Consider the following 122,243-nt stretch of genomic DNA (forward strand, 5'->3'; position numbering starts at 1 on the left):
AACGCTTGGCCAAGGACTCGGGTCACTAGACAAGTCAAAGTTAAGGATTCCTCAGCTGAATTTTTAATATATCTACACAAGACTCATCTTATGCCAAGGAAAGTGTCTTATTGTAGTAGATATTGAGATCACTTGGCTTGTAAGTTGCTGCCTTGGTGATTTTTATACGCCCACATTGAAATGTGGTCGTATATTGTCGTCGCCCCCGTCCGTCCGTCCGTCCGTCCGGCGTCCACAATTGCTTGTGGACGCTCTAGAGGCCAAAGTTAATATCCGATTGACCTTAAATTTATACACAGTGTTTAAGGTCTTGAGACGAAGAAGCCTATTGATTTTCAGCGATTTCCGATAATTACTGCCAGAGTTATGGCCCTTGATCACTTCAAAAAATCTTGTGGACGCTCTAGAAGCCAAAGTTAATATCCGATTGACCTTAAATTTATACACAGTGTTTAAGGTCTTGAGACGAAGAGGCCTATTGGTTTTCAGCGATTTCCGATAATTACTGCCAGAGTTATGGGACTTGATTTTCAACGATTTCCGCGCTAAAGGCTAAAGTTATCATCAGATTGATACACAGAGTTTAACATCTTGAGACGAACAAGTATATTGATTTTCAATGAATGTTTATGACTAGAAGAAATTCATGATATTAAAAGTTTTGTATACAAAACGTTAGCATGGGGCAGAAATTTATAAAAACCAAACAAATTCTAATGGTTTTCTGATAATTACTTCATGAGTAGTTGGTCTTAATCAGATTTTAGTGTATTATAAATGTTTCATTACCGAAAAAATTAAGAATATGCGACAACTGTTGTTGACTGCCGGACGATTTAGCTGCTGTGGGCGTATGTTTCGTTGCCTGGCAACCTATCTTTCGCATTTAGATTAAAGGTTCTTGCATTTATGGAACTTTCTCAGACTAATAATTTACACAAAATGATCAGTCCTAATTTCTGGCAATAATTTTTTTATGTATAAAGTGCAAAATAGTCACTAGTATTGAATAAAATGATAAGAATGAATTAATCATTTTTGATAGTCTCGTGTATCAGCTGTATTTATTCGAGGTACGAAACATATCTCTTTATGATGTTTGCACTTTGTATAAAGATTTTTCTGCAAACCCCAATATAAACAACATGTTGATTTTAATAATAACTTGGATATTTTGCCAAGGTTGTGTGTGAGATTTTCTATGTTCAATGATTACAATGGCGTCTGGAAGGAATATGTGTTATGTAGCGTATTAGCGTGTGGATGTTCAAAAGCCACCACTAGAAGACGCTATTATTTTAGATTTCAGAATAATCGTTGGAGTCATTCAAATGAATGATGTATGTGCAATCCGAAAAAAAGATAACCCTTTATGGGATGCTGTCATGCCCGTTATATGTTGTGCAGCTCTGTTCTAGGCTGGGTCTTTTCAAACAGTCATCACTTAAAGGGTTGGCGAGAGCTCACGGCAAGATAATATGCATGTATATGCCCAGTGGCTGTCCCTCATTTCACTGTCAATTGCAGAAACCAAGGGGCATGCAATACATAATTGCTCTCGCCAAATTGAAATTGTTTTCAATTTATAGGAATTACTAAATATCATTACATATATGTACGACTGGTAAGAAGTTGACGAGTGAATATATTGGCGATGTCTTGGTGGATTGGCGAGGGCAGACAGTGGGGTTGGGGTACTTTGTCAAGTGCACCATTTTTATCCACAACTTACAAAAATAAAAGAACATACACGAAAAAAATAGCTTGACATTTACTAGTTACTTTGCAGAGAGGATACAATATACGTTACTAAAGTAACTAGACTTACCGATATTCTGTCAGAAGATAAAATGGCCTTTTCTATGGAGTTTTTGATGATCTAGAGGATGCAAAGCCCAACAAATATGAAGTATTCTAGTATTATACCACGAGTCAGTTGCAATGCCCCTCGAGGCTTAAATAAGATATTAACGTACCGAATCTTTCATTATTCAACCTAATCATCGCCGTAAAACTTGGTCTATAATATGTATTTTTGCAAATTTATAGAATATAGAGGAAATTTTAAAAAGCTGGGTAAAGATTCAAATGCTAAACATCTCTGTTCGTGTGGGCAACGCACATATTTGTTCAATATATCCTATGCCCCCCACCCCCCCAACCTCCTTTGGATGGTATTAAACCACACACATAAAGTTAAGATTCCAAAAAAAACAACACAAGTATATCTTATGAAAACAGAGACGTGTACCGGGACAGAATTATTGTCCATATATTCATACGGATGGGAGCGGAAATCAGGGTTGACTCCTTATAGTCCTAAAGCTAGATTACAGGATGTGAATGTTATGATTTGTTTTCAATGTTACATTGTCTCGGGGCAAGCCATCTGTATTTACCAATAACATATTATTACCCTGGACAAGTTTATCTGCTAGCCATGGTCACGTTTCCACCAGTGTATCAAATTAGCTGTATTAAGGTGATGTTGACAATTCTAGCTGTCGTATTTCCATACATGACAAGATGGAGACTGTCAAAACTATGCCCGTTATTTACAATAAACGGACAATAATATGTCAAAATACATAGAAATATATCACCCTCATAAACATGTTAATCTTTATTGTTAATCAGTGTAGCGGTTATAGGTCTCACGTACAACTACTTTAGTATACTTATACCTCTTAACGAAATAATTCTTTGACCATCGGTCATCGATGTCCAGCTTTTTAAGTAGCAAATATTATTATACCCAAGACGATGTGACCCTTGACAAGTTCAGTTAAACTTGAGAGATACTAGTGTTTTAAGGCTGTATAGAGTGGGAGCCCTTGTGGTCAACCTAACTGAAAAGTATACAAATTTTCTCCTATATGGTATCAATGCATGTATAACTGGTATCATCATATCTCGTGGTAGGTGTGGTATTCCACACCCATTATGCCATGCCTCCCAACTAGGATAGATTAGATCAAAAGTGTAGCACATGAAAATCGTACAGCAGTGTACCGTATATCTTCAGGTATTACAAAAACACTCTGACATACATTTCTAGTGTTCTAAAAATGTAAATCGCCTCTTCCATACGTGCTAGATATTAACATTCTACGCATCCTGGAACAATTTTTAATTTTTTGGACCACGGGAACAATGCCCGCTAATCTATCCTAGTTGGAGGTCTAGCACGTATGGAAGAGGCGATTTACATTTTTAGAACACTAGAAATGTATGTCAGAGTGTTTTTGTAATACCTGAAGATATACGGTACACTGCTGTACGATTTTCATGTGCTACACTTTTGATCTAATCTATCCTAGTTGGGAGGCATGGCATAATGGGTGTGGAATACCACACCTACCACGAGATATGATGATACCAGTTATACATGCATTGATACCATATAGGAGAAAATTTGTATACTTTTCAGTTAGGTTGACCCTCTGGGCTCCTGGCCTAGTAGGTATTAAATAAATTTCGAAACGGGAACATCTGCAAAGCCGAACTGAGCTTGGGGAAAATGTTTATTATACTGCAACGTTTCACAAGTCGTCTTCTTAAGCAAAACCCTAGTTGATCAATGAGCATCTAAAATAGGGATTATTCCAAAGATAGATTAGATCTATTTGTTGTTGGTTGAGAGATTTTCAGCTATTTTAATGATGTTTTTGAGTAAAGGAGAGAAAGGATTGAGCCATATTATCAATTGTATATACCATAAGATCAACCAGATATGTTGTATTAGAAACTGTGAGGTGTATTGTATTAAATAGAGATAAAACATGGTGATAAGAAGACCATAGTAGGTTTGAAATATCCAGAATGCTTCAGATCATCCAAATTATTCATTGAAGCACATCTTAAAGCAATGTAGAATTGTGGTGTTGACAGTTTCACTGATACTTTTGTTACCTACACATATAATGTGACATATCTAATAAGACTGCAGATTGTTGTTTATGGTTAGATTTTTTCCCTTTTCTGGCATTTGAAAGGCGGCGTGTAGTCTACGGCTTTTGGTTTTAAAAAACTGTCTTGAAATAAAATGGTATCAAATACCGATTAGCCATTGGACTAGGTAACCGGTTTTCCTAGTAACTTATTACTTTGCTACGAAATAAGCGGTAGGCATACAAAAATACAATAAAATCTCAATAGATCTATAAGTAGACCTAATAAGTAGAGAGATAAGTATAAACAAATAAGAAATATAACAATAAATCAAATATTTGTACTAATTATAATCACCAAAAACACACTTTTATGGATAACAATTACTATGGTTTATTTCACTGCGACGTTTCAACAAGATTTCACAAGTCGCAGTGAAACCATAGTAATTGTTATCCATAAAAGTGTGTTTTTGATTATGTTCCAATTACTAAATGCCATTCAAAGAATATAATTATAATCACGTTTGGTTGTGAAGCTGATCTCTAGCAGACAGTGTTTCATACAGACAATGACAAATAAGTGAAGCAACATGATCAATCATTATTCTCGACTGGGATAAAATATATAGGTTCCAGATAAAAACATTGAAAAAATAGGTACGTAATTGAAGATTTTTCATTCGATACCAAAGTACAAGGAACAGGGACAATCCGCGAAAAAAAGCCACTTGAGGTTTTAAAAGCTTAGATTTGCTTAGTTCAATCCCATGTAGGGTAAAACAAAATTTTATTATTTGTATTCCCTTGGCCCTGTTTTTTTATAGATAGTATGTATGTCTTATCTTGTTTCATTATATGCAGGATAAATCAAATTTTTATACAGATATATATATAACCGCTTTCTCATCTGTGTTATAAATTCAGACAAAACTCGCACAAGTCATATGAATGATACTCTCTGATTCAACGATTACCAAGTGCATTGAACGAGTTCCTGGTTCAAAAATCCGGTTTCTCTTAAAGACATTATTCTGCCAACAGCAAACTAATATCCATTTCTAAAACAAGACCTATATATTCCAATAGTTTACATTTCAAATTTTAAAAGATCAGAAAGACGAACAATGAACTTTTTGTTTCTGTTTACATAAATCTCATATGATTAATATTGAGAAAAAAAATGGGGAAGGTCAGAAGAATGTTTTGTAGTCCAGATTTTATGCTTCACAACACGGCCATAAAACGGTCAAGATTTAAGTATGATACAGGCAATCCAGTGTAAATAATGGGATCTCTTAATAGTTATTTTCATGAGTGGGTTGTTAAGGAATAATTCAAGTATAATTAACAATGACTAGTAGACAGTTTTTGAAGAGTTGGGCATACATTTATATACCTACATCGATGTATTTCTATTTCTAAAGTCTCGAATGAATTATTTTTATGACATTCTTCAGAGCTTATGCTTATATTTTACGCCTAATATAACATAAATGCCAATAACACCCCCTTTCTTTAGTTATGGGGTTTAAAAGAAAAAAAAGAACTTTTCATTATGGTTTTACCGTTTTGTATATCATTGCTGATGTATATGTGGTATCAAATTATCCAGCATGACCCCGTGAATGTTTTAGGCCATCGAATTTGGGACCCGGGCGAAGCCGAGTATTCTGCTAGTATATAATAAACACAGCTTTATGCATAACAATCACTAGCAACTTTAAAAGCGCGACGTTTCAATAAGTATTCTCGTCGCACTTTTATAGCTGCCAGATCTTACAAACCGTTTAACAAATCATGCTTTCCACACTCCACAAAACCAATTCAGATAACATGGAATCAAACAGCTACCAAGATCTTGATAACAACATCGGCTATCTGCTGCTATATATTGGTTTATGAGTGAATATGTGTTTCGTTTATAAAACAAAATATGGTTATTAAAGGGGGTCTTTATATTCGCATGTCAAGTGTCTTGTAGAAAGATTGACAGTCTATATATAGACAGACATAACAATAGTTAGGATTAGACATAACAAAGCGTTACAGTATACAACATGTCCTGTTGGTAACCTAATCCTATCTTCAATACATCTACTGTCCTCTAACTATACGATAAGACCACAGTGTTGGTATTGTCTTTATGATATATGGTGTTACAATAGGACAGGTGAGGATTATCTACCTTTAGATACTAACCATGTAGGATATACCAAGTCCCCCAGTTGGTGAAAATTATCTAATCTTTACAGGACATAATACATTGACAACAATAGAATAACAAAATCTTCAGTTACTTACAAGTTTTCATTTCAGGTACTTAATCTTGTGGCTACCAGAGCATTGGTTAAGCCCATAATCTTGACAGATAAGCAGTGTCATCCCTGATCCCTTTTTACAGATTCATAAGGGATGCGAGATTGTCAGTCTGGAACAAACGTTCTGCACTGATATAATTTCAATCGGGACAAACGGAATTCACTCCTGTAGGAGTTTTGCCAGGTCCAAAAACAGATGTTGTGTGAGCAGAATCAAAGATTTTAAGCTAACAATGTATTTTATTGTTCTTTTGTATTGTAACAAAACTGTCATATGTTGAAAAGAATCTCAAAACTCATGTTCCTGAAGGAACGACCGCGATTTCTACAACATCTAGTCTTGATAAGATGTACGAAACTATGCTTTTCCAATTACCTCCAATTGGATATAAAATTTCAATCCCAATCCAAACCACTAGAATTCAATGGACAACATTTTCCTTTTCAGTCCCACAAATACCATCCATGACAAGCGGTAACCAGGGTTTAAAACCTCAAAGAAACAAATTACTTCCGATTATAAAGCCACAATAATTTTAATATTGAAGCAATAATACAAACATTACATGTTAAACAACACAATAAAATAATAATAATTATATTAAAGTCTCTGATCCTCACATGAGACATAATTAATCCCTTGCATGCCAACTCCAATACTGCGAAAGGAATATCAGTCCACAAATGGTTTAATTCAAAAAGATATGATTCAGTATTATCTGCAGAAGATATAAACAGATATGGCAAAATAAGCCAGGGCAATCTGTAATCTTCTTAGGGACTTATTTTAAATCCAATCCAAGCTAGAAGATCATCTTAATCTGATACCTTAATTTTGTTACCTTAGCTAAATGTTACATATGAAATGAAATAGGGTTTAACGTCCTACTGTTCTGTTCCGACATAGGTAATGAAGATGGGCATACGCCATGCATTGTGCCATGAGAGAAATTTTGCCCGGACAGCAGCCCTACAGCCTAATCTTATATGGAATTTGAACTGCCAAGAGATATATTGCATGCACAAAAATTTGTACATGGGACCTCATTTTTTTTCCCATCTGAAACATTGTCCCTTGTCGGACCCTCGTTCCTGCACCACTGACAAGGAGGAACCATACCGGAAAATCTTGATGAACTTTCTCAGCCAACGCAGGGATCGAACACAGGACCTCCAGGTTAGCAAGCCACATAGCTCCTTAAATGTCAAATAATCAATCTAAGCTCTAAAAAGTTTAGATTTTTCCCCCAAAAAAAATATGCAAATGAGGATCAGTGGCTTTAAGTTGTTAATAAAGCAATTAACAGATTAATGACTGAATAAAATAATCATTTAATATTTATTATAAATACCGGTAATGTTGTTAATGCTAAGAAGCTATGATTCTTAACTTAACTAAGTTAAACAATTTTCAACAAGGCTAGAGCAAATCTTCAAATGATTTGAAAAATTAGGTTACCCATTTGAAGTTATGCAACTTAAATATTAATTACGATTTAACTTGAGATTGTTCAAGAAAATTAATTGACTGATGAATACAAATATGTGTATAGTTGGGAATGTGGTTTTTAAGCATTTGACAAAAAAAAAAAAAAAAAAAACCCAACAGATTTACCATCAGGATTTACCAAATGTATAATATTGTAAAATTCAATTTAAAAAAACAAAAAAGATGAACACACATACCATAATGCATAATCAAGAGATATGACTAAGTTAAATAAATACATATTCAGTACACGTAAAAGTTAAGTACAATTTAAATTTATTAGCAAAATAATGCTGAAAATGAGCAAAAATGGATTTACATTATGTGGGATGGGAATTCTTTACAGGTGTTTTACATTTTATTACCCATTCTGTAATTAAAGAGGCATTATCACTCTTACCAAGAAAATTCATGTAATTAATTATAAATATAATATTCAAAGCAACCTTTTCGACTCCCCTGATTCACTACTGTAAATCCAAACACTGGCCTCAGCCTCACTAAGAGTAAGATATCTGGCTGGAGCATTAACTCCTTAAATCCACTAAAATAAATTTTACTAATAAACTGACATATTATAAATGAATATATCATGTCAACTTGAAAGATATTTTTTTTAACAACTGGCCAAGACCTCCAAAGCACTAGTACCTCTTTAACCACTAATAACATGTTAGCATTCATTTCTTGATTTATATTAGTTACAAGAGAATTATGTTATTCAGTTTTACCCCATAATATGACATTAGCCTTTATCAATACAATTGTAAAGTCTTCTAGTAATACATCACTGTTAAAATATAAATTACAAATATGACTATTTATGCTACAATTATTTTTACAACACACAATAGCTACAATACAAATAAAATAATTACATCACTTAAAATTGACGATTCTTTATGCATGCACAATAAAAATTTACATGCATATATAACTTTAATAAGTCTTCTGAACGAATACAAGACAACAAAAAGAATAATCACAAAGAAGCTTTTATATTATCTTCATTTACTCTTTTAAGATTATTCCTCATATATTCAAGATTAGTCTTCGTACATTTTAGACTTATATAATGTATGAATAATATTTGATAAAAATTCTATAAAAGGTTTATAAAATTTTAAACTTAACATTTAGTCAGAGCTCAACAATACATAAGCAAATAAAATAAAAAAAATAAAAATAAATAAATTTATAAAAAGATGGTGGACAACATTCCTACATACTGGCTTAAAAGTATGGTTGACAAAACGATATTTCTATATATTGGTCTTTTATAAATAATAAGAATAGTTGAAAAAATGGTTTATCTACATATGGGTCTATTATAAATACTAAAGATAGTTGACAATATAACTTACCTACATATCGGTCTATCATAAATACTAAGGATAGTTCACAAAATGACTTGGTATATTATAAATACAAAAGATGGTTGACATTTCTACATATATCGGTCTATTATAACTACTAAGCATGGTTTGGTCTACATATTTGTATATTATAAATACTAAGGATAGTTTACCAAATAAATACTAAGAATGGTTGACATTTGTATATATTGGTATATAAATACTTAGGTTTGATGACAAAATGACTTTTCTACATATTGGTCTATTTTAAGTACTAAAGATGGGTAACATTATTTATAAATACTAAGACTGTTAACACAACAAATTGACTTTGGTATATTATAAATAATAAAATGGTTGACATTTGTATATTATTAATACAACCAGTAATAAGGATTGCTGGAAAAATACTTTTATATACATTATAAATATAAAGGATTGTTAACTAAACGACATTTCTACATATATGTTATAAATACTAAGGATGGTTAAAAGAAGATATTTCTACATGCTTGTATATTATGGCTGACAAAGAGACAGTTCTACATACTGGCATCACAAATACTTAGGGTGGTTGACAAAACCACATTTCTGCATCCCGGTATATAATAAATATAAATATAAAGGATGGTTGATAAATAACTGTATATAAGCACTTTCACTTTCAGGCATGCAAATAAGTTATGAACAATACAATACAAAGGTTCTAATTTTTACTAAAATTTAAACTAATAATATATTGAAAACAACTTAAATTCTCTGAGGAAATTTGTTTTTGATAAAATTTAATTATATTATGAATAAAGCAAAACATTCATGTACGGGTAACCATGTAATGGGTTATCTTTATCATAATCTACACAAAATATTTGTAAGTGTGGGAAAAAATGCATCTTCAATAACCCATGAGAACTTTCATAGTAAGGGAAAGTATGTTACAAATAAAACACAACTGCACATTTTTATATCAAAACATCTATTATCTTGTGGTGGCGAAGGTCCATACACAAAACTATGACACATTTTAAATACATAATCATTTTTTTCTTAAAGCTTTTCTCAGATTCTTCCAATTAATTAAGCAGCATACAAAATTTATTTTATGCATATCTCATCATATTTCTCAAAGTTACAAATTTATTATACTGTAGTGTGGATTTCACATGAACCCTGGTCAATTATTTGAAGAATGGGTAGAGATGGAAACCTACTTTGTTTTGTTTCCAGTGTGATGAAATGTATGAAAAAAAATATTCATATATATGTATATATTTAAATATATATTTAAAGAGGCATTATTCAAGAATTAAATCTGCCTATTGCAAGTCTCTCTTTAGGCCTTAAATATTATATAAATTATTAATTAGACATTTATTTACATGACAAGACCATAATTAACTCTCAGTGCCATCGGATGGCTCCAATTTTCAGTAGATTAGAACACTTTGACCATTTAATGGCTTAATTTAAAGATAGGTTGCCAGGCAAAGAAACATACGCCCACAGCAGCTAAGTCGTCCGGGCTGTCAACAAGTTGTGTCGCATATTTTTTTTTGTCAGTAATGAGAACATTTATAATACATGAAAATCTGATTATGAATTTGTTTAGATTGTTTGTCTCATGACCTTAAACAATTTATATTAACTTTAGCCTCTAGAGCGTCAACAAGATATTTCAAAGAGATCAAGGGCCATAACACTGGCAGTAACTAATGGAAATTGCTAAAAATCAATAGGATTCTTAATCTCATGACCTTAAACACTGTGTATTAAATTAATAGTCAATCGGATATAAACTTTAGCCTCCACAAGATTTTTCAAAGTGGTCAAGGGCCATAGCTCTGGCAGTAATTATCGGAAATCGCTGCAAATCAATAGGATTCTTCGTGTCATGACCGTTAACACTGTGTATAAACTTAAAGTCAACTGGATATTAACTTTAGCCTCTAGAACGTCCACAAGATTTTTCAAAGTGGCAGTAATTATTGGAAATCACTGAAAATCAAAAGGCTTCCTCTACCTTACCTTAAACACTGTGTATAAATTTAAAGTCGATCGATCGTATATTAAATTTATCCTCTAGAGGACAGACTGACGGATGAGAGCAACAACAATATACGACCACATTATATTTCAATGTAGGCATATAAAAATGGATAAGCAAGACTAAGCCATGAATAACGAGCTCCATGGTTACAATAACAAACAATCAATGCACACATCTGGTCAAAACTGCAAACATTGACAACTTTGCTCAGAATAAAGTAAATTGAATAAGATTTTCAATATATTCATTTGGAATTATATATTTTTGAACTATTACAGCAAGAACGTCCAGCTCTTTATCTAAATTTTACATAATGCATCATTCAATTTAAACAGAATTAAAACAATATGTTACTAATCCATTTTAGCCAACATAGATGCTTGTCCATGATGTGATATGATGATTTCTGCTGGATGTTGTATCCATGGTTCTCCATCAACTTGCATTGGGGCATTTCCTCCACTCAATCGAATCTGTAGAAAGAGAAATTAAAAAAATTACTAAAGCTAAATGGTAAACAAGCCAACAGTGAGGCTGATGTCCCCCGCCGAAATCCCAGAATATATGACACATATTAATTAATTAATTTTTTTTTTTCAAAAGTATGAGTAATCAAACTATACACTACGTTTCATCATTCTCTATCAGATAGATAGATATCTTGTCCCAAAGCATCGAAATGTTAATCATTGAACTCAGTCAAGACATTCACCTAATGAACATCTACATCAAGTTTAAACGTTCTACCTCAATAAAGAGCAGAGTTATTATGTTCCAAAGTCTTGACCAATCAAATTGCTTATCGCTCTTAAGCCTAGGAATAAAATTATCATCATCAAACTTAGTCAAGGTAATGATATAATGAATCTATACTCAAGAGTTCCGTCACTCTCACTTAATAATACCCAAAGTCATCGTGCCCCAAAGTATCAACCAATCAGATTCCTTATCTCACCATAAGCAGACAATGTTCATCATCGAACTTCATCAAGGCATTCACCTAATGAACATTTTACCTCAATAGTCTCAACCAATCAAATTGCTTATCTCTCTGCTTACCCTAAGCAGAAAATTCTCATCTTCGAACTCCATCAAGGCAGTCACCTAATAAACATCTACACCAAGTGTAAACATTCTAGGTCAATTAGAATGAGAGTTATTGTCTTCCAAAGTCTCGACCAATCAATATGCTTATCGCTCTGCTTACCCTGAGCAGAAAATGCTCATTATAGAACTATGTCAAGGTATTGATGTGATAAAACTATACACCAAGTTTCATAACTCTCACTTAATTAGAACTAAAGTTATTGTGTCCCAAAGCATCAACCAATCAAATTGCTTATCTCTGCTTACCCTAAGCAGAAAATGCTCATCTTTGAACTCCATCAAGGCATTGACCTAATAAATACCTACACCAAGTTTGAACATTCTAGCTTAATTAGAAGGCGAATTATTGAGTTCCAAAGTCTCGGCCAATCAAATTGCTTAACGCTCTGCTTACCCTGAGCAGAAAATGCTCATTATCGAACTTAGTCAAGGTATTGATGTTTCATCACTCTCACTTAATTAGAACTAAAGTTATCGTGTCCCAAAACATCAACCAATCAAATCGCTTATCTCTGTTTACTCTAAGCAGGAAATGCTCATCTTTGAATTCCATCAAGGCATTGACCAAATAAATACCTACACCAAGTTTGAACATTCTAGCTCAATAAGAAGGAGAGTTATTGTGTCCCAAAAAATATGACGGAGAGACAGACCTACAGACGCGCCCATTTTAATTTTCATCATCAACACTATACTTCAGTTAATTTTACACATTTGCAAGGAAAAAATGAAAATGAAATGCAATGGAGCTAATGAAGACAGGCATACACCATGCAGTGTGCTATGGAGGAAATTTTGTCTGGTCAGTAGCGCTAAGGCCAACACCACCGATGCCAGAAAATCCCAATGAACTTTCTCGGACAACACAGGGATTGAACACAGGACCTCCAGATTAGCAAGACAATGTACTACCCACTGAGCCACAGTGGCTCCCTGCTAGGAAAGAGAATTTTTCTTGCATTTCTACCTACAATTCAGTGTATTCTAACTGTCAAGGGATATCTTACATGCACTCCAATGTGTACATGGGTGAACCCCAGTTGATCTTCCCAGCCAAACTACACTTTATACATTGTCGAGGGATATCTTACATGCACTCCAATGTGTACATGGGTGAACCCCAGTTGATCTTCCCAGCCAAACTACACTTTATACATTGCTTGATAATGACTAGAGAAACCTAGTCGAAACGTCACTCAGTAATAAGCAGTAATTGTATTCCATTGAATTGTGACCTGTATATTCTTGTTCAATTACTAAATACATTTGAAATAACTTAAACCACACTTTGCCCCAGAGGCACTACCCCATGAGAAGTGAGGACCAGGCTTCAAAAACTGGTATAGGACATTCTAATTTAGTGTTCAAGACTATATAGTTTGGGAGATACAAACCCTGGGACAAGCAACCATACAGTCTTTTGGCATATATCTGGGGTAACTGGAGGTCACTTTGCTAAAACACAGAAACTGAGATTAAACACAACAACATATGACATACCATATATGTCATACTTCTGGGCCCATGGACAAGTGAGCCAGCTCCCCCCCTCCTCCCCCCATGGGTGCTGGAGGGCTGATAATGAGCACCACAGCTCACTGTTCTGTGGAACATTCTGACAAAATATATAAATTTCATTAAGGCCCCTCTGTATCTTTACCTTTATTTCACTAGCTTGTCCTAATTTAATTGGTGATGCTAATCCAACTTGTAACTGTGCTATATGGAAAGATGAATAAAGAGCCATCACTTCCAATACTTTGTCATCATATCTGAAACATATCCAACATAATTACATTATTAAATATCTATTTATTATGATTTAGATAAATAGCTAACAGTCCTCGCTATAATAGTTTAAAAATAGATAACAAAATGGGAATAAATTGAAAATTTCAGACAAATTTCTTCATTCTGAGCGAAGTTACGACTATTTAAATTAAATTATTAAATGACTATCATGTTTCAATCCATTCAAAATCACAAACATCTGATAATCTAGAGAGTTGATTATTGCTTGTCATGTGAATAAATATCTAATCAATAATTTATATTTGAGGCCTAAAAAAAGACCTGCAATAGACATAATTAGCTCTTACTTAATGCATCTTTGATACAATAAGCAAAAGTACTCATTGATAAAGTGACAGCCATGACCTATACTGACAATATTGTCCTCCACCTGAAATTGGGGAATTTATAATGTGTGGAGTGAATGTGTCTTAATTATCTTTTCATTGTGGGCTTCACGACATATGGTTCAAATAAGTCAGTGCTATCTATAAGCTTCACTTAAATCTTTTGATGGTCCTGTTTCAATTTTACTGAATCCAAGCAAGGAGAAATCTACAACTGATAAGTTAAATAACAAATTTGAGAACATTTTAGCATGAATTGTGAGTTTTATAGCTACCCAACCAGGTGAATCTCTTCAATATATATAACAATAGTAAATATATAGGTATAATAAAATATATATATATATAACAATAGTAAATATATAGGTATAATAAAATATAATATACAGATGAAGAACAGGTGGTTTACCTGCTGACACTTGACACAAATAAAGACCACTACATCCAAACTTTTTAGAGAAATAGGCTATCTTGAATAAGCTTACTGATGCTGATGGTTTAGCAACATGAATAAGAAATATGTCTACATTAATTTTCATATAACCAATAAACACTTGTTCAATGTGATCACATCCCTGAAATTCTTGTACATGTCTACCTAATGTACATTTCTAAACCTATTATGCCCATTGAGTATTAAAAGTTATATAGCATGTTAAAATTCCCCAGGACAAAGACTATTATAAAATATTATTGTCATGTTAACAATTGTACTGAAATTCTAAAAGAGAAGGTAATTAGAGGGGGGAAGTTAAGGACCCTGTGCTAACTACTGCTTACAGAAAGGATTGTCAGATTTAATCAAAACTGAAAAATAAGTTGTTTTATTTTGCTAAAAGCTATTTATGAAGTGAGTCATCTTCTAACCAATTAGCCAAAATTACTCTACTTGGTTATTTTTAAGTCACAGTTAAATCTTGACTTAATTGCTTCAATTTTCCACCAAATTCTAAAAAGATCATATCAAATTTTGTTTTGAGAGTAAAAAAATAACTTGCCAACCCCTGAGGTGTTGCGCAGCTTTAGTAAAAAACACATGTTTTTGCCATAAAATGTTGAGTCATATTTGCCTACATTAAAAAAAATGATAGAAATCTGGTTAACATTGGTGTTAGAAGTACGTTGACTGTCTAGAAGATCTGTTGGAAGTCTGGGGCACAATCAGGTACCTGTCCCTTACTAACAATAAATAGGCCATTAAATCAGAGACAAAGGAGTTTATCAACCCTAGTTTAACCACCCAACCATTTTTTTTATCCTTGGTGTGACAGAAATTATAGGTTATGAGAGAAGGATCTTGAAGAAGGGAGGTGCAAATCATAACCTTGAGCTACCAGGTGTTCGGTTTCAATAATTGGACAGCGTCCTTTACAGTCACATCTTGTCAGGTGTGTAATGAATTTTACACTCGAGAGAGCTTCAACATGCAACCATATGGCATGAAATAACTATAGGTCATTTTCAGAAATTAATTTTGGTATAGAAATAAGAGCAATGCATTCATTTTTTTATACAAAATACTGTTTGATGACTGCTTCTATCCCGATTCATAACCATGAGAATCTTTAGAATCCAATGTACATATTTATGATTTTAATTATATGTCGAATTGAAATATCAAACAATTTCAATAACAATCAACCAGCTACAAAATATGTTGTCGCGACTATTTGCCAGGGGGTCTTTATTACCGTCAAATGAAACTTGAAGAAAGGAAACTGTACAAGTTAAGAACAGGTACAAGTAGATAGAATCTCTCTTAAAAAACTCTATTGTTGTTGATAATAAAAAATAATATTTTTCTAATAAAGTCAAATATCCTGTGGTTAAATGATCAATGATTGTAATAATGTATAAATAATATTTACTCTTTTACTACAATACCTGGTTTCTATTTTAGTTATAAAATCTCAAAGCAAAAAATCTAGCATTCTGATAAATCAAAGTTATCTGTTATTTTCAAAGTAATAAAGAGAAAGAAGTGCAGTCTAACCCAAACTCTACACAAACTAGGTCATTTTGGGATTAACACATGGTACACATTCATTTCAATAATTCTCTTGCGCATAGGGGTCTTAAGCAGCGGACCTGGAGAAAATCTCCCATGTTGGGCAGGCAACCCTACTCCTTGTCATGTACAAGGTTTAGGATCAAAACCACACCACCTGACTCAATGACAAAACCTTATGATCTAAAGCGTTTCTAGAGATTCAACATCACAATACTGTAGTTGGCAGGAGATTCAACATAATAAATAAGGACTTTAACTTAATTTCAATAAAAAAATACAACATTTTGCATGGTACTCCCAATAACTAGCATATTATCTAAAATCAACTTCATTGGTTAATTCAAATTTAAATTACATCATGGTAAGTAAACATGTATATATTTACATCAAAACAGGTATCATAAATTTAAATTCCATTAACTTTTTTTATATTAAAATATAACACATTAATAATATATATAATACAAGTAGGTGGATTCTTGTCATGCACTAACTCACACCTTTCAAGTATGAGTAATATTATACCTATTTTATTGTGAGTTTTTTAAAATATAATTTGTATAGAAAAGCAGGTGTATTTTAATGTGAGTTATTTGAGGTATTATTATTTAAAATGTATATATCTACATTCTTATATTCCTACAGACCATATCCATCTCGAATAATTAAATTATCACTTTATAATTCTGTTCCTGAAATCATGTTTATGTAGATACATACATGTATAAAATAATAATGCAAGTTACAAGGGTGATGACACATTTAAAATCTATTTACATAAACAACCATCCTCAAACAAATGTATTTGAATTTAAAAATAAGGATCAGAATAACCCTTTAAACAGACAATTCTGCCTATTTCTTTTTTTAAATTTATGTATTGTTGGAGAAAAATGCACTTTTATAAGAAGATGCCTCACTATTATGCTATATTTTTTGACCGCATAAACATGCAGACAACAAGTGTAAGGCCTTATAAGGATCTGTTTTTCTTTTGTGGATTCATCCTTGTTATCTGTTAATATAAGTGAACATATTTAATTGCCTGGCAACCTATCTCTGTCCTGGGAGGTCAACTAAATTCTGGAAGTGGCAATAACAAGTCATTTGATGATAAGCCTGATTTTATCTGTGTAAGTCACTTAAAGTAACATTGTAAAACTGGTATATTGAGTTTATTAAAACATAGTGTATTGGTTGTAGATTTTACGATTGATAACCTCTCTCATTCAAACAACAAAAGACAAGTCATCTGCTATTAATTTAATAGAGTGGACAATATAAGGGGGTATATGGGTTTAATAGAGGGACAGAGAGGGTCATTCAGTTTACAGAACTGAAATTCAGCAAGATATCCTAGTACCCCATTCAATAGACATTAACATGAACAATGGAAGCAGTGGGGGATCCTTGGTCGTTGATATCAGATTACAATCTTTCTTGTCAACTGGTCAGATTTAAAGGTCAATTAAGGCCATATATACAGGAGATTATAGCATATTATAGCCCACAATTATATATCTTTATTATTTATCAGTATTAAATATTTGACACCTTATTAAACAGAAGAGATTTTTATATTTGACATGCTTTTATTTACTTTATCTTAGTTATACATCTAACTACAGTATAGGTTTTGAGGTTACAATATTTATGTGAAAATTGAATGGTTTGGATGATTATCAGAGACAAATAAATCTTTTTCAACAATCACAAACCTAAGGTCCTGAATTGTAATCAGTCCTCTTGGAATTAAATGTGGTTGTAGTAGGCCAGTAGCTGACACCAAATACAACATTATTACTAATGCCAATCTTAATGGAATAGATGAAGATGTCTGAGCTATAAACATGTAAACTGTACCCATCACAAAAGGAAAAAAAATATAATCAAAACAAGTAATGCTTAATTTACATTACTGTTAATTCCAAACTTGATATACACAAGTAATTTTGGCAAATACAACAACCAGTACAAGTACAAGTTTGGATATAGAGACGAGACAACATCCATATAAGATTTTTAGATTACAAGTAGATACACAGAGATGTATTTTGTGTGTTTTTATTTGAATTATAATTTTAGGAGTCCTCTGACCCTACAGAAATAAACATTTATGCAATTTAGTGCATGTGTCTGGTAAAAACACGGTTTTAATATATCAAAGACAGAAACGCAGGCTATTAAAAGATAAAGTAACAAATTTCTTATTTCATGTAATTATCATGTCACATGAATCATGGGTAACGCAAGACATAAGAAGCGTTAATTAGAGTAATTGATGATGTTGTGATATAAGTGGGTAGAAAAGGTTATCTGGGACTGTCGGCAGACTTCATGCATTTTGTATCACTTCAAACATTCACATAAACATTTTATATTTAAAGGGAACTTAAAAATACTTTAATTATACAGGTATTAAATTCTCTCTTTTGGATTAATATAACATAAATTTTAACAGATACTTTAAGTAGATATCTTTATCTTCATGGAAAATAGCCTTCATTGTTCTCACTTTTCACACAAGCAACTGCAATGACACTTGTCAGAATAAGCTGAAACTATTTCGAATAGATTTTCTTGACATGATGCTTTCTACTTACAGGCCATTCAGACACTTAAAGATGCATTATGTAAGATTCAGATAAAGAACTGAACGTTCTTGCTATAATCGTTGAAAAATGGATAATGTAAAATGACTATATATTGAAAATTTCATTTAATTTACTTTATTCTGAGTGAAGTTGTCACTGTTTGAAGTTTTGACAAGATGTGGCAAAGATTGTAGCAACAGTACTATCCAAGCCTTGATTCACCATTTTAAAATTAAATTATTAAATGGCAAAAGCCTTTTAATCCATTTAAATCTCTGCCATCTGATGATCTAGAGAGTTGATTATAGGTTAATCATGTGAATAAATGTCTAAAAAATAGTTTACATAGCATTTCAAGCCAACATAAAGACCTGTAATAGGCAGATTTAGCTCTTACCTAATGCATCATTAACTTAAGCTGGATTAAAACCACCAGTGATTGTCAAGCCAATTCATTTTGTCATCTGAATACAAAAGTGCGGCAAATCAACCAAGTTAAAAACACAAGCTTCAAACCAGAATTTAAAATTGCTTCTTTTCGAAGCAGGCTTATCTTGGCCATCTGAAAAGCTCATGACGGCTTAAAATTTGCAGATTCAGCTAGATTATTCATTACCTTATATGGTTTGACTTAGGATATGTGCTATGTGTGTGAGAGAAATAGGGTTTAACTTCCAATTGACACAAACTAGGTCGTTCCGGGACTTACACATGGTTCAATTATATTTCAACAGTTCGCTTACACATACATGTAGGGGTATTTAGTAGTGAGAGGAAATCAGAGAAAACCCATGAGGTTGGGCAGGTGACCCTACTCCTTGTCACTTGACTAAATGATCTAATGCACTGCCTAATTATCAACTGGTCTCGATTGCAAAAACTACAGTCCACTGTCTTAAAAAAAAAATGAGTTATTCAAACTAGCTTATATATGGCTGTCTGAATGGCATATTAATCAATTCTAGCTGACATTTACAAATGAGATGCTAGTTTTCCTTATTGGTTGTCAAGGAAATGATTTCTTTTTTCATCAGTTAAAGACAAAGCAATGACGACAGCTACATATATGTTAACACCTTCTTCATTATCTCTTTGTCAATTATAGACAGATTATCATGTAACCACCCAAGGAGATTTTAAAGATCATGTCTCAGGAGAATCGTTGAAAGATATATAGCTTTTGTTTAAAACAAATTTGATCTTTGTCTAAATCTGATTATCTGTCTACTTCTTGATAAAAAACATTGAAGAGAAAATAAAGTAGATGTGGATCTGATCAGTGACACAATGACTGGTTACAGAAACCTCTTACATTTAGGCCAGTAGCTGACATCAAATAATGTTATCAGAAAAAACATCTTTGCTGCGACTAATAGAGATATGTATTCTGAATAAAAATATCAATAGTTCTGAAGTTCTAACCCCACAGTTTTTTTATTTAGCACTCACAGTTGGCGGATTATTTTACTGCCGAAGCTTTCTCTTTAAACCATATTTGGATATAGGTACAGGTCACATGTCTTTAACTAGCCAATCGTTGACATGTAAACAAACGATAACACAAACAGACACAATGACACTTTTTTTCTACCTCAATTAAAGTTACAATTTCATATTTTTAAGTTATATTTTTAAAATTTATTACAATAAAGCCTTAAAATAGATGGTATCTATAAACAGTCCTACCTTGTTAAAGAATAAACCTGTTAATCCTATAATTCACTATTGCCAGTTGAGGAATTGGCAAAAATGTCATTTTCAACTTCAAATTCAAACGTTTGAAGATAGCTATTCCATGGGGGGGGGGGGGAGGAATAGGAAAACAAGGGAGGTAATTGTGTTATTATTTCCTGTGTCAATGATTTTTAAGTGTGGGAAATAATGCCTATGATTGTATAATAGTGAGTTGATAACCTATTGAGCAAAAGACATAAGAAATAATTATGTTTTGCCTTTTTAGAAAATATGAAATTCTCGGTTTAAAAGCAGAGTTGTTATGTTCCAATCTCATTGCTTATCGTACTTTAGCTTAACCAGAAAATTCTCATCATCAAACTAAGTTAAGGTAATGAAATGAATCTATACTCAGAGTTTCATCACTCTCACTTAATCAAAACCAAAGTTATCGTGTCCCAAAGCGTCAACCCAGAGTAAAATACATGAGGTTGGACTCCTTGTCACGTACACCCTTCGAATCAAAACCACGTCAATTGATTCAATTGAATGCGCACATGTTAAACCATTCAGCCACCACCCCTCCCTCAGTTTCAAGAAAAAAAGGTCTAAATGTACTCTAAATTTGGTCAGGCGCATAGATCGTGGGACTGCTTATTTGGCAGTTGGGGGACTAACCAACTAGAGTGTTAAGCTAAGTTCATTTCTAGTCAATAGTCTAATGTATTTTTTACACATTGCTGAAGAGAGGACAGTTATTAACAACATAAAAGTTTTAAAAAAATAGACAGTGTAGATACCAATATTTAGTGTACACAAAAATGTTAGCATAAAATCACAAATAAAAATCACATAATGCAAAAATGAGGAAAATTCATAACAAAATATCATCACTGTCACTGTAATATCACAGTCTAAAGTAGAATTAATTCCCCATCCATAACGAATTGGCATTAATTATACAAAGTTCTTGTTGGATTCGGTTCCTCAAAAAAGAGGTGATGTGTCAGTATTGTTTGTGTCAGACTGTCAGTAGATGTGATTGGTAATTTATCCATCATATTTTCTGCTGGTAAAATATATATAACCTTTCACTTTTAAATTATGTAATGTGAATGAAATAACTGGATGATCTGTAACTGTCAGTTCTGAAATAAATGAAACTGTGGGGTATTTCTCTAAATTGCTTTTTGATGGAGCAAAGGTGGCAAGATATGCAATGACAGCTACTGGACTGTTATGATATTTCTTAAAACTCAAATGAGAAAAAAAAGCTTGTTCCCCACTCTGTTAATTGTTATAGCCCAGTAGATAGACAACAAATTAAAAGTCTTCTTACTAAATAAAATATTGGTTCAAAAATGATATTCAAATCCATCCATCCTAACTAATTTAAACAGGCATTATGTAAGAGCTAAATCTGCCTATTACAGGTCTATAAATTATTAATTAGACATTTATTAACATGACAAGACCATAATCAACCCTCAATGCCATCAGATAGCTTTGATTTTAAGTAGATTAGAGCAGTTGGCCATTTCATGATTTAATTTAAAAATGGAGAAGTGAGGCTAAGACTCAAATGACTAGTATGGTGGTTACAATCGATGCACACATCTTGTCAAAACTACAACAATTGTTAACTTCGCTCAAAATAAAGTAATTTAGTCAGATAATTTAATTGTAATGTAATAATAGTCTTTACAATAAATTTGGGGATAATTTCACTTTGTGAATCTGTAAAATTTTAATGTTTGCTAGTAAAAGCTTTACACTATTGTAATAAATTCTTTCAATTTCAATTTGTCAGCATCATTACCATTGCAGTTAAAACATTTCATCAAACTAGTTGTAATCTGTACTAAAACTAACATACTGTAATAATTGAGTGTTATCTTGATTGCCTACCACAGTCAATGTTATTTTTTATAGAAACATGGTGACAATTAATCTCTTGTTTAGTTATTTTATCACTCAAGTTTATTTTCACATTATTCAACAAAATCCAATGAAGGATTGAATTCAAATAAACATTTACAACACTCGGTCATTGCGCCTAGAAATTGTTGACTTGGATTACTACAACACATGTCTGTTAGCCACCCTAGTTTTAACATTAACTGTTCACTGATGTCATAATCCCAACAATTCTACAATTTACATCATAACCATATGTAAATGTAATATGTAATGATGCACATACACTATAAAAACTCAACAACACCTGAAAGCAATAATAACTAAATGTAGACAATATTGTTTTCATTTTCCCTTTAGAATCATAATTTAAATGTGGGCTAAAATAAAATGTTTGAAATTTATCTAAGGTCTTATTGTTGCATGTGCATAAATTGCAAAGGTAACATCAACATTCTCTACTGCACTAGAATCTGGTTGATTAAATGCCATACCGTGTCACCATTTAGGAGACTCCTTGCATTGATGTCTATTTGTTTGCAATAAAATTTTGAAATAAAATGTAATTCTCAGATTCAAGACACACTCTCATAATACAAAGGGTAGTTGTTTGTGTGACTCAGTGAGTAAGAAATGAAATGAAATGGAGTTCTGCTCCGAACTGGGCTAATGAAGACGGGCATACACCATACAGTGCGCTATGATGAAAATTTTGCCAATGCAGGGATTGAAGATCTTGCCCCCTTAGCCAACGTGCCCCCCCCCACTAAAGTGAGTAAGAGGTCTTGAGTTCCCTTCAGATGTTGGCCGAGAAAAGTTCCTTAGGATTTTCTGGCAGAGTTTCTCCTTGTCTGTGGTGCAGGATGGAAAGGTCTAAATAGGACATTGTCTAGTTATTCGGATGGGATGAAAAGCCTTGGTACTGTGTACACCTTGACATGCATGTAAAAGAACCACTTGCAGTTGGAATTTGAAACAAAGAGTAGGCCGCAATGCCACTGTCAGGGCAAAATTTCTCTCATAGCACATTGTATACGCTTGGTGTCATCATTATCCCAGTTGGTGCAGAAAAGTAGGATGTTGAACCTCATTTCATTTTCATTTGTTTGACAATGAAGCCAACAAAATATATATATATTTTTTTAAAATTAAAACCTCATGCTTACAGGAATATTATTTGCACCACAGTTGATCACTAATTATAAGCTCTTGTCAACTTTCATTAAAATGTCAAATAAATTTTCACAAGATAAGAAAGGGGAAAATTGCTAATAAGGGCACTTAAAAATTATCTCATTAAAGAAGTGTAATAAATTGTTAGGTTATGTCAAGTATCTGCCTGTTTTTTAACACATAAATTAATCTTATCTACCATCTTATGCCTAATCTTCATTCTTATATTACATATATTTTATCTATAACTGTAAGTATATTAAATCATGGATGTCAGGGTTCTTCTTGATCCTTGATGATGGCTTTATAAAATCTAGATTTGCACATGTGAAAATTAGATCGTGTTTGAAATTTTTAATATAATAGAATATTTAAATGTGTCAAAGCCAGAAATTAGAATTTTGTGATTAAATTTAAGTTGTATCAATCAATAATCAAAATTAATTATCTGGCACTACATGTAGTAGACATTGTTAATTGAATGATACGAGCCATAAATAAAGTTTTACATTGTTTCTCATGAATTCTGGGTTGAATTTAGTCCAATTTTAAGAAAAATAAACTGCAGGTTGGGTTTATTTCCCAGGTCCGGTTAGGACCATCAACAAATGTATTTCTTAACACAGCCTTATTTTATGCAAATAAATATAACCTAAACAGCCCAGAGAAGAATTTTTATTACAGTTTGGTGTCCTCAAATGGTAACAATTGTACAAGAATCTAATCTGGTGAATCATCTGGGTGCAGCAGAATGTATACTGAACCTTTCCACTCGTTAAAACAAAAAAAATACACAAAGATATATGTTGTTAGCACTTTCATCTGAGTCATGTCATATATTGTAAACAGAACCTGTAAAAGCTGGCTTGGAGTTTTTGTCAGGAGGAGTGTCCACTTATTATCTTTTGCAAAGATAGAAGAATTTATAACCAAATGTTCTTGAGTGCACAAAAAGAAAATCATGAACAGAATTTATCTTCCTGGCACCAAATTGTCCACGTGTTACTTTGGATTTGGTTCTGATAAATGCTCAAGAGAAATTTGTAAAGACAACAGTCTTTTAGCAGACTACGGATTTAAAACATCTTCAGACCTCTTTAATTATCGTCAATGATCTTCAATATCATTATAAATTCCCAATTAACAATACATATTTCCCTCATTTATTTTGTCCAGCTAAACAAACTACATTTGTGGAAGTATTTTTTTTTCTCCATCTAAACTAATTACATTTTTAAATCGTAATAATTTACTGTTCATTTAGCTTTGAAACCGGATGCCACACAAATTGAGAAATCCATTGTTTAATTTTATAAAATTATAAATGGGAGAATGGAGGAGGATGTACATGTAAACATGTCAAGAAGTTTTAAGTGTTCTGGTATAATACTGATGACACAAGACATTTGTATACCAGCATAACTTAAACATTGTCTGATTACTTCATGATGAATCTTCAATCAATTATAAACATCAATTTAAACACAGTCTCTACCCCACTCTATTTTAACTATACAAACTACATAATTTATTACTCCAACATGACAGATATCAGTAATTTAAAACTTAACAACACCAGAATTTAAAGTACTTGTACCTGTGCTCATGATACATTTCATGTTACCAGTACTCAATTACCTAAGCTTAACAGAACATAAAAGAAAAATAGTCCCAAGATAATAGTCTTTAACTCAAAACTAAACCCCATTCTACAGTGATTGATACAACATTATTCTTAAAGGCTGTTAGATAAATAATACCTTAAGCTAATTACAGCTGGCTAAAGTTTAACTATTACTTGATAATGTATAAGAATCACTAATAAATAACTGCATAGGAACGTGACAATGCAAAAAACCTAATACACAAAAACCTAATAATGCACAAAATGTCCCAACAATAAATCCAAAACATAGTCAGCAAGTAAAAATAATTCTCCATATTATGAATTCTTGACAATATGTTGTAACATTAACTGCCAGAGATATTCGTCATGTGATATCACAATGTTTAAATTACCTGACAGGTTTGAAATCTTCTTCATCTGGTGAAAGTTGCCATGGACGGACACCACCACCCCAACTTGATATATTTAATATAACTAATCCTTCTATTTCTGGTAAATCTATCAGCTTCCCATCCAACTCCACCTGCAATAATAACATAAATATTTAATTCATCATTTCAATTAGCTAATACATACTCATTGCATCATAAAGATTAATGGCACCAAACTTTTAAGCAATGGCTGAAAATGTTTTAGTGAAGATAATAAATAGAATTGGTCCAAGAATGGAGCCCTGAGCAAAACCAGTAGACAATTTGAAAAGAAAAAAGCAAAACTTTAATTCATTGATTTCAGTTACTTGGTGTCCGTTGTATTGTGTAAGATATATGCAAACTATTAATGTCAATTTCAGTTTCTTAAACAATAATGTTTCCTTGAGCATAGCTTGGTCACCTGCTCAACCCAGGGGCAGATCCAGGAAATTTTGCGGGGGGGGGGGGGGTGGTGTGTTGCCAGGTTCCTGAGACAATGTATCTCCCCCCCTTCCTGCATGGTCTCTATCGTCATTTTGGCGCATATACATCATTGGGCTTTTTAAACAGAGAAATTCAACACCTCGCTTGACGTCAGTTTTTATTATGAATTAATACAATGACATTGTGATTCAATTTCATGGATGCAAAGCATTAATTGTGATATCACATAATGTCTATATCATTATCTCGTGCTTTGGGTGCCCATCCTGTCCAACATCTGACGATAAAGGATAAAGCACACAGTCGAGAAACTTTCCTCATAAAAAGTGTTGATTTACAAAAACGAGAGATGTATAGAGAACAAGCTAAGAAGAAAGTGATTTTTCCTACAATCAAGGGCCATAATTCAGGAAATTACAATCCGATATGCGCAAATATCGAAAGGAACCGAGATCTTTGGGTTATAAACTTACATTTCAAGTTTCAACAAAATCGGATAAAAATTGTGACTTCTATAGGGTCCACAACTTTGATATACCCTATTTTTACGCTATTTGAGAACGAAGGGCGGACATTTTATCTGTCAGTTTTGGGCTGATTTTCACGAAATTCAAACTCAGTGGTCCTTAGGGTGTAACGGTGATATAATAATATGTTTTTTTAAATCGGATAAAAATTATGACCTCTATAGGGTCCACAAGCTAAAAACGCGATTTTTGATACAATCAAGGGCCATAATTCAGGAAATTACAATTCGATATGAGCAAAAATCGAAAGGAACCAAGATCTTTGTGTTATAAACTTACATTTCAAGTTTCAACAAAATTGGGGGCCATAATTCAGGAAGTTACGGTCTGATATGCGCAAATATCGAAAGGAACCTAGTTCTTTGGGTTATAAACTTACATTTCAAGTTTCAACAAAATCGGATAAAAATTGTGACCTCTATAGGGTCCACAACCTTGATATACCATATTTTTACGCTATTTGAGAACGAACAGCGGCCATTTTGTCTGTTGAACTCAACCTTCCTTAGGGTGTAACGGCGATATAATAATACGTTTTTTTAAATCGGAAAAAAATTATGACCTCTATAGGGTCCCACAAGCTAAAAACGTGATTTTGCGTACAATCAGGGGCCATAATTTAGGAAGTTACGGTCCGATATGCGCGAATATCGAAAGGAACCGAGATCTTTGGGTTTTAAACTTACATTTCAAGTTTCAACAAAATTGGATAAAAATTGTGACCTCTATAGGGTCCACAACCTTGATATACCATATTTCTACGCTATTTGAGAATGAACGGCAGCCATTTTGTCTGTCAATTTTGGGGCGATTTTCATGAAATTCGAACTCAACCGTCCTTAGGGTGTCCACAACCTTGATATACCATATTTTTACGCTATTTGAGAATGAACGGCGGCCATTTTGTCTGTCAATTTTGGGCCGATTTTCATGAAATTCGAACTCAGCCATCCTTAGGGTGTAACGGTGATATAATAATACGTTTTTTTAAATCAGATAAAAATTATGACCTCTATAGGGTCCACAAGCTAAAAACCTGATTTTTCGTACAATCAGGGGCCATAATTTAGGGAGTTACAGTCTGATACACGCAAATATCGAAAGGAACCGAGATCTTTGGGTTATAAACTTACATTTCAAGTTTCAACAAAATCGGATAAAAATTGTGACCACTATAGGGTCCACAAGCTAAAAACGTGATTTTTCGTACAATCAGGGGCCATAATCCATGAAGTTTCGATCCGATACATGCCAATATCGACGTCCGGACGGACAGGGGCGACGGCATAATATGTCCACATGAAAATGTGGGCGTATAAAAAATTATGTAACTGAGCAGGGGGGGTGGGGGTTGGCCGTCCCCCCCCACCCCTCTGGATCCGCCCCTGCAACCCTCTAATTTATTATTATCTGCAAGTATATTTCTAATGACCAGGACAAATTGAATTATAGACTCAAACTATATAATACATGCAGAATAAATTAAATACATGTAAATTAATCATTAGACAGTACCGAGCACTGAGCCTGACATTGCTATCTTTGAATGTGCATTACTCACATATTACCAAGAAACACCTTGACTCATCCATTTATTATAGTCTTACAAGTATAATTGCAGTCACATTAAAATTAGTAGATTGTCAATAACAAAAGAGATATTGCTTTGGTAAGAATATATTTTTTTCAGTGGACTGAATATGTTTATGAAAGATTGTCATGTATTTCAGATCACAAATTTTGAATGAAATATAAAATAACTATTCCAAACTTTGTAACAATTTAGAGTGGCAATCCATTGATTAAATCAACAGCATAAAAAAAATAAATACAAAACATGGCGTTTATACTAACTTAAGAAAAACCTCCCTGAATGTCTTAGCTCATAAGAACATCAATTACAAACTAACCAGAATGCACCTTTTAACCACATGATTTCAAAGTAAAATGGTTTCCTATTCCATATGGTTTTAATGTCTTAAATAAAATTATTCATTATTCCAGATGTCTCAAGGCACAGGTCACCTTTTTAATCACATTTATACCATGAGAATGTTTACCAGTCTGCATAATGCAGATTATAAAATTTAAATTTAATGGGCAGAGTTTCATATAAATTATTTTTATGTATATTATTCTGTGATTATCCTAAGAATCTGTCTGATTTAAGACAAGTATATTTCTTTAAAATGTATAGATGGCTCAACAAGTATTACAGATGCGTAATGTTAAATTACAAGATTTGACAGAAAATTAAAAAACATGAAAAACGGTACTAGAATACTGTGAATTAGTGCAATAGCCCCTGAGATCCCACATCACAACCTGCTGATTCAAATCCTTAATTTAGCTAGTTCATTTATTTGAACATATTTTATCAATAATTTGACTATACTTGTATTTGAACTGATTTTATTGATTAAATCACAATAAAGAAATACCTTATACAAACAACAGTAATAGGCTATATGGAAAATGAGCATACACTATCTGAATAAGACATCATGGTGGTAAGTTTCTAATTGAATTACATAAATATCTGTGAAAGTGAAGACATAGCAACTAGCAAGCATTCAGATATATTGTGAAGATGATTAAAAATTAGTTTTGTGGATTGTTTTACCCGTTAATGTAATTATATGACTGATTTTAACTTTAAAATTCCCTTTCAAAGTTTACCCCCCCCCCCCAACAAACGGACATATCTACTGGAAATGATCCCTCTTTTCAGTCTTGAGCAGTTTTTTTTCCAGTCTACGACTTCAAGATCCCTTTTAAACATGTTAATAAAGGAAACTAGTTGCTAACTCAAAATCATCCCCAGTCTTCGACATTGCAAACACAACTTATTGGTCAATTTAAATCAACATTGATTCTGTGATTTTACCGGGAAAAGATGGGCTTCTGATATCCAACATTTAAGACAAAATGAAAATTTTAAAATTGGCACACGAATCGTGTGCTAGAATGCTTTCGAGCACCATTTGTAATGAAGTGACTCGATGAACGAAGCTAAACATATCCCACAGGAGAATACTACCAGTGCTGACTGGAATAACCAGATGCCAAAGACTAACATTCAATTTGGACTCTTCACGTATTTTGCCAAACATTAACTGATTAAAATTACAGTAAAAACAGAAACGATTGAATGTAAATCAGTTTACATACATTTACATTACATTATTGTATGCGTTGTGATCCATTTGTGTCCATTTCTAGTTGGAAAAAAAGGGAGATTTATCTCCTTTAAACTAATTGTCTTTTGAATTTTTTATGCTTTATGACTGCTGGCAGTAAATTTTATTTTCATTTATTATTTCATGTTTCTCCATTTATTGACAAAAGATTTTAAGTTTCGAGTCCTGTTCAAAACTTGAAAGTGGATTATGTTTAATATGTGTAGTATAAACAGATATAATCAACTATTACATTCATAAATTAATTTAGCAGCTGCTGAAAGTCTTCAAGCCATGTTGATAAATCTATCAAACATGTTCTACTACAACTCTATTGCTGGGAATGTTTATTTAAATGTGAATACACTTATTTTAAATATAGATTTATTTATAGAAGATGTAATAAGTTATCATTGTATAGATGTTAGATTACTTTTGATGTTACTTCTGGATTTTTTTTTAACATTATGATTGAATTCTGTTACATTAGTTTAATTCCCATGGACTCAATCTCATTTTATTGAGACGGTCCCGCTAGTAAGTGTTAGTTTGAATTTGAAGAAGAAAATATACAAACTGACCAATATAAGTATTATGCACTCTGATTATGTACCTACCTGTATTTTTTTATGGAGATCTTTACATTCTCTCTCCAGAACATCTTTTGTACCATATGTAAAATAACAAAACTGGAAAACATTGAAAACACAAATTAATAAATTGGGACAATGCTGAGTGAAATAGTGAAGAGGGAAAATGCATATGGGTCTTTATGCTTACTTTTGCCAGAAACTGTTCTTTTCCAAAGATGCAGATGCATATTCTCCCATCTGCACTAAATTGAGGTGTTGCCAATATTAAACTTGACACACCCAATATTATCTCTTTCATGTTATCTGGTCAGCATCATTTAAAAGGAAAATCTGAAACATTTCCAAAGGAGTTGGTGTGAACAAAGTCACCATAAAAAAAATCTTTTCTGAGTTGTGTCAAGTGGTTGTCGACTACTGTACTGAACTGCAGTCCCTAAAAACCATCCCCAATCTGGACCTAGATATTATTTAACCGAATTCCTCGGGGTGATTTAATGCATGCATGTATGGTTTCTTGCAGATTGTAATTTACTGAATCCATGGCAAAGAGATCAAAAGTTTTGTATAAATAATTCACATGGTATGTATCAACATCTCAACAACATATGAGTGACAATCAACACTTCACAGAAACTGGGTGTTCTCAAAATAAAATCCTTGATACTGTTACACAAACCAAATGGAAAATTTATACATTTGAAATCGAGTTACATTTGCGACTTTCCTAAACATTTGAATAAAAACTTCCGAGGTTAGTAAATATTTTTCTTCTTAAGAATCATTTTTTAAAGCATAAATGGAGTCATGGGAAAATCAGCTTTATCAGATTAAAATCAACAACAATTTTAACAGGGAGATTTCTTAGAAAATATCTAGTTATGACAGACTGTTTGCTGAGATGGTGTCATGTTTCTCATCTGTCCCATGTGAGACCTGGTTTCTACACACTATTAGGTGACTTAACATTGCACTAAAGGAACTAGCACTTAAATCCTGTAAACAATATTCTAACAGGAATTAACCCTTTATCTCCTAAACTACCATTTTTCTCACAGTTCCAATAGAGTAAACAATTTACTTCTACTTATCTAATACAAACACAATTTATTTCACCATCCTGTGAAATTTAGGGAGGATTCCTTTGTATAGGGTTACAAAGCTAGTCACTAAAACAATCTTTGATCCAGTCCTACCAAAATTTATTTCACTGAATTTTGTCTAATAAATAACTGATTAGAATACATGTGGTTCATTTCGTCCTTTTTATTAGTCAGTGTTTTAAGGTCACTATGTCTTGTTCATCTTCCAGTTTTGTCCACTTATCTCAAGGTCATATCAATTTCCCTTACTCTTCTGTCCATTGGTCTTACAATTATGTCCATTGGTTTCATGATTATGTAAACTGGTCTTGTAGTTCTGTCCATAGGTTTTATAATTATACCATTTGTCTTTCAGTACTGCCCTGTTGTTATAAGTTAATTAAGTTAATTCACCAGAGTAATTTTGTCCATTGGTTTAATATCTTATTTGAGCTTCGATAGTTCTGAACCCAGATTTTTATAATTTTGTCAATTGGTCTTGTAAGTCTGTCCACTGGTATTATAATTTGGTTAATTAGTCAGGTATACAGTTCTGCCCACTTGTATTATAGTAACAAACTAACACTATTTTATGGAATAACAATCACTGGTTTATTAACATGCAACGTTTCGACGATGATACTCTCGTCTTTATCAAGCAAATGATAACATATATGTAGTTAGTTAGTGTTAGTTGTATTTTACGTCCGCTTCCACCGAGGTGATATATGTAAAACATAAAGTATTTATATACAGTACAAAAAGAAGCCATAAATATAGACCGTATATATAACTAGCACTGATCAAAGCGATGATGATAAAACCCTAAGTGGTTACAATGTACCGAAGCCATAATTAATTACATATCTATAAAGCAGTGATTGTTATTCCATAAAATAGTGTTAGTGTGTTACTGTTCAATTACTAAATGCCACTTAAAGAAGTTGTATTATAGTGTGGTTAATTAGTCACATAGTTCTGCCTTTTGGTATTATAATTTGGTTGATGAGTTATATTGTTCTGCCCACAGGTATTATAATTCAGTTGTTCAGCCTACTGGTATTATTTGGTAGTCATAATCTGTTCCTTAATTTCAAAGTTTTATACACTGCTAACAAAATATTGTGAGAATCTTTCAACATCTACTCTGACAATTCATTTGTCCAGAGGATATTACATAAATTTACTTCACTTTTATCACTGACATAAAATACTCTTTACAATCATATATTTATAATTTACTCCAGGATTTATGGGCTGCTGAATGGGACCAAAAAGTTCTTAAATATTTATATTTTAGCGGGAGATATACATATTTTTAAGCTGAGTTATCTATGGTGTAAAAGTCACAGGATCATACTATCATGTAATATCATATAATTACATCTGTTTTTATGTCTGTAGGAGTGCACCACATCAAGTCCTGATAACACATAAACACTCATAAAATTTGCATTAATCTTCAAGCAGTCTGCCAAACACAAGATTTAATCTGGAGTATACAATGACCTGTGAATTGAAATGTTATCTTCTAGGGGTAATAACCATGCTATGTAATATTGTAAACCAACTTTTGATTGTTTATTCTGATGATTATCTAATATCAGAGACTTTGAGTTCAGGAGGTTTTTTTTCAAGAAAAATTAAGGATTATTATTATGGCAAACAATTACTGACCACATCACTTATTGGCTTCCATTGTTGTGTTTACCAGTAAGCCTGTTATATGTTACAAACAACCATAGGAATATAAAACCCAGCATCATGATACATAACACAAATTGATCTGATATCTATATAATTACAATTTTTCACGACTAAGGTCACCAAATTACATAAAATTCAATTTCTAAAATATTTGATTTTGGAATTAGTTTAGTGTCAGCCATATAAGCACAACTAACCCTAGACTAGAATAATTATGCATACATAAGTAAGGTTAGTTGATCTTAATCTGAATTATTTTTTTTTATGAAAGTAAATTCCATTTTTCATTTTAATTTGTTGTCTACATTTATCATCTTTTTAAACCCAACTTCAAAGGGATGACACGAACCATAGAAATCTTCCTAAGATCAAAGCAACTATTTTTTGTACATGACTGACATACCTATTATTATTGATACTCAAGACAGAAATTGACAACACCATACACCACTTGGAATAAGAGATCTCTAAACTGATGGCATCAGATATAAAACCTTAGGAAAGAATTTAATCTTAAGTTCGTGACACTTGTATAAGTATTACAACATAAAAACTAGCGCCATCCAGCTGTGAAGACCAGTTTTTATTCAAACTGTTCCCAAGACTTTTTACTATTAATTACAAAACCTGAGCTAAAATTTCTCCTAGTCAGAGAACGTCTGCTCTCACGAGAAATGACTTTGAGAAATACAAGGGCTAATAAAAACACCAAGTTAACAACAACTTAAGCTGCTTTTCACATGGTTTAAAACAGATGGCTGTTAATATCCACTACATAATATTAGTTTAATTGTTATTAGAAGAATACAGTGACATTATTAAGATAATAAGGCTTTCAACACAATATATAACAATTATCGTCTGTTTACTGCTCACAACAATGATAAATGTAAAACAATTGATGTCTGGAATTTCTCTGCCCAAAATCTAGCCAAATTTTCAATTTGTTTACAGATGGTTTCTTATCGAAATCCATGCTTCTGCATTACAATGTCAAATCTAAATTCACTTGAAGTGGCTTGAAGCCACTTTATTTTGGGAATTTGAATCTGGAAATGTCATCTATCTGGTTCTGTGACAAATACAACTGTTAAATAACCTTGAAGAATCTTGTCTAGTCAAGTTTGGCACATAGAGTTCTGCAATATCATATCTAAATGTGAAATTAAAACTTAACACCAGATATTAGTAGAGTTTCCTTTGAAGACAACAGCTTGCGTGAATACATTAAAAAAAAAAGAGTAAAAGTAATATAATCAATTCCAGTTGTAATGGCATGGCCCCAGGTGGCATTTGGAATGTTCTTACAGTATTGTCTATTGGCAGTACTTGCAACCTCAAAGGCTCAAACTATCTTCTTTACAGATAATCCAATTTGATGCAAAAGTTAGAGTCTACCTACAGACTACAGACTAATGTCTGAAATATCAATTATTAAGTAAAGTATGAAAAAAATATATGAATACATGCTATTATTCTGTTCTATTTAAAATTCCAAGAAATAATGTGAGCACATAAAATGTTATTCTATGTTTGATATCCTGCTGTGGTTATATTTAAATAAATAATAAAACCATATGTTATATTGTTACTTCACAGAATCTCTTATGTGATCCATAGATTTATAAAGTGTTACAAAACTCATAACTTTACATTCCTGCCAAATATTTCAGGGGATTTTCATGTCGTATGGACATTGTAGGAGATGAAAGAGAACATTATTTTCTACACTGCATTTATGTGCATGTATATTGGATAACTAGATCAGAAAGAAGCTAACTATTGTTATTCGAACAGTGGATTTTGTTTGATATTAGTTGTATGATCATATCATATGAATAATTCTGTTATCTCATGATACATGTAAGTGTACCAATTTGATCAGTTCTGGTCTTTCTATCAAAATCGACAATCAGATCCTTGACGAAATTTTCAATAATAATTAACATTACCCTTAATACCTAATGGCATGACTTACCATCATTCCAAGCTAGAGAAAGGAGACTATATTTTCATTAGCAACCAATTGCATAGTTTTGCCCAAATCTAGACAGGACAATCCATTTCTGTGCAAAAGGTACAGCTAGATCATATGGTTAAAACAGAAATTAAAACAAAATTAGGATGAAAGTAAGAATTAATAATTAACTTGATAAGCAGTATTAATTAAAGCATATATCTCTAGCGAATGATGACATGATTGTATGGGAAAATGGGGTTATCTGCATAACGTAGTGAGTGAGCTAACCTATTACAAAGTGTCACACTTTTGATCATACCAATGAAGCTGTTTAAACAACAGATACATGAATTTTACACTAAAGCTTTATCATACACCACATACATAATCTGGCACGTGAAATATGGTAAAAAGATTATTGCATCAACCCTTATCTTTTGTTAATTTCTTGCCAATCTTACCAAAAATATATTCTTCTATTATATTATTTTTTTTCTGTTCTGCAGATGATTTCATTTGTGTTGCCAAATAACAGAGACAGAAAAAGTTTATTACCAATATATGTCCTACTACCAATACACCAAGAATTCTGAAAATTTGGCAAAAAAGTTATCTTGTAGTACTTAATATAACACATACTTCAGACTATGACCTTTTTTATGGGTGATAACATCTGCAAAAATAAACTTTACTATTTAGGGTTAATAGCACTGGTCAGTCAACCACAACAGTGTATCAGTTTAAAAAATCAACAGAAAAAATATCTAAGCATATTTAGCTTTTGAACTGAGTACTATAATGACTAACTGATAATGGTTTCCCATTTTCTGGAAGATTGACTAAAATGTAGATAGCAGAGAACAAAGCTATAAATCTTGTATTGTTTAAACTGGGGGTCAGGCGAGAACTAGCAGGGAGGGGGATGTAAACATCTTTTACATATGGTTTTTAAAAGATAAGTAATATTTAACTAGTTTTTAAACTCATCTGGTTAGTTCTGTTAATCTGGTATTCATCACACCCCCCTCTAAGTTAGAACATAAAAAATAACCTTCCATAACAACGGCAGCCCAAAAACATAACAAAGCCAAGTGGAAAAGTCATAAAAGAAGAAGTTATCAGTTTCGATGGTCCAGCTCAGAGGCATAATGTATTTTCTTTACTATGGAGTTTACTGAAGCAAGTCTAACACAGGTTGAACAACAATATATCAGTTGTTAATTAGTTTTCCTTCAATATCTCATCAAACTCTACTTGTTAATCTAACTGTACCCTATATACCACAACTACTGGTACTACATTGTACCACAATACATACATTATACACTATTAATGTCAATTCCTTCAAAGCCACAGATTGCTAATTATCATAGGAATTTTGAATCCCTTGCAAATTAAAACATTGTGAAAGTTAAATCTTAAGAAAGGAATATCAGTCTAAAATGGCTCAATTCCATTCAGTGTACTTGCAAATATCTGAAACTTTTGCAACATTCAACATCCTACAAATGATATAAACAAGGCAGCACCACCTTTTGATGTGCCTCTAATTTAACTGAATCAAAGCTAGGAGACCGTCTACCATTTTTATTTGTTTTCTTGAATAATCAATTATAGTTCATTTTAGTGTGGATACAAGCTGTGAATAACAATTTAAGATTCTTTTGTCCAATTCCACCCCCAAGAATAATTTGTTAACTTTGTCAGGATTTGTACAGTCAGTTTATTAGCTTAAAAAAACTTTATGTATTTGAAATATTATATAATAATGAATGATTATAAATAAATGGACTTTAAAATAATGCATCAAGTAAATATTTAAATAAATTATGTGGAGGGGTAATATGCATATTCATGTTAAGTTAAGACCAGCTCCCAGGTCACCCTGCAAAATCCCAAATACGTTAAAGATTTCCAGTACTAAAACATCATATACCACAAGCAACCTGTTGGTCATTTCTTAACATATATCATCATATGGTGGTCATTTACTGTCCACTCTAATTGACCAATAAATATTTATAAATCTATCATCTCTTGTTTTGCTAGTCTTTGAAGAAAGTGGGATGATTTATTTATGGTGGCGTTTGAAGTTTATCTACTGTTGAAATCGTTGTTTAGTTGTGGATGAACTATCTGAGACAGTGATTTTCTCACCAGTTGGTATGTTGGTACTGTCAAATATGTAGAACATATGACTATTTGTTGACATTCAACATTTTAAACTCCCCTACTATATCATATACTAAAAGACCATTGGCACCAAAACCTTAATATACTAGACAAAAACAACATGACCTGTCCAAAGTTTGAATTTTATATTGGTATATTATTAAAATGAATTGTCATTCATAAAAAGAACGACATTCTTGGATGGTCTATGAAAGATAAATATCACCATTTTGTCTGTAATTCCTTCTTCCACCAGGGATTTAAATAGGCAAGAAAATTGTCTATTTCCAGACCATTTATATGAAAATCTAGAAATCTGTATCAAACTGATTAAAAACAATTGCTTCAACAAATCATATTTGCAATGATACCTGACAAAAGTCCATGGGGGGTAAAATCAAAATATGGACCTAGGTCTTATATCTAGTTACACAAAAGTCTCCGTTTAAAAAAAAAAACCAACCCAAAATCTGCCATTTATCTTTATCAGATCACTAGCAGGATACCCGGCTTCGCTCGGGGGTCATAACTCCGAAACCAGAAGTGGTAGACTAACGCCACCTGGCCTATGTTACTCCCCGGTCCGAGCTACCCCTATACCCCAAATTTCAGACTCGGGGTAGACCTAGTGTAGCCGCCAACCCCGAACAGACAGACAGACAGACAGACAGACAAACGACAGTCACAAATATATATATAGATTGTGCCTGCACCAAAATTTTCTACAATATACATTATATTTTTTTTTCTTTGCAGCTCTTTTGTTTCACAGCTTGTTTTCAATTTTCTTCCATTATACAAGAGTTCTGAGATGAGATGAAACGATAATTTCAAGACATCTTCATTTATTGATGTGATTGAATGATAAGATAGCAGTGTGAAACCAAATACTCAATAGTGGGCTGCCATATAGTACAAGTCTTTTTACTTGTGGTGCCAGCTTTATTATTAAAAACAATAAACTTGTCATTTTTTTGTGTTTTATCATTGATCTAAAAAAACATTATTCTCAAAAATATTTCATTATGACAATCCAGAGAAGACAAAACTTCATAACTTATTACAAATAAAACCTTTTTAACCACTTATTTTTTTCTGTTGTCTCATTTTTTATGTACAATCAACTAAACTATCACTCCAAGTAGTGTTGAGTATACTATTTCTAGAATACATGACACCACTTGGCAAATTCAACAACTATAATTTTATTCTTGTTGTACTATTGTATTTAAAATGTTGGCTGGTGACTGCCAGTGGCCAGTGTCCACAAAGTTAAATTTCGCTTCCATTTGGTGTAAGTTGTGAACATTATTGCACATGGTAATGATAAGGTGATTAATTTTTTCAAATAGTTACAATTTTCTGTTAAAATTTGATGTTCTACATTTCATTGCTATAAATTATCATATGGAAGAAAAATGTATTATAATAAGAGAAGTAATTAATACAACCTTAAGGTTGTCAATTTAAATGCCTGGCTTCTTGTAATCTTGACATAAAGAAATTATTGTTTTATATTATCAACAGATTTATTAGCCTCTCAACTAATAATTTTGGTTGATTATTATATTATTACTATGTCACTGCTTAGAAATGAAAGCATGTGCTGGTACCATAATAGCTAATCTGTAAAAATGTGACATTGGGTGAATACACTAAGATCTGAAGACTGTTTACAGTGGAGATGACAGTTACCCTAATAATGTCATTTGGCATTTGTCAATTGGTTAACTATAAAGGACGAAAATGATTTATACTAGATGTTTTTTTTAAAGAACCTGCAAGAGCGAGGTTTCTCCTTTAATATAGCTGAGAATTTGATAGAATCTTCTAACTACAGATCTTATCAATATCTTGACATCTTATAAACACTTTATTAATGGCCATCTGATAGTCGCATGTTCTCACTTCTCTTATACTCACATCTTCATAGAATATCTTTCAATGTATTATTGAGTGAGGATGTTTCTTAAGTTAAACTACTGGTAGTAGCCTGACAACCTCATGTTGCTAGACCTTTATTCACCAAGATTAACATAGCCTGAAGAAATCTAGAGGGATTTTGATAAACTGAAATATGACGCTTGTTGTAAGCTTTTTCTCCCCACCTTACTTTTTTTATTTCAACATTCTCACACTAGTTACACATACAGATACACTGCTATACATTTCAGATTTTGATATAAATTCTTTTGATCTCTATAACCTGTTGACTCCGTACACAACGATTTTGTTTCTTAATGTCCTGTATTTACTTCTGTAGATGCATGACACTCAATTTTATCTACTTGAACTGAAAAACTTCTATTGGCTGTAGAAGCTCTACACTAAAGTCAGTAGCAAAGTGACCAAAATCTTTCCAGAGTCAATATGAGATAACAGGCTTCCCAGTATAATACAAACTGAATATGGTCATCTCATCAAATGGGTATATAATGATGACAACATATGATATAAGGAAAGACAAACTACATCAATTATTTTGGTAGATTTCACTTGAGACTTAAATAGTTGATGACAAAAGGATAATGACCCCAAACTGACCATTCATTCTGGTAGATTTAACTTTATAGCAATAGATAGGAAAAAGTGATATTAAGTGCAGTGAATTGGTACATAAAAAGTTACATTTCCCCTACAAATGTAGAAATGTTAAACACGTGTGATACATGAGTGGTAATTTGATGATGAAGTCACCATCTCAAATTTTACACTTAACAGATTGAGTAAATGCTAGGTAGACATAAATGTCAGTGTAAAATTAGTTCATTGGATTACACTAAAAACTGGTTCCTTATTTATATTTATGGTCCAAAATGAACCATTAACCTTCTCTGAAGACAGGAACCCTTTCCTCAATTCACATCTGCATGAGTTAACCTCCCTAATAAAATCACCTTAGAACCTGACCTCTCTTGCTCCTAATCCCAATGAAGCATCTGATCTTCATTGGCCCTTCACCTTGGTATCATAGTTATACTGTCATATGACCCCATGTTATCTTGAAAGAATCAGAAAAATAACATTTGGATGTCATTGGTAGCACATGGTTGTCCTTTTACTGTTAGAAGATATTTAGAGTTAGGAAATCAGAAACTGGACAGAGAGGAGGATAAACAAACATAAAACAATGGACAATGATTGGATCATGATACTCTCTGACTGTTGTATGACAATGTCTCTATATCTATTACTAACTATAAGTAGGCCTACCTACAGATGTACATCTACAGGGCTCACACTGGCTTTTAGTTTGTTTCCGCCAAAATCGATCATAATTTTTATATACAAAAATGTTTATATTTTGTTTTTTCTGCCAACTGAAATATTTATCTGCCAAAAATGTATGATAAAAAAAATAAACATAACAATTATATTTCTCAGGTATTATAAAACAATTACATACAATAGGATACCACAACTTACAAATTTTTTTTTTGCTTTACATTAGCTCAGTTTTGAGACGTTTATTTTTGTTGACTATTTTGGTGACTTTAGTCTTTCACATACCATACTGAAGAATTTAACTGCAGTGTTTACACACATCAAATCTCATCCAAGGATTGCCAAATTTACAGTTTTCTTTAAATTTACGTTTTGCATGTACATGTACAATAGGCATATTGTTATTTTCAGGTACCGACGGTATTACAATATGAATCGCTGATAGAAAAGTTCAATTTAGAACATTTTGGCAGCAATGAAAAAATAGCACACCGGTTTTATTACTCAAGAATTGTGATAATTCGACTGATTCTTATGTTTGCGACCCACTTCCAATTAGGCTGGCTTGTATATTTTAGGCGTTGTATGAAGCCACAGTGAATGAAATTAAATTATCAAAATATTTAGTTCTTTTTGCAAAAATTGTCGGACATTTTGATTATTTCTCTTTATTTTTAAGAGATATCAGACATCAAATGGATTAATTATTATGTGTAAATAATAACTTGAGATAGGCTTTATCATTGGCAATTATAAATCAACTAAAACCATTAATCCTGGACAAATGATTAGTATTAATCGTTGACACTTTCCAGAATATCAGCTAGTTGATTAATTTTAATCTTGCCGCCACGTGATTGACACTTCAATCCTTGGCAGAACCCCAAAAGTTGTCACCAGAATCAAATTTTAATCGTCATTTTCATTTATTTTATTTCACAAATTCTTACCCTGGCGAGCAAAAGTGAGAGCCCTCTACATCTATAAGATTAAACATTTCATAAAATTATCCAAGTACATGTAAATACTGGTAGTACATCTTAAAATGAAAAATAACATAATTTATTTCACTTGGAACTTTTAATGTTTGCCATTATTTTGTCTATAAAAGTGTATATTTTGCATCAATATCACAAGAACGTTAGGTTAATGTGACCACTTTGGATATTTATGTGTATTTTTGACTGAATAAACACATAAAAATTTCTTTTGATTATATCTACTTATATTTCAATTTCATTTTCCCTTTGAAGTTTTGGAATATCATAAAAACAAATCTGATCTTAATAACTTATTAATATTGAGATGTAATGACATGTCAATTGGTGTAAAAAAGACATTAATCTTACATTCCATAAAGAAAACAAACTTTAGATTGACATTTTTTCAGGTATCAATTTTCAGTTGTTAATTTAAAATGGCTGTCTGTTAACAATTTCTGACCGTTAACTATCTTCCAAATGATGTTAAAAAAACATACAGAAAATAAATGATCTGAGGAAAAGTTGACCTACTTAAATTTTAATTAAATCTTCACGCTTTTATTAGTGGGTCTTCTGTTAACAAACTTAAGATTCTACAAGGGTATTTGGTATCAGTCAATTTTAACTCACTTAATTGTAGACTTTAAAAAGTTAATAATATGATACTTAGAATGGTAATTTCAGACCAACTGAAAAAAAAACAGGCTTTATTTCTTTAGTGATTTTTAAAGGATACCAAGATAGGTGAAGATTGGTATTTTTGGAGTGATATTTTTGGAAAATTGCCATTAGACATTAAAATTCAACAACCTTTTTACCCAAATTCTTCAAAGTTGAAAACAATATGAAGTCTGGCAACTCAGTTTAATCTAGAGATTTAAGTACATTTTAAAACAAACTAGCCAGAAATCACATAATAAGCTTCCATTCCTTTTTAAATAACTCCAATATAAAATATTTTTTGATAATTTATCATTTAGTACTTTGTATTCTAAACAAGCAAACAGTGAGGCTGATGTCCCCCGCCGAAAAAAATAGATGATACATATTAAGTAATTGCAAGTTTTTCTTTTCCAAAAGTATCGAGCAATCACCCTGATTATCAACTATGCACTAAGTTTCATCACTCTCTATCAGACAGAATCAAAGTTAAAGAAATTGCTTAGCTCTGCTTAGCTTTAGTGGGAAATGTTAATCCATAACTCAGTCAAGACATTCACATGAACATCAAGTTTAAACATTCTACCTCAAAGTCTTGACCAATCAAATTGGTTATCGCTTCTTAGCCTAAGCAGAAAATTCTCATCAAACTTACTTACTTAGTCAAGGTAATGATATAATGAATCTATACTCGGAGTTTCATAGCTCTCACCTAATTATAACCAAAGTTTTCGTGCCCAAAAGCATCAACCAATCAAATTGCTTTTTCATCATCTAACTCCATCAAGACTTTCACCTAATGAACACCTATACCACGTTTGAACATTCTACCTCAATTAGAGGGAGAGTTACTGTGTTTCAAAGTCTTGACCAATCCTGTTGTTTATCACTCTGTTTACCCTCAGCAGAAAATGTTCATTATCAAACTTAGTCAAGGTATTGATGTGATGAAACTATACACCAAGTTCCATCACTCTCACTTAATTAAAACTAAAGTTATCATGTCCCAAAGCATCAACCAATCAAATTGCTCATCTCTGCTTACCCTTAGCAGAAAATTCTCATCTTCGAACTCCATCAAGGCATTCAACACCTACACCAAGTGTGAACATTGTTGCTCAATTAGAAGAGGAGTTATTGTGTTCCAAAGTTTCGAGCAATCAAATTGCTTATCGCTCTGCTTACCGGAGCAGAAAATGTTCATTATCGCACTTAGTCAAGCAGAAAATGTTTATCTTTGAACTCCATCAAGGCATCGGCCTGATAAACACTCTGCTTACCCTAAGTATAAAATGCTCATCTTCGAACTCCATCAAGTCATTGACCTAATAAACACCTACACCAAGTTTGAACATTCTACTTTTCTAGCTCAATTAGAAGGAGAGTTATTGTGTTCCAAAAAGTGTGACGGACAGACAGACAGACGGACAGATACACAGGCGGGGGGGGGGGGGGGGGGGGGGGGGGGGGGGGCAATAATATTTATGATTTGTAATCAAAAGATCTTGCACTAGATAAAGATAGAGAAATAGTTTTGCAACTACAAAATAAGAATGTTAGAAGAATATGTTTCTGTCTTAATTTGTGGTACAAATTGTATCTTTGACTTATTTTACTTTAATTAGTTTTTTAGCCATTTATTATGTTCCATCTTATGATGTTTATCTTTCATTTTAATGCCTCTGTTTTTGATAGAAATTGGTCATGTGTGGATTACCTCCCTTGACAAGATTGACAAGTGGCCCCACACAACTTTGACACATGTAAAATTGTGTCACGTATCTAATGACTGAGAAAAAACATCATTACAGCCAATGATATCAAACATAAGAAAACATCCAACCAATTACAAAGATTGACAGATAATTAAAACTGTATGCTTGTGCTAATGTACACAGAGATATATTTGCATTAAAAAATTAGAGGTCATGAAATTTTCCCAAAACTTAGAATTTCCTTCCAGCACCCACATAAGATACAGAAAATAGGTTGCCAGGCAATGAAACATGCGCCCACAGCAGACAACGTGAACAAGCAGTCGACAAATTTATTCTTTTGTAGGTAATAAAATGGGAAATTTACAAGACACTGATATCAATTTCATACAGATCGAATGATAACTTTTGTGGTTAGAAAGTTTACAAGGGTGAAAAAAGGGGTCATAACTCTAGAAGTAATTAACAGGAATAGTTGAAATTAAATAGGCTTTTTGTTTCACTAATCTAAACAAGCCAACAGTGAGGCTGATGTCAACCGCCGAAAATCCCAAAATAGATGACACATTTTAATTTATCGCACATTTACCCTACATTTTAATTTATCGCACATTTACCCTACACAGAAAAAGCTCATCTTGGAACACCATCAAGGCACTGACCTAATAAACACCTACAACAAGTTTGAACATTCTACCGCAATTAGAAGGAGAGTTATTGTGTTCCAAAGTCTCGGCCAAAGAAATTGCTTATCACTCTGCTCAAGGTATTGATGTAATAAAACTATGCACCAAGTTTCATCACTCTCACTTAATTAGAACTAAAGTTATCATGTCCCAAAGCATCAATCAATCAAATTGCTCATCTCTGCTTACCCTAAGCATAAAATGCTCATCTTCGAACTCCATCAAGGCATTGACCTAATAAACACCTACACCAAGTTTGAACATTCTAGCTCAATTAGAAGGAGAGCTATTGTGTCCCAAAAAGTGTGACAGACATACAGACATACAGACAGACAGACGACGGACAGACAGACAAACCCATTTTAAAGTCCCCTGACTTTTGAAGACAATAAAAGATATAAATTTCATACAGATCAGAGGATAACTTTTGTCATTAGAGTGTTCACAAAGTTCAACAAAGTGAAACAAGAGCCATAACTCTAGAAGTAATTAACAAAAATTGTTGAAATTCAATAGGCTTCTTGTTTTACTAATGTAAACAACATATATAAATTTTGCAAGGATCAGATAATAAATGTAGTCTGTACTCTGTAGAGTATTCACAAGAAATTGTGGACAACCGATGGACAGATGTGACGGCAATATAAAACCAGATTTCCATGTGGGCATATAAAAATAAGGTATTTATATGATTTGGGGGTTTTGTGGATATGAAAGGGTAGCAAAGTTTTCACAATTGGAATCTGATAAAGTTTTAACAGAAATTCTGTGCACAAGTGACCACAGAAAAAATTCAAACATTAGTTAGCCTCATCAAAATGACTGAAGTATTAGTTATGTCATTTTGTGACTAACATAATGGTATACATGCATGCTAGAGTCAATCTGAAATTGAACTAATTTGGCAAGACATTACGATGCCTATACATGAAATCTCAATTTCATAAGCAACATCATGCAAGTATCTAATGCTTCCATGTAAGCAAATAACAGAATTTATAATGGAACTCTTTGATCTTGATGACAAATGAGGTAAAAAACATAAATGACAAATTCATACATCAACAAGAAGTAAGGCAAAACTTTCACTTATGCCATACATTTTGTAACAGTGAAATTTGTCATATATCTGTTGTCTGAGATCTTGTGTGTAATAACTATTTCAGATTTTCAGGTTGTGATTATTTTTCTAAGATGTTGGTTACAAGCATCTAATTGTGTTGGGCCTGCTGAAGGCATTAACCCCATCTCAAGTCAAAATAAACAGCTTCTACAAAAAAATGATTTTTTTTTGTCTTCCATACATTAATGGGGTTTTCATGTGTGTTCACTATAATGTATACCAATCTCATAGAAACTTAATTCAATTTGAAAAACAATTTTGAAAATCAGATATCATTTTATTTAATATAATATGCTCTTACAATTTAGTACATATTTTATTTTTATCTTGAATGAACGTGCTTAATCCTTTAAACATGTCTGTATTTATTTCTGATTAATATTAGATCAGATCTAACTTTTGAAATCCAAAAATGATACCCAGATTTGATCAGCACCACATGAAGACTTTCATTATACAAATATCTCCAATTGATTTGCATAATGCCGAGATCACTATTATCAGTTCAATGGGACTGTCATGTTTAGAGGGTTAAAATCTATTTGCATACTTCTAATCAAAAATTTCATTTAATGTGGAATCCAGAACAATTTGAATCCCTTGATAAAATGTATCTGAAGCAAAATCCAATACTTCTAAGTTGACATATATAATGCTCCCCCACAGATCTTGGCATTTACAAGACTTTCAAAACATTCAACAATTATTTCTATTTTTCTAAAAATGCCATCGGCTATAATGTGCCATCCAGGTGCTATCAAAATAATTTACCTCCCAACACAGACCGTTTATTGTGTTTCTTCAACATTCTTCAAATTAAACCTTGACTAACAGTGTTTTTTCATAAGTTAAAGTTACAGAGAACATAGGAAAGAAATGTATACTTAAATAAACAAACTGGGCCCAACAAATGTCCCCATGATAACAAAAAACTAGAAAAATGTGGAGATTTAAGTCAAGAACACGATTTTACATCACTTTTGATCAGATCAAAAATAAACATTTAGTCTAGCAGTGATATTTTGTGCCGTTTGAAGTGATGTCATTCGATACCCCGCTCACTCTTCAGGAAAGAATTTTAATATCAGCGCCCACATGTCAATTGATCTGAAAACATAACCTTATTGAGCCGAATTTGAAGGCTAAGACACACACCTTTAAATCTCCTACTAACAGTTGGTATTAAAGTTACACCATATTGAAAATTTGCACATCAAAAGGAATAACATATGTATTCAGTCGGCAACGATTTACATATTTATTCATACATGTATATACAATATGGTCAATGAACAGACATTCATGTTAATTCTTTTATACAAATGTATTTTTTATCTTGGTTTTTAATTTCATACACTTACAATCAGTTTAAACCAAATAATCCATCCTAACTAAAAGTTCCAAATCTTCTGGGGATCACGTGGCTAAGTGGGTAAGACGCTGGCTCGCTAGCCTGGAGGTCGGGTGTTCGATCCCTGCATTGGCCGAGAAAGTTCATCCAGCGTGGTTCCCCCTTGTCAGTGATGCAGGACGGAGGGCCTGACAAGGACAGCTGTCTAGTCGTTCGGATGGGACGAAAAACCGAGGTCCCATGTACACATTGACATGCACATAAAAGATCCCTTGGTAGTTGGAATTCGATATAAGAGTAGGCCGTAGTGCCGTTGCCCGAGCAAAATTTCCCTCATAGCACACTGTATGGTGTATGCCCGTCTTCATTAGCCCAGTTTAGGAGCAGATTAGTAGGACGTTAAACCCCATTTCATTTCCAAATCTTCTAAAATATCTGTATTACTACTTGGGTTCTAATTCCTCCAACTGACAGTAGGGGGTTAAAAAATTAAATTATCAGTCATTTAACATGCTATAAACTCAGTATATTTAAAATTACATCTGGAAATACTATTACCAGTAAATGTAGAATGCTTCAGTGTAAATTGGTTAAAAGTAAATAAAGAAACTAATCAAATTAATTTTTTAACAAATTGGAGGAGACCATCACAAAAAAATAAATAGACATTGTTTAAAATATTTCAGATGTTACACTGATGTTGATGACATTTATTACAGATTGCTTGAACAATGGCAGAATTATTCTAACATCGTGCATGTGTCTTTAACATAAACAGGCGGCACAAGTTTATTGAAACATCCATATTTGAAGAGACCTTACAAATATGGTAACTCACCTTAAATATACACAGAACAAATGCTTTACATATTAACAGAAATGTTATGTATACTGGTGCTTCCTGTTGGTGATTTCAAAATTTAAAATCATTCCAATAAACTATATAAAAGAAGTTAAACCTCCTTAGCCAAAATAAAGTATTGAATTGGTAGTAATTGGGCCAGCTCTATAAAATTTGGAAAGATTAAGCAGAAGTTGGTTTCTTTACTTATTTTAGTTTCGTTTATAAAATCAGATGAAATTGGCAATTTCATTTTTCATACAAATCAAACCCTAGACATTTTGAACCCTTCTTCCAGAATGATCAAACAACAAATAATATGTGAAAACAGAATCCCAAAGAGTTTCTAAAGATCTGTGATACATAAAACTGGCTTTTCCCTCACATTTTTACGATTGCATACTTAAACCAACTTGTATTATCAGATCTGTGAAATATGGAACTTCTCCTTTAAGTGACCAGGACTGTTAACAATTCTAAACTATTACAAAAATCTACATGCAAACATGAATACATAATATTTTTTGTCATTCTAATTATGTTTAACACTGCTTAAATCCCACTTTGGCGTCAAGACTTTGATAAAATCATGAAAACTAAAAGAATCACATCACGATTCCAGACTCTTTGTGTAGCAAGAGAGGATTCTATTATAGCAAATTGTAAAAAGTAGGTTAAAGGTGCATACGACATTTATTAGAAAATGATTATTAAATTGTCTTATCTTTAATCTATGTCTATCATATTTCATAATTTTTACATAAATATGCCAATCTAAATATATGGGGTAGATATCTATAAAATAAAGATGTTGTAAACAACATTTAGGATCTTGATGCTATTTCTGATGACTTTTTAAATATTACATAATTCTTTATCAATTATGTCTTAAAGAAATATAAAAGACAGCTTGTCAGGCAATGAAACATATACCCAACAGCAGTTAAGTTATCTGTGCAGTGCACAAAAGTTGCCATATTTATATTTGTTCTTTTTGTAGGTAACGGTAAGTGTATAAATATCAATTAGATAATAACTTTAGTCACAAGACGGCCCACAAGATTTTAGTGTGGTCTAGGGCAATAACTCTGAAAATAAGTATCAGCATTTTCATCTCATGAAAATATACACACTGTGAATAACTAGAAGAGTGGTCACAAGATTTTTCAAATTGAACAAGGGCCAGAACTCTTGACAGTAATTATTCCAAATCATTGAAAATCAATAGGGTTTTTTTTTGGTTTCATGAACATAAACACTGTATTTACATATTTCAAGTTAATTGGATAATAACAAAACTAATATTTGTGAAATATCAGATGCATTGAAATCAACTGAACTGATCAACTTGAAAAGTAGAAATTCAAAGTATTCATCTTTTTCAGAAATTTGAATGTATGTGACCAATAGGTTTAGCTATCACAATCCCAAGAAACATCATGACAACCATATATTTTTTTCACGTAATCTTCCATAAAATCAAATGTCACGCCATCTAGGTGGAGAAAGTCTTCAAGGAATGGAATGTGAAGAAATGTTCTTATTTCAAACCAAAAGTAAACAAACTTATTCATAAATTTTTCTGTTTACACCCTATTGTAATAAGTCTTCCTTATTTGTTTATTTTATCAATATTTGTAAATAATAAACCATGTTATTAACTAAACCTACAATATTTGAATGACTGATAAAAATTTTGTAATTCCACAAATCAACAACACAGTAATAAAACACCATGATTGCATCAGATCAAGATAAGTTTTTCTCAATTTGTTTACAATAGAAATACTTTTAAAAGATATGTTCACTTTCTACAAAAAAACACTAGAAAACAAAGACTAGATAGATCAGTCTACAGTAGACCCAAAAAATATCGACAATGTCATTTTTCCATTGCACAGTTTTAGCATTCAATAGTACCACCAACATTTAAATAAAATTTTCTTCTGAGTTTCATCTCTCTGGGAGATCTGCAAAGCGTGATATCTGACATATTTTCGTTAGATTTATGATAGTTCAGACTGGAGTTAGATCATTACCTAACATTATCATAGTCATTTCATCTAATTTATGTTTCTTTAAGTTTTATCCCCCAGCAATTGTAGTTTCACACTTACGATTACCCTTCTGATTATGTTCTTTTAAGTATTTTTATAAATCTTCAAATTCTCATTACTGCGATTTACATCTGAGGTGTTCACATTTCAAAACTAGAAGTAAACGGTCCATGAACCAAAGTTTAATATGCCAAATAGGTGAAAGAGGCATTATATCAGTCTCACCAAGAATATAAAGTGTCATCAAATTTGAAAAATTAAAGATTAATTAAATCCAAGTACTGACCTATCAGTAGGAAAATTTGAGTAATTTATTCTAAATAACATATTTAACACTGACTTAGTATATAAAATGAGCCATTTGTCACAAATTCTTGTTAATTTGAAACCATATAAAAAATTACTATGACAATTAATTTTAACACTTGACAAATATATGCAGCACTTTAATATTGTAATTCTGCATATAACCACATCTAATCACGATGATAATATGTGAAAATGATGTTTTCAAAGATCCCATCAATGCACCACAGATCAATTCTTTCAACCACAAAATATTGAATTCAATTAAATGGGAATGTTGAAAATCATGGGGTATAAAATATGGCTTTTAAAAAGCTAGGTTCACTACAACTATTGTTTTGTGGAAGACACAATGATATGCCAAGATGGGTTTTTTAATTCCACTTGACACAAACTAGGTCATTTTGGGACTAACATATGGTTAAATTTTATTTCAATAATTCGCTTGCACATAGGTAGGGGTCTATGTAGGTGGGAGGAAACTGGAGGACCCGGAGAAAACCTACAAGGTTGAACAGGCGACCCTACTCCTTGTCACGTACAACCTGGGAATCGAAACCACACCAGTTGACTCAATGACAGACCATATAATACAACGCGCACATGCTAACCATTCAGCCATCCAACCCCTGTCTCCCCAAAAAGATTAGAGACTTGTTACATTTAGTTTTATAGTTCTCTTTCAAAAAAGAAAATATTGCTCAATAAACTGCCTCAAACAGAACAGGTATATGAAGCTTAAATAGTTCATACTTCTTCACATGACTGGCAGTAGCTGGAAATAGAGGGAGCAGTAATTTTGTGTGCTAACAGGTTAAGATGATTTTTCAATATGATTTTTTCTTTTCACAAATTGAAAGAAGAAGAAAAGTGATAAACTTGTCAAAATATTAATAAGTAGATTTATGACATTTTGTTGTCTTTTACTGAAGTCATATTTCATTGGTTGATTTATTGTTTAAGTTCAAACACTTGATTTATTTCCTCCATTATTACAAAATAAACAATATCAGGTCTTTCTAACTTGTTTTCCTTACTTTGTTTAGGTAATAACCATGGTCCTCTTTAACAATGCATCACAATTTCATCTTCTAATTATTACACACTGTCACATTTAGTTGATGATTTATGGAAGTTGAGTTTTGCATCTTTAGAAATTAGTAATCCATCATAAAAACTAGCCAGGAAAAAAATTATAACAACAACGCTTTACCATAAAGCTGATGATTGCTTTCTGATTTATAACAAATAAGTGAAACAACATTCATACATGCATCTTTGAAAAAAGTGCAAAGATCCATGTATATTTTAAAGGTGATACTATGGAAAATTAAAATGTATAAATACATGTAATAAAGAAAATGGGATATAAGATCTCATCAACATAAAACTTCAGTCATATGTCAATGGCTACGTGTTATAGGTGAGAGGGAGAATTTTGTCTAGACAGTGGTTTTTTTCCCCTATTCTTCAAGGAATTCCAGCTGAAGTAAATTTATAATACAACTTTGAAATTAATATTTGATACAAAATATTTGTAGGAATGAATTTCAAGATATTGTTTGTAATGAAACATGAAATATATTTTATTCTATTCTGCCGTTAAGCTGGTTCTCAAAAAATGCAGTGATCAGTAGGCCTAAGCTAGTTTAAATTTGTTGTCTGAATGCAATTAAACAATTTTAAAGGGACAGCAAGTAATTCAATCAATTAGCATAATAACCTCCTTCAGGTCACTGCATACTATATTTATTCTACAAGCCACTTTGAAATAATCTGCAAGTATGAGATCTTCAGTTATTTATTGATATATGCCATATAGAATAATTCAGCACCTTCCACAACGTAGATTTCAAATGTTTAAAATGATTGGTAATGAACATGAATATTGATTGCTTTTCCAAGTGTTTGGCTGTTCAAGTGGTATGTATTTTTTTTAGTGTTATGGTCAGTGATTAGTACCAAGTACAACCTTTTCTAAGCAAAGAAAATAAACACTTAATAGTTTAACATCTGCACATTAAATACCAATTAACGGTGACTGGAGTTGTCTGTCCCTACATAACCCCTATCCGAGGTCACAGGTGATGACCTTTGTGTAAGGTCAGTGGTTGATTGACAGGTAGCTTGAAATAATTACATCAGCAATAGCAATTCTATAAACAGTTTGTAACTGGCATCTTGAAGATGGTAATTAAATGTAACAGTAGTTTGTCTAACTACTTCATCACAAGACTGACAGGGTGAAACTGACATTCAACTTTGGTACCAGTCCAATATCAATGTCTGGCTATGACTAGCCAAAAAGGAAGTTCTGGTATATGTACTTCGAAAACAAAACTCAGCTACAATGGTCATTAGGTTTTTATGAGCCCACATTGAAATATAGTCATATATTGTCGTCGCCTCCGATTGATTTTATAAATTTATACACAGTGTTTAAGGTCATGAGACAAAGAATTCTATTGATTTTCAATGATTTTCGATAATTACTGCCAGAGTTATGGCCTTTTATCACTTTGAAAAATCTTGTGGACGCTCCAGAGGCTAAATTTAATATCTGATTGAATTGAAATTTATACACTGTATTTAAGGTGAGATAAAGAAGCCTATTCATTTTCAACAATTTCTGATGATTATGGCAATTGATATTAAATGTTTTGTATGCTAAATGTTAGTATAGGGCGGAACTAGAAGCCAAATGGGTTGTTATTCATAATCAGTTTTTAGTGTGTTGTAAATTTTTTCATTTCTGACAAAAGAAAAAATATGTGACAACCCGTGTTGACTACCCAGACAACTTATCTGCTGTGGGCATATGTTTAGAAAAAAGGAAATATTTCACAAGTGGTGACACAGCTGATAGTTAATAAATTGGAATGTATGTATGTACTCCATCTAGAATGTATTGTATATGTAGAGTATTTTTAGATGATAAAAGTATCAAATCTAATCAACAGACAAGATACCATTTCTATGATCATTTGCATTTTTGAAAAACATGTCATGATCATTTCTAAAATGTTGATCATTTTAAAATGTTCAGCAAATTTCACTCATCTCTATCACAGACAGGAGGGTTAAACACAGCAATTTCAAAGAACATTTATTAAATGGGCAACATAAATATAAGAGGTTAATACTGGAGGGAAACTTTATCTAACATTTCAAGGCTATAAATATAAATTATGTTAAATTAAGCAGTAAACATGTAAGAAACAGGTGTCATATTAATACATTTCTCAGATATCATTTTATTCAAGTTTTAGATCATAGACTTTTTATTTACTCTTATTTGTTTAATTAATATTACATAATGTTTAAAATTTCTTTTGCAAGTACATGTATTAACAGCTATCTTATACATACAAGCATAAATTGAATGCTTCAACTGAACCCTTGTGTTCATGAGCCAATATTTTTCATTTTAACTGCTAATTGGCTGGTGAGCATTGTGTGTTAGTCAATGCAATCCCATGACTATAATACCAATAACCATATCAAATATCAGGTCATTTCGGGACTAACATTGTTAAATTTTATTTCAATAATTCACCTGCGTGTAAGGTGAAATTGTAGGACTCGGGGAAAACCCATGAGGTTGTCACATGCAAGCAGGGGCCATATCACGCCACTTGACTCAAAGACAGACCTTATGATCTAAAGTACACATGATAAACCATTCCGCCACCCAACCCTCCACATTAATAATAAGGTTTGTTAAATGTATTATTAAAGTAGACATACATCTACAGCAACTTCTAGATTCAATAACTGGGTTCTATATTTGAAAAAAAAAACCATGATATTGAAGAAACATGATAACAAGGGTCAATATGGCAATATATTTGTAGGCTATGCTTTAACAAATGGTTTTGTATATAAGTCTCATCACCTTGCCTCATTTTAGCGCAATACAAATCACTTGCAAACTACAATATTGTGAAAGGTGAATCTCTAACAGGAATATCAGTCCACAAAATGGTACAATTTTAATGCTGCTCCCTATGTAATAAGCCTGCTGCCATTTTGTTGCTCGCAAACATAATTGATGGGTTTGTTTTAAATTCGATTGAATCCTAGCCGTGAGATTATCTAGCATGGGTATTTTGATTTTTTTTTTCTTAATTAAATATTAAATAATCAATCTGAGTACATATAAGAGTCGGTTAAACTGTGAGAAATTTAATATCTAAGCGAAAAATACAAATGACACAATGGAACTGTACACAAATTGACATCACCCATGTTTGTGGAGAAGACTAAACTTAATCAATTAGGCATTGAAATGTAACAGTCTTTTACCGAATTAAAACTCTCAAATTAACATACCTCAAAAGCCAGTTATACAAAGATTTGATCTAAATAATCAAAAAAATTCTGAATTTAAATAGCAAAGAACAACCTCTGCACATTTAAGAACAATTTGTCAATCATCAAAAATAAGAAATGACAAAAAAAGGTATGTTAACATGTGCATGTGTGTCTGCATGTCTGTCAAAGAATTCATAGTGTTCAGTTGTAGATGCTGAGTGTATGTTGAAATAATTTTCATAGTAATTACATGTCAAAATCCAACATAAAAGGCCATGGAATAGAAATACAGGCATTGCTGACATATTTTTCATAAATATTAAACTGCACCTGATAATGGACATAGAAAATTTATAAGGATTTATGTGCTTCTATAATTAGTTCTGCAGACATCTCAAATGTCAACACATGTTTTTAAGTACACTCAAGCACATAGATATTTTAAATGGTCAATTTGTATTATCAAACAGCCAATCAACAACTGTTTTATAGATTTAAAGAGAATGAAAACATGCCAACCATGTTTATTGAACATTGGTTAATTGGTCAATGATCTTTAAAGAGGGTTTTAATTAGAGTTTGTGCATTAATATGAATATGTTTTCTATTATGAAATGCATGTATGGAAAAGAGATCAATTTTAATAGGAATTAACATCGTTTGACATATCTCTTAGCCACATGTACAGGTTCCAGTCTGGTATAAAGTGTTTGTTTTTTCTAACTGTCAAATAACCTTAAAATGTCAGGGTGAGGTAGAGAGTTTATTATATAATTTACATTTTGGAATTTAATTCAAAATTTCAATATATAGTGTACTATCTTTTATCACTAATATCACAACTTTACTTTATTCAACACTGACATAAACATATCTATTGTACTTCAACATTTAATATATATATGTATGTGTTGAGTAAATACACTTTGTGGTGTAAGGGGAGACAACAAAGGTATATGGAAGAGTTATCCTCCCTATAAATCCTATAATTAACATTTTCATGATAAATCTTAAAGGGTTTCTTTAAAGAGACTTGAATTTATTTGAAAAATGGTAACTCTTTATATAAAATATATTGGAACATCAACACATCTCCCCTGTATTGCAATCCCTACATTAGCTTCCAATTCAGAAAATAATTAAATTCAAGTTACTCCTCTTCGTCTTGAAAGTGTTAAACGGTCAAGTTCCATCTTTTATAAAAAGTCTTGTAGAACCCTACACTACCAGCAGAAGTCTCCAGTCTCAGAAAAAAAAATCTTCTAAAATCTCCAAATTATTAACTTACAACTTGGAAAACGTGCCTTTTCGTATGCTAGGCCTTTTCTATGGAATAAACTACCAAAGTCATTGAAACAGTTAACGTCTGTGGGCCATTTTAAATATCGACTCCAGTCATGTTTTTTTGTATTTTAGAGGAGAGCCAAAAAAAGCTCCCCCTAATGAACAAATTGAAAAAATCGCTCCCCTGAAAAAGCTCTCCCAGTTTCGATAAGAAGAGTGATTTAGAAATTAAGGAGAGTGATCTGATATTAAGGAAAGTTTTTAGCTTTATGTATATGGAAAAGATCAATAACTGCGTGTAAGGTGTCATTACTGGTTACATCTTTCTTCTCATATAGGCAGGCAATATACAAAACCTTTGGAATAATCAGATAATTACTGAGCCGTCTCCAGAGAATAAATAATAGTTCTGGATGGAAAGCCTGGAGTAACAGCAATACGTGACTATTTTAAAAATATGAATGTAAAAATATCATTTACAGTCAATAATTTATTTGGGTCATAAAGGTTTTTAGAATCACTCACTCAACCTTTAAGATATATCAGAAACATCATCTACATGTCCAACATGATAAACTATTCCTCTCTGGATAATAAAGATAGATTTAAGATATTTTAGTGGATCTTGGCCCTTATTCACGAAAACTTAACTAAGATACAATCAAAATTTTAAGAAATACTGCAAATCGATTGGCTGACAAATATGCAAATTGGATATATGCAAATTGATTTTACTGGTCAGCCAATCGAATTGCAGTATTTCTTAAAATTTCGATTGTATCTTAGTTTAAGTTTTCGTGAATAAGGGCCCTGTGGATTCCATGGAATGTCTTATCCTTCATTTATTGTATTAGTTTAGTCTCTTAAATAAATCTTAATATCCTCACAAACCACTAACTACCCTGTTTCAGGTTCCACGGTTATATAGACAACACAGATAAAATGTTGAAGAGATTTAAATACATATATATTTGTTCATATATTTCTAAAACTATTTCTATTATTTCTGGAATTTGTAATATACCTTAGGATGGTAAATAGTTATATAAATAGTCATCACATACAGTATATGCCATCTACTGATGGTCAGATGGACATGGAAGACAGATGTAATTTAGTAGAACCTTCATTGATGATTTAATAATTAATAATGATTTACCTAACATGAATATATGCGAAAGATGAAAATGGGATTTAACATGAGGTTGGGCAGGCGATCCTACTCCTTTTCACATATAAGCTTTGAATCAAAACCATGCCATTTGACTCAATGACAGACCTTATGATCTAAAGGGCACACATTAGACCATTTGGTCACAACACCCTCAAGTTGAATATGGGTGTGCTGTATGTTTATTATCTAAAAAGTAACATTATCTTATTTATGTGTGGTTTGGTTTTCCTACAATAGATAATATACTACCTACCTTATTTATAATTCTATGTGCAAATAACCAGGGTAAACTTTCTCTCTGTCTGTGGAAGTTTAAGGTAACTAAAGCATCAACTCCAATAGAAGCATAATTATTCATCATTCTAATCTATAAATACAGTAGAAAATATATATTTTCATAATTTCCTGGTAACCTGTGAATATACAGATACTGACAAATATATTGATGACATCCAAAATAAATGATAAGTGGTATCCCGCTATACAGTACAGTGGAGTCTGTCACTTCTGACATCGTACAGGATCGATACAATATTTCGGATTATACAGCATGGCGGAATACTCAAATTGTCTCAATTCTAGAAGGATTATTGTACCTCAAATACTGGAAGAATTATTTCAATACACCTTTGAATACCCAGAACTTAAAATATAATAAACCTTTCTGTACATTCAAAATTTGATTACATAATATTATTACGTTTTTACTTTGGACGTGTACAAACCACTGGTGCGTCATTCTGTTGATGTCTTCAAATTTAGAGTTCGAGTAAAATCATTTCTTACTGTTTCTTATATCATGATATTCATATGGATCAAGAGTGACGGGTTAGTTGCTGAAGCGACGAGTATAGAAGTAAGAAGTGGTACTGACATCGCTAGCCATTTTTAATTTAGTACACAATATATGATTGGAGTGACGAGATGTTTCAGCCAATGAAAAAATTGATTACGAGGGGCCACGGTACGATAGTGTCTGCCTATTATAATTTGGTTTCTTCTATTTTTTTTTAGGATACAATCATTTTGTATGAACAGCAATATTTCCAACTACTTTTAGGAGTCAAATCGGAACCAAGCCTTAAAAATTCTACAGGTATACCCAAATCATTAAACCATAAATTTTATAAATGTATAAATATACATACCTTTTTACGCATTGGAAAACCCAATCGTTTTTCATTGCTGAACTGAATTTTCCATCTACAAGTAAAAGCAAATTTAGAACATAGACATTCACTTGTCAGGGCCCTTATTATTTTATTAAAAGCAATTTTAAAACATAAACATTAGCGTGTCAGGGCCCCAATACATTTTTGTGTCTATTTCAGCTCATTTTATAATTTTTGGCTTTATTCAATAAGAGGTCATGTATGTTGGATAGGAGCTAAACATAAATGCCAGATTTGTAGTTCTATTAGAGTAATATTTTTTTGGCAGACCATAGTCTGTGACTACCCATATCTTGGGTTAGATATAAATACAAGGGAGATAACTATCAAACTCTTAAATTTTTCCAATCAAACATTGTTATATACTTGCCTGTCTAATTTGACTGGTTTAACATATTTTAATTCATCTAAAATTTCAGAAACCTCTATATCTCCTGTATAACCTTCACCCCAGCCTAACACACGAGACAGGTCATTACCAGTTCCTAGGGGAACAGTACAGACCATAGGTGGATTCTAGTAAGAAAATAGAAACACATTCAATGTATTACCAAAAGAGCAATAGCCAAGAATAAAAATAAAATATAGACATTTAGAAGAAATAAAATATAAAGTAGTCATTCCAAATTGGTGCATAAATAACCTAACTTTATATACAGTCATTTTAAGTTCACATTTATTTCTACTGATTTCACGTTGCCATCTTTTTCTCTCTTTAAATGCCAGCCAACTACTGAATAACTCTTTTCTATCAGTGAACCTATGTTTTTTGTATAAATCTAGATAACAATCTAAAAAACATCTTTCAGTCATTATTTTCATTAAATTTAAATAACGCAAATTACTATTAACCTTCTGACTCATTAAGGTTTTAAATTTTTGAATGTAGTATTCAACAAAATGTTGCTCGGGCTTCAATCATGGCACATTTTTTTTTTATAACCAATATTTTATTCAGATTTGTATCTGAACAGGGCTTGGGGAACAGACATAGCCTATATTAAACACCTCTCCCTAAATGAACACAGCTGAGACAGAATTTACATTTACTTGTGTCAGATTACACCAATTAGTTTTATCAGGTGATATCTATATACATTTAATGAAAGGAATTTTATTGTCTGATGTTTATAATGTAAATGTTAACCTTAAACTTGAGATTTTCTATAGCTTTGAGAACCCATCCAATGGTTCCATCTCCACCACAGACAAGAACAGTAAATGTTATATCAGGAAGTAGATGACATAGTTCAAGTGCATATTCTGGTTTATTTTCAGATAGATCTATCACCTGTTGTAATGAAACAAAATATATATTAATACAAAAGCTGATGTCCCCCGCCCCAATCCCAGTTGACACTCATTAATTACTTACAAATTAGAATCAAATTTATCACGTTCCAAAGTCTCGACTGATTATATTGTTTTATCAGTCTGCTTAAAACCTAGGCAGAAAATGCTCATTATTGAACTTAGTCGTGGTATTGGTGAGATGAAATTATACATCAGGTTTCCCCACTCTCATTCAATTAGAATGGATTTGTAGACTGAAAAACGCAATTTAATAGTAATAATTAATAATCACTTTATTTTCAAAGGGTAGCCCTTTGTTCAATTTTTCCCTTTTCAAAACAGGCATACTTGTACATGTAAACCCTTACCTATACACAAGGCTCTACACAGCATTTTGAACTTACTTATGCAAACATAAGTAAATTTTCAAAACCACTAGCCAAACAAAATTTTCAGTTGCCAAGTCTGAAGATTAGAATAATTTGTCGTATGATATAGCTAAATTATATTGTGAACATACATAACACTTCAACTTGTCGTCCTATAATAATAAATGATGTTTTAAACATCTTTTTTCCGACTGGGACTCACTGCGAGACGAAGACGGCAAAGCTTGTAATTTTGCTTGTTTGGGTTGTGTAGCGTCAGTAGCATGACTATCATCATTTTTCCCCAACTGAGACTCACTGCGAGACGAAGTTACTTTACTAGTAAAGTAAGACGATATAGGTTTGATTTGTCTGCTAGCCATGCTGTCGGCTGTCTCATAAACTTCCGATAAATACAGCGCATGCGCAATGAGGATTTCCTCGCAGAGGACAATGAGATTGACCCAATTTCAAACCAGGAAAGAAACAAGAGTGACAGTTGACCGGGATCATTGTCGATTACGTTATCTTTACAGAGAAAAGTTCAGATAGCTATAGTGTTAATTGGGGACTTCAAGATATATGTTCACTCGCCAGAAACCTAGCATTTATAAATATCTGGTCGCCATTGTCAAAATTCACTCGCAAATGCGAGTGTTTCAGTCGCATTGTAGAGCCTTGCCTATACATGTGGTATGTAAATACTAATTCATTGGATACTTCACTATGGTATATGTATCTTTGAATTTGAAGAAAACTTCACAAATTAATTTTCTCAAATTTCTTGTTATCCATAATAATTATATTTTCATGTTCAATTTTTCAAAACTAAAATTTTTCAAAACACTCAATGAAACTACGAATGGTGTAGCCTTTTCATGAAACTTACCTGAAGTGGATTTAAATGACTTCTAAATGTTCTTAATAGATGTTCAGCATCTTTACTACCACTTTTTCTATTAGCTATGACAATAAGTGGTGTCCAGCGAGGAATCTGCGGGTGCCGCACAGTTTTAACAGCCAATTTACTCCGCATACCAATCCATTTTAACTCAACACAATTCGGTGGAATAACAAAATGTCGGAATTTGCCAAAATCACAAGTATCGGTTCGAGGAACACAGTCATCATGGATAGTTCTAAAGCACCAACAACAACGACTGTCAGAGAGTTTTGGTTGTATCCCACAATCTTCATTACAAACCATACATTTACTACACAATGGGAGGTTACCAGTTACCCAATGATGAAAATATATTTCTTTCTTACTGCATAATTCCTTACAACGAATAGCCACATCCGCTCTTTTCATATTATGATCAGCTACACAAATACCACAAGAGTCACATTCTGCTCCATGTACAATATGGCATTGATCAACATTACAATAAGTAGGCTTGGTAAATATGTCTACCATAAACCAATTGTGTCCTTTCTTGATATCTCTAGCAGGAACATCGTAATGTTTTAATCTGTACCGTCGATACAATCTTGTGATGTAAATAAAAAGACACAATATAGTTATCATGATGACAGCAGATAGTGTCACTGGCTCCATCTGAAAAATAACAAATAATATCTTAATATCATATTAAGTGCACTACAACTTTTACCATCAACTTTATATGGCCAACTAAATTCGATCTAATCATTTAAGCACAGGCCAACCAGTCAACAATATCTGTGAACCAAGTGAAAGGACATAACAGCTACAGCCGAAGAAATGTTAGTAATAAAACTATCTGAAAAACTCAGGAGATCTGTGGCTGTACAGAATTTACAAGAGGTACAGACCAACCCCATCCATGAAAAAAGTGACAGGATGTAATAGCAGAAGAACTATTAGTAATACGCCCATCTCAAAAACTTTACAAAATTTCTGAGATTTGGGCAATAACTGTGAAAATCAGAATTCAATACTAATAATCTTTGGTGTCTAGCAATACAGGGTTTTTGGTGAAAGGGACTATGAACTCCATATAATCCAGATGTCAAAACTTTAAGGTGGTGTTCCCTTTTTATAACTAATAACATAGCATCAAAAGTTTACAATAAGACCAACATAATGTATGCAGACTAATAGGGCTGAAGGTAACATATGTCACCACATTAAATTAGGGAATTTAAAAATGCTCAAGGCATCTGATATTAATCATACAATACCTTAATAGGCAAATTTGCCTTGCCACATTAGTTTTATGTGTTCCTGATTTTAAATGTCCATAAATGGACTAAAGCTTATAATTACAATGTAGACCACACATGTTACAATCTCCTGAAAGTAGAAGTCATAAAAAAGGATATTATTATTATTATTAGTATTTCCTATCAGACAATATACATGTATTAAGAGTAATTAAGGCTATGTAAGCCCACGGCCACACGGCACACGTCATAAGAAACAAAGATTGCATAACAAATTACATAATGTGACCGTTTAGCAGTAAAAAGTTGCCCAATAAAATTCACTGGGTTTTGAAAGTTTTTCGATAAGGATTCAATAGGGCGGTTCCTGAACATACAGTCATACAGGGCGAGTGTAATGAGACCTACGTATAGAGCTGAACTAATTAAAATACAGAAAGACTGCACAACAACATCTTGGATAACTAACAAATAAAGTCTTAGAAGATTACCTGACAAATTAAAATAATAGAAGACCACACAACAATATTGTAGGAAGAAGATAGGCTACTGGGTGTGGGAGGTCCACACAACAATATACGGGGAGGGGGGGGGGGGTGGGAGGTCACACAACAATAAAGGGCGGTGGGGAGGGTGACTTTGTCTTCGTGAATCATAGACAATAATAATTAACTGAGCAAAATATATCATATTTTTCAATAATCCGATTGATTATTGTTATTTATTCTATTCTCAAAAGTATCAACAAGGAACAAGGAAAGAGGCTGGACGAGTACCACACAACAAAAATACAAGAAAAATAACAAATGACATATTGATGCTATTATATAGTTTAGCCCTAAAATAGTACAAACGATACAAGAATAAGAATGTGACTACAATAAATTATAATTATGATGATACACTGACGTGGATCATTCCAGAGTACCAGTGACAGTGTCGTCAGTACTCAGTAAATTTTGTAGAGTATACTCACTGGCTACGTTTGTATCAAAAATATATCGTAATTAAAATGAAACGCCAAAAATGGCTGCAATTCATGGAGTGAAAAGGGCTTGATACCTACATGTAGGCTACCGGTAATAATATTATGATTATAAAATTACATAGTTCTTATGCCCGTCCATAGCACAGCTTTGCAGGTGCGTAAACCTATAATATTTCCGAAGCAGAAAACCATTGTACAAGGGAGATAACTATAAAAACAATTCCAAGGGAATCGACGCACAGTTTTTGTTAAGGAAATAAAATGGGGTTTAGCGTCCTACTTTTTTGCTCTGACTGGGATAATGAAGACGGGCTTACGTCATAACACATGACACAATAATATGGAATACAAGTTACTTGAAGAGTTTATTTCAGCGACGTTTCGACGAGGGTTCTCCCGTCTTTATCAAGCAAAGGCTTAGGCTTAAGTCATACAGTGTGCGACGAGGGAAGCATTATGTGATTATGACCTACTTTTATTTGAATTTTACGTGACACAGGACCATCCGAACAACTATACAGTCTTCACGCCGTCCCCGGCAGACCCTCTGTCCTGCTACACCCATTACAGAAAACCACGCTGGAAAAATCCGGGAACTTTCTCTAGGCTAACAACTGGATCAAACGCTGGACCTCCTGGTTAATGAGCCAGTGAGGTCCCCACCACAGTTTTTCTCCATTGACTACCCTATCCGTGAAGAACAGTTCATAACATTCCATAGATCTAAAGAATTAATTTAAAGCTCCCACAGATCATCCACAAATACCCCCAGCTTCAAAGGAGATAACTGTAATGGTACTAACACCGCATGACTTTCAGGGAATGTAGCTCGTCGACGTGTGTTCTCTAAGTACCAGAATGAAAAATCTTACATACCTTTGTCTTTTAATATAAATTAATTACTATAAAGGGTGTTGACATAAACATATACTTATTGAAGGATTACGTCTTAAGGCATATAAAACAATAGTTAAAGAAACTTAACAGATTACACGGAACCTTCTTATTTGAGCAACCTAATAGAATTTTATATCGCAAATTGTACGGTCATCCTCTGGTAACCTCTTAATTGAAAGACCTGTTTTTAGTTGTGTTTTTAATAATTTTATTTATTTTACACACTTGTTTATACGGGTGATGTACGTGCCTTTCTTACTGTGTGGTGTACTTTACCTGATTATCTTTTTTTAATATTTTTTTTATTTGCTTTTATATCTATATTGGAAAGCGCACAGGGGCACGGTACTGTGGAAATGGCACTATGTAAATGCAGAATAATAATAATAACGAGATCTGCCAGGTAGATATGAAAGCTTTCATATTCACGGCCACTTCCTGTCACATGTTATGGGTTATTTAAAGAATCACAAGAAAAAATTATTTTTAAAATCGCTCAGAAACTCGCGACGTTACGTTTCACCTGGGCGAAAAAATAATCTGAAAAATAAAAGGAAATAACTGAGTATTGCTTTAATCCGATGACTTCTAGTTCAAGAAGTTTCAGAAAAATCAATCATGCCGTTTAAAAACAAGACGGATCAGAAAATGAAATGAAAATGGCGGGAAGAAACTCAAAAATGGCGAGAAAATATTGAAAAATGAAATGATATAATTTTGAATGGAACTTATATTTTTGGAATCAGATTGACCCCAGCTGTTCGATAATTTAGGTCAATTTTGTAAATTTTGAAAATTAAGGAAATAAATAAACAACTTTGTCGGCACGAAAAAGGTCAAAGGCGAAATTCTAAGTTTTGAAATTTGCAAACATCAAAAATTCGACCTTGATCCCGGCTATACAGAAATGTGTTCATTTCGCAAATAGATGAGGTATTCTTTAAACTACGGCCTATTGTGTTCATTCTCAAGTCCGTTAACGTGGATTTGACCGAAATAAAAATTTCATGAAAATCGCACTAATATTAAAGAAGTCGTCAATTTGGTTTTACTTCCGGGACGAAATGCCAATGACGTAATTTTGTAATTTTCGAAATTCGAAAATCGGAAATAGCAGATTTGAAGTAAATGTTTCAAGGTACTCAAAGAAAAAAGAATTAGTACAATAGGTCAAATAGTCACAAAGTTACAGCAATGTGGGTCAACTGCTTTCGTTCGTAAAATTCGGGGATTACGGATTCGTAAAACGTTTTGAAAATATATTTAAACAAAAGCCACCACCCATTCTTGTGGTGGTGGTGGTGGTGGTGGTGGTGGTGTAGGTAAAAGTTTCAGAAAGATCCTATGGCTAGATTCCGAGATATAAGATTTGCAGGAAAAAAAAATATAAAGCTTTCATATGAGCTTTAATACCACTCTTGTTGTAACTGAATAATATCTCCCAATCTTTATTCTGGTCAACAAATTGCACTATTTTACAATATTCCAATTAATTGATGATACAAATTTCATCTTAACACACCTAATTTAAAAAATTGGAACAATTCAACTAAATGATTTGAAAAGCCAGACGTAAAGCTTTTCAAATGTGACTTGGATTTAAAAATATTTTTGAACCCTCTGGACAAGTAAAATAGGATTTAATGGATAATTTACACAACAGGTAGGACACTAACACATCTAGTATTTAGAATGAGGCTATTTTTTTTATTTTCTGGAGCTGTCAAGCCAGCAAGAGTGTTATTGTCCCTTTAACAAAAACAATAAGCTTCCATATGAAATATGATTATATATCTAAACAAACCGATTTGGAAGTATGGGGACCTGAATGAATGGCTGAAGATAAACATGCGGTAAAAAAAAAAAATAAAAAAAAAAATAAAAAAAATAAAATAAGATAATAGTGATCTTAACAAAAAACAATATATTTCATATGAAAGCTTATAAGCTTTCATATGAAATATGATAGCTTAAAAATACAAACACAGTTTTTACACACCGATTTGGAAGTACATGTATGGGGACCTGAATGAATGGCTAAAGATAAACATGCGGTATTTAATAACGAAAACTAACTTATAAACAACAAATTAAACGAAAAAGTTATTAGCTATATGATTCATTCAACGCTTGGGGGAAAAAAACTGAGATAGTCAAATCCCTTCCAGATTTTTTTACTTTGTTGACTTGAAGGTTGGACGCAATAAGGAGTAGCCTTATTCCATGTGGCCCCCGCCGCATTTAAAGAGTTGTTTCCCTTGCACGAACGAAAAGATGAGAAAATTTTATGACACGCCCCCTAATCTTGTTATGACTATCGTAATTTCTCGCGATATTATTGACGCGACTATCCATCATGGCCGACCAAGAAGATTCTCTCGAAAACCTTCTCAGTAAGTATATTTTTATCGAGGAAGAAGACGGAACTAAAACACAAAACGATACCATTTTGCTGAATATATTCTCACTCGATAATTATATATCATTTGCAAATGCATGTCTTGTTTTTGAGTTGACTGACATTGCAAGAAAGGAAAGTAATCACATGATTTTGCCACATTTTTAACAAATTATGGTGTACAAATTGTTACATAATTATTTCATGATAATTGTCTAAATCCCTAAAGCTCTTACAACCTTTTATTTCCTAAATGATAATTTATTTTCTTTTCTTCAATAATTTGATAATTCCTTATATATAAAGAATATGGTACTCAATTAACTCAATATAGCCAACGATCATTACCGGTAATTTTTTTATTTTTTGACCTAGGCTAGGTTTGATTTCCTAAACCTTTTTATGACTTTTGTCTATATCAGTAATGCAGAATACTAATAAATATCATCATAATACTGTTGTACAAATTAGACAGTGGGTATTGTCTTTTTAAGATATATATTAGGCTAAACTTTCCAACTGTTTCGATCTTCACCTCTGAATATGGGTTAGTTGAATAGTACTAGTAGGCTGTATGATCATTATGATGGCGTTATTGCACTTTCGCACCTCTACCAGTTCTCGTTGTTGTAGAGACTTGAAATTTTCAGGGGATGTTAAGGATGACTAGCAATGACCGCAAACCAAATTTCAGCCGAATCGATCAATGACTGTTTATTTTACCGACCTTTTAATTTCTAACGGGAGAGAAGTTCATCCGTTCGTCGCCATTTTCTTTGTTGACGATTTAAACTCGAATAACAAGACACTAAGACGGATTCTGACACACTGCGCTAGCTGCCTAACACTGCAGTTCATAAAATTTAATAATAATTTTCGTATATTTTAAATTTTGCGCTAAGTCACCAATTTCTATAAAATACTATTTGGCGTTGACCAGATGGATTGGCCTTTACGTGTGAATATCGCCGTGACCTGACGCTGACCCTGACTTCAAATTTTCCATCAAGTTCGGGACCTTTGCGCTTATAAGTGCTGCGCCCCTATTTCTTGCTGTATTATCGGGGTTAATGTCCGGGGTGAAAGCAGAGAAGATGCCCTTAAGAAAAGATGATTTGGTCAAAGTTGTAGGTCATGGTCATGTTGCAGAAAACTGAATGCAAACTTTTCAAACTCAGTTTTAGGACATTTGACCTTGACCCCGTAACCATTTTAAAGGCCATCATCGTGGTTTGAACCATCAACGTTTACCTTGGCCCTGTCGCACACTGCTCGGTCAGAAAACGGTCAAATGCAGAGGGCCTGTGTTCGAAAAGAAGTCAATGGGCGTGGTCAGTATGAAAGGTCGGGGTGACCTCCAGTAGTCAACGCTAACCAAGTGTGGCCTTGAATCCAAACCTCCCATCGATCTCGGGGGGGGGGGGGGCCTTTGCCTTTATGCTTGCCGTGGCCCTATTTCTTACTGTATTATCAAGGTTAATACTTGAGGTGAAAGCAAAAACGACGTCCTTCAGAAAAGGTAAATGGGCTAAAGTCGTGGGTCAAGGCCATGTTACAGAAAACACTTGATAATGCTGGATGTTATTGATAACCTAATCCCATTTTGAATATAGTTATGTATTATTCGTACATGAATTGCACTTCGATAAACTGCATGTAAGGATAAGATTATATGACATTTCTGTCCCGGAATATTTCACTTCAGACTTATGACCTTTCGGACTCAAAAAATATGGCCTTGATATTTCGGACTCGGGTAGGTGGCATTTTTGGAATAAGTTGAAAAGAAAGGCTGAACTGAACACCAATTTATAATAAGCCAAAAACGATTTTATAAAAGTAACATGCAGGTAAAATTTACCGCCCGCCATCAAGTACAGCATGTGGAGTCGTGGATCATGCACCTTATAGACCTCTTAAGGAACGGCAAAATTTCCACTGTTGGATGTTTATTTCTTTATATCTGTACTATGTATATAAAAAAGTAGCTGATGAATTCATTAGAAATATGCCAATTTATTCAAAGCACGAAAGAAAATATTAAAATGAAACACATGGTTTTTAAAAGGCTCCACCAAACGATAAAACATTAGTTGCACTTACGGTTCTTTGATAATCATTGTTTCCTGTAAAAGTAATATATTTTTTAAAAAATAATAATATGCTGATGAATTTATTTCAAAATGACCTACCTACACAAAAAGAAAAGTAAATATTTACATGACATGCACTGTTTGTACAAGTACATGTACCTAGAAATTTTTAATGATAATCCATTAAGGTGCACATTGACATGCATTCCTCGATAAGCATGCCATAAATTATGGCAGTACCAATTGATAAAGTAGTGCGTACAAAGAAAAGTCTTACAAATATTACAAATGATGATGTGGGACGATCATTACAAAAGAGAACTAGCAGTGTTAATCTTTTTATAGCGGTCTCACCAATTGCCGATCAATTAAATAAACATATGACAACTATCAGCCTCACAGACCCCCCCCCCCCCCCTCCAACAAAACAGCTGTTACTAATATATTACATAAATTTTCAACAGTCTTTTAATTATTCATCCCAGTCTGAAACTGAGTCCAAAACATTGCTATAGACTGAGTTCGAAAAGACGTCAAGTAAGTCCAAACCGTCATCAAACTGGTCCGATATGTCAGAATTAAGCAAAGATTTTGCTTTTCAAATATGTGGGGTTATTATTTGGCTGTGTAATGTACTGACATCTTATGAAAACAGTTACCAGAGGCTAGGACACAAGATTCAGACTAGATAATTACATACCGGTAGTTGGTTTATAGTAATCATACGACTGCTGAAAACTTAGTGGACTGACTGGAGTATACCATAATTTTGAAGTGGAAGCCAGGCATCATGCTCATCTGTTATGAATATAAATATAGACAATACAAATATAGTGATTGATTTATTTTACAGACAGAGCTACTAATCCAGCTGTTAGAGAACTGGACATGGATCATGTGATGGCATTTTGTGAACAAGTAAATAAAGAGTTAGAAGGACCACAGATATCTGTTCGACTTCTGGCTCACAAAATTCAGTCTCCACAAGAAAGAGAAGCAGAATATGCTTTAGCTGTAAGTTGAAAAATGTAACTACAGTGAAGGATACATGTAATTAAGCCTGTTATTACATTACATGTAACTTCTATTCAGAATGTTGCAAAAATACACTTGTCCCCCAATGCACTTATATCCCCCGATTTACATAAATTTCAATGCACATGTATGTAAGTCTCCTCAAGAATTCATTTGGATTTATTTTCATGAAATTCTGATATCTAATGTCTATAGAATAGGAGTTTAATTTTATCAAACAGCTTTACCAGGATAATTCTGTTTTATTTGCAGACTTTAGAAGCATGTGTTCGGAACTGTGGACAATATTTTCATCAAGAGATTGGAAAGTTTCGATTCCTGAATGAAGTGATAAAAGTTATTTCTCCAAAGGTTAGATTTTTTTCATTGACGGTTGTAGAATTACAGAAATTGAAAATAATTATAGTAAAAATTGTCTGGCAAAAGCGCTTCATGTATTTTTATAACACTGATTTGATGGTTCACTACTGGGGCTTCATTTATAAACTGTATTTGAATTCAGGCTGACTGTTCACACAAATATATAAATTTGAATAGATTTTCACGCTAATTGAGAGTAGTGATGAAACTACTATACGGATATTCGTTAACGGATACAAAATAAGGGTTATCACGTATGCAATTGATCACGTACGCAGCTCTTGAGTATAAATGTCAACATTATGCATTATTTAGTGATAGTAACTAATAAAATTATTAATGCTGTCATTGCAGTGCAACGAAAACAGTAGTCTAAATAGAAAAAAAAAAATTCATTCATTCCCTGCGCTAGTTTACGGCATACGAGTTTAGACCGTGTTTTGACTTCCCGTAGGTCACGTATATTCCCACTCACTGATTGGTTCAATAGTAGTAGATAATCAGAATGAGGCAAACGACCTTGGCGGAATAAATGGCACATGTTTTTATTTTTTTCATTCGTGTTGATTGAGCAAAATGATAAGTGGGAGGGTGCGGATAACATGAGTAGTTATACTATACAAATTCCTTCACCTCATTGATTTTTTGGGATGTCATAGATAGTCTTAATAATTACGGCTAAAGGTAGGCACGTTTTTTCTTCGCGGCTCAAACAATTTGCAAATCGAAAGTACGATTTCATACTCGGCATACACAGACACTCATAAACATTGAAACAACTAAGAAATTATGAGTACCGGTATAGGGACTTTTGATGGAATTTCACGTATTGGGATAGCCAACAAATGTATTCGGATCACAAATCTCGATCTGATTTTCAACACTAATTGAGAGTGATGGTTTGTTAGTTGATGCTGGTAATTTAACCTAAAGGAATTTGATCAGTTTATTGTCACGAATAAGAAATATTAATTGACATTGATTCATTGAAATCACCTAATCAAATAAATGAAAAGGAAACATCATTGAATTGTATGAACAACATTTTAGGAATTTAAAAATGATCCCAAAATTGGGCCTTTGAATTGAATATTTGAATAGTAAAATCAGTATTTGATATGAACACTGACACTCATATAAAGAAACTGGCTTGGTAGTGAAAGATACTATAATATTGTATTTCTGATAACAATTTAATTCATAATATTGTTTTGATAATAGTATCTGGGAAATCGAACTTCTGAAAAGATCAAGAAAAAATGTATAGAAATATTATATAGTTGGAAGCTTGGTTTACCACAAGAGGCTAAAATAGCTGAAGCCTATAGTATGTTAAAAAGTCAAGGTATAGTTAAAGCAGATCCATCTTACATCGACAAGGTATGTATAATATAATTCTAATTCTTTATTCAATTCTGTAGTGATATGTGTTATGTATATTTTCTAATTCTACCACCCTGAAATGTATGAAATTTAAGTTTAAAAACTGTGTTAAATTCTGTGTTTATGCTTAAGATATTTGTCTGTCTTGCTGCTTGCATATATATTCCTAAACACACTTTTTCTCAAGATAACTGATGTCCATATCGCTTCATCACTACAACTTGGTTAGAAATAACTGTTTACTGATATTGATTCAAGTTTTGATTAATGTTTTAACCTAGTTTCTCAAACTATCTTTTAGATAGCATAACTTTACATAAATATTATTTGAGCTATTATTAATATTCATTAATATGAAATTGTTATTTTCCAGCAAATTACCTATGCAGCACCAGCCAAACCTAGAAGAGCTGATTTTGAAGATGAAGAAAAGGCTAAGGTTTGTTTGCTAAAATCTAATACAGCCATTAATGATATTAATATCATGAGAAAAAGTAGTAATATCACAATATACAATTAGTACATAGTATATTATTCTATCTTTACTAAAGATACTGAATTCTAATGAATTAAGAATATTTTCTATGATTTATATTTTTAGATGCTAAATCGTCTCTTAAAAAGTAAGAATCCAGAGGATTTACAGGCTGCCAACAGACTGATCAAAAACATGGTGAAGGAAGTACGTACTGGTACTTTAATTGCATTGCATGTATTTGTAATTAATAATATATTTTGTATTTTAAATCTCTAATAGTACATTTTAAAGTGTATCAGTTACAAAATAAATACACAGCTGTAAATAATGATTGCTTATTAAAGATACCTGGATGCAGGTACTAAATTAAGAAGTACTGAATCCATAAAGTTGTGTTATTATGAGTACTCCTAATCTGTTCTTAGTAGGTATTTGAGTTACTGGAATTTGTACTTTATACATACTTTTTATTTATATTTCAGGATGTTATAAAATCTGAAAAGATTTCAAAGAGAATCAATGAGTTACAAACAATTGGTAATAATGTTCAGTTATTACAAGAAATGATACAAAATTATAGTTCACAGAGTTCTGCAAGTGTTGATAAAGAGATGATGAAGGTAAAAACTCTATATCTTTCTTATTGACCACAGCTTTACACAGATGAGATAGATATTTATACCCTAGAAAACCTGGTATAATTCAGTTAGCAGATTTCAAACTTTTTCATACCAGTGAATACTATGCTATTTGTATTGAAACCCAGTGTTACAGAAATTTGTTAAAGGCAGAACAAGCCAGTTCGTTTATATAAACCTCAAAAGTAAACCAATATGGTAGATATTTATGTAAAGTCTTTGGTATTTATGTAGTTAAGTACATCTGAGTGGGTCTAGGACAACTGCTCTCCATCTGAGTACATGACCTATACTAAGAATGACTTGTACAAATAAGATTGCTGAAGTACTATATTTGTTTTAAGACACAAAAAGATGGCTGGATGATATCAGTACAAACTAATGTTAAAAATAATTATTTTGAATAATTTTAGACCAAAATGATTTTTAATAATAAAAGAATTTAAGATTGATTGTGTGTGGTTTTAATTCTGTTATTTATAACATTTATTTTGGAAAATGTTGTTATATACCAAATACCACTGAGATTTGACATACATAAATTATTTATATCCATCAATATAACTTGTTTTGGGGATATGCAAAATGTAGATTTTGAGAGCTGCTATTTTTAGAACAACAACATTATTTTATATTGAGATGAAATGTTTTTCAGGAATTATATGAAAGTTTAGAAAAATTACGTCCAAATCTGTTTCGACTGGCAAGTGATACAGATGAGAAAGATAATGATGGAATCAGTGAGTTTAATTTGCTAATTGATGGGACTTCAAGATACTTCTGTTTCTTACATTATTGTTTTCAATTGTATTTGTAAATTTGCTAACTTATTAAATGAAATTCCTACCTGCCAAGCTGCATATCTCGTCAGTACTGTTGGAGAAAAATAATCCCCAAAAGCATGCAAATCTGACTTGAAATACACAAAAAATAACAGAGGCAACATATGTTGGATGGAAATTGAATCAATAAATAAATACAAACACAATTGCACAATGTGCAATGGAGCAGATGGTCTACAGGTAATAAACTGGTTTTAAAAGATTAAAGGTTAAATATATGTATTATTATTATTTACAGATGATATATTACAAGCTAATGATAGTGTAATGAAGGTTATGTCTCTCTATAAAACAAAAGTTGAAGGAGTAAGAGATGAACGAGGTTAGTAATATATACAGTTTTTTTTTTAATTAGAAGGTTTTAATATCTGTGGGAAATCACCTGGTAAAAACAGTTTTTAGTATATTTTATGTTGTTAGAAAACATGCAACCAAATTTTTCAGGTGTAAATACACCTATAAAGAGGCAGTATTAATTTTAAGATAAATGTAATTAATTTTGTATAATGCAATATTCAAAAGCATTTCTTTTGAACTTCTTGTAAACCACTATAATGTATGTGACTGGTAATGGATATATATTTCAATCGAATTTAAATACTCACAATCTTTTTTTTATTTTCTGATCAATCAAGTGCTACTGCTTCTTTATAATCTAAAGTTATTATATTTCCTCTCTTAGTATATTTATTATTAGATCTTTTACTAATCTTTAATTCTGATATGAGAAAGTTTGGCTGTCAATATTACATTTATTTTATAGCAGAATTGGAAATCTATTAAATTTGTGCATAGACCAAAAGTGATACTTCCATCTTTGAACTAAAACAAAGATGTTATTCTAGCGAATCTATGCCTCAAATCAGATGAATACTTTAATCTATAGTTAATAGGTCATAGAGATATAGATTTGCCAAGACAAATTTATTTCCAGTTTTATGCTTTTATTTGCATATTAATATAACATGATTTTTCTTGTATAGCTGATGTCTCTTCACTTTTGGACCTGAACAATGACCCCTCCAAATCAACACCTACCCATACTGCCCAGAACACATCCTCAGCAGCCATGTTAGAAGATCAGTTTGAAGCTTGGGGTAAAAATAGTATATTAATGTTTGTTTCAAAAGTTTTCTAACTTTAAATCTAATTGAAAAAACCCAAACTATTTGTATTCATTTTGAGATGTATTTCAAATACAACATTTTTCACGGCTTATTCCACACTAAAATGCGATCAATGTTGGGGGATAATTGTCACGACTAAATTCACAAATATTATCAAATTGATTATTCAGAATTTAATTGAGAAAACAAAAGCCAGATATCATAAGTATATATTATTTCCCATTTTGGATAAATCATTAAGATTAAAACAAGACTATAAAAAGATTTTACCCAACACTTATTGGGAGCGCATGTTTTTATCATTTGCAGAATGTTACTAAACCATTTCTTGATGATTCAACTTTCACACAATTTAGTAGTTTCCATAGGATTCAAAATCCCTCAAATGAAGCCCAATATTTTTAGAGCTTAGTAGAAGTTTTTTTTCTAGATTTCATTATCAGATTCAGACATAGAAAACTTTCTAAACAGACAGTAATTTTTATTAACTTGTGTAATATTACACATGAATGTATGACACAGTTGGTGGATGTTATTACACAGGTTTCATCATGAATTTATGGTCCATATAATCATAAAGTTTGAAATGGACGGACATTGTGATGGTCATATTACATCTTAAATAAAATAAAATTCACAGCAACTTTATTTATAGGCTTCCTATATATTTGAATTTTTTAAAAGTCCCTTTGCACCATTGGCATTTGTCGCTAAAATATCGAATTTCTCATGGCTTAATCCACGTTAATATGCCCTCCAATTGAATATTTAACATTTAATTCAGAAAACAAAAGCAATCGGATATAAAACAGGCCTATCATTAAATTTTAGTGGACCACGTATTGGAGGTGTGCTTATGCATAACGAGAAGCATAATCAATGAAATTTCAATTTCACATATCTTTGTAAATACTGAATGGAATTGAACCATTTTTAGATTGATATTCCAATTAGTGATTCCTATTGCTTAGGAATGGTGTATCGGGACTTTAAAATAATATTACTTTATTTACTATAGCAGCGATTTCCTAATTTTTTGACTGGATTGTAATAATTTATATCATTAGGAATTTCTGGAAGTAGTGATGATAAAGCAGCAAATAGTAACAGTTCTGCAATGAGTGAATTAAATGATATATTTAATATGGCTGCCCAGCCACCTGCAGTTCCAGTAAGTATACAAAACTATAAACAATATTTGCGAGCTTCTTAAATTGTATCAGGCAGGATAACCTTATCTCAAGCAGAACCAGGGCCTAAGATAAGGTTAAATTCTCGTAGCACTGATTCTGTGTTTGCGGAGCTGAAAAAAACGGCATCTGTGGACTATTCTGGCACAGTTTACATAGGAGTTTATTTGGATATGTGCAGCATTTTTTGCATGAAAACTCAGCACTAGGATGATAAAAAAACACTTTTGTTACAATTATATTTGAATTACATCTGAAACAAGGGTACAAAATAAAAACAAGTCTGATTATTGTCTTTTAAAGTCTCCTTAGGAAGTGAATCCATTAGGGGTCAGGAGGCATCACTACCTTAAACTTTTTCAGAGCACTACACCTTTTTTTTCAGAGCACTACACCTTTTTTTTCAAAGCACTACACCAATTCTTTCAAAGCATGGTTGTCTTTTTTTTTCGAAGCACGGATGTTTCATTTCGAAGCATGTTCGTGCTCCAAGGCATGTTATTTTAGGCTCTGAACAGAACATCTGTCCCTAACTACTAATAGCTAAAAAAAACTCTATTCAATTTTTCAAATGTATGTTTTATACTAAATGTTGATGTTTGTTATTTACAGCCAACCATTCCACAAACTACTGTGAATACTAGTCAGTCATTATTTAATACTAATCCTACATTAGCTATGGGGATGTTTTCTCCATTAAATCAACCGGCAATGATGGCACATCAGCAACAAAATCAACAACAGAGACCAGCATTTGGTGCTCCAGTCCAAAATCGTAAGTAGCATGACTTAATATTGAAGACATGTAAATCTAATTATTAAATGCTCCAAAGATAAACAACATTCATTCATAAAATGATTTTGCTAAATTTGAACAGTACATGCTGTCATAAATTATTGCATTCCTTAATTACATGAATAGGCATTATCACATCAAAACGACCTTAGGATAACAAATTTTCTAAATAAGCTTAATTATCAACACTTGACAAGTTATTGTAATATTTTTCAACTCCTTCACAAACACTTTACAACCCTGGCTAACTCATGAATTGAAACTTGAAATGTAACTCAGGAGCTGATGGGTTAATTTAAATACTATACTCAGCCAAATTAAAAACTTGACACTGATGAATTCCAACAAACTTTTTTTTCTGTAAGTCAAATAAATTTTAAAGTGTTTCTAACGATAGTAAGTAGTAAGAAGCCTTTAATTTCATAAAATTGTAAAGTCACATGGATCACGTGACTTTTGAGGGTATAAAAATGAAAAACCTGAAAAACACGTGCAAACACAAACTTGTGAGGTCAATCAATGCAAGTTTGCTTAAACTGAACACGCACACGTAACTTGAACTGGAAAAACAAATTAAAATTGTTATTTTCATCTTTGTTAGAAAATGCAGCGCCTTTCAAATGTAGAATGTCTACGTGCTATAGGTAGGCTCTATGCTGGTCAGTCTGTGGTCACTGTTGCATGAGCCTTTAATTGTTCACGCCAGACACTAATTAATCTTAGAATGAGAGTGCTTCAAACTGGAACTATTGCCGACCGCCCAAGGGCGGGAGCGCCACGTGTGACGTCACTCCAGGAAGATCAAGCAATACGATTACATCATCTTAGAAACAGATTTGTCACTGCAACCTCCACAAGTAGAGAGATGTTTGGTGGAAGGGTAACTGCACAAACTGTTCGATATCGCTTGCAGGCTGCTGGTCTTTGAGCTCGGAGGCCCTATAATGGACCAATATTGACACCTCTTCATCGCCGTAATCGACTTGTGTGAGCCACAAGACACATAAGATTTACTCAAAGACAGTGGAATTCGGTTGTCTTTAGTGACGAATCTCGATTCACTTTGAGATTTGCCGATGGCAGGGTCCGAGTGTACCGCAGACGAGGTGAACGTTACGCTCAAGTATGCGTCAGAGAAGTTGACCAATTTGGTGGCGGCAGCGTCATGGTTTGGGGTTCATTTTGTGCATTTTGTGTTGTTGTCCAAGGGAAGTTAAATGCTGTCCAGTACAGGGATCAGATTTTGCAACCTGTTCTTCTTCCATTTATGCAGAGACATGGGCCTGGACTAACGTTTCAACAAGACAATGCTCGACCCCATACAGCAATTGCTACCCAGAACTTTTTAAGAAATGCCGGTGTCCAAGTCCTGGATTGGCCGTCGCTTAGCCCCAACCTTAATCCTATTGAACACATCTGGGACGAACTGGGTCGACGTGTTCGTCAGCAAGTGAATCCACCACTGACGTTGCAGGACCTTCAACATGCTCTTGCTGAGCAGTGGCGACGTCTTCCTCGGGTAGTGTTTACTAATGTTCTGAGATCCATGAGAAGACGTTGTGTGGCAGTACGAGACGCTAGAGGATGCCACAACCGTTACTAAACACTTTATTCCAATTGTTCTCAAAGTCTGTGAATTTCATTTTGGGGGGTACTGTGACATCACGAACGTCATCAATGTCAAGGACTTTTGGCGAGACGTGTTCTTGCTTTCTGTTGATGGCAAGGTCGTCTGTGCACAACATAACACTAAAATAGTTGCCTTAAACCAAATATTAAAAATCTAGTCCCAAAAATCCTGAGTGTCAAGTTTTTAATTTGGCTGAGTATATATTTTTAGTTTGGTGAATTTGTTCAGAAAATTATGTGTGTCATTGACATGACAAATTGTTTTCTTAATTTAATTTAAGCATCGATGGGGCTGCAAAGATTTCCATCACCATTTGCTTCTATGAATACATCAACACAACTGTCCTCGCAACCTCAAAAAACAGATCAACAGAAACCAGTGATGCCGGATTTAGATATGATAGGTCAAAGTTTACTTCAACAAAATTTGGGCAACAAAGAACTGACAACAACACAGAAAGGGTAACTTCATATTACTTTGAAGAATGAATCTTTTAATTTGAGATGTGAATTTTATCAGTATTCAAAAAAATGATAATAGAAATAATGATATTAATAAAAGGTAAATAAAGATGGCACATTGTCAATATTTTGTAATAATCATAACAGGAATATTCCCAATTGATAGAATTTCAATCAGGTGCCACAGAATCAATTTCTGTCACTGTTCTGGTGTGAGTAGAGAATCATGATGTATGGCGGTATTTTATTCTTATGTTCTGCTCTATTTTTACTGAGAATTCAATTCTGGCATGTTCAATTGGGTATTCTCTCTAATTAAAGTGGTCCCGTAACTCAAAATAATTATCTTATTTCCAGCGGAACCTCAAATATGACCCTCAACCAATTATCGAACTTAAAAACCACAACATCGTCACAATCTCAGCCTCAGCCATCTTTGCTGGATTTATCAAACCCAGTTACTTCTTTTAGCGGAACAGCAACAACTAATGGTCTTACTATGGGTTCACCATCTAAAACAGTTGAAATACAACCTCTAACAGATATATTTGTTCCACTAGAGTCAATTAAACCAGGTAAATTAATTACTCATTCAAATAATTTGAAACAGGTTTTGTATATATGAAATCTAGGTTAAAATATTTTAAAAATTGGTAACTATGGGTCACCACATCTCATGGCTGCTGACATTTTTCTTGTTTTACACCTTTACTAATAGTAAATTTTAAACTTTTTTGATTTTTGTATGAGACCATTGAAATGTGGTTGTACGATGTGGTCCACAATTGACTTCAAAATTATACACAGTTTTTATATTCCCAAGATGAGAAGCCAATTGATTTTTGAACAATTTCTCATAATTACTGTTGGGGTAATGGCCCTTATATTTGATGCTCCTCTAGAGACTAAAGTTATAACCGATTGACTTATGATTTATGATAATTTCTGAGGGTTGTTGATCAATTTGAAAAAATTTATGCACACTACAGGCTGAAGTTATTAAAGACTGAAAATTATACACAAGGCTAAAGTTTTATCATCATTTGCTTGAAAACGTTGAGAGAACCCTCAACGAAACGTCGCTTTAAATAAAATAGTAATTGTGTTCCATATTATGTTTTTTGTATTAAGGCTAAAGTTATTAAAAGACTGAAAATTATATACAGCCTTTTTATTCAGGAGACAATGAAGTCTATTGGTTTTCTGACTATTTGATTACCAGTACATATTTTGTATGATAAATGGTAATATTGGATGTCAATTAAACATACATTATGCAAGAGCTAAATCTGCCTATTGCAGGTCTTTCTTTGGGCCTGAAATGTTATATAAACTATTAATTAAACATTTATTAACATGGAAAGACCATAATCAACTCTCGATGCCATCTTATGTGTCAGATTTTCACTGGATTTGAATCTGATTTGCTGCTCAACGCTCATTGATGATTTAATCCAAAAATGGATAATCAAGACTGTTTTTTATCGTACCGACTTTAGTAATGATGATCAATGCTAGGCCTAAAATTCAAACGCTAATACCTCGGTTCAGAGTGGAGCAATTTGACTGAAATTTTCAGCATATTCCCTTTACATTATCTAGTTTTTAACTATTATATTGAGAACTGCCAGCTCTTTATCTAATCTTCCATAATGCCCCTTTAAATTTTAATTATTTCTGATTATTACTTCATGGGTTGTTATTCTTGATCAGTTTTAAGTGTCTTTACAATGCCCCCATTACCTACATAAAGAATAAATATGTTACAAGTTTTGTGGACTGCTCGATGTAGTTAATATGGGCGTATATTATTTTGCATGGTAACCTTTCTTTTAGTTGTTTATGGTATATTAATTTACATTATCCAATAATATTTACATCATCCAATAAGATTAAGACATTTTGTAATGAATTGTTCATATCTTAGAGCCATTGGCTGTATCTCAACAGTGGTTATATAATTTTGAGAGTGCATAATGTGATTATATCTTTTTGAATAAAATTCAAGAGCCCCCAATTTTCAGAGCACCTGACCTGATCAAATGTCACAAGACAAAATTTAGAGGATGAAATCTTAGACCAACCAATCTGATCAAATCTTGGAGAAGGAGTTTTGAGAACAGCCAGTCTGATTAAATCTTAGGAGAAAAATTTTGGAGAATGTCAAATCTATTCAAATTTTTCTCATGCAAAATCAAAGAGGTACCAATTCTTTTATTTGGTTTATTTGTATTTTCATGTATTCAACTTCAATTTTGTTTGTTAATAGGTGAACATCAACCAGTTACAGTACTAGATAAAAACAATTTAAAAATCCTCATCCATATTGGAAAAGATCGTCCTCGACCTGATGTTTCAGTAATGGTGATATCCACTCTTAGTACCAGTTCAAGTCCTATTAGAAATTATGTTTTTCAAGCTGCAGTACCAAAGGTTAGTTAAATGTATGTCATATGAGATGGCCGAGTGATCTAACAAGTGCACTGTAGATAATAGGTTCCATCCCAGATTTGTACATTCTAAAGAGAATTATTGTTACTTTCAAAGACCAAGTTAGTTTTGAGTGGAAGTTAAATTTGATCTCTTTAATTATACCTATTCACAGACTATTTTCTTTATTGTAGGGTGACCCACCATAAATAAATATCTCCATATATCTCGACAATTACGCCACAATATTGATATATATGCCAAGCCTCAAATCAGTTTCACACAATTATAGTCACTAAATAAACGATCATGTTGTAGTTAATAAGCTATGACCATTAATCATGTATAAATAATAGACTGAAAACTGGTTCCAAGAGTCGTCCATAACATCCAGACACTTTTGAGTAAAAGTTAGGTTATGTGCCCTTGTTTTGAAATTAGTCTCGCTTAACCAGTCTATCGACCATTCTACGTCTGATTGACAGGTCGGGATAATCAAGACTACTTTTTTACGAAACATAACAGAAAGCTAGAACAAGAAATTGAATTTAGAAATAAGCACGTTAGGTAGCTCAACAATCGTTTTAAGAAGCTTTTAAAAGTAAAATGAAACTACTGCTAGTATCATGTTCCTGTCTAACCCGAGTGATTCAGAGATATTATTTGTACTAAACCAAAAAATGCCGCTCTTAACGGTACAGTTAATGATAAAGCGATTTAAAAAATGAAACGAACGTAATTTCTAAATCTGCTGTAATAACCAAGAAGCTTAATTTTACTGCTATTCAAAATCGTCAACAATAAATTTTTTACGGCTGTAATAGTTGATAGATTTGTAGAGAATTGCAAGTGCTATGGCTATTTATAGTATCATACTGTCAGAAAGTTGGTCTCGGCACGGCGAATGTGCACGCTTCAGTGGTAGTCTCGAACTATCAGCGGTGGACTGTATTTCTGTGAGTACATGGGTCACCCTATTTATTGAAATAAAAAAAAAATATGTAATGCAGAATAGCCTGGATGGCCATTTGGATCAGTAGGGGGGATTAGATTAATAAGCGCACATGTTAACTTTGTATTCAGCCATAGGGGATGCTCAATTGTCTGTCCGGAACGTCCCGAATTGACAGAATTACAATCGAGTGACGCCGAATTAGGTCCTGTCACAGTTCTGTCAGTCCCGACTATGAAGGTGGTGTGAGTCGATCGGAACGTAATTAGACACAACAAATGTGGTTCGGCTGTCATGGTTGGTTGAGGTACATTCTTATTCAGACGGCCCATGCGTTGTAGCTCGAAATTCCCCTTTTCACTCGATTGTCTGTATTTTTTGGTTTGAGAGAATTCAATTTTGGAACGTTCAATCGAGCATCCCCATGATCTCTATCTAAGGGAAGGCTACTCTAGCCAACCTTACAGGCTACATCAAGGGAAGTAACTCCTTTGGAATTGGGGTATTTCAGACCACTTTTATGTTACTAGCGGGGAATATTCCTAAGTGAATTATTATTACATAAAATCCCCCTCTCCTACAAGATGTGATCGCCCTTAAGATAGCTCAGAGTTTACATGTTAAAACAATGAAACTAAATTATAATTGTAGGTAATGAAAGTTAAACTACAGCCACCATCTGCTAATACATTACCAGCATATAATCCTATACTTCCTCCGACAGCCATAACACAAATTATGTTACTAGCTAATCCTAAAAAGGTAGAGTATTACCAAAGTATTTATTAAACTTTTAAATCAGTTACTGTGTCAAGTCAACCGCTGTTGTTGCCTAGGTAATACATGAGTAATGCATGCAGTCACAGTGGTTGACTTTCTGTGATAATTAACTTGTATAATCTATTATGGCTTATTTGGCTATTTGAATCTATAAATTGATTTGTCCAAAATTTAGAGGGTCAAACAGATAATCATGTTATGCTTGAAGGAAGACATCTTAAATATGATTCCTATATTCAATATAAAAAAAGAAATCTACCACATGTGTAATGTTTTGTTAAATATTACTGCTACTCTGTTGTCTTAACTTATATAACCCTTGTGAAGCATTTACCAATTGATTTATGATATAAAGGTATTGCCTTGAAAACGACTTGTGAAGTCTTGTGGAAACTTGTAGTAAACCAAGTCATTGTATCCATACTAATAAGTGTTATTTCTTAATATAGTGGGTGTAATTCACTCTCTACCCTTTCATCTTCCTCTGAGCTTGATAATTATCAGTCAGGTTTGTCGCCCAATGAAATTCCTGTTTTTGTTAGTAATAGCATTACCCAGTGCATTTTGAGTCATCAGCTTTTATGAAATGTTATCAGCTTCAATGAAATTTTACTGCAGCCTCAATAAGAATCTGATTACATCTTTGATTTCTTTCTTCTTTTTTTTTAGCCCATGCTAATTCCATTTTGAAAAAAATATAATTCTTTTCTTTTAAGTTGTCAGTGAAATGTATTGTTTTGATTTTCTTTCCAGGAAAAGGTCCGTTTAAAATTCAAATTAACATATTCCTCAGATGATCAAACTCAAACAGAAATGGGTGAAGTGGATACACTACCTATACAATAACAATGAGATGCATAAAATACCTAATATGTGTAAATAATGGATAACTGGTTTTACAGCTGAATGGAGTCGAGACTAGTTAAATAAATTTGTTTTATTGTAGTCTGGTTTTGACAAATCAGTAGTGTTGAAACTTTGCAGCTAATTTTATTTAGCATTGAGATATTTGTCTGGGCTATCTGAACATATCCTAACTATTTGTTGGTATTTTTACACTTAATATATGACCAATACAGTGAATACAGTGAATAAGCTAAATGTTGAACATATCATATGATCACGCGGTTGTTTGGTAAAAAAAAAATGGGGCTGTGTGCAAAGAACAATTTGACAAAAATATCTTTCTTAATTCCCCTCAGTATCTTTCTAAAACTTTATTTATAAGACTGAAATTGCAAAGACAGGGGTAGGTTTAAAATACTAAAACTAACTTGAGGAAAACTGTTACCTCAATAACAAAAATTTTATAAAGAAACTCCAAGCCTCATTTGCTAGAAATCAATGCTTTTAAAGTTAACCGCATATGAAAAAGCAGTGATGATAAGGTCCGTTTCAAAATGACACAAATAGTTAAGATAGAATCAACAGATAGCATGAATAGTTAAAGTAGTTGACTATCTGCGAGATTGTAACATGAACATATATTTCGATACAAGGTTCAACACGAGATCAGAAGGTGATTATTGCTAACCGAATAAAACTTTATAACAACTTGTGTGGTATTATAAATATAGAAGGATATTATATATATTTTAAAGATAAACTACATTGTGATATATAATTACCATGCAAGTTATGTGAATATAGTATATAAGTGATCAAACTGTATATATACCATGGATGCCTGGAATTGTCTTAATATATGTCTTGCTGAATCTTTTCTCTTTCTTCAATAAACATTTCATCATGTAAACTTGACAAGTATTACTATAGAACTATTTTGTCATTAATTGTATCTATCTAATACCATGGATCTTATAGGTTTATGTTAATACTAGATTAGTACGATATTAGACAAGATGCTGTTCATTTGGTACTAAGAGTATTACAATCATATTGTCACATAAATGTTATGCACATCATGTTCTACAGTGTTTGATTTTAAATATGGGCTGATACAGATAATTACACAGGGTATGCATAGAAAAAAAATAATTTAATGTTAAAATTACAAGGCACAATTCAATAGTTAATTTATTCAGAGCAAAGCTAATGCATTTATCAAGTCTTGAACTTTATTAGGTGTTTTTTTTTCATTTGGAAAAGCCAAGACGATAGAATCATGAGTGAAACATCTCTTTGAATAAATCTAGGTAGTCATTATCCATAAATTTGTGTTGTGTAATGTTTTTGTCATCTGTAAAATGGCATTTAAAGAATTATTTAATATTATCTTTTTAAATTAATATCAAATAGACAAGACTACTGATTATTGAAAGAACATGTTGAAAATATATAACATAATGGACCCTTTAGTACAAAACTATTACAATACAGTATACCATGCTTATACAGAAATGACTGCTAAGGTTGAAATCTGATTTTTATTGCATGTTACTTTTTCTCTGTGTGATATACAAAAGCACCACAACACCAAAGTGTGATCGACATATTATAATCAGACTGGTGTATATACACTAATTGCTGTTTGATGTCCTCTTGTTATCATGTTATTCCTAACATTGTTTAAATGTGCTTTTAATATTGTTATATTATGTTACATGTAGCCTACATGCATTTTTTAAAATCCCAGAGGAAAAAACCTTTTTGGAAATGCCCTGAAAAAGTTATAATGTAATGGTATAGAAGTGACTTTGGTGGCATGACGGTAAGCACAGTAATACCATATTCTCATTTCAACTATTATCTGTTTATCATTTTGAGTTTTCTTTGTAAATCCTGTAGGATTATGGTTAGACCTATCTTGATGTGGGCATGATTGTATTAATATGTACTTAAGCTCATCATTAATCTGAGGTAGATAAATAAACATAGGCCCTCAACGTCATAATATTTTTAGTAGTAGTCAAATTAAATTCTAGCTTTAAGATTATATTATTCAACATTTAGTCATCAGTTCGACAATGTGTTTATTTTGATCGAGGATTAATTCTGTTTTATATTGTTTATGAAATCCATTAGAAGAAAATTTATCTTTTATTTTACTGACATTTTCATTTACAGATGATATAAAGGAATAAGTATTTATGACCAGTGTGCTAGACTAGGATGACACAGTTGCACCAGGGCAAAATACAATTTGAGAAATAATTTGATATATTCTTTCCATTTCTATCTTGCCAGGAATTTTATGAGTCTCTTAAGTTTTGAAAGTTGTGCTATTAGTACATCACAGAGAGGGGAAATTTATCAAGACTAAATTTTTGTTGATTATTTATTAATTTTGTTTCTTGTTAATTATTAATTATTCCATAAGAGTTAAGACATCCTCTATATTTTTATGTGCATATTGTTTGGTACATGTATATGACACCATTCTACATGCCACATGTTTTGCTCATAACCGGTCGATCATCTTCTTAATTACATCCACTATGGAACTCTGATGTAAGTCGGAGAGAGAATAGTAAATCTTCAAAGACTTCCACAGATGCTAGATTATAATGAATGAAATTACCATGTAAATAAGTGTTGAGGAAATGTGCAATTCAAAGATGTTGAGATCAATTATTTGTGCATCAATTATTTGATATCAAATTAACACTGAGGAGAATTTAAAGGATCTTAATATTGTTTTTACCAGCAGTTAACTTTCTTCAATATTTTTGGTTATATTTTTTTTATCTTATTAAAATAATCTAAAATTGTTGACAAGATATCATGGAAGGGGGGATGCTCACTGGTTCCCAGGTTCACTAGTTCCTCCGCTATAATAAATACTATAAATATGAGTATCAAAAATCTTGGAATGTATGATGTCTAATTTGTATCATGTCGTAATGTTGCCCTTCATGAGGCGGCAACTTAACTTCACAATCAGCCATCATACCTTCTGTTTTTTTTGATACCCATATCTATAGTATTTTTATATAGCGGCGGATTAGTGCACTTGTGGACTAGTAAACCCCTCTCCATGGAAGAGTTACTCTGGTACCTAATATGAACAACATGTACAGGTTTATATATACATTTGATGTGTGTTTTCATTATGTACATGTATGCAATACATATTTATTTGGTTTATCTTTTAATGTAAGTATTATTTAATAATTAACATATTTGTTAGAGATTATGCTATTTCTTTATAATTTCTACTCTCTGTTACAATATGTATCTGTATAATTTGTGAATACATAATAAATTATCATATCAATTTAAAAAGGGTTTTATATATACTCACATTTCATATATTGTTGTTACCCCTGCCAATTATGGGTTTAAGAGAGAGAGAAATGGGGTTTAACGTCCACTCCACACAAACTAGGTCATTTCCGGTCTAACACATGGTTCAATTTTATTTCAATCATTCACTTGCGCGTAGGGGTCTTTAGCAGTGGGCGGAAACCGGAGGACCCGGCGAAAACACACGAGGTTGGACAGGCGACCCTACTCCTTGTCACGTACAACCGGGGAATCGAAACCCTGCCAGTTGACTCAATGACAGACCGTATGATACAGCGCGCACATGCTAACCATTCAGCCATCTACCCCAACCCCCCCCCCCCCTCTAAATGCCCTACAGCTGCTCTATGAGAATGGGAATAGCAACAACTATAACATATAAAAGTCATTTAAAAGTATATCAGAGGAATTAAAAAAAAAAAAGGCTAAAACAAGTTAAGAGCAAAGTAAACTTATAATCAGTTAAAAGCTTTAATAGTAGGTGTTGGTCTATGGAACGTAGTAATGTGAGGGTTTGTAAATATCATGGAGATAGACTGTTGAACCTGGACAATGTAAAAATAAATACTGTAAGTGAGACAGAGAACCTTAAACCACGTGCTAACCATTCGGCCATCCGACCCCCCTGTTTATAAGAACATTCTGGGTTTGTTCCACTAGTTCTAAAGAGGAACCCTACTAAAATTTGAAACTTAGTAAACATTCTACAGGTCAAAGCTTCTGAGATTTTTTCAAACTTGCTGGGAACCCTAACATTTATTATTCACATATCAGTTCTGTGTGGGGAGGTATTGCACAATTTGCACCTGTCACTTAAACCTTGTAGGGTTTTTTGGTTTTTTTTTTTGAGAATGTTGAACTTCAACAGTCTGTCTTGGAACACAATACCAATACTGATAACTCTGCTTCTAATTGATGAAGAATGTTCAAACTTGGTAATACCATTACTTCAATATCATGACTATCATAAATGATCATTTTGTGCTTAGGTTAAGCAGAGTGATATGCAATTTGTTTGCTAGATTCTATATATAAAATGATAAATGTGCAACAAATTAATGAGTCAACTATTTATTTTGGGATTTAAGAGGTGACATCAGCTTTACTGTTGGCTTGCTTCGTAAAGGATTACGCCAACAGAAAATAATTATAATCTTTGGATAAAGTCTGCAAAATCAAAAAAAGAGTTCTGATTTACATAATCAAAACCCCAGAAAAGAGTCTTTACATTTTGATTTTGAAGCCATGTTTCAGGAGAGGGATTCTTCAGGCCAGTTGTTTTCCTACTGTTTTGCACACTGATAAGCTATTAACTAAATTTGACCAATTCCACAGACTTTGATCATCTTCTGGTTGTGACTTTCTGTCATTTAAATAAGATGAATACCATAATGAAAATAAAAGTAAGCTATCATTCAGATTTTATAAATAAATTATTGCACTATATATATATTGAAAACTGGTTAACTTAACACATAGAAAGTCATAATTATTTGTCAACCATCTGTGACTAGATATCGGTGTGTAGATCGAAGTATAATAGGTAAACAAGTATTATCTCTATGCCATCTGAAATATAAATATAACATATATCAAATACAAGACAGTATTAGATAAATTACTACTGATAAAGAGATAACATTAAGATCATGTTCTGTGCATATCCATGGTTCTTCACGAGTTGATGATTGTATATGTAACTTAAAATATGAACTGAAATATGTTTCAGTCTTGTTATTTTTTATTGGGGTGGGGGCATACATGTATAACCCTTAGTGGATTTGATTCATTGATAAAGACTTACTGATTGTGATAAAATAACAAATTTGACAAGGTCAGAAGTAGCCTCATAGACATGCCCACAAATGGGATATACTTAACAATTCTTGCTTGTGAGTTAGGTAATTAGAATGTGTTCATGTGAGAGTGATGAAATGTCATAGTTTATCAAATGTTTACAAATCCATTGGAAGGAGGGAAAAGTCTCGAACTTTAAAATATTTAAGTATGTTAGGTTTTCTGTACTTACCTTCCAGTTTCTATTTCTGATGAAGGATTGAGAATCATGGATGCAAAACTGCAAAAAAAAAAGACAGCGAATTCAAAACAGTACTATTTCATAACATAGCTCAAGTTGGTTTCAACATTTAAGATCAAATTTTACTGGATGCTGCAGAATCACAAAAAACACATGATTACTTATTATTATTATCCATATCCATTTAGAATATTCTGTCTTGTAATTAGCTTATTAAACAACTTACTTTGGTAATTTAAGAATATTAATAAGTTCCTGACATCTAGTAACTAATATTTCACCACCTTCAGGATCTTCTGTATTATCAATATGTTGCTTAGCAACCTTTGTTAAACATAAAATAGCTCTTGGAATCAAATCCTGACAGCGTGTTGCTAGCTACAAATAAAAAAAAGTTAACAAGTTTTTGATAGTGTATAGTAGTACACAATAGTAGGTTAACAGTGCTTGTTAAAAGCAATGGTTACAAGTTACATGCCTTATTAACCCATTGTCCATTGCTAGATCAGACACCAATTGAGTGACTGTTTTCATTGGTCTACTAAGTAACCTTGCTGACTAATCAAAATAATTGATACATCCTCTGGTATTTTTACTTCATAACTCTATTAATGCTTACATCAATCAAATGGTCATTAATTAAGTTTTTCAGTTAACTACTGTTCGTGCCACAACAGCAGACTCTAGATGCTTGCACCAAGTCATAAAAGCATACACAGTGCTAATTACCCAATTCAAATAAACAACTGGACTCTGGATGAAATAACTAATCAGAGACACATTTTAAGTGTAGCAATGATAATGAGCATATAATGTTGTAACCGGGGGGATGACGAAAATGAAAAAAATCCATAAATAATTTAAATAGGTTTAAAGGATCTTTTCTTACCTTTGCTAATGCAGAAATAAGACAGGATAGAGTTTTAGGTGTGATATCAGAAGTGTTATTAGATGCTACTAATATTCCTGATGTCTCATATGTCACTGCTTCTAACAAACCATAATATTTAGCTATTAGATCAGCCGTACATAATTCACTATGTTGTACTGAACAAAACTCTCCTACACACCACACCTACAGAAAATATTATGAATATTCCTTGAATATTATTATACCTTGTCACGATATACAGAAGGCTGTCACTATAACATTGTTGGGAACCTTGTATCTCGTCTAATTGGGGACTTAATGTCTGCTATAACTCTTTTAGTAAATTCGACCAATGCACAGGTGTCTTGGCTGTTGGAGAAAACAGATTGAGAAGTTGTCTCCATCTCCAAGACACAAGCGCTCACACCAGAGATCGAAACCACAACAGCAAGCCAGAGGAGACTGGTGTGACACTCTAAGCAATCCCAACCCCCCTACCCCCCTGTTGAGAACCAAGCTGGTTCCCTTTTTATAGTGAAATGCTTAAACTTCATTATATTTAAGAGGATGTATTAATTTACACTTTATTTATAATGTCTAAATTCTAAGAACAGTATTTTGTCATAAAAAATAATTCAAATGTAATTCAATAATTTATATACCAAGTTCGCATAGAAATTTTCTCTGTTGACTATATTACTTGTACTAACAAGAAAATCTGATATTTCTCCATACTGACTGGTTATAATACATTTATATTTCTTCATTATCTTCACTAGATTGTCTGATATAATTCTGAAACATAAGATGATGAAATGAAATGGGGTTTAATGTCCTACTTTTCTGCAGCGACTTGGTTAATGAAGACTGGCATACGTCATACACTGATACAACGTACTATGATGGACAATGTGTACATGACAAGCTGTACACATGACCTTGGTTTATCATCCCATCCAAATAACTAGACATGGTCCTTGTCAGACTGAAAATTTCCATAGCTATAAATAGTAATGGGTATTGTTTAAAAGGCAAATGTTTCTCTTCCTAGAACATCGGATATCCCTACTTATTTACTTTACATGGGAAGTTAATATAGTTTATCAACAATTTTAAGTTTTGTTTTATTGATTTCTGAAACTCAGAATATACTAAGATGTTTTGAACACCTAGTAGAATTTCAACAAAAATCAAATTTATTATCATCTAAATACCTTTTCACATCTTTTACAAATTCTGTAATTGGATAAAGAAGATCTGATCTCTCTAATAAAACAGGTAGTAATTGTATAGCAAACTCCTGACCACCATTTTCTAATATTTCTTCAAACCAAACTCTACAAAAATAACAAAGATATAAATTAAAGATACATTATGGGAGATAAGATAAAGAGATGGCAGTTCTCGCTATAATAGTTAAAAACTAGATAGTGTAAAGGTAATTTGCTGAAAATTTCCGTCAAATTGATCCACTATGAGCCGAGAAAGAAGCGGGTGAAATTTTTGCATAGTCTCGGTCATCATTACTAAAATCATTAATATAAACAGTATAGTCTCGATTATCCACTTTTTTTGATTTAATTATCACTGGCCGTTAGCGGCATATAGGAATCTAATCCAGTCAACATCGAAGGCTAGCCTTGACATCGAGAGTTTATTATGGTCTGGATAAGTTAATTAATGTCTAATTGATAATTTAGATAACATTTCAGGCCTAAAGAAAGACTTGTAATAAGCAGATTTTGCTCTTGCATAATGCATGTTTAATAAAAGAACTCACTAGCAAAACTCTAAATGTTTTCTTTGACTATCTGTAGAAAACTGTTAATATAGAAGAGCTTTCTGTGGCAAAAAAGAATGTGAAAATGCGAAGAGGAGGACAAATTTTATTTCTGTGTTAAAAATAAAAATGTAAATTTGCGTATGTATAAAACGATATACCTCAATAAAACAGGAACTGTTTGTGATGTAACTAAAACTCTAGCACTATTTTTCATATCATCCAAAACTGAGTGTAATGACTTCAATCTAAGATATAATAACAATGTGAATTGTAAAACTATGAAATAAATTATACTTTTCCAGGACCATCTGATGTACTCTGCCTTTTTACTTTGATTACCATTGGGGTGGTTGTCTGTCAAATAAGGATTATGTTCTGAGTGAAAGGCAGAGATCTCGACCTAATCTGAGGGAAGTCGAAGGTAATGTTTCATTGAAAATTGGATGGTGTAAAATTTATCATTTGACAGTATTCTGATTCGGTTTTCAAAATATTGGAGGTTAGAGGTGAAAACTGTTGTTTCTTAAAAATAATGCAGGATTTTAGTGGCTATTTTTCGACAGTAATGTATAAAGAGGGGCTAAGAGGGTCTTCGAAAGAGAACAACATAATTTGAAGAATTTTTGGAGAAATTTCTACACCCAACATACCTGTTAATAGTATCACCATGACCACCTTCAATTCTAGTTATAAAGATAAAGAGAGGTCTATATAATGCCATCTGATAAGCTTCTATAGAAGTACTAGGTGTATTAGTACTAGTAGATACACTGGTATTAGATAAAGAATCTGGTGACTTTTCTTTTACTTCTAACGCTGCTGTCATGCACGGTAGATCCAGTAATGTATGAAATATCTGATAAAATAAACACATATAATTTAATTAATTAAGGGATAATTGATTAATAGTTATAACTATATTTGTGTGGTTTAACTCTACTAAAGGTACAACAACACAAACTCTAGGTAATTTTGGACAAACATGGTTCAATTTTATTTCAATAATTCGCTTGCACGTAGGGGTCTTTAGAAGTGGGAAGAAACTGGAGGGCCCAGAGAAAACCCACAAGGTTAGACAGGCGACCCTTACTCCTTGACACGTACAAGCAGGGAATCAAAAACCACTCCACTTGACTCAATGAAAGACCTTATGATGTAAACATCAGGGTATGACTAGACCTTCATCAAAAATATGTATGGATGTATGTATGAAAAAGATTACAGAATTATTATTACTACTATATTTGTCTAAGAGAGATACAGATGGCAGTGTGAAATCAATATAATCCAAATCAAACTCCATATTGTCATAACTAAGGTTGGAATTGATTGATCTGAATAATTTTCAGACCAAAATATATTTCTAATAAACATGCTTTTGAATGTGTATGGTTTTAAACTCAATATTCAGACTTTATTTTGACATGTTGGCTCTTTAAAAACACACATGTACACACTTTATGGAATCGGTTGATACATGTATATCATCAAATCATCAAACAGTTTAGGAATAAGACAGATTTATTCTTCATCAATCAAGCATCAATTATAAGAATTTATTTACCTCTAATGATGTGCTTGGGGTCATTAAAGCTGGTAATATATCGACGAATTCACAGAGAAATGTTCTCGGATGCCAGGCTAGAATCTGAAAATATAATATAGAATCAGTTTGACATATTTATATTTTAACTCGATCTTCTATAAAAAAACCCATTACAACTTTTATTCAAGTTTCATATTAATACCACAGATAATTTGAGTCATGAATCAATTTCCAAGCAACTTTCGTTATTTAGGTGGAATCGAAAAATAATATTTCCTCAACAGTCATGATCCAAAATACGAATCCTTTGATGAAACACATAATAAAACTATCACTTAAGGTATATTTGTAGACAACAAGAAGATGTTTTAAGTCTAGATATTTCAAAATCCCAAAGATTCTTCTCGATACACACTGAGATACAAACCCAAACTATGTAGTTTGGTGCCTTGATTGCTCAAATACCAAGACACCATCATTTTAAATAATACATAAATACATAGGTCAACACAGATGCCATTCTAAATGACTAATATATTACCGGTAATATGACTGAAATGAGTAGATGAGTGTAACAAAACAACTGATTTATCATGTAATTTGAAATTATAATTATTTTCTCTAGTCATTTTTTTATAAACAATATTTTTTATTCGGGGGCCTGTTTCACGAAATTTTAACTAAAATAAAATTCAAATTTTAGTAATTTGATTGGATAATATTAGATTGATTTTAGTGCTTAGCCAATCAAAATTGAAGTATCTACTAAAATTTGGATTTTATCTTTAGTTAAGATTTTGAGAAACAGAGTCCAGATCTGTATATGAATAGGGATTGGGGAACAGGCATATCCTCTAATCATGAGAAATATCATACTGTCAGATAAATATCATTTTTCTGTTGAAAAGATGGTCTAATCATGTTCAATGGACCATATAAATACAATCTCTTTAGATAGTACTGTTTAGTTTTACCTTAAATATATTAGGGAAGAATGTTGATAATACAGATGTTTTATAACATAATGTTTCTAGATTGTTACGTATAAAACAGATTAAATCAAACATTAAACCCTGATCTCCATAGTTGTTCATCAATATATCAGTAAATACATTGTTATAAGTTTCTTGAGGATCATGGACTACAGCACCACCTATAATTAAACAAATACACATATGTTGTTTAGTCAACTTTCTTTATTTTTTGGGGTGATATATAAGATATTATACAATAATAAATTTGGAAACAAAACTCAAGATAAAGTCTTTCAATTGAATCCCATGAAAAAACCTTTAATTTTACAAAGTGGGATAACTGAAATGTTGGTGAAGTTTTTAATCAAAAGTAACCAATCAGAGTCTGAAATTACACTAAATGATCAACTTTATTGCTTAGCAGACATTCCACAATTTGACTTTGTCATTATGGTATTTATTTTTTCATAAACTCAGTACTGAACTTACTATGATTTAAGAAGAACTGTAATATTTGTATAATAACGGGGAAATATGTAGTATCTTGATATATACGACTATATAAACGTTTTATTTCCTGATGTACTCGAGGTATATGACCACCATCTATTGTACAGATTAAATCTAATATACAAACAGCTTCATATAAACACTGAAATATAAACAAATATACATACAAGAATATACCAGCCAATAACACCAGTTTCAAACATGATTGATATACAATCGTGACGTTAGATTAATGTTGTATCAACATAATTCTGACCACTTTCCAAACCCCATTCCACAGCATTTATGACATAGATAGGCATATTTAATGGAAAGAATGTTAAGTACTGTATATATAAGAATTTAGTTTTCCATTTTCGAGGTATATTGGGTTACATACCTCACCCGACAAACACACTGCATAACCCATTTTTACATGAGATACTGAGATTTATGGCCCAGTATACCAGGAAAACTCAAAAGTCAGTTTTCAACAGATTTATAACCTTATATTAAGCATCAATTTCAAAGAATAGCCACGTAAATTTGCTTCAATTAAATGTACCATTTGGACTTGATTTTCAATGGTTATGTTTTTACTCTGTGCCATTCGTACATTTTTTGTGAATTAATAAGAAAATTTCAACTTTTAAAAAATTGAATATAGGCATAATTTTCATGCAGAACATATCTGAAATTACATGAAGCCGATAAGAAGCAATTTACTTACTGCTGTTTGAAGATCACTATCAGATCCTACTTTTACTTCTGCAAATAAAAAAATCAAATATAACTTATACAAGCTCTCCAACTTCTGAATTTGGTCTGACAGATAGTTTCACCTCGATTCTGTTTACTATTTTTACTGTTTAACACCCCACCCCCAATTGCTATTTGTGTTCCCCATCCCAATAATGCCATTGTCAGTGTGAAAAAATGAATTATCTAAATTACATCAAAAATATGGATAAAAGACATGATAGATAAGGACATACATGTATGCCTAGTACATGAATTTTAAATGATAACAAAATAACTAAAATATCTACTAATTGATGGGATAAATAATCCACCCACAATACCCCAACCAGTGACCAGTCTGCGATGTAATCATAGTTTGGGTTTTAGACAGATTAACAGGGTACTTTTTCACAAAACCTAAACAAAAATCAACTTACTTCTTTCACACTGATCTAAAAGTCTGAAACAATAATCAACCGTTTTACTGGCCAGATTACCAAATACTTTATTATAGATGTGTGTTTGATCATCTGTTAATGTCTGATGTTGATGACAATGATATAACCATTTATATAACATAGAAAAACTATAAATATTCATTAACTGATCTTCTGTATAATACTGCCCTGAAATATAAATAATTTCATTTTGATAAACTTTTGTCTGTATCACATGTTAATCTAAGGTAATTTATTTTACAAAATTCTAATGTCTTGTTTAGGACACAGTTCTTACTGAAATTTTTTATATCCTTTGTGACATGATTTAAATATATCATTCAAATGCTTGCTGTATCATACTGTTATCCAATTATTATGAAAAAACAGATATTCAAAGCTATAAAGTGTGATTTAATAGAATGAAACTAAGATTAACAAACAGACTTCCAATAACTATTACAAAATGAAAATTTAATCATAAAAGAATTGGCAAAAAACTGAATGAATATAACGCATCTGATTAATTCAATTCAACAACTTACGAGTATGTTAGTATATAAATAAAAGTCATTTAGCTTCCTTAGCTCACAGATTCAAGATTGAACTTACAACTAAGTACTTACAGATCTACATCTTCAATAGAAGGCTTGATCTCACTTTAACTAAACTACGTAAATCTTATCAAGGCCTTCATGTAATACCCTGCATATTTCGGCACTAATTTCGATTGGGTACAAGCCCAGCTTGTGAACCTATCAGATTTCTCGATCGTCGCGAATACCAAGTCTCGTGCTTTCAAAATAAAAATGTCTACCTGTGATAATCGAGTTGCAATGTTCAAGGTTCATTCAAAGTCTAGATTTCCGTGGAGGTCGTGATGTCACAACCTCTGATTGGACGCTAACGCTCATGTGTCTGTAAATAACATAGCTATAAGTTTGGGAATTGTGAAGTAAACAAGCAACGTCCAGATGTTGTAAAACTCACAGTCGTTGCTTCAGGAACATGACAGATCTAATGCTTACCAGTTTTCCACTCTCCTCCATTTATTCATAAATACAACATTTTTTTTTACGGAATTTAGATAAACAGCTTAAACAGAAGTAGAAATAGACAAGATAGATTTCTTGTCTTGTAATAAAATCTATAGATATACAGACCTATATTTAACAATGTAAAGAAATTTTGACTAGGTGTACCATCTACTTCATTAACAACATTAGTCTGATCTTTACGGAATGGATTTATTGTATATGGATTAGCTGCTTGTTGTACACTAGCATTTAATAACCATTGTGATATCTGTTCACTTGTAGTCTGGATATAATCTGCAAGCAAGTTTTTAAAATTTTTAGAACTGATAACTAGAAATTCTTTTAATATACAGGGAGTGCCAAAAAAATGTTAACCATTCTGGGAAGAGGTGCATGCATTGAGCAGACTATTAGTATCCAACAGAATCTTTGTTGAAGAAAGTATTCACATTTAAAAAAGTAGTGTACAATCAGAATGGGTAACATTTTTTTGACCCACCCTGTAGAATGGAATGGTTTAATCTCTTGTTAACACAATACTTCTGTCATTTTCAGACAAAGATGTTACCTGTTCAATGCAAGGAAGGAGAATTTTGCCTGGACAGCAGGGTCTCTGCCTATTCTTCCTTGATTTACAACTGCCAATGCGTATATAGGTGGGCCTTGGTTTTCTATCCATCCAAATGACTAGGTAACCTTTTCCTGTCAGCCTCATGGATGCTTACCCTCACAAGTGACCCCTCTAGGATTCTAGCCTGGGATATTCCTGTTGTGAATCTAGTGCCCTGATCGCTCAACTATCACTTTTAATATAGAACACTCTTTTATTAAAGATATTTGAAGGTTTGACATGATGTGTGCATTGATTGTAACCATCGTACTGGTTGTTTGAAACTTAGCCGCCTCACTTCTCAATTTTTAATTTAAATCATTAAATGGCCAAATCTTTCTAATCTACTTAATATCGGATACACCCAAAGGCATCAAGAAGTGATTATGGTTTTGTAATGTTAACAATTAATTTCTAACTAATAGTTTATGTAACAATTAATGCCTAAAGAAAGACATGCAATAGGCAGATTTAGCTTTTGCATAATGTATGTTTAAATACTGTTGTTTTACAAGAAATATATTCATTGTTTGATAAAGAATAGAGAATAAGTTTCCTGTATTGTAATTCCATGTGTTATGTATAGTTTCAGTTCAATTACTAAATATAGTTGAAACATTTTACAAATTTATATGACTTGATGTATAATGAGTGCAACACTGAATTATTTGTAAGAATGAAGCTGTTGTGCCTGACATGGATATAAAAATAACATGATGACCGAATATTTACCTGTATTAAGTGAACTGGAATGAAGAATAGATACTGCTACTAGAAACACAAAACCTTGTCTCTGACTCTCAAAATCATAACTTTGTGAACCAAGCCACCTATAACAATTTAAATAAATAAAAAAAGATTCATCATAATTATAAGGAAAATATTACAATTGTTTAAAATTCAGCAGGTTTTTTTTTTCCTTTGAATAATGATTTGAATAAATTTCGGACCAAAATGTTTTTTTTAAATAAAAGTATGTTTCATTGTGAAACTATGATGATCTTAATTTTCTAAGCTTGGGGCTTTAAACAATAAATAATATAGATACCTAATAGCAGATGACAATACAGGTTTAATACATCCAAATCTTTTACCCTATAATACACAATGATAGTCTATACCAAATAGAAATATCAATTAATTTTTCACAGCTTAACACATGCTAAATAGAGCTTATATAATTACTGTTTATCACTAGCAACCGCATTGGTTCAATGACTAAGATGCTGACTTGCTAACCAAGATCGGGTTTGCTCCCGGTGTCGGATGAAAAAGTTCCTCAGGATTTTTCGGCATGTTCTCGACTTGTTTCCTCAGATATGCAGGATAGACCGCCTGACAAGGAACAGTGTCTAGCTATTTGGATGGGATGAAAAACTGAGGTCTCATGTACTCATTGGTGCATATGTATGAGAACCCATTGGAATTCAGAATACGAGATTGTCTAGTGTTACTGTCTAGGGACAAAATTTCCCCCATTGCACACTGTATATGGCATACGCCCGTCTTTATTAGAACAAAAGTACGACGTTAAACCCCATTACATTTTTTTCTGTCTAGAGTATTCCTTAAAATTGTGTCCTGTGTATTCCCAGTTTAATTACTAAATGCAATTGAAATTATTTACTTTACAGTTCTTTTAAATTACATAAACATCTATGCTCATTAACCTGGGCTATATAAAGGGGTATTAAGTTTTTGGTTCCTGAACTACCAGCCTCAGGTTGTAATAACTCAGATACATCTTCTGCTTCCAGTGGCATAACCTCTTTGACAATTCGCTGACACAACAGACAATGTTTGGTGGTTTTTTCTGACATGGATCCAACGGAAGTGATTAAATTAGCCAATAGCTTTTTGGATATTCTACAATGAAAATACAAACACAGGCGAAATTCTACAAAATGATAGAGATATAAAGGAGAAAATTAATTCCATCAATTTATTTTCATTTTATCAAAATCACTGAGCTTGATTTGAATGGTGACAGCATGGACCTTGTATTATAAGGTCCATGGTGATAGGAATCCTGCACAAATTACAGTATTGTAGAAGTTCTGCTATGGAAGCAGTATTTTCCAAGTTTAGATAGTATTATCATGAGCTTATAAAACAACTAGCTTTATCTCAATAAAATTAAATACAATTCAACAATAAAATTCCTTACCCTGTAGGATGTTCTGAAGATTGTAAAATGAAAAATAACTGACGTAAAAGATTTGTGCATTCTGTTGATTTATCAGGAACATCAAATGTCTCTAATATATTGTTACATAGCTTTTCAATATCTTCATCAGATGCTTTCCTGAAAATAAAACATGAGCATAAGTATGTTTTGAAATTTGAAAGCTATTTAGCACTAACAGGACATTAGTGAGTAAGACATTGGCTTGCTAACCTGGAGGTCCCGTGTTTGATCCTTGAGTTCGCCAAGAAAGTCCATCAGTATTTTCTTACATGGTTCCTCCGTGTCAGTGGTACAGGACAGAGGGCCTGGTAAAGGACAACGTATAATCGTTTGGATGGGACGAAAAACCGAGTTCCTGTGTACACATTGGCATGCATGTAAAAGATCCCTTGGCAGTTGGAATTTGATGTAAGAGTAGGCCGTAGCGATGCAGTTCGGGCAAAGTTTTCCCCATAGCACACTGTATGGTGTACGCCGTACGACCGTCTCCATTAGCCCAGTCAGAGCAGAACAGTAGGACGTTTTAAAACCCCATTTAATTTCATTTCATATTAACTTTTTTAATGCACTCAATGTCACAATTAAAGCAGTTCTTCAGGGTATATTTTGTTTTTGTTAATTCTGAGCTTCTTATTGCTCTTAGTAATGTGTATCCTACTTCTGTGGAAATAAGAGAGATAAATGGGGTTTAACATTCACTCAAAATAACTAGATTATTTTGTTTTGGGACTAATTAACATATTGTCATATATCTTTATTTTAAAAATTAGTCCTTAGCAGTGGTCTGAAAGTGGCAATCTTGGAGAAAACCCATGATGTTAGAGAGGCATAGTATCGAAACAGACAATATGACATAAACGACAGGAGTTAGACTAGACCACTCTGCCCCTGAAACCCCCTTCTCCTGTAAAACTTATATTATAATATGAAGCTTTGAGAAACCCTTGATTGAGGTAGTGCTATTTGCATGTATAGTTAGTGATAATTTCCCACTATACTTGTATCAGGACACACATGTACATTTAAGTTATAATCTATAGTTGTCGCATGTATCACATCGTACACACATATAATATGTAATGGATGGAGGGAATTGTTAAATTAATTTTTTTTTTTATGTAGCATAAAGCAAAATTTGACAGTACACAAATCAGCTGTTTTTATTCTCCATTTCTGGGTTCAATTTTCCACTGTATCATAGTGAATGTGCATAATGTATAGAATTTCAATTTGTGATTAGGCCCTATATTATATATACACTATAGATCTGTCTTCATTAGCCCAGTCGGAGCCGAAGAGTAGAACATTAAAACCCATTTCATTTTAATTTAGAACTATGACTGAATACCGAATTATTTTCCAAACGTTTGAGTTACATGTATTCAACCCAACGATTTAATGTGCTCACAATACATTCACTACATGTGTCAGTTACGGCCACGCCCACCTTTCCAGCATCGCATAACTTTTATTTCAAAGTTTATTTATCAATCAATAAATCGACAAAAAAAAATTGTCTGTTCTGGACTATAGGCTATATGGTATTTATCTAATAACCTGGCTTTTTGTAACAAGTTATCAACCGCTTGTAGGGCCATAACAACGAATAATGCAGAAGTCTTGTATTTTCAACTTTTCTGTTTACAAGTTTCTGTTCCACTTCCGTTATCAGAGGAAGTACATAATACACATGCGTAAAGCTATGTTGCTAAGGGTAACCGGGGAAGCTTGTTATCTATGAAGTTGTGGAGGTGCAAAATCAACTAACTTACATTATTTGCGGCAAAATAACAGAAATGTAAGTAACTGTTGTTTATCAAACATCGAAACAAGTTTGTCGTGAAAGTGCTCTAGCTGTGTTTTATGTCCTCGGGTTTATGAAAACTCTAGAGCAGGTTGAGGTATGACTGCCTTCAATTCAATCAAGAAAGTGGTGGGCAACAAACAGAAAAAAATGTCACTGTCTTGTTGACATGACATGCGACTTTATTTTATGACTTGATGGCCTAAAATGTTGGATATTTATTTTCATTTGCTTGGACAAGGCCAAATCTACATCAACTCTAAACCAAAGAATTGCAGCATTCAAAACAGAGTTAATAATATTGAAGGTTTGCACAGGTGTTGTGAACAGATTCTGTCGACTTGTCTTAAGCACTTAAGGCTAATTCAATTTGAATAACTTGGATGTTGTCCTTGACTTCCTTACTATGCTCAGTGAAAGACAAGGCTAGGCGATTTGCAACCCTGTCTTATTCTTGAAAATCAGTTCCAAATTTATTTTCAACATAGCCATGATTAGGTCCAAACGGCCCTGCCCCTGCAGTGAAAAAGTACAGTATATTTCTCTTGTCTGTCAGTTACTGCTAACCCACTTTGTCCAAAGTATCCAGTTGTTTCTCACAGATATCTAGATAGTTTTGCATCTAAATTTCTAAAACTAAATAATAATTAACGACACATTTTTTGTATTTTCAGATATAGACCTTTAAATTAGAAATATTTGAACTTAACTGTCACAATGGAGATTGTCTACGTTTATACCAAAAAAAGAAATGAATTTGGACGTCAGTGTAATTTTTCTGACCGACCGGCAGAATTACATGTTGATATTGTTCCTGATGCAACATTGGCACAAGATTTTGTTGAAAGAAATCCTGTTGATACAGCAACACAATGTGTACAAGAAATGTCAGAACATGAGGTAATACTACTTATATATTTTTTGTTTACTCATCCAGCTTTTTAGACTTACAGTAATACAGAACCATGATGTAAGGTAGGCCTTATCAATGTCACTGTATACCACTCTTATGTTTGTGAGCATTTTAAAGATTATCTGAAGACAGTCTTGGTTTCAATTGATGTAAATAAATGTTATTCATCTATTAAACATCAAAATCACACCTTTTGTTGAAGGACATCAACAATTTATTAATGGTACAGGCCTAATGTCAGTCATCATATATATTGCTGTGTAAAAAAGTAATCAATGAATTAAAATTAATCTTTTAAAAAATTATATTTCAGGTTAACACCGAAAGATTTGAAACTAGTTCTCGAGGTATAAATCACACAGAAGGTGGGTGGCCTAAAGATGTCAATGCACATGAAGTAGAACAAGTCACAAGATACAGAAAGAAAGTAGAAAAAGATGAAATGTATATTGCCACAATTCAACAACTTGGTAGTGTAAGTTTGAATTATGGAAATGATATAATCTAGATTTGTAAGATGCAAATTACTACAGTATCAGTTATGTATATACAGTAGCCTACTATTATTTCCCCTTACTGGTGTGTTGGGTCAGAAAACCTGTCATTAAATCAAAGGGTGCGGTTTTGATCCCAAGTTTGTGTGTGACAAGGAGTAGGGTCTTCTTTCCAACCTTATGGATTTTCTCAGCGTTCTCCGGGTTTCATCACACTTCTAAAGACGCCTACCCGCTTGTGGATTATTGAGATAAAATTTAACCACATATAAGTCTCAAAATGACAGTTTACGTTGCAGTGACGTTAAATCCCATTTCTTTCTCTTTTATTTGTTATCATATGTTAATATTTTTCTTATATTCTAGGTTATGGAACATTGCATCAAACAAAATAATGCTATAGATATTTATGAAGAATATTTTGAAGATGTAGATGTTGATCACGTTGATGAAACACCATCAGCTAAAACAATTAATGTCTTCAGGTAAATTACTTCCACCAACACCTATTTGACTATCTGGTTGTACATGTACCTGAATTTCTCAATTCACTTCTGTAAATTGTAGACAGATCATTTACATTAATAACTGATATGAAAATCTGATGTCTTTAGTTTCACACATCCATATTTTATCTTTTATTTTTCTAGAGATCCTAACAGCATTAAACGTACTGCTACTCATATATCCTGGTTCCCTGATGGTCCACGAAAATTAGCCGTAGCTTATTGTAATTTAGAATTCCAGGGTTCTTCACCAGACACAAGTATGGACTCCTATATCTGGGATGTTGGTAGGTTTTATTTTGTTAATTTAAGAAGCAAAACTATTGGTTAGAAAAATTGTAAAATCTTAATTAGAATAAAGGGTATTATAAAGTCTCTGAGTGACATTTTAGGGCTTTTGAATCCCTTGCAAACTACAGTAATATCAGTCCCAAAAAATCCATTCAGTATTTACAAAGATATGATAAATTGTCAACATTTGGCATCCTCTGCAAATGATAAAAATTAATTGGAAATGGTCAGAACAAATCACACCATCTTATCTATAAATTTCACTAAAATCTTTTGATGGGCCTCTTTTTAATCCACTGGAATCCAAACTTGGAGATAAACTAGTACTGTTGATATTTTGATTTTATTTTCTTAATTGACTGTCAATGAACCCCAAAAAAGCTATATTTTATCATTGCAATTTGTTTGTTTACTTTAGAAAATAATATAATCCATAATTTTTTTTCTTCAGAAAATCCCAACAAACCTGAAATGACATTAAAACCTGTTTCACCATTAGTTTGTTTAGAATATAACCCTAAAGATTCACATATTCTACTAGGTGGTTGTTACAATGGACAAATTGGTATGTATTGTCATTGGAGCAAAATCTTTTATAATTATTTATTTGTACAGGAAACATAAGATTATTACATGGTTTTGGTATTAATTTATTAACACTAACCCAGACTGTCAACCCCTCATAGCTGCAATGCAGTAGGGTAGTGTAAAAAATGCAGTAGGCATCCATCATGATTTGGCAGTAGATTTCTAAAAGTGTGTAAATTCACACTTCCACCTAGGACTACCAGAAGAAAATATAATTCTTGGTTGTGTTGTATTTGATGCTGTATGCATGAAAATGAAAATGTTGGCCATGGCTACCGTAAACAGTTCGCTATTTGTTTATTTTATTTAGTACGCGGGGGGTTGGATGGCCGAATGGTTAGCACGTGCTTGCTGTATCATACGGCCTGTCATTGAGTCAACTGGCGTGGTTTCGAATCCCCGGTTGTACATGACAAGGAGTAGGGTCGCCTGTCCAACCTCGTGGGTTTTCTCCGGGTCCTCCGGTTTCCTCCCACTGCTAAAGACCCCTACGCGCAAGCGAATTATTGAAATAAAATTAAACCATGTGTTAGTCCCGAAATTACCTAGTTTGTGTCGAGTGGACGTTAAACCCCATTTCTCTCTCTCTCTCTCTTATTCAGTACGCATTTTAAGAGTATTGGAACACATATTAATAATTATATCACTTCACTAACTCGTAAATGGGATGAAAACTATTTTGATTACAAATCTATTAGCCAAATTACACCTTACAATAAGCCTAAATAGATACTGATAACCAAAAGTCACCACCCTTTTTTGTTTACATGCAAATTACGTCTCTTAGTTCCATAGATTTAGCCAAAAAAACTCTTTGTTTGAAAATGCGGTAGAAAACCATTACTTGAGAAATGTGAGGCACATCACATGGTAGAGTTGTCTTAGAACATACTATATTATGGTCATCTACAAACTTGTGGAATTTTAGAAACATCTGCATTTCTTAAATACATTTGAAAACTCTAGTTCTTAAATTGGTGGGCTACCAAAATACAGTTTGTTTACAGTAATTAAGATTTTTTAAATTAATATGGATATTGAGCAATTAATAATGACACATTAATTCTGACTTGCATAGCCTTATTGCCACTTTACCAATTCTTTCTTTGTGTACAGCGTACTGGGATACAAGAAAAGGATCACAACCTGTAGAAATGACACCTATAGAACAGAGTCACAGAGATCCAGCTTATAAAGCAATCTGGATACAGTCCAAGACAGGTTCTGAATGTTTCTCCACATCTACTGATGGTCAAGTGCTATGGTGGGATATCCGTAAACTAGGAGAACCAACAGAAAAATTATATCTAGACAAAAAACAAGATTTTAGCAAGGCTCAGGGTGCTTATAGTTTAGAATATGAACCAACAATTGTAAGTTTTCTTCTACTGATGCATACAATAATTTTATAGCTTATGTAATTTTTATTGTACAGGTAATATAATGTAACATGCATCATTTTTAAGATATTTTCTCATAGTTATTGGAAAATTAGATTTCTTGAATGTGAAGGTTTAAAATTTTTCTGATAACCTATCTGTTGATTCCATAAGTCACCAAAAATAATGGTTCGTAACAACACAAAAATTTAACATACAAGTTACAAAATTTTGACATGTAATATTGTCGGTGGGGAATCGAAAGGTTATATCAGGGTTTTGCAAAATTGTCCAGGAGAGCCAAAATTCTCATGGAGGTTAAGCATCAAACGTCATATCAAAATTTTGTGTGTAAAATGACATATTTCTAAAGATTATTTCAAATATTCCTGTAAAAAATGTATATGTAGCCATTTAAACAGTATCCGCACATATTAGGCTAAACCATCTATACAGCAAAGACATATCCTGTGAAAAAAATCATCGATATTATTATGCTTGTGCTTATCAAGATAAAATACTTCTTTAATTCATTGTAAATTTACTTTTTCAGCCAACAAAATTTATGGTAGGGACAGAACAAGGAACAGTTATGTCATGTAACAGAAAAGCAAAAACACCATTAGAAAAAATTGTAGCATTATATTCCGGTCACATTGGTCCAGTTTATTCCTTACAGAGAAATACACACTTCCCTAAAAACTTCCTATCAGTTGGTGATTGGACGGCAAGAGTAAGTTTATCCCATATTTATTTTAATGAAGCCTTAAGAATCAATTAAGCCAGACTCGTATTTAAAAATATGTACAACTTGTTTTTGTAAGGAACCATTAAATTTTATTCCCCCCAGTTTAAATCTAGTTCTATTCTTTACTTCATATCCACCAATTAAAAATGATTTCTTCTATAATGGAATTAATTTCTGTCAATCAAATAATGTTTTTTTAAAAAAAAAAAGGTATCAATTTTTATTCATCAATTTTATAGATCTGGTCAGAAGATATAAGGGAATCCTCTATAATGTGGACAAAGTAAGTAGAGTATATTATCTTACAAAAATTTAATCCTACTTTTCAAATATAAATTTTTACATAAATCTTTGAAATTTTTTACTTCCATGTCATGATCATAATTCAGAGGTAACTCTACTACAAAAATTTCTTAAAAGATTATAGGTGTATACATTACACTGCTAGTGGTAGTCACACCAAAAAATTGTTCCTGTTTATATATTTGAAAATATTTCTTATTTCAGACAATACTCATCATATTTAACTGATGGATGTTGGAGTCCAATCAGACCATCTGTATTCTTTATAACAAAAATGGACGGTACATTAGATGTGTGGGACATTATCTTAAAACAGAATGATCCTACACTTAGTTTACAGGTATGATTTATAAAATATTATTGATAAAACTGTGACAAGGTTTCCACTAATTATATTTGATAAAAGCTACATTGACCTAGTATTCCACCCACGGTTTTTCATGTGGTTGATAAAGTTAAAGGCAAAATATTACGAACCAATCAGCAAGTATTAACATTTAATCCATACAAATGCTTTAAAGGTTTTATTGTAAAGGAAAAAATGGTCCAAAAATTATTAAAATGGAATAAACATAAGATAAAGGATAACAATAGAAAGTTACCATACCTTCTATTGATTTCATGATGTTGTCTCTTATTTCTATCCATGATGTCACCTAACCCAGGTGATTTGATTACAATAAGGATAATGTCTGTTAACATTCTGGATTAGAAAATACTGATTAGAAATTTTTTTTTGTGTAATGTATTTATTAACCTTTCCCTGATATTTAGGTTTGTGATGTTCCCCTACACAGTTTAAGAGTACAAGAGCAAGGTCGGTTAGTTGCGTGCGGTTCACAAGATGGTACAACAACATTATTAGAATTATCAGAAGGCCTTTACACGTTACAGAGAAACGAGAAGAATTTAGTAACAGCTGTAAGTCAATCATAAAAGTTTTTTTTCTGCAGACCTTTGGTTCCAAAGATTAATGTTTGTGCCCAAATTGTCTCAAGACATGGCTTCATGCAATGGTATTACATGATAAACAGTAGGGTTGTCTGGCTATAACCTCTTGGGTTTTCGTGGTTATCCAGGTTACTAATAGGCACTAATATTGTAGTTCAGGTGCTCTATAAATTACAACTGCAAAATAGCCAAAATGAATATTGAGACTGGATGTAAAATTATATTTCTCCTCGAATCAGATTCCAGTAGAATTGAAAAAGGGAAAAAAATGGATTGTATAATAAATTATATTACACATCCGAGCACAGGGAGAGATCAATAAAACTATTTTGACTTTCTTTTTAGATGTTTGAAAGAGAAACAAGAAGAGAGAAGATATTAGAAGGACGACATAGAGAAATGAAACTGAAAGAAAGAACAAAAAGTTCACAAGAGAAAGACAGGGTAACATAGATTATTTATAATTTTAACTTTTCTGCTTCATATATGTCCCATAAATCTGTACACACCTCTGTAAAACTAATCAGACATTGACTCGTCCTCCATAGGAAACAGAACAAGGTTTATTTAAAGACTCAACCAGATCCCAGTGTTGTAAAGACTAAAAAAAGGAAAAAAAAAAAAGAAATGAAATTCAATGTGTAATTTAATCTGATTGATTATTTCGGTTTATGAAACAAAAAAAATATAGAAATTTGAAAATTGATTGTTTAATGCATAGATCAAATGTTTAATGCTGTTTGTACAGTTACATTATTCGTGACAAGATGGGAATCAAACAACAGACTTTTGTGCAAGTTTTATAAAATGTTTTTTTAATTTTTTTCCAGAGTATAGTGTTAGGAATTGTTTATATAGCTAACACATCGACTTGTTTTTATCATTATTAAGGAGAAATGTCTAAATTGATTTTCAGAAATTCTATATCATGGAAGTTTTTATCCTGACCCTGAGAATATTAATTTATTATTCTGTATTGTTTTCAAACTATAGTATAATAACAATTGTTTTCTAGTTAAACCCAGCATTGGATGGTGTTGTACCAGTGGTAAGTGCGGTACACAATCGCATGTTGGCATGACATGTCACTAATGATGATAAAATATTCATAATGTTTTCTATAACTTTGGAACTGAACCAGAATTATATGTGATTAATTGGTATATCGATTTATTAGATCATGTAAATTGATACATGCAACTTGAATTTCTGAAAAATATTTAATTTTTAATACTGAAAAATTGTAGTTTTTAAGTAATTAGGATTGAGTGATATATTATGCAATATTTTCTTGGAAGGAATCATTAAACTGAAATGTTATATAATTGAGATAAATGTCACATAGTGAGTTATTAGAACAAAGTGTAATAAATAGAGTTGTTAGTTATTTAGGTTGTAAATCACATAAGCAAAAGTACATTGGAGTCGAACATTATCGTGGGAGTTTATCTCCCTGGGGCCTGTTTCACGAAACTTTAACGAAGATAAAATCCAAATTTTAGTAATTTGATTGGATAATATTAGTTTGATTTTAGTGCTTAGCAAATCAAAATTGAAGTATCTACTAAAATTTAGATTTTATTTTTAGTTAAGATTTCAAGAAACAGGGCCCTGATTTATCAACGGATATATTAGTTATGTACCGGTAGGTAAAACTAAGAACACATAGACTAATATTGTACTAGATCTAGTGCATGGTCAGAATTGTTAGTTAAGAGAAACAGATTTTGGAATTTCAGGAGAATAAAGAGTGTGGACAAATGATAGGAAATTTACTAAGATTAGAATTTCAAAGAATATTTCAGTTTAAAACACAATACATACTGTTAAATTTATAGTCTTTATATTTAATTTAGAAATTGGGATAATATTGAAAATTGTCATAGTCTTTGAAAAAAATGTCTGGCCTATCTAAAGTAAACAAAACACATCAAAAATTGACTGGCTGAAAAAAATTTAAACTGAAGGCCTGGATATAGACTACAGCCACATAAGTCTCTTTATACTTACCAGCTATATTTATGGATAAATATTTCCATCTTTTCAAAGCAAATTCCAGTACCGGATAAAAAGGTGGTAAACCAGAAAATATTTAGTCACATTTAGGGAATGGCATGCCACTGTATAGTTCAAAGCATGTTTATGAATTTGTCTTATTGTAAATATTCTTTTACAATTCATCATTTACACTTTGAGAATACTTTACATTGTTGGTGGGGTTGGGTGGCCAAATGATGTAATGCTTGCATTTTAGATCATAAGATCTGTCATCGAGTCAACTGACGTGGTTTAGATTTCAGCTTGTGCGTGACAAGGAGTTCTGTCGTCTGTCCAACCTCATGGGTTTTCTCCGGTATCAAATTTTTGAAATTAGTTTGTGTCGAGTGGACGTTAAACTCCATTTCTCTCTCTTTCTCTCACTTTACATTGTTTACATTATAAACATTGCTTTTTGTACAAATTTTATACCACAAACATTGGGTGTAAAACACTAAATAATTCTTTGCACCAGCTTCACAAGCAACAGAGTTTTTGCTTTAAACATCAGTATTGAACTTATTAGAGATGTTGATATTATGAATTATATTATCAAAAAAAAAAAAAAGTTTGAAATTAATGTTGTGTGAGCTACTCATAATATCAAGCCATAACTGTGAAATTTCCAGCAAAATGTTAGATATGGTATTCTTCTTCTCTTGAAGTAAAGAACAGAGTGTAAAATCATTTATATAGATGCCGTTTCTGTTTACTTTTGTTTAATTTAGTTAGTTATGGCTCTATATTATCAGACCCTCAGAAATGTATTGAAATTTTTAAAAAAACGAGAACTTCAGTAATATTGAAGTTTTATTATCATGTGCATGTATATCATCTGTTGTTGGATGAATATATAATCGCACATCAACAAGCAGGCTTTATTATCAATACATGCATTTTCAGTGATAAGATATTTAAAATAAATAGTTTTTTCAAGCCTAAATTTGATAAAATAATTGATGAGTAACACAGAGAAAAGCATATTGTCCTCAGAATTAGTAATATATTTGATTGTTTACATGGTATTTTGGAACTTTTAACATAGAAGTTTTTTTTTTTGGTATTTGATTGTAAGACATGTTGAACTCGTACATTAATCATTGATTTACTATTAATATTTATTAATTCACAGAGGAAAAAGAAGAAGAAGAAACCGGTAAGGCATGTGTAATCTGGATAGGTGCATGCTACTAGTGGAAATTAAAACTGAAATTTTGGATGGATACAATAACCCATTGTTGAATAAGGAATCATAGGATATTCTTTTGTTATGCTACTGATAAATGTTTTCAAATGATAGGTATATTAAACCCACAGCAAAATATATTGGAATATATACCAGAGATCAGGGCTCCTCCTTCAGTTATATTTTTCAGTTTTGACTGGCTGAATTATTGAACAAGCAAATGTTCATTTTATTTTGTAAATTTTAAAAAACATACTAGGTAGGCCTTTGATACAAATATCATTTTTTAATAGTCATTTATTAAATATTTAAAAACATTGTGTACAGAAAAAACCTGGAATTCAAGCAAGTGCAGCGGTAAGAGAGACAATAATAATAGCATGTTGGTATTAATGATCAGTTCAATGTTCAGCAGTAACCAGTATCAATCGATTCACAAACTATTACAATATCATTGTTAGTTTTCAACTTTCTAAAGCATGAAATGTTAGACATTAAAACTGTTTCACCCCTTGTCTGCAATATATGTTCCAAGTGTAGTATTATAGAAATCTAAAAGATTGCATAGAATCAGAGAATTATTTTTAGCTATTATGGTTTTGTAAGTAACAATTCAAATTACAGAAATCACTTTTAGAGAAGAATTTAACCTTGAAATAGGTAGTTTAATTTTTCTGTGGAAGTTTAAATAATGAGCTTAAACATGTATGATGTTTCGTCCAAAAAAAGTCAAATTTGATTTTGAAATAAAATAATCTGCATGTAGTATAAAGTCTTGAGATGGTGGCAGCAGTATGTCTACAATAGAAGTAGTACATCTATGTCATAAATAATCTGTTTTCTTAATTCATAGTTTGTACAGGTTTCATTGTGTAGCTGCATGTCCTCCGTATTTGAAAAAGAGCAGAAATGCTTTTGAAATTTGATAAACTGAACATAATTTATTTCAGATAAAAAATGTACCGGTTACTAAGAATGATTTTCTTTTTGTTTTCGATTCTTTATTAAAGACATATCTTGCAAATTGTAATTTGCCATTTCTCTAGTGTTGTTGGATTTTGAAATAATATAAGATTTTTTTATTTTCAATGATAACATTAATAAATTTTCATTTTAAACTATAATATTTTGTTGACTGCTATAATGTAGGAATTGGAATATCCATTGAAAAAAGTGGTAGAGGTGAGAACAAAATGTTCATTATCTGCACATTGATGTCTAGCTTTCTGATCATCACAATCTACCACATCTTATGAATGGAAGGACATAATATAGCCCCATTGGAGCTGATGTTCTATAAAACTCCATTTCATTTCATTCACATATAAATTTGATTTATTCTTGCTTTTGTTTGAAGTTGCCATATGAGCATTTTAATAATTATTTTACTTTTTTAAAGAAATAAGATTAATTTGATAAGCTGTTTTATTATTAACACATTCATGTATGCATGGTTGAGATATGCTTCACTTTTATTCAGTTTCTTGGATTAAGTTGAATAATATAACTTAAGATTAATAACACTTAGTATAATATCTTTTCTCTATTTTTTCCTTTGTCAAGACATTTTAGCTTTATCTTGGTTTCTAAGACCGTAGTCAAGAAAATTTAAACTAAAATATTTTATGGATGCAGCCTTTCATTGGTTCAGGGTTAAAACCCAACTGCAAATCTTATCTCTTAGACAATGGAAAGGCAGAATTCTTAAAATATTTTTGTTTGAATTTTATTGAATAAGGCCCCCTAATTAGCACTAGTTGGTTTACATGACTCCTTGATATTCATTTTTTTTTTCAGAAACCCCCCAGATAAACTAAGGAAGTTTTTGTATTTAATATTTTATTATAGGCAAATAAGAATTCATTTATCTAGGGAAAGAATACACGAAAGGAATTTATTTAAACTTTGAGAGAGTAATTATTATATACATGTATAATTTTCTATATCTTTAATTACAGGAAGAAGAAGTAAAGGAAGAAGATGAAGAAACAGAAGAAGAACTTATTGCTAAAGCTAAGAAAGAGTTTGATAGTATCATTGCAGCTGAAAAGAAAAAATCACAAGGTTTACAAGACAGTCAAGAAAAATTTGACCAGGGCAAGGTAATATAATTATTTACACCTAAAAATTGGATTTATTATTAATAGAGGTACATTGGTTTGGGAACAGAAATTACACATTACAGAAATGTTGTATAATTACTTAGGTCTACATTATTTTAAGAATATATAACTTCTTTGATAGATATAACGTAATTGGAAAAAATTGACACCAGGCTCTGTGGATACACATTTAAACTATGCATAGTTATAATTTTAGTAATTATTATTGTTAGACATAATTACTACATTCTGAGATCATCTTCTGTTTGTTAAAATAAAAGAAATATCAATTATGGAGCTGGAATAACACAGAACATTTTGTTATCAGTATATGCTAATAGTCATTTTTTTCAAGTTTTATTTTAAAACTTTTTCAGACTTCACCTATTCAAGAAGAAGATCAAGAAAAATCAAACTGACATCCGGTAAGCAACATCCTGCAGTATTAATCATTGGTGTAAGCTAGTCTAATAAATTACACTATTATTGTCGTATAAAAGACTAATCTAGGGATGCATGAATTTGAAATTTTTTACAAATAGATGCTATTTATTCTCTTAAAAATTTATGGCATATTTTTATTTTATTTTGCAGGAATCTGATAATAAGAAAGCTTAAATGTGCCAGAAAATAATCATTGTTCAACATTAATCATCCTAATTTGCCATCATTGTAAATATGGTCTTTAAAACAAGACATAGATATCTGTGATATTCAACTGGTTCACAAATTATTTTATTTCTAACTCTGTTGATAATTTTATTATGTAAAATAAATGAGATTGGGTGGGCAATGAATGCTAATTAAAGTAACTTACGATTTTAAAAAATTCTGAGAATTGTATTTGTTAAATTTCGAAAAATCAAAATAACTATCTCGAAAGGGGAGGAAACTCAAAGGGAAATAACTATGATTGAATTATTGTTATATATTATTATATTATTTATTTGTTACCGATTTTTACCTCCTTTATGTGTTAACATTATAATTCAGTACAATACAATTAAAACTTTCATCAACCATTTATAATTTTTGGTTTCTGAAATCAAGTTCAAGCATTCAAGACTACTTGAGCAACCCTATTCAATTTTTCCATCAGTTGATTTTAACATATTTATTCATTGTGGGTAAAATGCATAGATCCCATGAAATTGCCAAGACAAATAAAAGTTAACATCAGCGATAATGGAGTAAACAACATAGGTCTTGTCCCATGTTAAGAATTGTCTCCTTTGACACATCTCAATTTTGGCTCTCCGATCCACCATATATAGCATTTTATTGTGGAATGGAAATTTACTAATTTACAAGGAATAACCAAAAGAAGTCTGATTTATAAGACTTTTAGTACAGAACGCAAAGCATGAAAATATACTCTTCAAATAAAAGTAGGGATATTGAAATGCAAATACCTATATATGCAGGTTGTCATATGATAAACAGTCATGGACACTTGGCATGCTTTGAGAGTATGTTCACAGATGAAGAACTTATCGCCCCAACAGAACCACTGAGTTGCAATGCACATGCGACACGCAATAGCGCCATACACGTGGGAGGGGTTCATTGTCAAATTTGACACTTCAAGGAAGGGTTGATGAAAACTGCCGTTTGCTGGTTTATCCTATACATGTTTGCTTTCCTATCGGTTCTTGCATAAGATTTACTGTTTATCGTATCTTTGCTTTAGTGTGTTACGTTTAATTTGATCGGGGGACGTGTTCGTCAACGTCAACCGACAACACTGCAAGAATTGGCCGTGGCACTGCAAGGGGATTGGGTTAGATTGCCCCAAATCGTGATTGGACGGTTGATTAGGAGCATGTCACGACGAATTGCTGAATGTCTGAGGATTGGTGGAGCAATTACTCATTATTAAGACCAAAAACAAAAACGTCAATTTTCACTTGACAGTGTATCTCTTTGCCAGTGAAATGGGGCCGTCAGATAAGCCGCCCATATGAACTGTTCATGTGTAGGCAATTGGCCTGTTGTTAACATACACTGGTTACCTCTAATAAAAACAGCAGTGTATTTCCACAGTTTTCTATTGTTTCTGAATATCCCCCAGGTTTTTTTTTGAAAAGTATATATTCACCTTAACAGTCTTCATTAGCCCAGTCGGAACAGAAGAGTACGTAGGACGTAAAACTTCATTTCTTTAAGTACAAAGTTATTTCCCTTGACACAATTCGCGATACATTTACCCGATCCCAGAAGTCAATAAATGAAACAGTCAGTGAGAGGTTTAGCAAATTGTTAAAAACAGACGAAGAACCTGAAGAATGCATCATGTTTTTACTTTGGGGCTATTTGGTCGTAATTGACTACACACTATCGGACTAATTGATTGTATGACTATTCATACAAGGTTACCCGTCGATCTGGTTTTTTTTGTTTTAACAACCGACGTGTAAAATATTCAAACGCACATGCAAATTTCCCCTCAAATTCCAAAATCCCCTCCCCCCCCCACCCAGTGACCTTTTGAAAATCAATTTTCTTTTAAATCAATACCGACCACTTTTTTTTTACAACAATAAAAGCTAAGATATATGTTTTATGCATGCTAAAAATCATTAGGGAAGGGAATGTAACCATGCTTCGAGAGTAAAACGTGTCATGAAATATTCAATATATGAAAATTGTCTATTGATAAAAACTCCATCATGGAAATTAATTTCTTCCATGGTTTCATAAAAACAAACTTGACATAAATCGATGTGCAATTACTATTTGCATTGAAAGTAATGAAAACTCCATTAGATAAATCGAACTAAAGGAGGTTTTTTAAAATGAGAACTGAAAAATCTATGTTATCACTATAATAATCAAACATTGCCTGCGCTTTAAATAAAATAACAACAGGTATACCGGTAGCGATGGCATGAATTAAAGTGACAGAAAATCTATTTGACATTTCATTTTAAAAAAAAATACCTGTATCTTGTTTTATTCCTCACTGCTTGGTTTCCGTCCTAAACTGCAAATTCGAAGTCAGTTTTCAAATTTCTATTCAGTATTCATATATATATTATAGATTTAAAATCACGTCAACGGTGAAACTCAATCAATTATCCGTCCAATATTATAGGGTATCGCTTTGAGGAATTCCGAGGTACAAGACCCACTGGTTACTGGGTGGGCTATGATCTACATCTAAAGTTTCTGAAGTCCGAAGTTCGGCGATCTGAAGTAGTCTTAGCTAAAAACGTTGAGATACTGATGTGCTTGTTTTTAGCTACGATTAGGTGCCTTTAGTTTCACCTGGCAAACTTAATTTCTTTATTAATGCATGTAACATCTTAAAATAAGTTAATTTTATACTATTAGAACTTATTACACATACGCAGCCCAATCTTCTGATACAACTTTCATTTATCAGTAAATATTTACAATAAAGTAAATCAAGAGTTTTTATCAAAATTGATATGGACATTCATATTTACGGTGTATTCGGCCAGCGCAACTTGGATCAGGTTAGTACTTTGATTGGCGGGGGGTTTGAAGGGCGAATGGTTAGCGCGTGTGCGCTGTATCATTAGGTCTGTCATTGAGTAAATTGGCGTGGTTTCCATTCCCCGGTTGTAGTGACAAGGAGTAGGGTCGCCTGTCCAACCTCTATGGTTTTCTCCGAATCCTCCGTTTTCCTTGCACTGCTAAAGACCCCTATGCACAAGCTAATTCTAAAGTAGCCTGTGTGCAATGATCTCTATGAGAAATAGGGGTCACGGTGGCTAAGTGGGTAAAGACGCCGACTCGCTAGCCTGGAGGTCGCGTGTTCGATTCTTGAATTGGCCAAGTTCATTAGGATTTTCCGACGTAGTTTCCCCTTGTCAGTGGTGCAGGACCGAGTGCCTGACAGGACAGCAGTCTAGTCGTTCGGATGGGACGAAAAAACCGAGGTCTCGTGTACACATTGGCGTGCACGTAAAATATCCTTTCGAAGTTGGAATTTGATATGGGTGGAGGCCGTTGGCCTGGCAAAATTTCCCTCATATGGCATATATATGCCCGTCTTCATTAGCCCAGTCACGAGCAAAACAGTAAAATATCTCGACAATTACACCACATTATTTATATATATAAATATATTTAAGCATTAAATTAGTTTCGTAGATTTATAGTCACTAAATAAACGGTCATGTTGTACTTAATAAGCTATGACTATTTAACCATCGATAAATAATAGACTGCATGGAAAATGGTTACGAGTGTCGGCCAAAATATCCGTGCACTTTTGAGTAAATAGATTACGTGCCCTTGTTTTGAAATTAGTCTACCGACCATTCATCGGCTGATTGACAGGCCGGGATAATCAAGACTACTTTTTTTATTTACCAAATATAACAGAATGCTGGACCAAGGCAACTCAACAATTGTTTTAAGAACCTTGTAAAAGTAAAATGAAACTACTGCTAGTATCATGTTCTTACCTAACCCGAGTGTTTCAGAGATATTATTTGTACTAAACCAAAAGATGCCGTTCCTAACAGTATAGTTAATGATCAAGCAATTTAAGAAATAAAACGAACGTAATTTCTAAATCTGCTGTAATAGCCAAAAGCTAAACATTACTGCGGTGCTATTCAGAATCGTCAACAATAGATTTTTTACGACTAATAGTTGATAGCTGTGTAGGGATTTTCAGTTGCGATGGCTATTTATAGACTCATGGACTCTTGCGCTGAGTGTTATTGCACCGCGTGACTAGCCAGAAATTACTTCGAGACAAGCCACTGAAACGTGCACATTCGCCGTGTCGAGTTCAACTTTCAGTAGGGAAAATTTTTGCTGCATGGGGCACCCTAATTCAGGCACATTTTGTTTTGGTGTGTCATAGCTATTTAGCTATGCAAACATATTCTAGAAAGTCATATTTAAGGAATCTGAAAACCTGGCGCACCGAGCGTGAAAACATTGTTACTGGGTGGCCATAATAACTACCTCTCAGTCCAGTTCTTTATATTATCACTATAATAAAATTATTTTGTAATGGATATACAATTTTAAGATACTTTGGTTTGGGATAAATTATATTTCGTGAATCACCATTTTCCATATCAAACTGCAAAATTGCAGAAAAATTGACGTCGCAATGGAGGTAAGAGATGGTGTACGGGAAATGAAATGCAAGTCACATTGCAGTAAGACCCACAGAGCCGGACAATAAATATGCTAACATTACATTTCATAAATTACATTACTCCGAAAAAAGGGTCAACAGAAAGGGTACCACAATAAAATTAAATGGCAACACCTCCAGGTCTTCTTTTCGAATGAAAAAATGTATTTTTCAGTTTCATATCCTTTTAGGGATGATAATCCGGCCCGACTCACTGTTGGTTTGTTCTAAGCAGGCCAGTACTTGAATTTTCGGAAGTTAATCTGAATATGACCATATTAATACATTTTCTCATAGAGTTATAATGTCTCTTTAAGTGATATTGAACAGGATGGAGTTTTGAATGACATATATACCCAATTTACTTATATATAACTTACAATAACATGATACTTGTTGATATTGTATTATTAATTTTGTAAGTCAGTACATCAGTTTTACACACACCTTGTTATTATAATTATTATAAACTAAATATTTTGATCACATTCCCCTTAAGGCTATATCCGATCAAATGGTGTTTCTAAATGATATGATGCCAGAAAACTCTTACAGATCAATATATCTGTTTTCATGATGGAGATTGGACAAATTAAAGGGGTTATCAAGTAATGCGATTAATAAACCACAACAATACAATTAATTAGGTATTCGGACTACTGCGTTTGTTGTTGTGTGTGTGTGTGTGGGGGGGGGGGGGCGATATTTTCTCAGAAAAAAAAAATGCTTCGATGCAATCAGTATAGAAATATTGTTAGTAAATGCTATAATGGATTAATATGTTGCGCACCAAAGTTCAAAATAAGACCATGCTTGCAATGAATTAATCCGGACTAAAGTTAAAAAGGTGTGACCTTTTGATTTAGGTCGACAGTTGAACATAAAATCATGTTTATCTCTTCGTGTAAAATAACGAATAAGAGTGTACCTTTAATCCAGTATATACAAATATTTTTTAATTCTGACAGTTTTACTGCCCAACCTTGTGGGTTTTCTCTCGTTTCGACCCACTGCTATGTTAGTCCCGAAATGACCTAGTTAGTGTTGGGTTTGCACGGATACTCCACCTCCCCACCCCCCGTGTAACAATTATATAGCATTATGTTCAATATTGATATCGAAGGTTTGAGTACTCCTTAACAGAACTGGCTTCACTAATGTTTGCGGTTGACGTCAAGATTTAAGACCTATGTGTCTCCGGATATCCGGATATCTGAAAGTTGACAGGTTGCTGTTTACCAGAGTTAATATAAATATACCTGTTTGTTGTGCCGTTACTACCACCCATTTTTTTCCATAGAACTATCCCTAAAAGCTTACAATACAAGTGCTTTGTCCAATGGTAAAATGAACAAGGTGTAATCAAAAAATCTAAGTAGATTAAGAAATAAAATGGGTGTGGTGAGGAAAAGGAAAATTGCTTTTCAGTTCTTTTAAGACTACGCAATGTTGATCTATATGGACTAATTAAGTGCATATTAAAGTAAAGACAGTCTTTATGATTATTAAACAAAAATATGCCCAACAGCAGCCAAGTCGCCCGCGCTTTATATAAAGGTTGAACAACTCAATCATGTTTGAGAAAGAAATCTTCACAAATTGTTTGACTCCCTATATATATACTCTTCAAAAAGTAGGGGATATTCAGAAACAATACAAAACTGCGGAAATGCACTGCTGTTTTTATTAGAGATAACCAGTGGATGTTAATAACAGGCCAATTGCCTACACATGAACATAAACAGTTCATATGAATTCAATGATGCTATACTTGCTGGTTAATTCGCTTCTTCATTTTCCTTTATGTCAATGTGTGCTTCCCTTTTCCATGACTTCTGACCTTAATTCCGAGTTTTCATTCTGGACAGGTAACTCAGTGAGTCACTCGGTTTGACATACTTTCTCGTCTTCTAGTGGGGTATCCATGATAGCGTGTTACGAATGAGCTGTTCATTCCCTGTTTATAGTTTGGCAAGAAATCCAAACGACTTGGTGTCCCTTTTAGAAATCTGTGATCCATGCAAACATGACCTCATTCATCTGACGGTCAGTTGACCTAAAAGTGTGCTAAAGAGAAAGCATGAACACTCTTGTTGTACGCATGTATGAAGTCAGGAGCATGCTAGAGGAGCCTTGCAACGTCACACGCACGGTCTTTGTACGGGTGACATGCATTAGACCTTTAGACCTACACAAGTACTCCTGATTGATTATCATTGCGGCCCGCATGTCAGAAGTACATCTCAGTGCACAAAACCTGTACTACAATTACAATGGATTCTTTTCGATAATTATATACTCTTGAGCCTTGTAGATGCCCATTACAAGTTTTTGTGAACGAGTGTTGGTGTCAATGGATTGGCGTCGGATAGTGGGGTCTTCAACAGATCAAGCCTTTGTTCTAAATTGGAATATAACTAGCTTATAGTCTTCCTCGACCAGAACGATTGGTGGGAGATGACGCCTTTCCATTGCGAACTTGGGTGATGAAGCCATACAGTCTTCGTGGGATGACAAGAATCCAGTGTATTTTCAACTATACCGTACATCCCGTGCACACCGTATTGAGAATGTATTTGGCATTCTGGCACACCGTTGGAGATGCCTCCTGACGACACTGCAATTGTAATAATTTGGTCCTTAAGACCATGATATTGTATCTTTAACTAATTATTGGTTCACACTTTCTATAGAGTCAAAATACCACGGACTAATGAAGGTAAATGATATATTTTATATATAAAAACAGTAATATTTTGGTAAAATCCTTACCATTGTCAAAGTATCCATCAAATTCTATCTGTTTATGACATGTGTTTGGTAGACCGAATAAAGTATTACCGCTTTACATAAAAAGGAAGGTGTTTGACAGTGTATTCACAGAAGCACAATATGGAACCAGTTCCTGTTTTAAACAAAAACCTGTTGATCCCCAATGGCTGCAACAATTTGTCACATCATGTGTGTATTTAAATTGTATCCCCGATATTTTTCATCTTGATGTGAACTTTACAATGAAATAAAAATGCCAGAGAAAACAGCCCTATTGTACAATCTGAATTATGTGAACAAGCATTTTCCGTCTTCATTAAGCCGGTTGGTACAGACAAGTAGGTCATTAAACCCCACTTCTGAAATGTATGATGAGCACATACTGATAATACTGGGGTGTTTATGTTTGCTTTCAGTCTTTCGAACTAAATTCTTCGTAAATCAGTATAAGAAGTTCTAAGGTTTGCTTCACTGATCGTGTTTGTTAATTTTGTGCCAAATTAATATTCTAGGATGTAAGTGCATATTTGACCCAGTAGATTGTAAATGTGGGTGGGTGGGTTCCTAACAGTTTGTTTTCTTATCATGTTGATTAAACATTAAACAATTATAAGACAGGTACTTTTTTATATATCTAACACGCTATCAGACAGAACCAGAACCCTCGATATAGACTCAGAGATGACATTAAAATAGCAGTCACGAGGCTGGTCTTCAATCATCGATTAATGACGTCAGAATATCTAAAACCCAAAGCTCTTAATGCAGCTTACTAATACTATAAGAATGTGATCTTCTTAAATAATTACGACCAATGTTCTGAACATCTTCATGGGTCAAGGCATAAGATGATTATTGCTAGAATATTTCCTGGTCAAAAACATTTATCTTGTAGACTGCGGGAAATGGGTAGTCCGCCCTTTAAATATTATGAGCCAATTGGCGCAATATGTAATCCAATGAATGAGGGTCAGATAGTGTAATAAAAAGTAGGGGTGTACAGGATAGTAGATGATACTACACTACCGGATTTGGGAGCCGCGATGGTTCAGTGAGTAAGGTGTTGACTCGCTAACCTGGAGGTCTAGTATTCGACTGAGGACCTTGCAAGGGACAACGTATATAGTCGTTCGGATTTAACGAAAAGCCGAGGTCCTGTGTAAATATTGGCGCGCACTTAAAAAATCCCTTGGCAGTTAGATTCGATATAAGAGTAAGCCGTGGCGCCGCTGTCCGGGCAAAATGTTCCTCATATCATACTGTATGGCGTTTACACATCTTCATTAGTCCAGTGATTCCAGTTGGAGTAGAGCAGTAGACCGTTAAACCCAATTACATATCCAACCGGATTTCCCAGATAGTTACATTTAACCCACAGGCACTTGAAGGGATTAAAATAAAACTACTATTATAGTCAAGCAGTAGTAAGAAGTTTTATTTTAATCCCTTCAAGTGCCTGTGATTATCAGCATGGAGAGCATGATTTATACTCCGCATAAACCTTATTTGACTTAATATACTACTTGTCATAT

General features: G+C 32.6%; 4 protein-coding genes and 1 long non-coding RNA gene across 8 annotated transcripts; 3 read left to right on the forward strand and 2 right to left on the reverse strand.

Annotated features, from left to right (window-relative positions):
- Positions 1–10,857: 10,857 nt before the first annotated feature.
- LOC126810489 (diacylglycerol kinase epsilon) lies at positions 10,858–63,291 on the reverse strand. 2 transcript variants are annotated; one of them, XM_050535579.1, is made up of 11 exons: positions 63,181–63,291; positions 62,133–62,244; positions 60,859–61,527; positions 59,456–59,599; positions 58,679–58,824; positions 58,285–58,339; positions 57,390–57,503; positions 30,524–30,595; positions 25,736–25,866; positions 13,870–13,981; positions 10,858–11,575 (listed from the first exon to the last, which is right to left on the reverse strand). In XM_050535579.1, the coding sequence occupies exons 3-11, from the start codon at positions 61,525–61,527 to the stop codon at positions 11,456–11,458; spliced, it is 1,563 nt and encodes a 520-aa protein (XP_050391536.1). In that variant the 5' UTR covers positions 62,133–62,244; positions 63,181–63,291; the 3' UTR covers positions 10,858–11,455. The 2 variants fall into 2 exon arrangements, with proteins under 2 accessions (XP_050391536.1, XP_050391537.1); XM_050535580.2 differs by having other exon boundaries at positions 63,091–63,251.
- Positions 30,183–38,501, forward strand: LOC126810506 (uncharacterized). Of its 2 annotated transcripts, XR_007675235.1 has the most exons (4): positions 30,183–30,263; positions 31,020–31,250; positions 37,295–37,408; positions 38,174–38,501. It is a non-coding gene; the product is annotated as an uncharacterized LOC126810506 (long non-coding RNA). The 2 variants fall into 2 exon arrangements; XR_007675236.1 differs by lacking the exons at positions 30,183–30,263; positions 31,020–31,250 and adding an exon at positions 34,966–35,148.
- A 3,048-nt stretch (positions 63,292–66,339) lies between the features above and the next one.
- Positions 66,340–86,777, forward strand: LOC126810487 (ADP-ribosylation factor-binding protein GGA1). Of its 2 annotated transcripts, XM_050535577.1 has the most exons (17): positions 66,340–66,392; positions 69,344–69,504; positions 69,778–69,876; positions 71,107–71,265; positions 71,642–71,707; positions 71,870–71,950; positions 72,229–72,366; positions 73,040–73,124; positions 73,465–73,548; positions 74,210–74,323; positions 75,421–75,524; positions 76,156–76,318; positions 78,250–78,430; positions 78,788–79,005; positions 80,700–80,863; positions 82,464–82,574; positions 83,346–86,777. In XM_050535577.1, the coding sequence occupies exons 1-17, from the start codon at positions 66,356–66,358 to the stop codon at positions 83,436–83,438; spliced, it is 2,058 nt and encodes a 685-aa protein (XP_050391534.1). In that variant the 5' UTR covers positions 66,340–66,355; the 3' UTR covers positions 83,439–86,777. The 2 variants fall into 2 exon arrangements, with proteins under 2 accessions (XP_050391534.1, XP_055954737.1); XM_056098762.1 differs by lacking the exon at positions 74,210–74,323.
- Positions 86,778–87,853: 1,076 nt separating this feature from the next.
- Positions 87,854–101,167, reverse strand: LOC126810486 (AP-5 complex subunit zeta-1). Its single transcript, XM_050535576.2, has 19 exons — positions 101,070–101,167; positions 99,492–99,629; positions 98,995–99,190; positions 98,373–98,419; positions 98,057–98,154; positions 96,841–97,008; positions 95,678–95,866; positions 95,230–95,267; positions 94,500–94,662; positions 94,011–94,189; positions 93,055–93,138; positions 92,141–92,346; positions 91,649–91,735; positions 90,922–91,044; positions 90,370–90,502; positions 89,726–89,911; positions 89,063–89,214; positions 88,828–88,875; positions 87,854–88,367 (listed from the first exon to the last, which is right to left on the reverse strand). Exons 1-19 carry the CDS (start codon positions 101,108–101,110, stop codon positions 88,295–88,297), a joined length of 2,349 nt encoding a protein of 782 aa, XP_050391533.1. The 5' UTR covers positions 101,111–101,167; the 3' UTR covers positions 87,854–88,294.
- A 50-nt stretch (positions 101,168–101,217) lies between these two features.
- On the forward strand, positions 101,218–113,843 carry LOC126810488 (dynein intermediate chain 3, ciliary). The gene is made up of 15 exons (XM_050535578.2): positions 101,218–101,310; positions 101,991–102,216; positions 102,543–102,704; positions 103,090–103,208; positions 103,374–103,516; positions 103,972–104,085; positions 105,225–105,481; positions 106,041–106,220; positions 106,475–106,518; positions 106,743–106,878; positions 107,313–107,459; positions 107,835–107,933; positions 112,671–112,814; positions 113,192–113,239; positions 113,409–113,843. Exons 2-14 carry the CDS (start codon positions 102,034–102,036, stop codon positions 113,231–113,233), a joined length of 1,770 nt encoding a protein of 589 aa, XP_050391535.1. The 5' UTR covers positions 101,218–101,310; positions 101,991–102,033; the 3' UTR covers positions 113,234–113,239; positions 113,409–113,843.
- Positions 113,844–122,243: the final 8,400 nt, after the last annotated feature.

The sequence above is a fragment of the Patella vulgata genome, chromosome 2 (assembly GCF_932274485.2).
Source record: "Patella vulgata chromosome 2, xgPatVulg1.2, whole genome shotgun sequence".
Classification (NCBI taxonomy): domain Eukaryota; kingdom Metazoa; phylum Mollusca; class Gastropoda; family Patellidae; genus Patella; species Patella vulgata.

What these genes read in the sequence shown, in the direction of transcription:
- LOC126810489 (XM_050535579.1), bottom strand. Translation starts at nt 61,527, where the DNA reads ATGGAGCCAGTGACACTATCTGCTGTCATCATGATAACTATATTGTGT. An exon ending in TAGAAAATCTCAAGTTTAAG is followed by an intron (nt 58,825 to 59,455) that starts GTTAACATTTAC and finishes TTTTCTTACTAG; the next exon opens with AATCCACCTATGGTCTGTAC. An exon ending in GTTTTCCAATGCGTAAAAAG is followed by an intron (nt 57,504 to 58,284) that starts GTATGTATATTT and finishes CTGTATTTATAG; the next exon opens with ATTAGAATGATGAATAATTA.
- LOC126810487 (XM_050535577.1), top strand. Translation starts at nt 66,356, where the DNA reads ATGGCCGACCAAGAAGATTCTCTCGAAAACCTTCTCA. An exon ending in AGGAGTAAGAGATGAACGAG is followed by an intron (nt 73,549 to 74,209) that starts GTTAGTAATATA and finishes TTTCTTGTATAG; the next exon opens with CTGATGTCTCTTCACTTTTG. An exon ending in TTCAAGCTGCAGTACCAAAG is followed by an intron (nt 80,864 to 82,463) that starts GTTAGTTAAATG and finishes TTATAATTGTAG; the next exon opens with GTAATGAAAGTTAAACTACA.
- LOC126810486 (XM_050535576.2), bottom strand. Translation starts at nt 101,110, where the DNA reads ATGGCCCTACAAGCGGTTGATAACTTGTTACAAAAAGCCAG. An exon ending in TACCCCTTTATATAGCCCAG is followed by an intron (nt 98,420 to 98,994) that starts GTTAATGAGCAT and finishes TGTGTATTATAG; the next exon opens with GGTAAAAGATTTGGATGTAT. An exon ending in TCTTCCCTAATATATTTAAG is followed by an intron (nt 93,139 to 94,010) that starts GTAAAACTAAAC and finishes TTATATTTTCAG; the next exon opens with ATTCTAGCCTGGCATCCGAG.
- LOC126810488 (XM_050535578.2), top strand. Translation starts at nt 102,034, where the DNA reads ATGGAGATTGTCTACGTTTATACCAAAAAAAGAAATGAATTTGGACGT. An exon ending in AAGAAATGTCAGAACATGAG is followed by an intron (nt 102,217 to 102,542) that starts GTAATACTACTT and finishes ATTATATTTCAG; the next exon opens with GTTAACACCGAAAGATTTGA. An exon ending in AAAAATTTGACCAGGGCAAG is followed by an intron (nt 112,815 to 113,191) that starts GTAATATAATTA and finishes AAACTTTTTCAG; the next exon opens with ACTTCACCTATTCAAGAAGA.